Source organism: Mus caroli, unplaced genomic scaffold (assembly GCF_978045245.1).
Source record: "Mus caroli unplaced genomic scaffold, Mus_caroli_1 scaffold_20, whole genome shotgun sequence".
Lineage (NCBI taxonomy): Eukaryota > Metazoa > Chordata > Mammalia > Rodentia > Muridae > Mus > Mus caroli.
The window spans coordinates 25,335,596-25,479,774 of NW_028227275.1; the positions used below are offsets into that span (position 1 = coordinate 25,335,596).

Sequence of the window (144,179 nt, forward strand, 5' to 3'; positions counted from 1 at the left end):
CTATATGGATCAGACTGGCCTGGAACTCACAGAGATATCAATCGTATGCTTGTTTCTGCATCTCAAGGGCTGGGATTAAATATAAGTGCCACCATGCTCAGTAGACGAAAAGAATGTAAAGGTTGCAAATGAAAACTTTATTTTGTAAGGAGAATGGATCGGTTTCTCAATGGAAGGAAGCAAGCACATTCTTAATCGTTTAAGATCCAATGCAAATGAAAGTGATACGATTGCATGCACATGTCTGAACTAAAATTCTCCTGACCTCTGCGGGGATCAGACACACATGTGGTGCATGGACATACATTCAAGTAAAGCACGTATACACCTAAGAATAGAAATAAGTAAAAAATAAGATGTAATGCATTGTAAGTACTATAACAAAGATAGAGAAAAAGCTCTCGAAAACCCTAGGAAAAAAATAAAAGTAACTATGGTGACAGGGATTGTCACAGAGAAGAAGACATTCGTGTATTCCAGGCTCACTCACTTTCATCACAACGAGGCCTCAGAATGTCTCTGCTGACAGATTTTCGTTCTGTCTCTAGAACACATGTTCTGTTATCTGCTACTACAGCAGAACTCTTTAGTGGTCACAGGGTGGGATTTAAATATTTACATACAGTAATCCTGGACAGGTTTAGCATCTCTAATATGGAAACCTGAAACCCCAAATGTTCTAAAATCTGCAACTTTCTGAGTGCCCGCATGACAAAAATAATTTCCACAGCTAAAACGCAGGTGCACTAAAAAGTATTACATAGAATTATATAGTACCTTTAGGTTCTGAAGTTAATGTGAAACATGAGGGAATTCTGTGTGTAGACTTGGACCCATCCCCAAGATATCTCAGTATGCATGGAAAAAGACTCAAAATCTGGAAGAATCTGAACTATAAAGAGATACTCTGCTCCTTTAGCATTAGCACATGCCTACAAATCGGGAGCCGATATATGATTATGTAAGGATTAAAAGAATGTGTCAAGAATGGCTTCATATTATATGTACAGAAATACAAAAATCCAGAAAAATATCTGAAATGAGAAAATTTTGGGTCTTTGCCAAACAACAGATACCCAACCTATACTATAGCCACTTAGTCTTTTCTTATTTGGGCCAACGGACACCCACTTTATTAGTTCATTTGAGTTAGGTAATGAAAGGCTGAAATTTTGGAAAAGCCAAAGACTAGCCATATGCTAAAGATGTCTGCTGCCTTGGCCCTGGGACTCACTGGAACCCAAGCAGGCAGCCATTAGCATACTTGACTGAAGGGTGAGTTGTCTTTCACAGAGGAAGCTTTAGTCTTATTTTGCACCTTAAGTAAGCCTAGACTGTTAAAATGTTCTGGTTCATGGAAAAGCAGGCTGTCCTCGATTTGTGTCCTATGTACAGCCATGTGTGGGTTTGCATAGCTCTGATGAAGACTGTGCCTTTGGGCGAGTCAGGTGAGTAGCCCGAGGGAGGAAGGGCACACAGAAAAGGTAAGAATTCACATGGCGGAGGGAGCGATGGGATCTTCCCCTTCCCCTTCCCCTTCCCCTTCTTCTTCCCCTTCTTCTTCTTCTTCTTCTTCTTCTTCTTCTTCTTCTTCTTCTTCTTCTTCTTCTTCTTCTTCTTCTTCTTCTTCTTCTTCTTCTTCTTCTTCTTCTTCTTCTTCTTCTTTCTTCCTCCTCCTCCTCCTCCTCCTTCTTTTCCAATTTTTTTATTAGATATTTTCTTCATTTACATTTAAAATGCTACCCCGAAAGTCCCCTGTACCCTCCCACCCACCCTGCTCCCCTACCCACCCACTCCCACTTCTTGGCCTTGGCGTTCCCCTGTACTGGGGCATATAAAGTTTGCTCGACCAAGGGGCCTCTCTTCCCAAGGATGGCTGACTAGACCATTTTCTGCTACATATGCAGCTAGAGACACGAGCTCTGAGGGTACTGGTTAGTACATCATGTTGTTCCAACTATAGGGTTGCAGACCCCTTCAGCTCCTTGGGTACTTTCTCTAGCTCCTCCATTGGGGGCCCTGTGTTCCATCCAATGGACGACTGTGAGCATCCACTTCTGTATTTGCCAGGCACTGGCCTAGCCTCACAGGAGCCGTTCTTCTGCACTCCCCCAGTGCAGTCTTGACCGCAGGCGGCTGCCAGCAGGAAACATCAGGAATCTGTGATTTCACCTGCCCCTACTGACAATTCCATGAGAATGATTTTACAGTCAATGAGTCTGGCTGAGGATTGGTGTATTTTAAAGCTGGAGTTTCTCTTAGTGGAAGAAATAAAAGGGGAGCTGGAGAGATGACTCAGCAGTTAAGAGCACCGACTGCTGCTCTTTCAGAGGTCCTGAGTTCAAGTCCCAGTACCCACGTGGTGGCTCACAACCATCTGTGATGGGATCCAATGCCCTTTTCTAGTGTGTCTGAAGAGAGTGACAGTGTACCCATATACAGAAAATAAACAAATCTTTTAAAAAAGGAAATAAAAGGGATTAAAACTGAAGATATGATTTGATTTGTATGCCAACATTTCATTTATTATCTCCAGAGCGAGGAGGTCAGAGGAGTGGAAGGAGTGACCCTTGATCCATGTGTTTAACAGACCAGGAAGCTACAGGGATGGACAGCAAATTCAGACAGGCACCTCGGTATTTTGTAAATAGTTTATGAATCTATACCTTTAATTTTTCCCACGTAAGGAAAGCATTGGGAAACAGATGAGAGATTTTAGCATTTTTATTATGACACAATTATTTGTTCGAGAAGGCTGGAGGGAAGCCGCAAGAGCTCCAGATTGTTCTGTCAGAATTTCCAAGTAATACAATGATAGATGAAACTTAAACTTGTCGTAAACAAGGTAATGCTGCAGAAGGCAAGGTTTTCAATAACTATGCTTATGCATTGTGACAGCTTATAAATTAAAAATCTAGCAAATCTTAGAAAACAGACCCAGCCACTAGAAGTGACAATATAATAGAGGTGACTGTTCTAGAAAAAGGGGAGTTTGGGCCATGTCCTATATTGACAATGAAAAGGAAAGACACTTGGAAAATCGCTTTTCATGATTACTTGGAGTATCTCTATGTCACATAATTTAAAAGTTGTTATGGAGCAAACAGGTTTTTCCTTCTTAAACTCATATGCTGAAATCTTGCTGGCCAGTGTGGTGGCATTAGGGGGACCCTCTTGGAGGGTGGTTAGGTTGTAGAGGCAGAGCTCTGATGGAATTGGTGTCATTATATAAGAGACACCCACGGGCCCTCCCATTCTCACCACAGCAGGAAGACAGAACAAGATGGCTTCCTAGGAACCAGGGATTGCAGCCCCACCCGGACACCGAGTCTGTTGGCGTTTGTTTTGTATGTCTGGGTCTCCAGAGCTGTGAGAAATTATCCCCCACCTCTATAAAGTCAGTTAGTCTATGGTGGTTTTGTTATATCAGCTCAAATGGACTAAGACAGAGCAAAGGCAAGAACCAGAAGTGTCTATTAGATATTACTGAAATAGGCAAGTATGTAGCTGGAAAATAAAATGACTCTAAGATTTCAATATCAAAACTAGCAACTTCCAAACCGTGGTATAATTCACCATTCTGAAATATTATTTTAAAGTGCCAAGGTAGAACATATAAGCTGAATGAATGGGGAAGGAGTAAAGAAGGAAAACAACTAAGTGAGAAGTAGAAATGAGTTAAAATTCAAAACGGCAAAACTGTCTCCTGAGATGAACCACTTGGAGTGATTTTTCAGAAGCCCAAGGACAGGTCTAAACCTCAAGAGCAAGCACTGAGAGAGTTGAGTGTAGTCACACATAATCCTGAACTATTAAACTTTTCTAAGCTGTTGGGTCCTGCTCTGCATAAATGGGTGAACAGATAGTTGCAGAGCTGCCTTCCAGGTACACGTGATTTTTTGTTTGTTTGTTTGAGATCATATACAGCGCTAGGTCATGTTGAAGAAGTGCCATCTCCCCTCTCCTCTAACTTCAGATACTGCTACTTTGTGGCCTTGGCCTCGGTGATCCTCCGACCCCACCTACCACTCCCACTGCATCGCTTATTTCAGCAGGGACAGTCTTGAGTTGTACATCCTAGCAAAGATGCTGTGAGTATTGGACCGCCGTTTATGGCATGTATTTTCCTCTTTAATTTCTTTCAGTGTACAGGGGGAAGATTATAGACCTGCAAATTAGCCAAGTTTGAGTTTGAGTATATTAGGGCATGGCAGGAGTAACTCTCTCTTTATCTGCCAAAACAGAGCTATTACCTTGAGAACTGAGACTATTATTCAGCACCGCCTTCCTCCTCCTCCTCTTCCTCCTTTTCTTCCTTCTTTCTTTCACTCTCTCTCCTTCCTTCCTTCCTTCCTTCCTTCCTTCCTTCCTTCCTTCCTTCCTTCCTTCCTCTTCCTTCCTTCCTTCCTTCCTTCCTTCCTTCCTTCCTTCCTTCCTTCCTTCCTTCCTTCCTTCCTTCCTTCCTTCCTTCCTTCCTTCCTTCCTCCTCCTCCTCCTCCTCCTCCTCCTCCTCTCCCCCTCACGCCCCGGCCCCCCCCAAATCATCAGGTCTAACTAGAAAAGAAAACGCAATAGAATTTTTTTTTGGAACCTTAACTATAGAAATCACTATGGCTTCCAATAAAACTTTTAAACAAATGGAATGAAGCTAAGCTTCATGAATAATAAAATCCAGCCACCCTGACAGAGTTTGAATACCAGAGGGGGTTTTAGGCAATAGCTTTTATAGGCAGACGTCTCCAGGTCTGCAGGCCATCATAACCGGTCATTCTTTACGTGTGTATGCAAGACTTTCAGGATGTGAAGGGAAATTCAAGCCACATCTTGATATTGTATATTGGAAGCCTTTATGTAAAGGTAGCCAGGGTGCATTTTCAAGTGGGGAGGCCTGTCTCTAGCCCTCAAAAAGGTTAGGAAGGGTTGAAGCCACCCGGAAGCTGGTGCGTAGTAGTGCTATCCTAGCTGCCAGGGCCTTGGACACTCCTAGTCATCTTTTTTCTTTCTTCTTTTTCATCAGAGCACCAGAGCTCCTACGCCCACCCCATCTGGCTGCTTCCTTTTTTTCCATCTTCGATTTCACTCAGAAGTGGTCAAAATGGGAAACGGAACTATCTATGTGATGCTTGATGTAGTGCTCAAAAGGTTGTTTTTCCCTTTATTTTTTATTTATTTAGTTTTATTAAGGGCTTAAAAAATATTCTCCAACGAGGTTCTTCACCAGTTCATGCAGTGACCCTCAAGTCTTCTTGAAAAGCAAACCGCTCCCACCCCGCTTGTCATTTGCTACAGTGCTGAGGCCAGGGGGTCTGCGGCAGGGCGAGCCGGGGCTGGGCGCTCACACGGTGCGCAGCGGCGGGGCTGCCCAGCAGGGGAAGCCCGTCCCGGAGCGCGCCGGGCGCTGGCGGCTGCCGGAGGCGGCGGCTGGGACGCGGCGCGGCTGCCGCAGGGGAGCGGCGGCGGCGGGCGCGAGGGGCGGGGCGCACTCCGCAACTTCGGCCACGGCGGCCGGGCGCTCTCGGCCCCGGCGCGCGTCGCTGCGGGGCTGCGGTGCGGCCAGCCCGGCCGGGCTCGGCTCGCCACCCTGCGCCTCCCCCGTGCCCGTCGGGGACCGCTGGCGCCTCCCGCGGGGAGTCCTCGCCCACGCGTCACCCGCAGCGTCTGGGGGACCCTGGGACGTGCGGGGTCGCGAGGCCGAGCCGGGCGCCCCCCAGTGGCCAGCTCCGGACCCCATGGGTGGGCCGCGCGGAGCCGAGCGGGCAAGGTGAATCCAGCCCCGGGGCCGGCTGCCGGAGCGCTTGGCGGGGGCGCCGGCTCCATGGGCAGCGGCGCTCGGCACGATGATGGACGTTAACAGCAGCGGCCGCCCCGACCTCTACGGCCATCTCCGCTCTCTCATCCTGCCGGAGGTGGGGCGCAGGCTGCAGGACCTGAGCCCCGACGGTGGCGCCCACTCGGTGGTGAGCTCCTGGATGCCGCACCTGCTGAGTGGCTTCCCAGAGGTGACAGCTAGCCCGGCGCCCACCTGGGACGCGCCCCCGGACAATGTCTCCGGCTGCGGGGAGCAGATCAACTATGGCAGAGTCGAGAAAGTTGTGATCGGCTCCATCCTGACGCTCATCACGCTGCTGACGATCGCGGGCAACTGCCTGGTGGTGATCTCGGTGTGCTTCGTCAAGAAGCTCCGCCAGCCCTCCAACTACCTGATTGTGTCTCTGGCGCTGGCTGACCTCTCGGTGGCCGTGGCGGTCATGCCTTTCGTTAGTGTCACCGACCTCATCGGGGGCAAGTGGATCTTTGGCCACTTCTTCTGCAACGTCTTCATCGCCATGGACGTCATGTGCTGCACGGCCTCGATCATGACCCTGTGCGTGATCAGCATCGACAGGTAAGGGACAGGCCGCCCCGTCCCAGGCTCTGCTGGGGATGTGCAGGGCGCTGAGCTCGTGCCAGCCTTTTCTGAGAGAATCGATCCAGCTAGACTTCACGGAGGGAAGAAGGGCTGAGCTTAAAATACAACCCCGCACCCATCACCCCTACACCAACCAAGCAACTTTCAAGCACAGGCTGAAGACAAACAAACCTTTAAAAGAAACCTTGAAGTGTTTCTGGTTTAGTGTAGTGATGATTCTAAGTCCAGAGTTTTAAAAGTACTAGCAATTCCACCAGGGGTCCCTTTGCTTGTTTCTTTTTTGGGGGGAAGTGTGTGTGAGAAATTGGTCTGATGCTCCTAGCTTGACAAACCATTGCTGTGATCCATACGATCATTTCTCTCTTTAAGTCATCAGTTAGAAAGACACGGTGCTTCCCAGATTTTAGAAGCTACTCTGAGGATGAAGAAAGGCCCTTGAATGGCCCTAGTATTGGGCTCTTAAACGCTGCACTCTTATGAAATGCTAATTCTGAATCTTGATCTTGTGGAAGTCTGACTTCAGTGTTTGGCCATGCTGTCGGTCTCCTGCAAGCTTACTGGAGCCTTACTCCTGTCTTAAAAGGTTGGTTCTAGTCTTTCGTCATATCCCCTGGGAATCTAGGGATATAATATCGAGAACTCCCCCAGTGGAGTAATTGAAGCAGAGGTTAACCATCTGTCAGGGATTCTGGGGAAAGAGAAAAAGAAATGCCGCTTTGAGTGTCATCACAGAGTAGGAGAATTCCGGGAGTTTCTTCAGACTCTAAGAATACAGAATTTTGATGGAGCTGGTTTTTGGCCTTAAACACATGCAAATGACAACTTGAAGTATGGTTTCAATACTCTGGCTACAGAACAATTCTGTTTCCTTTGGGATTGAAATATTAAGTCTTAATATCCATACTTGGAATTCTGCTGGTGATTTCAACCCAGCACAGGACTATACCCTGTTGTGCTTAATGATAGAGAGAAATAGTGGCTGGTTTTCTTAGTGGACCCGCAGAGCCTTTAAATCTGTAGCTCTTTCAGCATGGGGAGAATAATTGATACCTCTGCATTTACGATGACAGTGCCTAAGAGGATGGATTGGCGTGTAACTGAGATTTCCTCCCACTTTTCCTCCTTGAAAACATTGCAATGTGTGGTTTGTTATGTTTAAAATGATCTTCTAGTTTGCTTTATGACCGAAGTTTATAATTACTAAATAAAGGGTACGATAGTAAAGGGAATGTTTGTCAAGGGGAAAAAAAACCACATAGTAGTTGTATTTAGGTAGTGGTTTATTATTATTATTTTTAAAAAATGATACTGCCAGTTTAGGTGTCATGACAGTGGCTTCTGACAGCAAACAAGGAATTATTTTAAGAGTGGAGCATGAACTGCCTCTGTGAGAATATTGGCACCAGGCTTGGCAGCTGAAGTTCTGAATTACTGTAGCTAAAAATGACCAAAAAAAAAAAAAACCCATATGCATTTACAGTCTGGAAATGACAACGGGAATTTGGAGAGTGCACTCAATACACATAATAAGTGTATCCATGAACGACATGCATAGACCTGGCCTGCTCAGCAACCAAAAATAGTTCTCCCATGAATGGAGTCCTTGTAAATGTACCTAAGTGTACTAAAACAGATATCAGCTTAGGCTGCAAGTGATGTCTTTATAACTCTTTCTTCATCTCATGATGGGAAAATGATAAATAGCACCTTGCACTAACTTGTCAGCTTGTACTTCTGTTGCTGAGGGCATGTCCAGGTTAGGCTGAGCCCACCCTGTGATTGGGCTAATGGCGTCCGTGTGCACATGCAATTTAGTACCAGCAGGAATGTCTTGAGTACAGAGCAACAGTTAATCCTTCTTGGCAAGATTCTCAGCTTTTTATTAATTATATCCCTGGGATTGTTACAAATTATGGCAATATAGTCATATCTTGTATATTTTGTTTCCCGCAGAATTGACCTGTTGGTGATTTTTTTCCCTAAAAAATTTTTTAGGTCTGCATATTGTTCCTTTAGATTAAATGAAAAAATTGATACAATTGACAGAAATATTGATTTTTCTCCCAAGAACCTCCAAAGCTAGAAGCTGGAAGAAGATGTATTTATAACTAAAGTGAATCATTTCAGGAAAAGGTAATTTCTTCAGCACTGCTGTAGAACTTGCCAGATGACACAAAATGTACCATCAAAACAATTTATCCTTCTTTCTTTCCCTGAGTAGCTAAAATAGGTGACATTGTGCTTTGTACTGGACAACCAAGGATGAGTAAGACTATTCTTTTCAGCTCACACTACACCATTGCATGAGTTTGGATATCTGTTGGACATTTGACCTGTCTAAATTGAACCCTGAAAACTTTCTTCACCATGTCCTACCATGTTGGGTTCTTTCCCAACTCTGTCTAATAAAAACCATATTGTTTTCTAAAGGCCTCAAAGTTCCCATCCTGTACCCCCTTTGGAGAATGACTCCTGTCCACCATTAGATTACAAAACTCTCCTTCCATCCCATCCCTCTCAAAGACTTGGATTTTTACTCATGCTTCTACTTTGGTCTGTCTTTGGCTTTTCTTCTCTATTAGGTCAACGTCAGTCTTCCATCTTTAAGAACACCTCATTTTTGGACTTATTTGTTTTTCTAGTTTTTATACCACTAAATGGTTAAGTTCAAAGAGCTGTGCCCACAACTGTAATTTCTTCTTTACCATTCACCTTATGAGTTCTATATTACCAGGGACACTGTAATATTCAAACTCATCTTTCTAGTTTCCTTTTGCCCACCCCCATTCATTTCCAATAAAGGATCTAGAATGGTTAATTATTATTATTATAATTGTTATAATAATAGTAAACATAGATTTATTAAAGAAAAGCAACACAGGAAAGATAAAGTTTTGTCGCCCCATAAAGCTCTTTTAGACCTTTCCTAGACAGTTTCCACAATGAAGTCCAATAGCCAAGGGTAGCCTCAAATGTGCTGTGTAGACCCTGAGTAGCATCGGATCCTCTTGCTTCTGTCTCCCAAGTGCTTGGGTTTTAGATGTGTGCCACCATGCCTAGCTTCAAGTTACCTAATATATAGAGTTGTAAAACATGTAAAATAAGCTTGATTTGTTGTTTTTTGAGCATATACAATATTTAGAAGTATTAAAAAATGTAGCTGGGATATAGTGGCACATGCCTTTAATTCCAGAATTCAGGGGGCAGAAGCAGGAAGATCGCTAAGAGTTTGGGGCTACTTTGGTCTACAGAGTGAGTTCGAAGACAGCCAGGGCTATACAATGAAACCCTGTCTTGGGAAAAAAAAAGATACAGAAATATAAAACAGTTCAGAGGTTGGATGGATATCCATTCAGGAGAGAGGTTTGTTTATCTTGGGTGGGTCCCATCAGGAATCAGCATTCATCAATTTTATTACGTTATTTATTTATTTAGTATTTCTGAGGTAGATGCAATCTTATTTGTACAGCTCTTCATACATTTGAAATGGATTTTAAAACGAATACATTTCAAATATAGACCATATAGACCAGCACATATCCTAAGTGCAGAGCTTGGTAACTAGCAGGGTATGCATTGTTACAGTCAACAGTATAAACAAGTACAACAGTGTCAACCTCACAGAGGTCCTTCCTCTTCCCCCTCTCTTCACAATACACATTGTAACCTCTGTTACATGCTCAGGAGAGAATGAATAAAGAGTAAATTGTCATTTTGTTTCCTAAGGAAGTCAATAACCTGACCTCTAGCTTCATAATTTTGCTCCACTAGAACTTTTTAGAAAGGTAGAACTGAAATTATAGTCTATGCTCTTTTCTCTGTGTGTGTGTGTGTGTGTGTTTGTGACAAGGTGTGATTCTGTAGCTCTGAATGGCAAAGTCCTCCCGACTCCCTCCTCCTAGTGCAGGGATGGTAGTCATGTGTCACCATGCTCAGCTCAAGCACGCACACCCTGGAATCCTTCTTAAGCTCATCATAATGCCCATAAGATTCATCTATACTACTAATAATTTATACATGGTATTATGTATAAAGCTACTCTGAAGGTTGAGTGCTCCTCAAGTCACTCTGCAAACCTTGTATTAGTTACTTTTTGGTTGCTGTGGTAAACTTCCATGCCCAAGGCAATGCATAGAAGGAAGGGTTTGTTTGGGTTAATTGTTCTGGAGGGATAAGAGTCCATCATTGTCATGACAAGGAAGCATGGAAGCAGGCAGGCATAGTGGGTAGAGCAGCAAGCTGAGGTCTCGCATCCTGAACCAGACAGGAAGCTGAGAAAGCAAACCTGGAATGATCAGGGTTTTAAATTCTCTAAGGTCACCTCCAGCGACACATTTCCTTCAACAAAGCCATACCTCTTAAATCTCCCCAAACAGTTCTGCCATCTGGAGACCAAAACTTCAACTGTCCAAGACCACAGGGAACATCTCATTCAAAGAGATGCAAAGCAGGCATATTGAGGGGTTGATTATTTTAATTCAATTAAGGAATGAGCTATGTAGTACTTTTCTTGTTACTGTGACAAAATACTTGATAAGAAGCAACTTAAAGTAGAATAGGTTTATTTTGGCGTGTACTTTAAGTGTGTGGCCCATCACTGCAGGGAGGCCTTCAGCAGGACGTAAAGTGACCGTTACCATGTTTTCACAGTAAGGAAGTAGAGAAAGATGAATAATGGTCATATTACTTTCTCTTTGTAATTCAGTCCTGGAGACTACTCATGATGTAGTCATGATATAGTGTTGCCTACATTGATGATGGGTCTTCTTTTTTTCAGTTAAACCTTTCTGAGAACATTCATACAGACACACCCAGAGGTGATGCTACATTCAATCAAGTTGACAATGGAGATAACCATCAAATACCCCTTTGTCATTCAACATCCAAATATATCACTTAAATGGTAACATTCTACTCCTGGCTCCTAAGGTGTAATTTTCATTTTAATGCAAAATAATTTAATCCATCTCTAAAAGTCCTTATAGACTTAATAGTTCCAACAATGTTTTGAGGTCCACAGGCTATTCTGAAATTCAAAGGCATGTCTTAACTAGGATTGCCTATAAACAAAAACAGTAGCCACGAATCATGTGAATGCTTTCAGTATATAAAGGCAGAGAATAAACATGTATATGCTGAAAGGGAGGAATGGGAGGATAGTAAGGACCAGAACCAGAGCAAGGATCAGCCCAAAACAAGACTAAAACTCTGTGGTTGTTTGAGGGCAAACACCACACCCATATCTGCCATTTGGGATTCAGGTGGAATCACCTGGGCGCCGCCAATGGTCTTATGTAGTTCTGCTCCTCCAGTTATGGTGTGGATAGCATGGGTAGACTCTTTCTTTAGTCTGGGGAGAGGAGGACAGTTTCACTCTGTGATTTTGGCTTTACTTGGTAGATATCCCATGTTTCTGGCATCTCTGAAATACTGGAGTCTATTTCAACTTAAGCTTCACTTTTCCAGCTTAATGAAATTGTCTCCTAGGCTTTCTTGGGGGCAGGGCAGGGGGATCCAACTTGGCTACACATTGCCTCCTGGCCTCCTTTGCTTTCTAGAACCATAGTGAAGGCCCTTGAGACCCTGTTCATTCCCTCATGTATCTTTCATGCCCGAAAAATCAATACTATGTATAAGACAGTGCCTCTTGAGGTGTAGCCTGGGTCCCTTGGACCATAACTACTGCAGCCCCTGCATACCTTTCAGGCTGACTCTGGGAAAGCACTTCCATAGGAGGCCATTTTGGGACAGAAAATCCTTTGTCCCTTCAGTCTCTGACCTTTTATATGTATCTGAATTATTACAATGCATTATTCAATGGATGGGGCTTACTCTCAGAGCACCTTTCCATTGTCCTACTTCTGAGGGAGAGTTTTCCCTTTATGGCGCTAACCACTTCAGCAATTATGATTTATTGCTCAGCAGCCCCCCTTCTCACGACTTTCACCTGCCCCCTGCTCCTTTCCTCACCAAGTTGCACACACTTTTTTTCCTATCTGTTTCATTTGCTCTCTCTCTCTCTCACTGTAGACCTGGATAAGAGCAGTAACTCATATCCATTCGCCCTCTGCTGGGTTAGCCCGTCTTGAAATTCTGTATGCCAAACAAATTAGTTGATTATTTTAAAATGTGTCCTCATTCATAGTCTCAGGGCACAGGCAGAACGCCATCGGATTCTTTGTGAGTATATAGTACGAGCGACCTTTAGCCTAGATCCTGATAGAATCCATATCATACTCTGAAACCTCGTGAACCGAGATGTTCACTGACAGCCACAGTTCTCTTGTCATTTTGGCCTTCCAGACTCTTACTGGAGTGGTTCACAGAGCTCTATTTACAGCCTGCTAGGACTTCTGTAGCTCCAAGCTCCAGACTCTTCCATTCTCTCCCTGCAGATTAGTTTCTAAAGACCTAGGAACTAGGTCAGATTTATCATGGCAACAGTTACACTGCTGCTACCAACTTCCTTTATTAAGTATGTTTCTTGTTGCTGTGGCCCAAAACCTGAAGTTAAGCAATTTAAAAGGGAATTGCTTTATTTCGAGACAAAGTCTCTCATGAAATCCAGATCCCACCAACTGGTTAGGCTGGCCAGCAAGTCCCAGGGATGCACTGGTCTCTTCTTCCTTACCACTAGGATTATAGACACCTGCCACCACACCTGGTTTTCCTGAACTAAGGTCCTTGGATTTATTTCACAAGCACTTTCCTAACTGAGCCATCTCCCTCTCTCTGAGATTCAGTTTAGTTTGAGGGGATATAATTCTCTGTAGTGTGAACCTCATGCTTGAAGTATCATGACACATCGTGATCTTATGTTCAGTCAGAGAAGAGAGATGAATGCTGGTACTCAGCTTATTTTCCTTGCTTTTTGTGTTTTTCTTTTTTTAAAAATAAACTCCAGCATATTAGCCCATGATATGATGCTGACTACATGCAGGGGATCTTTCCTTTTCAGTTAAAATTTTCTGGAAATTCCTTTTTGACACAATCAGAAAACATTTCCATGGTGATTTGAAATCCAATCAAATTGATAGTGAAGGCAAACCATCACAAGCTGTCCCTGTAAGTCGTGCTTTGCTGATGAAGTGTTGCTCCTGGCAGATGCCCCTTTTATAGGATGTAGCTTTCTTAGGAGTTCAGCTCAGAGATTTGGATGCTCTCAGTGACTTCTCCCTCTGACTTACTTATATTTTAGTCTCTAGAGAACTGTGAGCCTGTCAAAACTCCCACTGAAAACTTTTAGTATGGGAGCTCTCGGGCTTCTTAGCCTCCTGATCTTCTCAGTTCCAGAATCCAGCAAATGTCTTGAGTGGAATGCCAAATTAGTGCTTGCCTTGCCTGCTGGTCCTCCCTTCTCACTGGGATCTTGGCCTCTCAAGTCTCTAATTTTTGTCTTTCTGGTCCCAGACAATTGCCAAAAGCTCTTCTGGTGTTTTTTGACTCTTAAGAGCATCTCCACATGTAAGCTCTTCTTGGATCCTCAGCCTTTTAAGCTTGACCCAGTTTTGGCTAATGACCCAAGGGAATTTAAGCCTACCTTCCTGTCTTCTGAGTGTTTTTAGTCCTGAAGTCCTAGTGTTTGAAGAGCTCTATGATATCTACAAGAAGGTATGTGTGTGTGTTTTGTGTTGAATCAAGCCTTTTTATAGTTGCTTTAAGTGGAAACATTGGTCTGAAATATCTGAAAATCTCATTATTGCTCCAAGTGAGCGTGTGCCTGAAATAGCTTAAATATACAAATATAGAAACAACATAATGTAAATGTCTTGCTTAAAACCCATTGTTGGCTTTCATGCTGCTTGGAATGGAATTAAAACCCTTCTATCACCTGTACAAGGACTTTTTTTTTGTCCCTGTCTCACTTCTCCACATCTTGTGGACTGTCTTGCTCTCTACATTCTGGCCATATTGATCTATTCTTTGCTTGTTTGTTTGTGTTGTTTTTCCCATGATACCAAATGCTTTCCTCTATCAGCCCTACTCAAAGAAAAACCATTAAATAATATCCAGTCATATTCTGTATAACAACATTTTAAAAAAATGTTTCTTAGCCTTTTAAAATTTTACGTGAATGGGTGTCTATCTACATGTGTGTCTGTACACCATTTGTTTGTTAGAACAGGTGGGACTGGAATTATTTATAGACATTTGTGAGCTGCCATGGGGGTGCCTGGAATTGAACCCAGGTCTTTTGAAAAGCAACCAATGCCCTTGAGCCATCTCTCCAGCCTCTCATAACAACGTTTCAACCAATGATGAACTACATATACAATTTTAGTCTCATAAGGTTATATCACCTAGTGATGTTATGCTATTTTAATTTGGGCATATACTGTGTTTCCATAATGGTAAAACTGTCAATGTGCTGTTCAGACTGTATCACCAGTCTGCTACTAAGCAAAGCTTGCTTGGACTGTATCTCCAGTCTTTGCTGCTAAGCAAAGCTTGCTTGGACTGTATCTCTAGTCTCTACCACTAAGCAGTTCTTGCCTGTATTTGTGAAACCCATTTCACACTGAAGTTTCATTCCAAGCACCCTCATGGCAGCTCACAAATGTCTATAAATAGTTCCAGTCCCATGTGATCTAACAAACAAATGGTGTACAGACAGACATGTAGATAGACACCCATTCACGTAAAATTTTAAAAGTTTAAAAAACATTTTTTAAAATGTTGTTATACAGAATATGACTGGATATTATTTAATGGTTTTTCTTTGAGTAGGGCTGATAGAGGAAAGCATTTGGTATCATGGGAAAAACAACACAAACAAACAAACAAACAAACAAGCAAACAAGCAAACAATAGATCAATATGACCAGAATGTAGAGAGCAAGACAGTCCACAAGATGTGAAGAAGTGAGACAGGAACAAGGGTTCATACTCTACTTATTTGCTTTATTTTTTGTTTTTCTGTTTTTTTGTTTTTTTCGAGACAGGGTTTCTCTGTATAGCCCTGGCTGTCCTGGAACTTACTCTGTAGACCAGGCTGGCCTCGAACTCAGAAATCCACCTGCCTCTGACCTCTGAGTGCTGGGATTAAAGGCGTGGGCCACCACACCCGGCTACTTATTTGCTTTTGAGATAGGATCTTGTAACACAGTTTAGTATGCTTTTGAACTGATGATCTACATGCCTCAACCTTCCAAGCGCTGAGACTACAGGCTTATACTACCATGTTGCATAACAGTTAACTTTGACCTTAAGTTAGAAAGCTGAAAAATAAGAAATGTTCAACTCTCAAAATAATCAATAATTAAAATATCTAGAAAAAAATTACTAAATGTTGGCAGAAAGGAGGAGTAAGAGAACTTTCATCGGTTAGCAGTGTGACTGTAAAGCGATGAACCACTGAACGTGTTTCACTCTTGCCACAAGTTACTGAGGGCACACATACACTAATCTTTGTTGCTTCACTGCAAATGTATACAGGAGAGACTCTTGTCTACTAAAAGCATCTATAAAAATGCTTATAGTACTCACCAACTTAAAACTCCTGAGCTTGAGATGATTAATACACATATATGTCTATGGTAGAATGAGTAAATAAATTGTGACATACATACATACATATATATGTATATATATATATATGTATATATATGTGTGTGTGTGATATGTATATATATATATATATATGTTATATAAATTGGGGTACATATACACATATATGATGTGGTATATATGTGAATACATTGACTATAAATCAGAACTACTCAGAGAGTTTACTAAGTAATACATAGTGCTGATTAAATCAAATTTTAGATGTCATATCATTTTAACAATGAATATTGTAGGGTCACATACATAATGCTGACCAGAAGGAACAAAGTACAAAAGAATAGATATATGTGATCCCATTCACAAGGAAATAAGAACTACACAAGCTGGTGTAGAGGTGTGTATTATCAGTAACGTAAAAAGGAGGGAATGTAGCTAAGGAGAGGAGAAGAATCATTTCTAGGTGGGAAGGAGATTGTGACACAAGTGACATGCTTCTTGGGTAGTGCAACACTCGCTTTCTTGACAGGCGTTGTAATTAGAGTTTAGAATGATTGTCAAAGCATCCACATGTACTTTAGGCATTTCCTAGCACAAGCACATCATTTATTTTGTAGCAAAAGAAACAGAAGTGTTTATTGATGACAACTTGTGCATTTTTTGGCTCTCTTTCAGATATATGATTAGTTTGAGCGGGTGCAGTTATTGTTTAAGTACCGTCAGCAGTCCCTTGTGTCTAGCTCCATATTGGAGGGGCAGGGGTCATCTTTAGGTTGTTCACAGTTCCAGGAAGTCATCTGGTGCTTTCCCAAGAGCCACAGTGCTTAGGTCTGACTGGTGTCTGGCTGAAGTCCTGCCTCCTTGCCAGGTGCTATGAGTCATCGCCTTCGATGATCTGAGTTCTGCTGTTGGCATTGGTTCTGCTGTGAGCAGCAGTGCAGGGGCATCCTGGCCTCTCAGGATCGCCTTTCTCTTCGAAGGAAGTCATTCTTGCTCAGCTCCTATATTAGTTTGCAGCTTGTACAGATGTTTTAAGAATTGTTGGAATCTTCTAGCTTTGCTAAGGAAAGACAAGAGAGGAGAGACAGACAGCTGTCATTTTTTTCTCCTGTTAACCAACAGGATTGCTTTTTATTTTTCATAGGCCACTTCCACATACCAAATCTCCTCTCATCTCTCTGCCTCATTATGAGGTGATTGTTCTTCTCCCTGTGTGCTGTTAGAGGAACCAAAGGCTCTTCAGAACACAGGCGACTTGTCTAAGGATATACAGTTTATAGTGATGAAACTATGTTCAAACTAATCCAAGCAATGCATATTTACATGCTTATGTTATATATATGTTTATATATTTTTATAATATCTATATATAGCATAACATGTCATTATGTATAACATTTTATTGTGTATTGTTATATATTACATAGCACATGAATGATATATAACATGTGCTATATATGTTAAAAATGTTATATGTATGTGTGTGTGTTTTATATATAAACATATAAATATATGCTTGTGGAAGATAACAGGAAAAACATTTATGAATATAATAGAAATTGAGATATGGGTTAATGGTGGGGGTAAATCTTATTTTATGTTGCAATCAAAATGTAGAATTAGATTGGTGGTGGAAATACTAGAAAGAGTCCTAGGGAAAGCACTCATGATGGAGGCTCTAACTTAGCATATGAGTGAGCCCAGAGAGAAGAGCAAGGAGGCCTTCTAAGTGAAGGGATAGTAAGGAAGATGCCCAAGTCAGTAAGAGTTTGCCCCTTATTGCTGATTCTGCAGTTGTTTTTTCTCCAGTCTTCTTCCTCTTTAGTGACTGAAATACGCCCTTACCCAGGCTATGGCTTCGCAGAATAAAGACTACTTCTTAGCTTCTCTTGCAGCCAGGTGTGGCCATGTTACTCTATTTGGTCCAAGAGTTGCTAATAGAGCTATCAATGTTTTGGCTTTCTGATAACATCCCTCAAGACAATTAGCACAAGCTCCCCCACCTTTGTCTTCTCTCCCTTCTTGTTGCCTAGAATAGGAGCCTGGAGAGGTCTGATCATTTCGGTGAAGGGCCATCCTTTAGAAGGAAGAGGAGTATGAAGAACAGGTATCTTGGCACACAGCATAAGGAATGCTGGAGCCCTTAACTTCTTACCGTTACCACTATGCTGTCTATTATATGATTCAACTCAATCCGAACTATTCCATCTAACTACCAATTTCTTCCCCAAACTTGATTGTTCTTCCTACAAATGTTTCCACATTTCCTCAAACCTCGGTGTAGAGGTATCATTCTCCTTTGTAAATATTTCAGATATAATACACCAGTTTATAAGTGTTTCTTGTTACTGAGTTTTATAGGCACAGAAGAGTAACCAGCGATATCTCATTTGCGTCTTCTTGGCATCCTTGTAAAGTGTCTTCACTAAGTATCTGACATCGAATGTCTCTTCTGATCAAAAGTGAGCATGATATGTATGACTGCATCCAACTATTCTATAGATAAGGATGCTGAGGAAAGTCATGTACATTGCATATGGGAGAAACTGTCAGATTCCAAAGCTCATTGGTTTCTTTACATCATCGTAGCCATTGCCTACTATGTGGTTGTTAAGCATTCCTGGAGTCCCCAGACTTAAATAGCCTCAGATCACTCTGCACTTTTTCCTTCTAGCAGTTACTTCAATTTGTAATTAAAGAATTGAGAAATCGACTGTAAGAAGTCATGATTCATGGGCTCATCCGTACCGTCTACAATGGCAGGAGCTGGGCTAGTCTGGCTAGAAATTGTATTTCTAGTTCTCAACAGAATATTTGGATTATAGTAAGTGTTCAGCTATCTTTGTAGATTGACTGAGGGAAAAAGAGAAGATGGGGGGAAGGGAGGGAGGGAGGAAGGAAGGAAGGAAGGAAGGAAGGAAGGAAGGAAGGAAGGAAGGAAGGAAGGAAGGAACGATGGGTCTCTCGGGTTCCAGATACATCTGGGCCTAACTTCTTATTCTCCAACATCTACAGAACATTCCTCTTGGTGAATGTGGAGTTTACTTGGGAAGCCAAATTAGGATGAAAGAGATTGTGTTGGGGGGAACAGAAGCAAGGTGTAGGCAGCAATAACACCAGGGAACAGCCTCCCCAAGGCGCTGTAAGCTGGTGAGTCATTGATGGCTCTCTGCACCTGTGGAACAGACATTAACAAGTTGCCATTACTATCAAAGCAGCTGAAAGCCAGGGATGGCTTGCTGTAGATCAGACAAAATTAAATGGAAATTCCAAACCTTTTCCTTTCAGTGAATCAACAGATTTTTAATTAACTCATGAACCTCATAAAGAAGAGTCATAGGTATTAGGGATGAAGGCAATGCCTGAGGAGAGCATCTGAGTGTAGAAATTCCCCGAAACTTAGGATACCCAAGATATAAGATACAATTTGCTAAACACATGAAACTCAAGCAGAACAAAGACCAAAGTGTGGACACTGTGCCTCTTCTTAGAAATGGGAACAAAACACCCATGGAAGGAGTTACAGAGACAAAGTTTGGAGCTGTGACGAAAGGATGGACCATCTAGAGACTGCCATATCCGGGGATCCATCCCATAATCAGCTTCCAAACGCTGACACCATTGCATACACTAGCAAGATTTTGCTGAAAGGACCCTGATAGAGCTGTCTCTTGTGAGACTATGCTGGGGCCTAACAAACACATAAATGGATGCTCACAGTCAGCTATTGGACGGATCACAGGGCCCCCAATGGAGGAGCTAGAGAAAGTACCCAAGGAGCTAAAAGGATCTGCAATCCTAAAGGTGGAACAACAATATGAACTAACCAGTACCCCGGAGCTCTTGTCTCTAGCTGCATATGAATCAGAAAATGGCCTAGTTGGCCATCAGTGGAAAGAGAGGCCCATTGGTCGTGCAAACTTTATATGCCTCAGTACAGGGGAACGACAGGGCCAAGAAGTGGGAGTGCGTGGGTGGGGGACCGTGTGGGGGACTTTTGGGATAGCATTGGAAATGTAAATGAAATAAATACCCAATTAAAAAAATAAAAATCCAGGCTTGCCAAAAAAAAAAAAAAAAAAAAGGAAAAAAGAAATACCATTTATTGAATGTGTGCTGTATAGCAAGCCCACTAACACGAGACTTACACGGGTTCCTTTTATTTAACCCCTTTAATGATTCTGATTTTTTTTTATTCTGAACTCAAACCTCTCTAAGGTGAGGAAGAGAAGTACATTATTTAGCTTTAGAGGGTAAATGTTTTTCCCCCTAGGAATATGCGGAAAGAAAGATGCAATTGCAAGGGGTGCATGTATATGTATATGTGCTCTGACACGTGGTCTTTTGAACCTTCTGCAGATCCTTTGGTATTGGCATTGTGAACACAATCTGTTAACCCTGTCAACCACAGAGCATTTTCTCTTCCTTTACAGACAAGATGATGAAGATATTAATAACTATAATTATAGTGTTAGCATAATTCCTTAATGTTATGTCTGAAACTCTTTAGGCTGGCTGGCTGTATTTCTGAGTTCTGAAAATTTTTTGGAGTTTAGAAATGCAATTCAGTGAATGTAGATCACATAGCTGCTGGGACAATTAACTATGAATTGTCTTGATTATATTAAGTCATACTCATGTAAATGCTAAAACAATCCCCCCTTTGGGGGGGGGAGAAAAACTAAAGTCTAAAAAAAAAGTTAATAGTAATAATAAAAATTAAAAAAAATAGTAATATTAGCCCATTTCATATTTTTCTGCCACAGAGACTTACTGGAAACTCAGTAAGAAAGAAATCCCTTTTCCAAGTACATCTGTATCCAAATCACTGGAACCTGTACTCATGTGACTATGCATCATAAAAGGGTCAGGGGAGGTGAGGGAGCAGTGGAATCAAGGTTTCCAGCCAGTTGACTTGGCAGTTGGGGAATTCTGGGTTGCCTGACTGCACCCAGTACAATCATAAGGGTCTTTAAATGTGGAAGAGACTGGTGAGGGAGTTAGAGAAGGAGGTAAGGTGATGGTGTGGCTCTTGTAGTGGTTTTCCCTGGGATGATGACGCAAGATACCACTGCTGGCTTCGAAGATGGAAGGGACCACATGACAAAGGATGTGAGTAGCTTGCAGAAGTCAGAAAAGAGAAGGAGGAAATGGGTTCTTCTTGAGTCTTGAAAAGACTGCAGCCTTCTAATGCCAGCTCAGTGTTACGTAAGGAAGGTGCCCATCACACACAGGGCCCAAATAACTACTGAATAATACACTCACACTGCTGTTACATGCTAAGTTTGTGGCAATAAAGAATTGGATACTGTCAGGTTAAGAGAAAGCTCTGCATTCAGACCTTTTTGGCTGTCAGATTTATAGATGAGAGTCCTGGGGATTAAAATTAGTTTTAACCCACAGTAGGTGCTACTGCACCGACTTAATCCTCTCAGGAGCCCCATGTAAGGGGGCTTTTGTTAGTTCCTTCTCTTTTTATTCCATTAATTTATTTATTCACTTTGTATCCCAATTTTAGCCTTCCCTTCTCCCTCTGTGCCCCCCTCACACAGCTCCTCCCCCATCCCTTCTCCTCTGAGGAGGAGACCCCCCTCACCCCACCATACCAACCCATTCTGGTACATCAAGTCACTGCACATAATCTCCCACTGAGGCCTGACAAGTCAGCCTAGTTAGAGGAACAGGATCCACAGGCAGGCAACAGAGTCAGGGTAGGACCGTTGCTCTAGTTGTTGGGGGATATGCATGAAGACTGAGCAGCGCATCTGTTACATATGTGCAGGGCAAGGGCCTAGGTCCAGCCTGTGTATACTCTTTGGTTGGTGGTTCAGTCTCTGGGAGGCCTCAAGGGTCCAGGTTAGTTGACTTGGCTGGTCTTCTTGTTGAATAGCTCAGGAGGTTAGTGAACATTCCTAAGGTTTCACAACTAATGTAGGGAAACTTGGGATTTGAAGCCACTGGTGTTTTGGGTCAAGGAGTGGGTACCAATGCTCAGGACTATCTGGGCTCTTGTGTATGCTAGTCTGAACTATATATACTCCTTGGCCTTCCTGTAAGATACAAGACACTTACCTATAAAATTGATAATTAAAGCTTCATTTTTCAGGTTTTTATAAACTGGGGGCATGTGGAAAATCCTTTACCAAAGGCCTTGTTCATACTGAGTGTTGATATGTTAACCATTGCTATTGTTAGTATTATTGTGTTAAAGTATGCATTTCTATTTAACAGGGAGTCCATTGCTGGGCACCGAAGAATTGGATCTCTAAGGAAATATTGAACAGTCCTAGTAAGTCGAAACTTGTAGGATAACAATTCATAAGATAACCTGTGACTTTGTCATCAAGACTCCCTTTTCTGGTTGGCTTACACGGAGTGTTAGAAGCTCAGTATACTTGGATGCATCTCAAAGTTTCTGCATATAGTTGAACTTAACATCTGGAAACAGCAGTGAGGCTAGTTTATTCCAACAAGCTGGGAATCCTCCCTCTTGTTTATATTGGCAAGCTTTTGGGGTAGGGTTTAGATGGGATCACTGTAGGATACTAGACCCAGTCCTTTCCAGGGTCAAGGAAGAATGTCAGTGATGAACTCTAATAGGGAGTGTGTGTGTGTGTGTGTGTGTGTGTGTGTGAGTGTGTGTAAGAGAGAGAGAGAGAGAGAGAGAGAGAGAGAGAGAGAGAGAGAGACTAAGAGACAGAGAGATAGATACAGAGACAGACCCACACAAAAACAGAGACAGAGACACAGAGAGCAAGGAAAGAGAGATAGAGTTTGATCGAGTAAGCTAGAGGATTATTTAGTAAGCAAATCTCCTCTTTGCTTACTAGGCATTTAAGTATTGAAGATGCAAAGCTGAATAGGAACACAGAGCCAGTGTCCAGTGTTATCTAGCCAAGAGTATCAGGATCATTTTATTCACATATTAGAAATGTTAGAGCTTGAAAAACATTCAGTTGGAGACATTGTATTACCACTAATTTTCCTTTGCGGAATGATCTTTCCTGAAGGGGTTATGAATCATTTAGTTGCAAATATTTGAAATGTTTTTGTTCTTCTATCAGTAAGAAACAGATATTCCATGATCTGTTTTCAAACAGGCTTTCTGTGCCTAAAGAATTCTTAAGAACTGCTATAAAATGATACCCTGTAGGTCAGACATAAGACAAGAGTTAACTCTTTTGATGTGTGTTGTAGTTAAAGATGCCAGTCTTAGGATGGGAAGCTGTGGGCCTTTGGGGACATCTATAGTTCTTCTATTTGGGTGACTAATTGCCTATTTATCCATTTACACTTTAATTTTCATATGGCCTCTGTTCTGACTCAAATCCCAGAGTGTTCTGTATTGCTGAAAACTGATACTTTTTACTCTTAACAGGCAGCTGGATGGATAGCTTTCTTCCTTCTGAATGTTTCTTTCATCTGGAACATCAGGCAAAACCGTGCACTCTATCAGGACACTATCAATATTTGGGTAGAAACAGGAGTAGATTTACAGGGCATGCCTTAATCTAGCTGTGGTCAGTTTGGTTCACCTGCTTCCATACTGCAGAATTTTATTTTGAGAAATGCAAGTGTATGTTTGGATTTAAAATGCCTCTGCTATACTCTGTAAAAGCCCTGAGAATCCTTTCTTGCTCATGAATGGATTGATTATGGTTTTACCATTGATACTTTTCTAGGCACTACAGGTTTCTATGATGATACTGGCTTAGTTCTAAATTCCATTTGCAAAAGCCCTTTAAAATATCTACGAAAATATTAAGACATCCCTTCATTATTAAAGGACTTATAGGGGATTCATCTACTTACTTCTTTACCTGTATTGGTTCCCTAATCTGTATTGTTTACTCTGCTGAAACCAAAGCAAGAAAAATATACTGTACTCTGACATCTTATGTTTTAACAAAACAAAATGGGCAAGAAACTGTCTACAGACAGAGGGATGAATATGTTAGGACAAAGTGGGACACAGAAAATTAAAATAGAGAGGCATGTTGGGGTGGGTGATGGTGGAAGGTCTTTTTGAGGATGTAAACTAGAAAGGAAAGGGTGGTGAGGATGGCTCAGCTGGTAATGACTCTTTCTATCAAGTCTGATGACATGACTTCAGTCTCTTGGCCCCACATAATGAAAGGAGAAAACTGACTTCCACAAGTTGTCCTTTTACTTTCCACATGTGGCACCCTACAACACACACACACACACACACACACACACACACACACACATCAAAACAAAACCATATCTAGATGTAAAGGACAAGAAGGATCTATCCATGTGGGAAGAACATTCCAGTCAAAGAAAGCGACTGTTACGAAGACCCTGGACCAGTGTGATTAGAAAGGAGGGCCCAAAGTAACCCTGGAAGGAGATGAAAGCATCATCGTGATCATGTATTATATTAGGGAATGAGGGCAGATAAAGAGTTTGTATTTTATTTTAAAGTTATTTGAAAGGACGTCCAGGTCTGTGTTCATTCAGAGATGATGCACCTAACCCTTAAGAGACTGGAGGTCCCAGGGAGTTTAGAGGTCAGGTAGTGTGGGGGGTGGGGACATTCATGTGGAGATGCGGTAGGGTGGGGAGGAGGTGTGGGATGTGGTGCAGATGCAGGGTGGATGGGGTGGCACGGAATGGAATATGGAGTGTAAAAAATAAATTAAAAATAAAATAAAATAAAAAATATTTTAAATGTGGTAGAGCTATTGTTAGCAGCCAGATTCCTATCCTAATAGTTCATTGTGGTTCCTTTATCAGTAATGACATGGAATGAGAACTGGGAGATCTACTGGCTTTTGCAATGGTTTAGGCAAGAGACAGCTGTAGTCTGAAATGGGTTTGGGTAGTAAAAATGGAGACAAGTAGAGGTATCCTAGGTGTACTTTGAGATGCTCTGGTACATCTTGCTGACAGACTGTGCATGAGAGCTCATCACAATTGTGCTTTTGGCTTAAAGAATTCAAGAGACAGTGATGCTGATAGCTGTGATGTGAGAGTATTAGCTTCAGTGGTCAATGGAAAGAATTGTATTTTGAATGATCGATCAATTGGTTATCAAAAAACATTTAGACATATGATCCTAGAATTCCAGAAAGAAGTCAAGGCTAGAGATACAAGGCTAGATATTTGAATGTTGTGCTGGCTAGTTTGAATGATCCCATGAGATTCACCTGTGGGCAAGCCTGTGGTTTATTTTCTTGATTGATGATAGATGTGGGAAGGCTATGCTATATAAGGGCTGGATGGACTGGGTGCTATAAGAAGGTACATTGAGCAAGCCATGGGAAGCAATCCAGCAAGCAGCACCCCCTCTATGGCCTCTACACTAGTTCCTTTCTCCAGTTCCTGCCTTGAGTTCCTGTCCTGACTTCTCCGAGTGAAAGCCTACAAAATAAATGAGGAAATAAACCCTTACCTATTAGGTTGCCTTTGGAATATAAAGTGGTTTGAAGCCAAGAGAAGAGAAGGAGCCAAGTCTAAGTGGATCGAAGAATGCTACATAAAACCAGAGACACTGAAATTTATAGAGGAGAAAGTGGGGGAAAACCTCAAAGATATGGGCACAGGGGGAAAATTCCTGAATAGAACAGCAATGGCTTGTGCTGTAAGATCGAGAATCGACAAATGGGACCTCATAAAATTGCAAAGCTTCTGTAAGGCAAAAGACACTGTCAATAAGACAAAATGGCCACCAACAGATTGGGAAAGGATTTTTACCTATCCTAAGTCAGATAGGGGACTAATATCCAATATATACAAAGAGCTCAAGAAGCTGGACTCCAGAAATTCAAATAACCCCATTAAAAATGGGGTTCAGAGCTAAACAAACAATTCTCACCTGAGGAATACCGAATGGCTGAGAAGCACCTGAAAAAATGTTCAACATCCTTAATCATCAAGGAAATACAAATCAAAACAACCTTAAGATTCCATCTCACACCAATCAGAATGGCTAAGATCAAATATTCAGGTGACAGCAGAAGCTGGTGAGGATGTGGAGAAAGAGGAACACTCCTCCACTGCTGGTAGGATTGCAAGCTTGTACAACCCTCTGGAAGTCAGTCTGGCGGTTCCTCAGAAAATTGGACATAGTACTACCGGAAGATCCAGCAATACCTCTCCTAGGCATATAACCAGAAGGTGTTCTAACTGGTAATAAGGACACAAGCTCCACTATAATCATAGCAGCTTTATTTATAATAGCCAGAAGCCAGAAAGAACCCAGATGTCCCTCAAGAGAGGAATGGATACAGAAAATGTGGAACATTTACACAATGGAGTACTACTCAGCTATTTAAAACAATGAATTTATGAAATTCTTGGGCAAATGGATGCATCTGAAGGATATCATCCTTAGTGAGGTAACCCAATCACAAAAGAAGTCACTTGATATGTACTCACTGATAAGTGGATATTAGCCCGGAAACGTAGAATACCCAAGATACAATTTGCAAAACACATGAAACTCAAGAAGGAAGCTCAAGGTGTGGATACTTCATTCCTCCTTAGACTAGGGAATAAAATACCTATGGAAGGAGTTACAGAGACAAAAGTTTAGAGCTAAGACTAAAGGATGGACCATCCAGAGACCATCCAGAGATTGCCGCACCCGGGGATCCATCCCATAATCAGCCACCAAACCCAGACACTATTGCATATGCCAGCAAGATTTTGCTGAAAGGACCCTGATATAGCTGTCTCTTGTGAGGCTATGCCAGTGCCTGGTAAATACAGAAGTGGATGTTCAGAGTCATCTATTGGATGGAACACAGGGCCCCCAATAGAGGATCTAGAGGAAGTACCCAAGGAGCTGAAGGGGTCTGCAACCCTATAGGTGGAACAACAATATCAACTAACCAGTACCTCCCAGAGCTCGTGTCTCTAGCTGCATATGTAGCAGAAGATGGCCTATTCGGCCATCATTGGGAAGAGAGGCCCCTTGGTCTTGCAAACTTTATATGCCCCAGTACAGGGGATCGCCAGGGCCGTGAAGTGGGAGTGGGTGGGTAGGTGAGCAGGGTGGGGGGCACATAGGGAACTTTTGGGATAGCATTTGAAATGTAAATAAAGAAAATATCTAGTTAAAAAAAAAAGAAAGTGGAGGGTAGGTTACAGTCTCTTCTAAACTTGACTGATTCTTTAACTGTAACTACACACCATCCCTTAAGTTTTAACCTCACTTTTCATAGTTATAGATACAGAGATTATATCAACAGGGGAGTTAGCCAAGGATCTGACTCTTAAAAACCATCCACTGATGATCATCATTACACTAAGGACTCAGGTTCTCCAGTCAGTCAGGACATTGGGGATTACAGAGCTGCTGAATGGGAGGACTCAGTGATCCCTTGTTGAGTCTGCTTTTATTATAAAAGGGATATGCAAATCAGATTTATCTTTATGAAAAGTCTACAAGTGTAGTGGTTGCTGGACTGTGTTCCTCTCAAGTTCTCCTGTGGTCAGTACAGCAACGTTCATTTTCTACCATCATCAAACAAGACTGTTGCTTTAATTTTTGTGTGTCCCCACCTCTTTGTAAAGTGGTAAGACCCTTGGTGGCATATTTTTCATGTTTGTTTTCACCTAGCTTATGTTGGCATTTGAAGGTATTTGATACATATTTTCTGGATATGTGAATTATTAAATAAGTAAACTAATCAAATTTGCAGGTCATGACTATTTATTAGAATCTTGAGTATGGAACATATAGCCAGGCGTAAATGAAGAGATGTGGAAGTCACATCATCAATGGTGAACCAGTTTGGACTTGGGCCTGTTTCCTTCCCTTCACTACAGCTGTCAGCAGCATTTGTCTATGACTCTGAAAGCACAGTTACGTTTCATATGATTTATGAAGACACTGCTGATTTTATTCCCAGGATGTTCTGTCAGTAAGGTCTTCCTGTAAGGGCAGTCAGTGTAATGGGGTTTTACCTGCATAGCTCATTATAAGAACATCCCCAGAAGCCTTATTGGGTTAGCTTCTAAGCCTCAGAGACACAGCTTGACAGTGGAAATAGTATACCAGGAGCCTGTCTAGCATAGATCTTTCCAATATACCTGCACAACATGGGAAATCAACCAGTGAACTCATTTTATCTTCAGAACCTTCCCAAACACATTGCTCACTTGGCTGAACTACAGACAATTTTTCTATGTGTGCACTAGCTCCTTTTTGATTCTTCTCTCAGGGAACAGCTCTGACAACAGCTCCTACTCTGACAAATTTCTTGGAGACTGGTATATTGTCCGTAGGTGTCTCACTTGCACACAGGCTTGTAACACGCTGTGAAAATGGTCCTGAGGCCTTTCCATCCTGGTATGTACAGCTCTTTAAAAGCATGATTTTGTGCCCTTCACATGTGAGCTCTAGGCTTGGCCTTATAAACTGCTTCGGCTTATAGAACGTTGACAAACATGATCTGACTTGAAAGCAATGCCCACTTCTCCAGTTGCTGCCTTGGGAACCCTGTGATGCTAGTTACCTTGGTAAAAAGCCTGAGTGGGATAAGAGACCCATAGCTGCTTTCCTTGTCTTCCTGTTGCCCACTGCATGAATGAGGTTATCATAAATTATTCAGACTCCAGAAGATCTACCACCTGACCACAGAACCAGCAGAGGTGAGTCAGACCTGCTGGGGACGAAACAGGGAGCAGAATAAATAGCTGGTGCTGAAGCCACAAACTTTACAATGGTTAGTTACCCTGCAGGAGCTAATCAATGAATTTACTCTCCTGTCTCCGGAATTTATTTCCCCATATTGATTTGTACATATTATGGTACAATACCCATCCCACTCTCCAGATGGGTAAGTTTATGAGTCTGTCTCTCTAGGAGACCTTTCATACTCCAGTGACAGGGGCAGTGCCTTCAGGAATGAAAAACTTGCTCTATGTAAGCTCAAGTCCACTTCCAGGCACAACTACCCACTCTGAAAATGTGACTAAGTGTATGCAGATAAAAACTGGATAAATATATAGGCATCAATAATGTCTTTTAATCTCAGCTCCTTTGTCACCATTAGCACCCTATCTATGTATTTATTCCCCACTTCCCATTCAGTTACACAAAACTTAGCATTGGGTATACTATATTATCATTGGTTTGTATTTTCATATTCTTTTTTTGTAGTTATGGTGCCTTTTGTCCTTCCTTATAACTTTTTAGTGGACCCACAGATCAAAGCCAAAGTCTCTCCAAGTTTAAAAAAAAATGGGATTATATAGCCATAAAAGACATCACTGAAATAAAGCCTTTTGATAAAAGCCAAAGTTTCCCTTTTCTAACTTACATTTCTCACATGGTGTTATGGGATGATTGATGTTTTATTTAGATATTTTCTTTTCAATGCAAAAGGCTTGCACTTGCAAAATGAACAGTTTTCCCTTGGAAAGCTATTAATTCCATCTGTCTAAGGTGGTAACTCTTCAAACAAATTCATTTAATGTGTTGCTTCAGTACAAATTGCAGATAGGTTTGTGGCACTTTTGGAAGTCCCTCAAGTGAAAAAGGCTTCCAAAAGTCAGAATGAAGCAAGGCAGCTCAGGTCAAAGCCATTAACACGCTTCCAAGAATTACTTGTTAAATAAATGCCTAATGTGAGATTAATAATAAACATTAGCACTGATTAGTCAAACCCTGTGCTGCACCAGGAACATCTTATTTAATCTACAGAACAGCTCTATGTGGTAGATTCTAATGTTCCTGTTCTACAGTTGAGGAAAGGCTTAGAGAGCGTAATCAGGGTACACAGGATAGCTTGGGCCATGTAACCAAACATTATTGTGTCTTATTTTAGACCCAATTATCTTAATCTTTGGGTTTCACTGAGAAAGGGATGGGAATTATCTACTCATGATGAATCATGTACCTTTAAATCAAATCACTGATCTAACCATGGGGGTTTACCTAGGGGCATGAAGTCCTTGGTTGGCAGAAGCATCGTATTAATTTCTTTTTTTTTTTTAACTTTTCCCAATTTTTTATTAGGTATTTTCTTCATTTACATTTCAAATGATATCCTGTAAGTCCACTATATCCTCCCCCCACCTTGCTCCCCTATCCACCGACTCCCACTTCTTGACCCTGATGTTCCCTTGTACTGGGGCATATAAAGTTCGCAAGACCAAGGGGCCTCTCTTCCCAATGATGGCTGACTAGGCCATCTTCTGCTACATATGCAGCTAGAGACACGAGCTCTGGGGGTACTGGTTGGTTCGTATTGTTGTTCCACCTATAGGGTTGCAGATTAATTTCTTTCTGAATCATCTGGATGTTTAGAGTGCAGGAGCTGACCTAGGTGCATGTGTGGGTCTATGTTATTCCCAGTTGCCTTCATGTTTTGGCTTTGCATCTATTTAGGACTCATGGTCCCACAAAGTATCAAATATCAGGGAATGTAAAATGGGAAAGGGTCTACCCTAATTCATATCTTCACTTCCAGTCTCCACCTTTATCTAGGCCTTTCTCTTCTGGAAAACTGACCCATCGTTTCTGGCTGGATGCTACAGCAGAGATCTCAGGGAAGGACCTGTCAGAGGGCGAAGAGAGGGTGTGCCACTGTAGGGTCAACTTGCACTTTCTCTGCTTCTTCTTAAACATGTTTTTATTTTGTATTTCTTGTTTCCCTAACTCTTACAAGTTCTTTGAGAATGTTGAACAATTCACTTTGATCATATTCTCCGTTCCTCCATTCCTCCTTTCCACTCTCCTTACACACCCAATTTTGTATTCCCTCTCTTTTCATGTGGTTTTGTTTTTAAAACTTATTAAGTACAAATTATACTGATCGTATAGTCTTGGATGTGCAGCCTTCACTGGAGGCTAGTCTATGCACTAGGCTTTTCAGCCTTAAAGAAAACTAAATCTCCTTCCCCCAGCAGCTGTCTGTTGTCAATAGCTCCTTAGTTAGGACTTCATGCTCACATTTTGTTCTCTGTGCTGGAATTTCATTTGTCCTGAGGCTATGTGCACTTTCATAACTGCTCATATGTGCAACTGCCCTGCTGTGCCTGGAAAACACTGTTTCATTGTGGGTCTAATGTTTTACTACTTCTACCATGATTCCTGAACTGCAGGTAGAGGGGATGCAGTACAAATGGAACACTTAGGACTGAGCATTTTTTTTTTTTAGTTAGGTATTTTCTTCATTTACATTTCTAATGCTATCCCAAAAGTCCCCTCATACTCTCCCCCTCCACTCCCCCCACTACTCCCACTTGTTGGCCCTGGCATTCCCCTGAACTGAGGCATATAAAATTTGCAAGACCGATGGGCCTCTCTTTCCAATGATGGCCAACTAGGCCATCTTCTGATACATATGCAGCTAGAAACACGAGCTCTGGGGGGGGGGGGGTTACTGGTTAGTTCATATTGTTGTTCCACCTATAGGATTGCAGATCCCTTTAGCTCCTTGGGTACATTCTCTAGCTTCTCCATTGGGGGCCCTGTGATCCATCCAATAGCTGACTGTGAGCATCCACTTCTGTGTTTCCTTTCTTGCCAACAAATTCAAGATAATTCCCTACTTTTTCCTCAATTGTATCCAAAATATCAGTTCTTACACTGATATCTTTGATCTATTTTGTGCTGAGTTTTGGCAGATTGAGAAATAAGGATCTATTTTCTTTTGCCAGCATGATTTGTAGAAGGTTTACTCCCAACTGTATCACTGCCATGCTTATTGCTTGCATCTTGGTTGAAAATCAGTAAGACAAAAGAGTATGGGCTTACATGTGGGTTCTCAGTTCTATTCCACTGATAAATGTATCTGTTTTTATGCTGTTACTATGCTGTTTTTATTACTGTAGTTCTAGCATAACTTAAAATCTGGGATGGTGATCTATCTAGCCATTCTTTATTGTTCAGGGTTGTTTTTATTTAGTGTTTCCATATTAAATTTAAGAATATTTCAATTTCTCTGAAGATGTGCACTGAGATTTTCATGAGGACTGTATTGAATCTGTAAATTGCTTTTGATAGAATTGTAATTTTTACAATGTTAAACCAAGAACACAAAAGATATTCCTATCTTCTGGTATTTTTTACTGTTTCCTTTTTGGAATACAGTTTTCATTGTAAAAGTCTTTCCCTTCCATGGTTAGATTTATTGAAAGATGTTTTTGAGAATACTATGAATGGAATTGTTTTCCTGGACTCCTTCCTTCCTTCCTTCCTTCCTTCCTTCCTTCCTTCCTTCCTTCCTTCCTTCCTTCCTTCCTTCCTTCTCTCTCTCTCTCTCTCTCTCTCTCTCTCTCTCTCTCTCTCTCTCTCTCTCTCTCTCTTTTGTTTTTTGAGACAAGGTTTCTCTGTGTAGCCCTGGCTGTCCTGGAACTCACTTTGTAGACCAGGCTGGCCTAGAACTCAGAAATCTGCCTACCTCTGTCTCCCGAGTGCTGGGATTAAAGGCATGTGCCACCACACCTGGCTCCTGGTCTCTTTCTAAGTGTGCTTATCATTTGTATATAGGAAGGATACTGGTGTGTGTGTGTGTGTGTGTGTGTGTTTGTGTGTGTGTGTGTGTGTGTGAATTTTCTAACCTGTTATTTTGTTGAATGTGTTTGTCATCTTCAGGGGATTACTGATCATTAGGATCTTTTATGTATAATATCATATCTTCTGCAAATGATGACACTTTGACTTCTTTCCTTTCTATTTGTATCCTCTTTATTTCCTTCATTGGTCTTATAGTCTCAGAGATGCAGAGATAGGTCAGCTCATGTAAATCAATAAACATAATCCACCACAGAAATAGATGCAGAGAAGCCAATCACATGGTCGTCTCATTAGATTAAAAAAAAATAATATCCCTTCATGATAAAAGTCCTAGAAAAATCTAGGAATTTGGGGGTCATATTTCATCATAGTAAAGATAGGAAACCCATAGCCAACATCTTGCCCAGTAGAGAAAAAGTAAAAGTACTTCCAGTAAAATCAGGAACAAGACCAGGATGCCACTCCCCTTCCCCATCCCACTTTGTATTCAATGTAGCACTGGAAGTCTTGTTCTGTTTCTTGCATCCCCTCAAGGAGAACTTGCTAAATACCCCGCCTCCAGGCCTGATTCTTCCCCTATTCTCTGTGTGTGCCCAGGATCCTGATTGTTCTCCTGTTGCCACACTCTGCCCTGTGATTTCCCTACCCCAGTCCACACCCCTGAAATATTCTCCTGGAACTATCCTGAGTGTGCATTCTCCTTCTCACTGGAACACTGAGTGGAAAGAAAGTTTTAAAGACCATGTACTCTCCATCTCACACTCTGCAACGAAAAAGTATGAAGCACAGAGGAGCCAGCATTTTCTGTGCCAGCTATTGAGAGGTACAGCCAGATGTGGAAGGCTCACAGTCCTGCTTTTTTTTTTTTTTTGTCCAGTGATAGACTGTTTACCCCACTGAGGAAAACCAGTGAGGCTGGGCACCTTCTCCATGTCCTTGAAGGCAAGCCAACCATTTGAGACCATGGCACAATATTGCCATATACAAAGTTCATGCTTGAGAACTGTACAGCCAGTTAAAAAGGAAAGAAAGAAATCATAAACATTTTAAGTAAGTTTGTTTACAGTTTTGTTTGGGCCACATTTATAATTATCTTGGGTGTAGGTTTAACATGTCTGATAGAGTATCCTTATTGCTCCAAATTTTCCCATGATGACTTTCAAACCAGATCTCAGTTCTTCTGTACTTGAATCACATCTCTTACAGCATTTGCTTATCTTCTATATTCCATAATGAAAAATGCTACATAGGGACTTTTGTGTGTATCTGATTTAAAAGTCATGTAGGCAGATGGTTTGTGTGTATAACTAATGCCCTGCAAAGTAATCTGCTTTTTGGTCCCCAATGGAGAAGCTAGAGAAAGTACCCAAGGAGCTGAAGGGGTCTGCAACCCTATAGGTGGAACAACAATAGGAACTAACCAGTACCCTCAGAGCTTGTGTCTTTAGCTGCATATGTAGCAGAGGATGGCCTAGTCGGCCATCATTGGGAGGAGAGGTCCTTGGTCTTACAAAGATTCTATGCCCCAGTGTAGGGGAATGCCAGGGCAGGAAGTGGGAGTGGGTGGGTTGGGGAGCAGGGGGAGGGGGAGGGTATAGGGGATTTTTGAATGGGAAACTAGGAAGGGGGATAACATTTAAAATGTAAATGAAGAAAACATCTAATAATTTTTTTTAAATAGCATTATTTAATCTAAAAAAAAGAAATGTAAAATATTTATCTGTTTAATAACACCAACAAACTAAAATGCCCACAAGTCAAGCTTTCTCTGCAGGGCTTCCATCACAGCACATGCTGGGAACAGTTATTGGGTCATGTTCGAGCTTGGGTTATTGGCAGTTGGCTGTTTTTGGGGTACTAACACAAGATAAATAGCCAATAAATATTTCTCGCAAGAATGCATGTTTATGCTGTTGAGGGGCTACTGTTGCTGTAGTTGATTGATCTGTTTTAATTTCGCTGCCCAGTGTTCTGAATTCCTGAATGAAAGACACACACACACACACACACACACACACACACACACACACACACACACTTGCACATGCGTGCATACGTGTACAGCCTTCTGCTTTAATATGCCTTAATTAGCTCAATGGTTGGGTCACTCCCAAACTTCCGCATTGCTAGTGCCCCCCAATACTTCTGAAGTATTGCTTACTAAAATCTATATTCCATCTTTGCTACCCAAGACCTAATATTGGGGGGCCTGGGGCCACTCTTCCTCACTATTACATGATTGTATACTTTCTCTTCTGTAGGTCTCAAGCCTAGATCTTATTCTTTTTCTGGCATGGCGATTCTGCTTCTTCCTTGGTCCCCTTACCAATGAATTCTAAAGTCTCCCCTTTGTCTCCTTACCCAGCCATTGATCACAGCAACTTTATTTACCAATCAGAACCAGTTAGAGGCAGGGACCCTCAGCTCCTCACATGTGGGATTCTCATGTAATTTTGGGAACCCAAATAACAATGCAAATATTAAACCAAATCCAAAATATTTTCCTTTTTTTGTCCACTAAAAAGGCCTTTTCTCTCAGATATACAATGAACATAGTTGTAACAGTTAAGGTATGATATACGCTAATAATGTTCATCAATTTTGTCAATTTAGGTACATACTCTAACATCTATCCTAACTTAAAGAGTTTACAATTCTATTCCTGAATTATGTTTTGATTTTAACTTTCATTACCATCTTAAAACCATCCTTTCAAATCTACTTTATCTTCCTCAATGTCTAACAACTTAATTTTGATTATGAGACTATAATTAGTCTTCAACCCCATCAGAGATCTGAGAATGAATTAAATGTAGCCTGAAAATGTAGGAAGCACAAAAAACATAGCTTCCAAAACTTAAACAAATTACAGAGACAGCTGACTACTACCTGGAAATCCCCTATTCGTCAAAACGTTGGAGCATCTGTCTTCAGCCTTCTGGCCCAGAACCATCTGACAGACCTTAAGTGAAGCAGGAATTATGAAGGACTAGCTTACTCTGTATTGGCAGAGCTAAGCTGTTGACTATTCTGTATCATGTATCCTTTCCTGGACAGTAATTTTTGTCTGTAGATGAATTAGGGAAATTTTTACCAGTGGTGACCTTGCCCCAACAGGAACAACTCTATATGGAGGTTATGATGCTCAGTATCTTCTTTGAACAACGAATGCGGGTACTGTCAGGAGCAGAAGTGTCTCTTAATCAAACATCTATTAATAATGCAATGATTTTAAATGTCATACTCTGTGAATTTCTGATTCTTTTGAAGACTATTTGTATATAGTATATCTGAACTGTTAAACCTTGACTACTATTAGCTATTTCTAGTTGAATAATAATGAAAGCACCTTATTATAATTAGTAGCCATTAGTTTACTAATTAATTAAGTAATTAAGCAATGCCCTTAACTTGCATTTCTTAATCATCCTAAAGAGTTTGTAATAGCAGCTATTAGAAGGATTGTTCAAAACCGTGTATTCTTAAATGAGTTGTGTAGGCACCATGCCTATCTAAGAGTTACAGTACTAATTTCAAATGCTTTATCAATATACAAAGATTTAATCAATGAAAACCTTAAACCCATATCAATATACAAATTCTATATAAATATAAGTAATAACTTCAATTTTGCATCAAATATAAATATTTCTACTAATCTAAGAGTATGACTATACAATGCTTTGTTTATGAATAGTTTTAGTAATCCATCCCATATATCTAGTATCTTATAATAAATATCACTCTATTCCCCTTTTTCCCTTCCACCCCCTTCCTTTTACCTAGGAGGGAAAGGATAGAGAAGAGGAAAGAATGGACAGAAATCACCAAGTCTAAGTTCTCTATTTAATTTCCTCCCTGTTCAAAATTATAACCATTTCCAAATTATCCCTTAAAATGACAACCTATCTATAATTTATAAAATAACCACAACCAGACACCCAAACCCAAGGAATTGAGATGACGACTCTCTATAACTTCTTCCTACTGAATTGGGGCAATGAAAAAAAAAATTTTAAGGGGTGGGGAGGGGTAGGAAAATTAGAAAAAATAGTTAGACTTAAGAAAGCTAGCTTTAGTATCTGTCATCTAGTCTCTGTACTCTTAGAAGGCTCAGGGCTTGACTACAATTCTGACTAGATATGTCTGAAAGGCTGGATGAACAGAGTCCATCAAGATTCAGCAGCTATTCCTGAAGCTGTTCTGGAAGCAAGTCTCTAGAAACAGCATCAGGAGGAAGGGAAATGGAACATCAGGTCATTTCAGCATCCCCGCAGACGAATCTTGTCAGAGCTGCATATTCAGCAATATATGAATCTTACAGCCAAAATTTTAGTACTGTTAAGATGGATTATGCAAGATGCACAGAATAGTTAAGGATGAATTTTTGCCCCTTGTTTGAGCAGCTGAAAGATGATTATCCTTTTATGAGTTAATCTGATCAATGACCAATTGTAGTAGATCTTTATTCGTGCCATGTGGAGGATGTTTAGATAATGTAAGAGCATCATCAGAGACTAGCTTTCCCTGTAGCAGTTGTACCTTTCTGGTAGCCACAATGTCTGGCAGCCTCCAGACCTGGCTACCAAGCAGTATCTGTGGTCAGGATTCATATTCAGCAACTCCTTCTTTCAAACGTTTTGCTCCCACAAAATCTCTTTATGGGTTCATGCCCCTCTTCTTCCTCCCTCCCTCCTTTACTTTTCTACCTCCCTCCTTCCCTTCCAGCAATAACAATAAAATGTATAAACCAAAGAAAGATTCGTTATTCTCTCAAACTTCTAGGGAACACCTTAAAAGATCTTTATTACAGTATTTTCTTTTGTAGAATAATTTATTTCTTTTCAGCTTGGGAACTCACCCCTTGTTATCTCAGTAGACTAGAGCCTTCTACTTCAAAGCCTAGGGGCTGTGTCATCTCAAACAATGAAACGACTTTCTTTGAAGCAAATTCTACATTTTTCCAGAATAAAGAAGTACCTTTCAAATATTTCTTTCTGCTTTGAATAGCAGTTTTCTTTGTATCTGGTAAATGTCAACATAGTTATGATGAATAAAGTGCAAATTTACTGAACATTTAAGCTATCATAGTAGATCCTGTCATTCTGTACTTTTTCAATCAACTGATATTAAAGTATAATTACTATTGTATGTGGGTTTGAAAAATGTTAAAAATTTTTTCAATATTTCAAAACGAGTGGGAATTTTTTCTGAGATACTGCCTTAACTCCACCCCACCTCATGGGTGGAAACTAAATGGCATCAATTTGAACGAGGGTTTTGGCCTAGGTTATGAGCTAATATTTGGAGGGTTTTATGTTTTGAGGAGTATGGCTGAATTAAAACAAGAGGTAAGACAAAAATGAGCTAAGGAACCTAGAGATAGTAGGAGTGGTTGTGCCAGAGGAGGAAATGGGATCTTTAAGGGAGGTGATTTGGGCTTCTAAGAATCTCACAAATCAGTGGTTATTTAGGAGAAGTTAATAGAAAATGGAATCATTGTTCGAAGTGAATCTCCCAATCTTGGCAGACTCCTGTAGATGTGAGATTCAGCCCACAGTAGATAAAAGAGTCAGAGAAGGTAGAGAAGAAAGAATGGGAGTGAAAACTTGATATTTCCACCATATTTTCATCTATTTTTGTTGCTTAACCACTATGATGGTTTGTATATGCTTGGCCCAGGGAGTGGCACTTTTAGGAGTTGTAGCCTTGTTAGAGTAGGCATATCACTGTGGGCGTGGGCTTAAGACCCTCATCCTAGCTGCCTGGAAGTCAGTTTTCTATTGGCAGCCTTCAGATAAAGATGTCGAATTCTCAGCTCCTCCTGAACCATGCATGCCTTGATGCTGCCATGTTACCACCTTGATGATATTGGATTAAACCTCTTAACCTGTAAGCCAGCCCCTATTAAATGCTGTCCTTTATAAGACTTACCTTGGTCATGGTGTCTTCTTATAGCTGTAAAATCCTGACTACCACTTCAGTAAAATATAATGTATATGGCATACTTACTCACTGTAAGTACATTATAGTTTATAGACTAGAGTGTCTCAAACGAGTAAGAATGTCGTGTATCAATACAGTCTTTGATATTTTCATCATTCCCCAAAGTTCCCAGTCAATGCCTACACTGATGCTTGCTCTCTGGCCTCAACGTGCATCTGCTTTCTGTCTCTATAGATTTACCTTTTTCTGGAAATTTTATAATGGATCAATAAAACATATAATATGTATGTTTGTCTATGTTCACTTGGCATTATATTTCTTTAGGTTCATCCATATTTCAGTATGCATAAATAGCCCTGTTTCTGCGGAATAGATTCTATTGTCTTCGTATATTCTATTCGGGTTATCTATTCAATGGCTGGAAGATATTTGAAAGGCTTCTACTTTTAGCCGTAGTAAATACAAGCAGATTATAGCATTAAGTGTATGCAAATGTGTTAGATATGAAAAAAATGTAAACCCTAAGTATTCATCTGGTCCCACAGATAAGAACAACTTAGTCTATAATTCTTTCTTGAGAATTTGTATACAGATTTTTGGGTGGACCGAGGTTTTATTTCTCTTAGGTAGAGACCTGTGAATAGAATTGCTAGTATATATGTTTAGCTTTGTAAAGTATATAATATGTTTATATAACAACACTGACAACCCTTTTTCTAAGGCAATTCTGTATTTCTAACATCAGTGCCTGGAAGTTTCAGTCTTTTATGTTCACACTGTGATGGATAATGCTGATTGTCAGCTTAATAGGATCTAGAATCACCAAAGATACAAATCTCTAGGCAAGTCCATGAGAGAGTTTCTAGACTGGGTTCGTGGAGGTGGGAAGACCTAACCTAACTGTGGGTAGCATGGTCCCATGGTCTGGAGTCCATAACAAGGAGAAATGAGTGTGGAATTACTCAACTTGTAAAATCACTTGGTGCCTGAGTTCAATCCCCAGGACTATATGTGCCACTTTGTTTTTTAAAATCAACTTTACATAAGCTTGGGTCATCTTGGAAGAAGAAATGTCAGTGGAGAAAATTCCATCAGATCAGCTGTAGGCAAGCCTGTGAACATTCTCTTGATTAATGACTCATCTAGGAGGGCCCAGCCCATCGTGGCAGTGTCCTTTTTGGGCAATCGGTTCTTGGTTGTATGAGACAGGAGGAGGAGACTGAGCAAGCCAAGGGTAGTAATTTAGTAAGCAGTATTTCTCTATGGTCTGTGCTTCAGTTCCTGTCTCTGGGAGTTCCTGCTCTGCCTTCCCTTTCTGATGCTCTGTGACTGGGCCATGTCAACTGAACTAATCTCCTCTTCCTGAAGTTGCTTTTATTCATGGTGTTTATCACAACAATAGAAAAGCAAGCTAAGACACTATATGAAGGTGAAAGGAGACAATAAACTGCATCTGGCTTTCCTTTGACCCCCTTCCCTCATGAATGCTGTGGCACAGGTGCCCCCACCATGTACAAACACATATAATAATCATTTAAAACATCAAAAGGAGAGGATGCGCTGAGCCTCTGTATTCATCTTTCTGCCTTCTTACTGTGGATGCAATGAGACTAATTCAATCTCTTGCCCTGGGGCTTTTCTATGATGAAGGATTTACTTGTCAACTATGAAACAAAATATATCTTTCCTTCCTTCCTTCCTTCCTTCCTTCCTTCCTTCCTTCCTTCCTTCCTTCCTTCCTTCCTTCCTTTCTTCCTTCCTTCCATGACTTTTGCGAAGAATTCTGTCAAAATAACAAGAAACAATAATAACTAAAAAAAAGATTGGCACTAAAAGTATATCCATCTCTGTGATAAACTTAGCCACGTGGTTCTTGGGTCTTTGGAATTGTTTTGGGAAAGAGATGTGGAAGAGTTTGAAACTTGGAGCTAGAAAATCTTAGAATGTTGTGAACAGACCTAGTTAGCCTGGAGGGTACCCAGAGGTGGGTACAACTGTGATCCAAGGGGGACAGACACTATATCAAGTTATTAGAAGAACTTGGCAATGCAGTTTGTGCCATACTGGTCTTACAGGCATGATAGATGCATGACTGAGAGTAATTGAACCTTGTCCCAAGGTTCCAGAAGGCCACTGGGAGCAAGCAGTGTGTGAAAGGGTTAGATTCCCTGCAAAGAAGCTCTGAAAGTTCACTGTGTGAAGCTGTAAATGTGAAGTGTAAGTTTCCATGGAGACCCCAGGATGTTAGAAATGGCAGGACCATAGGATGTCGGCCAAAGAAAGCCTGCATGCACAGAGCAAAGGCATGCAAGGAAAGGCTGTGTGTGTTGCACTGGTGACAGGGTTCGTAGAGCTGAGTTCGGCAGTTTGGAGCTCAGATGATTCCTTTATAAGCCTCAGATGCTGGGCATGGAACTGCAGGATTTGTGTTTGTCTTACTGGGTACCAGTCTTGTTTGGTCCATCTTTACTTTCTATGCCCCAATTCCTTCCTTTGGGAATAGGAGTGTCTGCTTTGTGCTCTTTTTAGGTTGGGAGTACATAACTTTCTTTATTAAAATGTTATTAGGGCTCATAGTTAAGAGATTGCATCAGTTTCATAGAGACTGTGCATTTATACTTTTGAACCCTGTGAAGACTGAGGACTGTAGAGATTGAACACATTTTGCATCTTGAGTTTAGGGTGAGAAGAAGTAGAACGTTGTAGCTTCAATGTGATTATGTTTGAGTATGAAATTGACAAGGAGTAGACCTGGAATGGTTAACACTAATGGCCAATTTAACAGGATCTAGAATTGTAAGAGTCTGAAAATCGCTGAAGGAAGACCCCAGACTCATAGTATGCAAAAACAAAAAGCATTTATTCTGCAGAAACAATCAGCATGAGGGGGCCAAACATTCTTTAAAACGGTGACCACAGACAAAGGGATGTAGGCCTTCATATAGGGAACTGGTGGAATTCTCTAGAAGGATTAGGTAATTATTGGTGGGTGCTAGGGGCTCATAGGTGGTCAGTGACTTGCATATGTCATAAACGTTCAATCATGTGATGAAATAGGGGCTGCCTAGCACAGGTGGCTTGTTCTGCGATAAGGTATTTCCCCATTTTTGTGGTTATCCCCAGGCTGTTCTTTAGGAAGGGATTTTTATGATTTTGTTCCTAGAGCTGGTGTCTTATAACTTAGTTTCTAGGACTTATGGTCTATTCCTGAAGCTGGTGTCTTACGGCCTTTTTTGAAATCAGGCCTAGTTCTTAAGTGGAGACAAAAGGGGTTTATGTTGTCTTTTCAGAATCGTGTAGAAAAAAATCTCTGGGCAAGTCTGTAAGAGATTGGATTGAGTTAGTTGGGGTGGGAAGACCTGGCCTAACTGTGGGTGGCACCGTTTCATGGGAGTTCAGGACTGAGTGAATAATTGTAAGCAAATTGCACACAAGTCTTTCTGCCTCCTGACTGGGGGTTCTAGCTCCTACTGATCCAGCTCCTGTTAGTGGGTTTGATCTATACAGTATCAGCTTGGGTTGAAGGGGCTCCCTGAGACACTGAATCCAACTCAGACTTTTATGGGAATAATTTGGGAATCTCTCAAAATATACCTATATGTACTGAACTTGATGCCCAGGGAAATCTGCCCATAGGATATAAACTGATAATTTTCTAATAGCCTCCTGGTGATTCTTTTTTTTTTTTTTTTTTATGGGTTACTTTTTTTTAAAATTAGATATTTTCTTTATTTACATTTCAAATGCTATCCCTAAAGTTCCCTATACCCCTCCCCCCGCCCTGCTCCCTTACCCACCCACCCACTCCCACTTCTTGGCCCTGGTGTTCCCCTGTACTGGGGCATATAAAGTTTTGCAAGACCTAGGGGCCTCTCTTCCCAATGATGACCGACTAGGCCATCTTCTGCTAAGTCCACCTTTGAGAAACCCTGTGGAGAACCCTTGTATGATTGGACCTAGTCTGGGATGAGCTGCATTTAAGAATATGTTGTGTTAGCTTTTGCAAACATGGTCTCTCCTTCTTAAATAAATGGAAAAGGAAGACGGTCTCATTTTTGGAGCATTGTTTTAAACAAATGATGGTGTTTAAGGTCAATTATCCCTTTGGGTTGAGCTCATTTTTTTTTTTTTTCTTTTAACCTGTTCATTCAGGGAGGGAGGGGGAAACCAAGGCTCACTCCATCACACATAAAAAGAGGCTCTTACTCTCAGAGAATTAGTGTCTTTCTTGTGAAAGGCTGGAGAGTTTTTGTGTTGCATAGCAAACCACCCAAACCCAAACAGGAATATAGAAAGAGCCTTCGAAGTAAGCAGGGTGCTTGGCCCCAGAGAACTTTAGAATGCTTACTCCCAATTCTTTAAATAATTCCTCATTAGATTATGGTTATTTTTGGTGCGGTTCTAACAAGTTTGCTTCTCTGGCTTCCCAGTTGTCTAGCTAGAAGCCGAAAAGGGAGACAAGTGGCTCACAGCAGGCACATTAACACTTTAAAACAGCCAAGCGGGGAGCTAGAGTTGTCCTGGGTGCAGAAAGGGAAATGGCTTCCTCCATTGAAAAGTTACTGGGTTCAGCCAGTTAATCTCCAAGTCCTTTACAACTCTAAAATGCAATGTGTTTGAGATAAAAGCTATAAAAAGCTGGAGAAAAGCATTCAAGAATGGAAAACGTAGAGATCTGGGTCTGGCTTTGGGGAACCGTTCACAGCCTCGCTGCTGCTCCTAAGGGCCGGGCTGAGCCACACACAGCATGGCACCTGCCTTTTGTGCTAAGGACGCTGAGTCATTAGATGTGTTTGTTTTATAGATCCCTTCTCCCAGGGCTGGAAAGCACACAAGTTGGACAGGTTGCACTTAAAAATACTCATCAATGTTTTTGCTGCTTAAACATCCAGTGCTCAGAAAAAAAAAAAAATCCTTTGAAGGACTGTTTCCCAGATACCTTCTTTACTGTGGCTTGATTTTCTTCTCTCTCCTTGACAGTTCCAATAGTTGTGACCCATCTTGCGTCTTTGTATCGCTTTATGTTAACTCAAAGCATTTGGCACCCCAGATTGTACTTTGTACTTGGAAAAGATTTCTAGTTCTTCTTACTGTGTATCTTATTGAACTAGAACCCACCTGCTTGGTTTCAGACCCTGGGACAAGGGGCTAAACTGCACATTTTACATATGAAAGCAGACTGGCCTCCTGGTTCTCTCAGAATTCCTCAGTCTGGACTTGGCACATCCTAGCCCCAACCCTCACGTGGGCTGGGCTGCCCTTCCCCCATAGGTTCTTCCCTATATATTCTAGACATTTTGATCTCCCCACCTCTGACTTTTCCTCTTCTTTCCCCCCTCCTTTCATTCTCTCTGTGCATGAGCATTCTCTCTTTCTCTTCCACCTCCCCCTTCTCCTTCGCGGTGGAGCTTCCCTGGCCTTCCTCCTTGTGGCCAGTGAACTGGCCTGCTAGAGCAACTTCCCAATAAACCCGAGTTTATATACACATTTTAATATGATTTGAATAGATCTAAATATTATCTTATTTGATAAGATAATAGGTCTGTTAGAGTACTGGCTCCCCGAGGAAAGGACTCAGCTGCTTTTTGCTTGGTTCCCACCAAACGTCTATAAATGAGTGGGTCTTAAACAACTGAGTCAATGAATCGGTGAATGAAAGAACTGTAAAGGAAAGATGTCCTTCATCTCCTTCTAAGGCCTGTAGATTTGTCTTCCTCACTTCCCCACCCCACATCTCCTATCCTGCCTTTTACCTCCCCTGTACTCAGGTGTACTTTTCGAATATTAAACTGACTTTATCCTCCTTAGATTAGACTCTTCCATGGTCACTACTAAAGATTCTTTTTAGTTTAAAGTTCTAAGTGTGTTGTCACAGATTTTTCACATTTCAACCCCTTAGTCAACTTTCCTTGATAACACCCGAAACAATTTAACGAGAGGCCAGGTTTCTTTGGGTAATAGTTCTGGAAGTTTCCCATGACTGCTTGCTTTGGTTCCATGAATCATTGAAAGACAAGAGCAGAGGAAGCCTCACCCTGCATCTGGAAGCTAACAAGGGAGGAAGGGGCAGGGACCCACATATCCCCTTCACGGACCCACCTCCCACTCCTGATGACTTAAGACTTCTCACTAGACTACCTCTGGAAGGTTCCACCTTCCTTTAATAGTACCACATGCTGGAAACCAAGCATTCAGCACAGGGGACTTTGGTACAAAATTGCAAACCATAATGGTACCTATTATAGTTACTTTTTAAATAGCTAGGATGTAAATTCCAGGATGGAAGTGGATATAATTTTTTCCTTGTGTGTTAGCATAGTGCTTGGATCACAGTTGGCTCTTTGTGAGCGCCAGGGGAAGTGAGAGAAGATGGAATAGGTCTATACGATGGAATCAGTAAATTTCATGATTGAGCCCTACCTAGAGCGACTTTTGATTTAACATCAGGTTTATATTAATTTCATAAAATGGTTGAATAGCTTTTCATCTACTTATTTAATCTATGCATTGGAAAAACATTAATTTTTAATTGTGGTAAAAATACATAGTATAAAGTTTACTTACCATTTTGAATATTTTAAGCATATTATTTACCAGTTTTATATTTCTCCATGTTTTTTTTTCTGCAATGTTAGTTTGTTTTTTTCTTTTTCTGTTTGTTTGTTTATTTATTTATTTATTTTATGTTGCCTGTGGTACTGGGAGCAAGAGGTATCTTTTCGTGGTGAGCATATTTTCTGACTCTTACTATGCATTTAATTTGTATGTGTGTGGGTGTATTTGTGTCCATGTCCATGGATACTCATGTGCACATGAGGTAATAGACTGACAACATGAGTCTTCCTCTATCACGTTCCATTTTACTTTTTGAGTCTTGGTCGCTCCTTGAACCTGCAGTTTGATGATTGGCTAGATTGCCCCAGAGTCCTTGACACTAGGAATCTCTCTCTACCTACCAGTGTTAGAATCTCTTCCCTGCCTATCACTTTAGTAGCTGAGCCCTATCCCTGGTCACTGTGTATCTTCTTTGAAGCCATGCCAATTAGTTTTTTGCTCATATATTTTTTTCAATAAAGTTTTAAGAGTTCTTTGTATATTCTGGCTATTAGGTATTTATCAGGAATATTATGTTCAAATGTGTTTCCCTCTTTATTTCCTCAATGACCATTTCACTCCCTTGATTTCTTTATTTGAGGTATAGACTTATAAAATATTATGTTGTACCTTTCTTCGATCTCACTTCTGTTGCCTCTGCTTTTGGTATCATAAGTGAAACTGTTACCAAACCCACTGTGATGAAGCTATGTTTTTCTAAGACTTTTATATAACCTGAGGTATTGGGTTTTGAGACCATTTTGAATTGATTTTTTTGCAAATCATGTAACAAAAGGATCCATCTTTATTGTTTTGTGAGTAGATAGTCAGTTTTCTCAGTTTTGGTTGTTGATGAGACTGTCCTTCCTTGGAGTTTGTGAAAGATCATGTGACTATTTGTTTGTGTCTAAGAGCTTGACTCTAGACTCTGCATTTAATTCTTTGGGGCTGAAGGTCTGTCTTTATGCTAGTGAAAGACGGTTTTATCTATGGCAGCTCTGTTGTCAGTTTTGAAACCAGGAAGTGTGGGTTATCCTGCTTTGTCCTTTTTCAATATTAATCTGTCTATTTAATATACACATTAAGTCTTGACAAGAATGCTTTAATGCATCGTTCTGTATCTGCAAAATATATCTTTGAGATTTTGACAGACATTGCATATAATATAATTTTTTGCTTTTACAATATGAAATTTTAACAATATTAGTTTTTCAGTACCTGGGTATGGCATGGTTCTTTTTTTTTTTTTTTTTTTATTTGTGCCATCTTCAATTTTTTTTTTCCTGTAGTGTTTTGTGGTCTGAATTATACAAGTCTTTTGGCTCCTTGACTGAATTTATTTCATTAGTTTTGATTGCCTATGTAAACAGAACAAGTTTTGAAATTTACTCCCAGCTTATTCAATGGTACATAAAAATGGATCTTTTTTTTTTTAAAGATTGATTTTATATTCTGAAGCTCTTTTGAATTTATTATCTGCAACCGATTTTTTTTTTAAAGAGGAAAACTTTCAATAGTTTCCAGATACAAGACTACTTTATTTCTAAAGAGAAAGGTAGACTTTTCCAGCTTGAGTGCTATTTGTTTAGTCAAATTTCGCTGTCTAGGATAAGTGGAGCATTCTGTGCTAAGTAGAGGTGGCTAAACTAGGCGTCCTTGGCTTGTTTCTGATCACAGGGAAAATAAAAACAACTTGTAGTCTTTCAATGTTAACTGATGTTAGAATGGGCATGTGTATGTCCTTATGGGCTCATGGCCTCATGGCCTCATGTGTTGAACATGTTGGCCCTGGATGTTGGTGCCATTGAGAGGTGATTGGGTCTTGTGGGTGTTAACCTTACCAATGGGTTAATCCCTTGACAAATCATAAGAAAATGGGTCATTAGGATGTAGGATCTAGCTGGAGGAGGTCATTGAGGACTTGACCCTTCCCTTCCCGTCCCTCCCCCCTTTCCTCTCCCTCTTTCTCTTCTTCATGGCTGCCATGATGTCAGCAGCTTTGCTCTTGTATAATCTCCTTCCATTATATTTGGAAACAACATGGCTAAGAAACAACAGAGTTGCTCATGATGGACTAAAACTATGAGCCAAAATAAGTCTTATTTAATTTTACTTTCTTGGATATTTTATCACAGCAGCAGGCAACCGATTGGCAATTATGATGCTATTTGTGAGCTCTTTATAGATGACCTTCATTACGTTTTGGTGGGTTCTATCTACTTTTGAGTATGTGCTTGGTTGTATGTGTCTGATCACGAACATGTGTTGGATCTTAAAAAGCTTCTTCTTCTTCTTTTTTAATGTGCTGTGTTACAGTAACTGATTTTCATAAGTTGAACCATCTTTGCTTTCCAGAAATAAATACTACTTACTGTGTACAATTCTATTAATATGTTAACTAAATTTAGTTTGTTAGTAGCTTGTGGAGATTATCCCGTCAACATTCATGAAGGATAGATCTAGTACTTTTCTTTTAGTAGTTTTGAACTTGGTGTGCTTGGATAATATACCAAGATATATCAGTGAAACCGTTTTGTTTCAGAACTTTGAAAAATATTTTCAGTTTATTTCAGTATTATTCATGTATTTACAAGGAATACTGATCTGGGGAGATATTAAAAAAATATATATCCTATATACATTGCAATTTTGCTGAATTTTACATTCTACATTGGTGACCTGTGCCTGCTTTATTTTATTTGCCTAGTGGCTATTTCATTCTTTGACTTTTCAATGGTGTGTGTTTTACTTTTAAATACCCACAATCAACATAGACACAAAACAACTTAAATATGTCTTTTGCCTCAGAGCTTCAGAGGGTTCAGTCCATGGTGCTCTCACTGCTGGCACTTGGGGAGAACATCATGGCAATGGGAACATGGGGAGGGAGGTTCTTGATGGCGTACTGGAAACAGAGACAAGGAAAGGGGTTGACTAGGGACCAGGTGTAACCTTCAAAGGTATGTCCTAGTAACCTACTTCCTTCAACTAGCCCCCACCTACTAAAGTTTCTAGAACGTCCCATGAGCTGGAGACTAGTTGCTTAATACTTCAGACTGTGGGTGACATTTCACACTTAAACTATAGCAGGAAAGATGTGTGTGAAGCCTTGAATTCAAGGCTCTGAGCATGCCAAGCAAATACCCTCTCTTCCCTTTAATTTTATACCTTATCATAATCTTTAATTTTTTATGATTTTATATTTGTGTTTACTTCATAGGTGTTACTGAATATTTAAAGAGACACCCTGAGGGTATTTGTTGATGGTAGACTCTTATGTGACAGTGTGAATGCGCTAGGTTTGGTCTTCTCTTTTATGGAGAGCTGCTGTATGGTAGCCAGGTGCCAATTTGTGATGTTTTTCTAACTCTAAAACAACCCTTTTTGCTTTGATTGTTTTTCTTTACATTTAGTAGACCTTTTCCATCTGTCAACACTCCCACTTGGATCTTACTTTGATCATTTATTTCCCGAAGGAACATTCTTTACTATCCCCCTTTCCTTCAGAATAAACTTTGGTGGCTTTTAGAGTTTTCTGCCTCTGCATATGTCTTCCATTGCAGCTCATGAAACCCTGACATCAATTAAGTGTTCTAGTGCAGTTATTCTTCTTACATGCCTTTGCCTACCTCTAAACCTTTTTGTACTATTTGTTTATTTTGAACCAAATTTCTCATGCTTTGGTCCTGGCCTTGACCTCCTCATGGAGCCTGACTGCTATGAACTGACTGCCTCCTGATTTCTGGGATGATAATCATGTGCTACTGTATTGATAACGCAGACTCTCTGTGTTCTACTTTTGTATGTTTGAACTTTGTTTTATTTGCATACAAATATTCTTTTCTATATAACAAAATCATACCAACTATCCCTGGCTCAAACTGACCAATTTTTTTGAGTCATGCATTTGTTGTTGTTAATGGGATGGTTTTCATACTTGCATTTAAAAAAAAAGTCTATTTATTTTGATTTTTATATGTATGTTTGGGCTACATGTACATTTTTGTACTGTATACATACCTGGAGTCCAAGGGAGGCCAGAAGAGGGAGTTGATCCTCTGGAACCTGGAGTTACTGATGGCTGTGAGCTGCCACATGTGTGCCGGGAACTGAACCTGGGCCCTCTGGTATGTTCTCTTAACCAGTGAGCCGTTTTCCCAGCCCTATTCATGCTTTACAATGTCAAGAAAGTAGTTTTCCTCCCTGTGAGAGAAGAGCAGGAGGAGAGGCTAGGGTAAGAGACTCCCTAGGGTAAATGCAGGTGTATTCTTGTTTTGGAGATGGGTGGGTCATTTATGCTGTTTGTTTCATTAATTTTAAATATAGAACAGCTAAAAGTATGTAAGCAAAAGGGGCCACATGTAGACCTGTGTTGAGAGTGCTTTAAATCAAGAATTATGATTAGTCTCTTTTTGTGTCACCGCAGAAAAAATAAGCCTGCTCCCCCCAAAAGACAAAGAACAACAACAAAAAAATAAAATAAAAAACCAAAGCCCCAACTTTTACCTTTGTCTTCTCAGTCAGACACCAGTGCCTCCAGAACCAGAGGCTTGGTGTTGTCTTGTTTTAATTTTCCACCATGTCTTGTATTTTACTAGAAGCCAAGACATTCGGAATTTTGAATAATAGAGTTATGATGATGTTCCAGCCACTTTCATGAGTGAGTGGGATGAATCCACGCAAAGAGAATTTTGTTTCTCATTCGCTTTAATCTCATTCTTTCAACAGTTTCCTAATCTTTCTGGGAGACAGAGACTTCTAAAAACGAGAGATTTGAGCTGCACGACTTCTCTTTTCAAAGTTCTTTAGCGTCATGTGCCTTTTTATGTTATGCCAAAAACAGATTTGGAGATTTCCCAGGTAAGCACCGAATAGCTACAGGAAACAGCTGCGACTGAATAATTCAGACTCAAGGACTCAAAACTCCCGATAATGGAATTTAGTTCATGTTTGGGAGGTACTTCTAAGAAAGACCAGGAGATGGGCTATTATTGAACTTCTGCTTTCCAGAAATCTTGAAGAAATGAAAAAAATTAAAAGGAGCCAGCTTATTGTGATGTACACCTGTAATTCCAGCACTTGAGGGTCAGAGGCAGGCAAATCTCTGAGTTTGAGGACAGCCTGGTCTGGAGAGAGTTCCAGGACATCCAGAGCTGTGCAGAGAAACCCTGTCTCAAAACACCCTAAAAAAAGAAAAAAAGAAAAAGGAAAAAAGAAAAAATATTAACCAACCAACCAACCAACCAACCAATTAACTACCAAAACCAAAAAAGCTGAAAGGCAGAATGAAGAGTCAATTTGAAAAAAACATGGCTCCTTGGGTTCATTAGACATTGGCTGATAGGATCAAAACATAATGTGTGTTAGGATTTAGCAGCAGAGTCCCTTGGTGGATTGGAGCAGGGCAGTGGTGGCACACACCTTTAATTCCATCACTTGGGGGGCAGAGGCAGGCAGATTTTGAGTTCGAGGCCAGCCTGATTTACAGAGTGAGTTCCAGGACAGCCAGGGCTACACAGAGAAACCCTCTGTCTTAGTCAGGGTTTCTATTCCTGCACAAACATCATGACCAAGAAGCAAGTTGGGGAGGAAAGGGTTTATTCGGCTTACACTTCATGCTGCTGTTCATCACCAAAGGAAGTCAGGACTGGAACTCAAACAGGTCAGGGAGCAGGAGCTGATGCAAAGGCCATGGAGGGATGTTCTTTTACTGGCTTGCCTCCCCTGGCTTGCTCAGCCTACTCCCTTATAGAACCCAAGACTACCAGCCCAGGGATGGTCCCACCTACAAGGGGCCTTTCCCCCTTGATCACTAATTGAGAAAATGCCTTACAGTTGTATCTCATGGAGGCATTTCCTCAACTGAAGCTCCTTTCTCTGTGATAACTCCAGCTGTGTCAAGTTGACACAAAAATAGCCAGTACACCCTCTCTCACAAAACAAAAATAAAAAACCAACCAACCAACCAAATCCTTGGTGGCTTGGAGCAAAGGAATGCTGGGGCAGAAATCGCACCATACAACAGGTCTCACTGAAGAGTTTTGTTTTTTGTTTTTATTTCATTTCATTTCATTTTATTTTTACAAGGGCTGCCCCTGAGCAAGGTGGTAGGGAAAAGAGTGCAGGAAGAGAGGGTACTTGGTTTTTTTACAGAGATACAGCACATGCACATAGGGAGAGTGTGTTGTATTTTGCCTGCTGCTGCTGCTGACTTGCTGTTGTTGCTGGGTTACAGAAGGTGGGCTTACCAACAGTGTGCATCTTTGATTTAAGTAAAGACTTGAGGGCTGTTCTTTGTTCGTTTGTTAGTTTGTTTTTTGCTTTGTTTTTCTAGGCCAGCCTTAAATCTTCTTGTACTTTTGTCTTCGTTTAGGATCTTTAAGATGGGGAACACACTTGTAGTTATTAAGAGAGGCAAGATGGAAGTATTTTATTACTTGTTTATTACTTACAGGCCAATAAGAACATATGGATACCTGTAGGACACACATGGAGAGAGAGAAAAAATGGGGACCCGTGAGCCAATGCCTTTAATGGATCCAGAACACATTATCCAAACAAGTTTTTCTGCAGGAAATTTTTGTTAGTGGATAGAAAGGAAACTTCAAGAACTCCTTCTGTGATGGAAACTTGTTTCTATAGTGACTTTGTGCAGGCTGTGCAGCTTGTGGAAGTGAACAAGGTCTGTCAAGCAGGTTGTAACTGCCACACAGGGAAGTGGCTACTGAGAGGCACTTCTATGAGGCAGATAACCGGATTGACCACAACGAGGAACTAGGAATGTAGCCAAGCGTCACTGGCTTCTGTTATGAGAAAGTTCGACGTATGTTTCAAGTGGTTGATGGGGCAATATAAAATTATAAGAATTCTCCATAACAGTTCCTTTTCCTTTCAGTACACATGAACCAAAGCATTCCCACACATCGGGACCACCTATCTGTCCTCAGCACCCTCTGAATTTTCTCTGGATCTTTCTTTGGTATTTTTTTATTTCCCCTTTCCCCTGAATTCTACTCAATGTGCCCCCTAAACACTAAGCTATCCACATAACCTACCTTTAACATCCAGGTTAGAATCTGTCACCCCCAAATCTATCTCCTTTTAACTACTTTGTGCAGTGTGCCTGTGCGTGTGTGTTGTATATGTGTGTGAGTTATATGTGCGTGTTATGTTATTATATGTGTGTTACATGTACTTGTTATGTGTGTGTGTTTACATGTATTACAGGTGCTCACGAAATAGAAGGGCTTGGTATAAAACTTTCTGAGCCTCCTTCCAAGCCTGTTTCAAATGCAGTTTCAGATAAGAAAGTTTAAAATGTAAATGCATAAAATGATTAAGGGAATTATTCTGTTAGTACATATTTATTAGTTGAAATTTGTGATGTTTCATTCTTATAATAATTCAGAGAAGTAGCAAGCTGGTTTAATAAGCTTTAGAGGCAACCTGTGTGTAAGACATTTGCAGACACATTCAATTAAGTATCTAACTTGGTTTTTTCCTTCTCCTCCTCTTCCTCCTTCTCCTCTTCCTCCTCCTCCTCTTCCTCCTCCTCCTTTTTCTTCCCCACTCCTGCTTTCTTCTTCTTTGCCTGACATCAAGAAAGCCACACAGATGAAATGGCAGCTTTTTAAGGACTGCTTACTTAATTTAGCTGTTACAGTATTTTTAATAGCTTGTTCCATAACTGATACAGTAGCTTAAAGAGTAGGAAATCCTTGCTTAAAATTTAAGTCACGGCAAGTAAGAGTGCAATGTGGTTAGTGACCATTAAGTGCTCAGCTGAAGGAGTCAATTAATGGCTTCCTTGGCCAGTTTAATTTGTCACCATTTGGCAGAAAATATCATGGGAATGTATCTTGTCCCTTAGTTGAGGAGAACCACAAATGTCACAGGATTGAATTTGGTTGCACAATTTTAAGTAGACATGTGTACATGTGTAGGTCTGAGTTTTGTAAAAATGGAAAAAAAAAAGGAAGAGCTGTGGTTTTCCTATCAGTGTTAGCTTGTAAGAAGTCTAATATGTTCCTAGTGCAGCTTGATGGTCAAGGGTCACAGAGCAAAAGCACAGTAGGCACAACAGCCAGAGTCACTTGGGGCCTTGTGCCAAGAGATGAGAGTGAAGGGAAGAGAGTGTGGCTGCCTTTTAACCCACTTTAGCAAAGGAATGACACAGCTTAACAAGGAAATGGGAATCCAGTGACTGCAGAGGCCTGGCAGCAGCTTAAATACAGTCCTCTGACATGATGGAAGGCTGGTCTGGGAAAGCTCTGCCCTGCCTAAGGCTTTTCTTTTTCAAGGTGTGAACAGTGACCATATGGTGGGTAAGACTCTAGCATACGATCAAAGTGTGTGTACGAAGTCCTTAGTCTTTAAAAATCAATGGATGAGTAAGTTAGAAAAGAAGAAGAGCGATTGTAAACTCCACCAAATGAGATTTTCCTGTGTGCTGAACACAGAGGCATTCATAACAAAACCAGGATTTAAATATTGTCCTTCCTATATTATGGAAGAAAATAGAGGCATTGGGAGATTATGTTTATGTTTAGGGTTGTTCAACATATATGTTCATCAGAGCCTGGATTTGAGTATGTGTGTGTTTATGTGTGTGTATGTGTGTGTTTGTATGTATGTGTATATATGTGTGTATATGTGTATATGCATGTATGAATGTATGTATGTATGTGTATATGTGTGTGTATATGTGTATATGCGTGTATGTATGTATGTATGTATGTGCATATATGTGTGTATATGTGTATGTGTATATGCGTGTATGAATGTATGTATGTATGTGTATATGTATGTATGTATGTGTGTGTGTGTAAAGGACAGAAGACAACCTTGAATATCCTTTCTTAGGTGCCACTTACCTTACCTTTTCTATTTAAAAATTTTCAATTTAGTTTTTCCCCTTCTACCAACTCCTTCCAAATCCTATTCAACTACCTACCCATCTAACTTCATGTTTTCTCTTTCTCAAAACAGAAACAACAAAACAAACAAATGAAACAAAAGTAAAAACAAACAACCAAACAATAACACCCCTCCCAAAGCCCAAACAACAGAAAACACCCACGACACAACAAAATAAAACATGGAGTTCGTTTGCAGTGTCCAACTGCTCTTGGACATGGGGCCCACCTGGAGTATGGTCGATGTACAGTGATACTTCGTTGTTGAAAAGTGATTTTGCCCTTTGCCAGCAGGTATAAATTGCAAATAGCTTCTTGGTTATGGGTGGAACCTTGTGCACTTCCCCCTCCTTAGATTGAGTGTTGCAGAGTCTCTTGCTTTCTGCATTGTTGTCCAGTTGTGAGTCTCTGTGGGGTTTTTTTTTTTTGGTTTTTCGAGACAGGGTTTCTCTAGAAGGGGTTTCTGTGATGAGGGATGAGCAACATACTGATTTGAGGCCCAGCTTAGTGTATCACGGAAGGGAGGGGAGGGGAGGGGAGGGGAGGGGAGGAGAGGGGAGGGGAGGAGAGGGGAGGGGAGGAGAGGGAGGTTAGGTTCCTGGTAGAGAGTGATTCTCCAGGTCCGCATGAGTCACAGAAGAATGGAAATGAGCTAGAAATCAAATCTGAAACGGCAAGGGGAAGAACTCACTCTTTTCTTTTTTGAGGCAGGGATTTCCACTGCCCTGCAGTTTATCCAGTTGCTCTCCAGTAAGTCCATCTTGCCTCCACTTTCCCTGTGCTGGGATTCCCCTATGCCACCATTCCTGGCTTTCAACCTTTTTTTTTAAAATATGGTTTCTGAAGACTGAATTCTGGTTCTCATGTTTGTTAGAAAGCATTTTACTAACTGAATTAATTCTCCATTTCTGGCCTTTTAGTCTCCCAGACCCAAATTTTGAACCCCTAGACTATACCAACGAAATGCATTTTGCGCTATGGTCCTATTTGTTTTTAGTTTAGCTGTAACTGATTTTAGGCAATCATGCCAGGCTGCTCTTTCTGTTTCGATTCTCATTTCCATGGAAATGTGATGATTCTTAATCGTCTCTTAACCTTCAGCAGTACATTTGCCATCAGGAACGGAAGAAACAGGCCCTGTCTGGGCTTGGATTGATGTAGAATCTGATCTTGCCAGCCAACCTTCCCATAATCCTTTCATTGCAGATTCACCGATGGTTGCGCATGCAGCCTCCCTCCTGATGGTTTTATCTTTGGCAAAAGAGAAGAAAATAGCATTTAAACACCGAAGCCCAGGCTATTTTTCTTTCTGCTTTACATTTCAATGACTGTTGATTTTGTGGCTTGGGAAAACTAGGTTTAAAGTGGATGTAGGAGAAAAAACAAAACCAAACCGTGAAAGAGAAATGAAAGCTGAGGCCCCAGAATTGCTGGGTCTGGGTGCAGTCTTCAATGCAGAGCATAGGAGAGAAAATGGCGTTTGTCTCAGAGATGCTTATTTACAGCCAGTGGTCATTTAGCAGCCAGATGTGCTGCTGGGAAACTCACGAGAGAGGAAGGGGGACTCATGGCGCTGGCACCAAGGATACTTGGTGGTTTTGTGGAGAGCTACATACTGGGGGTGACCTGGCTGGAGGTAGGGTGCAGACTGGGAGGACTGTGCAGTGGAGGGGATACTTGACAGGGTCTAGCAAGGTTGCCTAGGGGTTTGTCAGATTATGAAGCAGGGCTGGAAGAAGAGCACGCTCTGTAACTGCTCCCCCGCCCGCTCCCATCCCCCACTCTCCCGCTCTCCCCCCTCCCCCCTCAATGATTTGTTTTATTTCTTTTTCAAGTTAAGTCCTGTTGCGTAGAACATAGCAGTCTTTCCTGTGAGAATCTCAAGTCTCACTGGTTTCCCCGCAGAGCTCCGTTAAAAATGTTCTGCTTTCCCGATGTTTTAAAACTCGTTTAACAAGTCATCTGTTTGGGGTTTGGAATTTTGTTTACACGTCAAGAAGCTAGATATTAACCTCTACCGAAAGCTTGTTAGTTAGAGCCTACTCAGGAAGGCCAGCCTTCGATTTGAGCTTGTGAGATGGCTCAGCAGGTTCAGGTACTTGCAAGGAAACTCTAGGAACCTGAGTTTGATCCCTAGGACCCGCATGAAGGTGAGAGGAGAGAAACGGCTCCTGAGGGTGCTTCTGTCACCTGGCTTCCAGATGTGTGCCTGGCATGTTTGTACCACCCCCTACTGCTGCTATATAAAAATACATATGCATGTACTTACATGTATGTTACCTATATACACTATATGCAGAATATATGTAAATATACATACATGTTATCATATATACATTGTGCAGTATATATATATGTGCATGTATGTATATACATGTTATGTATATACTATATGCACTATGCACATATATGTTATCTGTATATTCTATATGCAGTATATATATATATGTATATATATGCATGTGTGTGTGTATATATATATATTATGTATATTAAAGAATGCACCTCTGAGTAAGCCTGAAGAGGCTGTGAAAGCAACTGCCAGAGGTCTGTAGAGTGGTGGCAAAGCCCCTTAACCCAAGTTATCCTGAACTCTGTGGCCTTGACTGTACTGTCACCCCCTCCACAGGGTCTTCTTGCCTGTGTCAGGCGCTATCCACTAGATGGAGCTAATTCTTGCCATTGTTGCTCCAGGCCCAGGTAAGTGGAATTCAGTAATACACAGGGAATCAAATGTTTAGTGAACACTCACTCACCATGCCCTGTGAGGGGTGCCAGCAGTAGGTGACAAAGCTCAGCAAGGAGGGACCCTTTGGTGAGTGAGGGAGGGCAGAGGACCTCTCTGTGCATCTTGGCCAAACCTGTGAAATGTGCAAGGTTGGCCTTAGTGGGTACCCTGCCAGAAACCTTCTAGCTTACTCAGTATCCTCTAGATTTCTAAATGTCCTTGTCATTCCAAAGAGATATCTTTGCTATTAAACGATGCCATTTTCGTGGAAAGTCTTCCTGAGAAAATTCAGTAATTCAGGGGACAGTTTCTCAGTGGGTTCTGTTAGCTGGGCAGGTGCCTGCAAGGCCTTTGTGAGGATGTCTTTCCCGGCTGGCTCTTGGGTTGCTGTCTCCATCCCTCCTGGGTACCTCCCTTTGGTGCTTTTTATGTACAGCCAACAAACATCTTGACGGCAAATGTCAAGCCTGAGAATAAGAAAGGCTTAATTTGTCACATCGAGTACAGCTGTGTGTGGCACTGCAATTTGCATTTTAATGTCCCGCTTATTCCAGAAAAGTGGCGTTTTATAGATTTCCTGTATTATTCATGAATTCCAAGGCTTTGTAGTTCAAAAATAAAAGTTCAGGTAATCACCAAGCATAAGGGGAGCTAAACTCTCATACAACCTCCTGTATGGAGGTTAGCCCGTTCTTCCCCGGTCCCCTCACTTTCCCAGCTGTTGAAGCGTTTCGTAGTCCATCCCTGTGTTCTGTATTCAGACGTCAGGACACATTCACACAGAGAGGTTAATTAATGCACTACATCTGGTTTCCTATTGGCTTCAACTTTGCAAGAGAGTCTACTTGGTTAAAAAAAAAAATCACTGAGCTGCCTGGAGAGATATGGATAGATCTGTCACGACAGGCAAGTGCCTGTCAGAGAAATAGATGTAGCCTCCCAGATGGAGGCATGCCTGAGGATCTACAGTGTGGTAGAGGCTCCTGGTGGTGATTCTGATTTTTGAGGTATGCGGAGTGAGGCTGGTTTGGGTTAGAGAGAATCTCAGGCCTACGGGTTGAGGAGGTCTTCTCTGCAGAAATACCTGGAATGAGCAGTATCCAAGATGGAAGCCAATTGGTATGAAAGTACCCTGCCTAAAGGCCGCCTCTCTATGCTCACATGAATTTAGGGGAACAAACACACACCAGGGGCAGATGTGTCCTGCCCAGGCTGCTTGGCTGGCAGCAGTGTCTGTTTTCTAGTCTTTTCAGCTAGCTTTGCAGCATAGTCTGGGCTCAGTCCTTCTCATTAGATGTATGGTACAGTCTGAGGAGTAGTAAGAAATGGGAAACAAGGCAGTCTGAAGGACCGTGTAAAGGATAAAAATGAATCATGGAGATATTGAAAGTGGACCACAAACGGAGGTTGGAGGAGGCTCCTTGTGAATCTTCTGCTGTTACTTGATTGAAATGCTGTCACATGGGCCATGGTAAAAGTGTACGGCGCTATTCAGATAAGGCCTGCTTAGTGCCCGGTGCTGAGTCTTGTATGGAGGTCTTATGTGTGTGTGTTGGGTAGGGGGTAGGACTAACAGACTGACAGATGATGGGAACATAACCGAAGTTACAGCTAGGGTTTTAAAAGTCCCTAAAGGCCATTGGCTTTATGCGGAGAAGGCACTTTGAAATGCCCCTTTTTTTTTCTTTCTAAGATTAGGTTTCACTATGCATGGTGGTTTGACTTAGATAGTCCTCATAGGCTCAGATGTATGAATACTTGGTGTCCAGTTGGTGGCGCTGTTTGCATGTGTTTAGAAAGGATGACCTTGCTGAAAAAGTGTTGTGGGGGCGGGGGTTGGGGGGCAGCTTTGAGGTTTCAAAAGCTACCTATGATTTCACATTAACATGGCTTGTTTTCTGCTTGGGGTTGGAGATGTGAACACCCGCCTGCTGCTACAGTCCCCTGCCATGATGGACTCTTATCCTCTGCAAGCCCAGATAAACCTTTCCTCCCATAAGAGTGCCTTAGTCATGACGTTTTATTACTGCAACAGAAAAGTAACTGTCGCTTGGCTGGCCTGGAACTCCTTATGCAGATCAGGAAGTCCTCCAATTTGATATGATCCTCCTGCTTCTGACTCTCCAGTGCTCAGATTACAGGTAGGGGTAGGTAGACTTCTCTGTCACTATTTTGATTATGTAAATCCAGTATTTACATTTGTTGGAGGGGTCAAATAGATTTTGTTTCTGATTGTGTCTAAGTGATGTCTGTGGGACAAAGAAGTATTGGTGCAGTTCTGTGTATTTCATTAATTAGGTAAGTAGTTAATTAATACATGCAACTAGTGGTTACTGCTTGTGTCATACTATAAGAGGTAGATTTTGTGCTGAGCAAGGGGAAGCATGGTTCTCATTTTAATGCATCTTACCTCACTGCAGATCCAAATAAATAAGTAGGTACCTGTAACATGGTACACTTAATGAGAAGATGTCATTGGAACACAGAGCAGGACACTCATAGGTCTTAGTCTGAGGAACACCATGAGATGTTCCAGGCAGAGCAGCCAGCTGCCTGTGCAACGGTGGAAGCCAGAATCTCTTCCAGCATGGTTGGCCCCATGCACACAGATGGATATAGGGAGATGATATAGTGCTGGTGCTGGTGGGGCCAAGTCCTGTGTACAGGGGCTGCATAGTATTCTAGATCAAAGAAAGACTCACCAGTCTTGCCCATGACTGAGCCTCTCAGAATAAAACATGGTCAAGGGGGGCCACTCATTAGTCCTTGTTCCTCTCACATCTTGGTTTCCTGATCCTCCAGTTACTGTGACTTAGCTGTAGATTATTTACTGCATACAGGACTCCCTTTGTAGTGAGGTGTGTGTGTGTGTGTGTGTGTTTGTGTGTGTCTTTTAAATAGGTGGCAATGTAACTATTATAATTGCCATCCATTTAGTTTAAACGCTATACTGAACTCTGTACCATACATTTAGAAAACGATGTTATTTAAGTTCTAACACACTCCCATAAGGAAGGCTCTGGTATTTTGGTTGTATAGGTGAAGGGTAGAGGCTCCGAGAGATGAACTAATCTGCTTTTAGCTTTCATTAATGATAGGATTCACACCCAGCTATTTGTTCTAGAGGTGGGTCACAGACTCCAAAACATTTGAAGCTCAGAGAAAGAAAAACACATAGGTATTGATCATGCAACAAATAAATTATTAGTGGGGTATTAAGATTAATTTGTGATTAATTTTAGTATAATGAAAATATAGAGAGATAAATGTTATTATCTTTCAGGTTGGCTGGCATTATATAGCTGGATAGTGACATATATAAACGTTTTAGATTTATTTATTCTCTTATATATGAGTGTTTTGACTCATATGTGTACCATGTGACACCCATGGAGGTCAGAAAAGGTTTGAACCCCTGAAACTGGAATTAGAGATGGTTAACTGTGAGGAGCCGCCCTCACATTCACCGTTACAAGATGCCGCTGACATCCGTTGCTCATAAGTGTGCGCAGACGTCAGGGTATCTTTCCATTACCTGAGCCCTGCCTCTCTCGTTTCGTTAACTGACTGATAGTGAGCAGCCAATCCGGGTGGTGCACGTCTCCAACCATTTTTCGCAGCCTATAAAAGGGAAGGTTTTCCTGCTCTCTGGGTCTCCTCTCCTGAAGCTGATCATCTATCTCTCGAGATGTATTAAAGCCTTACTGCAGAAGGATCCGAGTGGCCTGTGTGCGTTTTCACTGGCGAGACGGTAGCGTGGGTCAGTTAACTACCATGTGGGGTCTTGGAACCTAACCTGGGTCCTCTGTAACAAGAGACAAGTGCTCTTAACTGCTGAGCCACCTCTCCAGTCCACATATGTAGTGTATAATATGATACATGTGTTTCAAAGCATCTAGTCAATATGACTTAGCAAAAGTATAATTAATAGTGATCTTTCTTTGTATTTATTTTATCGTTACATGTCAAGAATGAAATTTTTTAGAACACTTGCTTGAAGCCACAGAATAAGAATACTAATTTTATAGTAACTTTTCTCCTAGGAGCAGACCATCGAAGAACAACTATCAGTAAATAACTGGATTCAGATAGAGTAGAGAGAAGAGTCCTATGCAGGTGCATTTATTTTGAGTCAGGGCTCTGAAATATGCCAGGAACAGCACAGTAACTGAAGCAGGCAACAAGGGGAGGCAACAGGACACCATTCTAGTAATCAAATAAGTGAAATACAGGGTGCATTTTCCCGTGCAGCTAAGATCTAATGACTGGGAAGTGAAAGGGAAAGAGGAAGAGATCACAGTTCCACATCTGCTTTGAGGGCATGCTCTCAGTGACTGAGGGCTTCTCAGTAGTTCCCACCTCTTACCATCACCTTCCAATACCACAAAGCGCTGAGGACCAGACCTTTGACACATGGGTCTTTGGGCCACAGCTCTAAATCAAAACTATAGCAGCAATTATCCCACCTTTTTATAACTTTATTATAACTGTGTTATATAAGTACCATTATTAACCCTATGTTAAAATGGAGCAATGAAGCCTTGGAGAAAGCAAATGACCCCCAATAGCTTAGGAATTAACAGTCAGGTGTGAATCAAGTCTGCCTGACTTCCAAGCTCACATTCCTGTCCTTTATTGCTTCTGGGAGCTTCTTGATGCCTTTTCTGAGAAGCAGAGCCGACAGGGTAGTATCCAGAGGATGGCTGGCAAACCAGAGATACTTGCCTGTCAATGAGTATTGGGCTGTTATTCGCAATAGCTAAGAGAGAGAATCAACATAGATGCTTAACCAGTGGATGAAAGCATAAATAAAATACATTGTTTATATTCACAGGGAATATGTTTCAACCCTAATGAATAACTAAATCATCCAGGCATTGCTTTTAAGTGTGAGAACCCAAATGCAGAAGATAAGTGATGTATGTTTTCTTTGTGGATGTTTAAAACAATGGAAGTTGACTTTAAAGTAGAATAAAGATTGCTAAAGGTTTGGAAGGGCAAGTTGACTTGATTGGAGCATGCTACAATATCACACAGAAGCCACTAGTATGTATAATGATAATCTAAATAAATCTTATACATGATAATCTAATTTGAGAGCATGATATAAATTACCTTTTAATTTTCAAAACAGGCCCATTAATTATATGCATTTTCCTACCTGCTTTGGTCCATCAAGGCTGTAGCAGATGGTTTTTCCAACAGCATGTGAGGAGAAGTGGCAGGCCAGCTTTCTGGGACGATCCTTCTCTGTGGGTGTGGAGTATCTGAAGCACTCTTTTCTTCATATGGAGATGCATGACAGAACCCTCTCACAGAGGAGGACTGTCTGAGACCCCTCTGCTCAGAAGGGAGGTCACATGTGTTAAAACAATGCTGTGATTTGGAAGTTGTCTGTGACCAGCACAGAATGTATCTTTGAACTGATAGAGTATCTGGAAAATAAAATGCAGATAGAGGCAAGGATTGCCATGCTGTGAGGTTAGGGCAAATGCAGGGGCCTGATCAGGGCAGGCCTCGTCTGTCTTGCTGTTTCTTCTATAAGACGAGGCACGGAGTCTTCCTCACTCCAGGCGTTACTTCTGAGCTGATTTTGAAGTGTACAGAGTTTCATTCTGGCACTCCTGATGTTAGTGACATCTTCTGTTTGTCACAGTCCCAATCTTTAGAGGAAGTTTTCTCCAGAGGAAGAAAAACTTGAAAATTCTTTTTAAAGGTCAGGGAGTGATTCCTGTTTTTGCAGGAAGTGCTCCTAGGATTGCATAGGAAAACAACCGTGGAGTGGCAGTCTCACATCCTGGGTACCATCTCTCTCTCTCTGGGTACCTCACCAGTGTTCTTGGCTAGAATCTGGGGCAGCAGTTCCCCCTCCTCAGTGTGGTTGACTCCCCTAGTCTAGTAAACAGTGCAGACACTGGGGGTGCCTGATCTTCCCTGCTGATAGCTGAGATTAAACACAAACTCAGAGATCACACAGAATAAGGCAAAGTCAGGGGTGCTTGTGATACTTTTTTTTTTTTTTTTTTTCTGAGACAGGGTTTCTCTGTGTAGCCCTGGCTGTCCTAGAACTCACTCTGTAGACCAGGCTGGCCTCGAACGCAGAAATCTGGCTGCCTCTGCCTACCGAGTGCTGGGATTAAAGGCGTGCTCCACCACAGCCCGGCTTGCTTGTGATACTTTAGATGATAAATGTCCCCCATGGTCTCAGACATTTGAGTATCTGGCCCCCAGTTGGTGTCACTTTGGGAGGTTTCAGAGGTGTTGCCTTGTTGGTGAGCTCTGTGAGTCTGAAGAACCGAACCATTGCCAGTTCAGTCTCTCTGATGTTCACGATGTGAGCTCTTAGCTTGCTGTTTCAGCTGCCGTGCCTGCCTGCCTCCATGCTTGCCCTCGATGACATACAATTTATCCCTCCGGAACTGTAACCTAAACAACCCCTTCATTCTATGCTTTGGTCATGCTGCTCTAAACAGCAAAAGAAAAATAACTCACACAGTGCTCAAGGCTTCATGGAGAATGTCTTGAACTCGTGTCTGGAGGGGTATAGCATCAAGGCTGAAAAATGAATTTGTGACTAAGTTGGGAGGAGGAGGTAGAAGAGAGCCACATGAGAAAAGGTATCTGGCTACAGAGCTTTGTTTAGATGGTAAGAGATAGGAAAGCCCAATGTAAGGCACAGTAAGTGTTAGTGAGAAGAAGGTTGGATTCACTGCAGAGGCACAGGGTGAGTGCTCACTGTATTTCTGGGCAAATCCTAGTTTATTAAAGGAGCTCTGTTTGAACAATCAAGGCAAAGGGAGTTTCCCTTCAGTCCATTATAGAGTCCATGTTATAAGGTAGTCAAGAGTCTATGTGTAGGGGTCTATTCTGCTAAGCTGAAATGTCCAAGATGAAGAGACTCATGTTATTCCCCTCTCTCCTTGGGAGTGATGGATCAGCCTATAGAAACCAACTTTATGGGGAATGGAAAAGGAAAGAACTATCGGAAATTTACCTTCATAAACATACACAGAGGAATTTCCAATACTGGCCGAGGAGGAAGAAATAGAATGAAGAACTGGGTGATTCGGATGCTGTGTGTGTGTGTGTGTGTGTGAGACACTGCAATTAATTGCTTGATACTATGTGTGCTCTCTTACTGCGTTTGTATATTTCTCTCTTCCCATCTTCTTCTACAAGACACAGAAACTTTTGTTTCCTTCAGTTGAGTTGTAGCTGTCTTGATACTCAACTCCTGGGTGCCTTTTTCAAATCCACTTTTTTTTTTTTTTTTTTTTTTTTTTTTAGCAGAATTCTGGTTTTGCCCAGAATGGGAATGGTTTCCAGTCTAAATACTTTCCAGTTCTGACCAATAGGATAAAAACAGTTCTTGGGACTAGCAATCAGAAAACTCCTTCAAGGTAGACCTGGTTGCCTTATTTCTTGCCTTGGCCTGACTTTCTGCCTGGAACATGGCTGCGGGCACTGTTTTGTAGAATCTGTGTTAAAGCCACAGGTATGTCTGTTTGAGATGTCTGTTTGGAACTTTTTAAGACATAGTAAGGTCTTGGGTCCCCAATGACCTTGTGGATTCACCTGACCCTGCCAATTGCCCCTGACACTAGGTTCGACTGTTCTCAGCTCAAAGCTTCCCACACTACCGTGCCCTCAAGAACTCTGCAAAAGCCTTGCTTTGATTTACCATGTCATCACAAATCCTTGTCTTACTTCAGCTAGGCAAGACTCTTAACTAATTGGATTTTTTTTTTCCTTTCTGCCTCTGTGCATGGATGGTTATTAGAGACCAGCATTGCTGAGATGGCACAACTCCTGGAATCATCAAAGGAATTCTATCATAGTCGGGAGAGCATATTATTTAGGTGGAAACATGCCTAATATAGCTTAGAAAGATTTTTACAGTATGAGAAAAAAAAATCCTAATCTTGAAATTCAGTTAGTAAGATTTATTCCATAAGAAGTCTGGTTAGTCAATATTTTCACATCTGTCACTATGATTAAATATTTATTTTGTAAGATAAGTCTTTATTATATAGTTTAGGCCAACCTCAAGTTCTTTATTTAGCTTTGGATAGTCCTGAACTCTGTATCATCCTGCTGTTTCAGCTTCTAGACGTCTATACCATCACCCTTGGCATGTGTGTGCGTGCGCGCGCGCGCGCGCGCGCGTGTGTGTGTGTGTGTGTGTGTCCATGTGTGTACTGGGAAAGGGTCTCTGTTTATAGTCTTGTAGCCCTTTGGAACTCTTTGTAGATCAGGCTGAGCTCTTGAGTGCTTGGATTAAAGTTATGTACCTCCATACTTGGCTTCACAATGGGTTTTTATAAGTAAAAATAAAACTCATGAGTTTTCAGTCTCACACATACTGTGATGTTTGATGATGTTTGGGAAATCAGCTGTATGAATAAATTAAATTTGTTATACAGAGGAAACATTTAATCTTCTGTGATATATTCCTAGTAGAAGTTATCTGCTTGTTAAAGGACATGAAGACTACCTAGATTCTGGTTTCTTCAAATAAATATACCTGAACTAGAGTTGGCTAATATATAGGGATATTGCTTAGGGACAGTGTGCTTTCCTAACATACTCAGGGGCATGGGTTCAGTTCCCATAACACAAGGAAGGAAAGAGAAAGATCAACCAAATCATGGAGATGGTCAGTAGATGTACAAAAATATGTTTGGGTTCAAGCATTTCGAAGTGACAAGTTAGAGGCAGCAATGGAGTGATAGAGGCAGTCTCCACCTAAGAGAGCTGGGTGCTGCTGCATATTCAAGCTAGTCATTCTTTTAACAATGAAAATAGTTAAGGAAATGAAGCAGCAAGTACCATGGACATAAAGTAGCATGAAGAATATAATAGAAAGGACTAGAAGCCACTCGAAACTGTCCTCTCAAAAAGCCATGTCCAACATAGTAGTAGCCAAGAGGTGCACGTGGAGTACTAGAAATGAAGTTTGTGAGAATTATGGGAAGCTGTCAAAATGCAAACTACATTTGAAAGACTTCATGCAAAGAACCTAGTAAAATTCCCTACTCATTTTCTTTCTTTCTTTCTTTTTTTTTAGAAATAAATAAACTAATATTTTATTTTAAACCTACTCATTTTCATAATGATTATATGTGCAAGTTATATTTAGGTTATATTGAGCTGAATAAAATATCAAAATGAACACACATGTGTGTTTATATGTGTGTGTGTGTGTATGTGTACATTTGTGAGCACCCATGTAGAAGTGTAAGGACAACCTTGGGTGTACCTTGGGTTTTGAGATAGAGTCCCTCCCCAGCCTGCAGCTCACCAGGTAACCTAGGCTGGCTACTCAATGAGCCCAGGCATCTGCTTGTTTCTACTTTGTCAGCACATTTGTTACAAGTGCAGGCTACCACACCTGATCTATTTTAAATTATTTATTTTTATATGGATTCTGGGGACCAAACTCAGGTGCTTATGTTTGCCAGGCAAGCATTTTCTTAATGTCTGAGATACCTGCCCAGACCTCACCTGTTTGTCATTTGACTTCGTTTGTTTTTGTTTTGTTTTGTTTTTTAAACTAGAAACTAAAATGCATACATGGTTCACATTTGTGACTTGCATTATATTTCTCTTGAACAATCCTGGTCTAAATCCCATTTTTGGAACAGATTGTCAGAGTTCCTGTTTAAAAGTTAATGAAGAGAGTTTTACTCTTTCATATTAAAAAGAGAGAAAGAAAGAAAGGAAAGAAGAAAAGGAAGAGGGAAGAAGGAAGAAGAGAAGGAGGAGGAGGAAAAGGAAGAGAAGGAGGAGGAGGAAGAGAAGGAGGAGGAGGGAGAGGAAGAAGAGGAGGGAGAGGAGGAGGAGGAGAGAGAGGAGGAGGAGGAGGGAGGAGGAGGAATGCCTTTGAGAGATTATTGGAAGCTTGCTTCCTAGGGTTTTTCTCTACAGAGCAACCTGAGTGAGCTCCACTGAGGTAAGCAGGCAGTTGACAGTCACTGTTGCTCAGCCTTTCTAGAGCTGCTCATCACACCGGCCCAGGACTGAAGGCCTCCTGATGCCGCCTGTAAGAGCTGTGCCATTGCCGACTTGCCTTTCTCCTTCACGCCTACCTATACTAGCCACCTCCGAGATCTTTAAAAAGGTCGAGTTCACTGCTGTGTTTTGTTCTTGGGATAGGCCTCTGAGCCTATCCTATCCTGCATGGCCACAGGGCTGCTGCTCATTTTAGGATTTACTCAGATGTCTCCGTCAGCTAGCTTGCCACGTCCTTCACACTCTGAAAGACCCAAGGGTGATGATCTGCCTTCTTGCTTTTGTTACTATTCTGTCTTCATTGCCTAGATCAGAAGTACATGGTAGACTCTTAACATACGTGAAGAAACACAACAATCTAATATGATGCAACTGGGAAAGAGGACACAAACACACACACACACACACACACACACACAAAATCTATTTATGAAGTATAAATTCTTTATACCACAGACTGTACGTTTTTTCTTCTTATTTAAAAATGGTATTTGGTTCAGGTGTTGCTCTCCTACATGGCTCAATCAATCACTGGGAATTGTCCCAAGCTCCTGCCTGCCAATGGTTCAAGAAGATACAGGAAGTATATTGTGCCCTTAAACTGTGAGTCACAAGATGGCTTACAGACAGCAGTGTATTGTTAAATTTGCTCAAAGAAGAGGTTAGATGTTCTAGTCTCTCTCTTACACACACAGACGATACATACATACACATGCTCACATGCTTTGTCAGTGGGTGTAATGGGACCAGCTACTTTAAGTCCTGCTGCCCTGAAATGATGCAGTGCACACTGGTACTGTGAGCCAAATAGACACCTTCTAATGCTGTGTTTTGCCAATGTATTTTATCACAATAGGATGTGAAGCTAAGGAAGTGGGTAACAGAGCCTGCCACAGAAGCCTGATGACCTGAGTATGACCTCTGAACTCACAATGGAGGGAGACAACCAACTCTGGAAAGTTGTCATTTTGAAATGGGATGGGATGAATTTGCCACAGACACATAGCCGTTACACATACATAAAATAAAATAAAAAACTAGTTTTGCAGTAGTTGAGTGATGACTTAACGGTTTGGTTATACATATTCATTATAAAAGTCAAGCATTTATAGAAAGTGCAAGAAAGGAAGTAAAAAAAAGCTATCTAAAGTCTTTTTATGCAGGTAGCATAAAAATTTATGAGTGCTAACATTTGGTGCAGAGTATTTTAGGTGTTTCTTTATGCCTATGTCTAGTAGAAGGTGGGCTTGCTGGCTAGTTGGTTGGTTTAGGTAGGCAGAAAGTCCACAGTTTAAAAATTATAAGAATAAAATCATACTCTATAGTCACAAAATGTTAAAACTAGTTTAGCTTACTTTATTTAAAATTTTATTATTTATTACTATTATTTGTGTATGTGTATGCATGTGCTTGTTAGTGAGCACACATGCACCATTGTGTATATCTGGAGGTCAGAGGACAATTTGTAATAGTTCTCTCCTTCCACCCTTTTGGTCCTGGGGATCAAACTCAGGTCATCATCCTGGGTGGTGAGCTCACTGACTGGCTGAGCCATCTCATTGGCTCTTGCTTCACTTAAAAAAAAAACCAAAAAACCAAAAACAAGATTATATGCCCCAGTACAGGGGAATGCCAGGGCCAGGAAGCAGGAGTGGGTGAGTTGGGGAGCAGGGCGGGGGAGAGGGTATAGGGGACTTTCGGGATAGCATTTGAAATGTAAATGAAGAAAATATCTAATAAGAAACAAACAAACAAACAAAAAAAAAACAAAGTAAGAACTTTAAATAAATAGTATTAATTTAAAAATATTTGCTTGTGAAAGTTTACATGAAAATTAAGGGGCAAATGGGAAAGATAGCAAGAGTTTATACTTTGAAATTTAGCATAATGAATCTGTGTATGAAAGTTGAAGAGATAGATGTGTGCTCTCAAGACTACATTACCTCTCCAGCTCCTGGCTTCCAGTGTTTTTATTTTGTAAAAGTTACATTCCCTTTGTTGTTGTTGTTATTGCTAATGCAATTTCTGTGCATTAGTTTGATAACTAAGTAGGTTCTGTGGTTTCTATGGTATCTCTGGTTTTAAATTCTTCATTTTGAGTCATCATTTTATAGATGAATGTTATTCCTCTACTCCAGAGAGCCTATGGGTATCATATTCCTTGATGTCTTTTATGTTTGAGGATGTCTACTTGTGAACTTTGTAGTCTTGGCTAACAGGCCCAATATTATTCATGTTTTTAATACCTTAGGTCTTTAAAAATAGCTTTCTGGTATTTTCTAGTACAACATGGTGCTGTTGAGAACTAGCCTGATATTTTTCTGCCTTACACTTTTCTTGTTATTTGTTTTCCATACCAAAATATCACTAGAGGTCTTTTTCATTTCTTAAAGCTCAGTAATGTTGCCAGGATAGAGATCATAGATAATTATTTTGAATAAGGTTTTTCCAATTGTGTTGCATGTCTCTTTCATTTTAAGATTCAGCTCTTACATAGGAAAATACATGTCTGCTTCTGTTTACCTACATACTTTTGGTTGCATTTTCTCAAGTTCATTCTTTTGTCAGACACAGGAGTCACCCTTCTGATCTTTGTGCTCTCTCCTTACCTATCATCTTCCCTCAGACTGCTTGAATACATTTTTCTGTACATGCTGTTCGTGATTGCCTCAAGCCTTTACTTCACACAAAGGGTTTGCTTTTTAGCTCTGTCTGTTCTATCCAGGCTGCTTCTAACTCATCATTAGACCTGCCCTGATGATGTTTTGGCCTCAATTTATTTCCCAAACTCAACAATTTCTTTTTCCATCTCATTCTGCTCTGTTAAAACCTTTGAGCCTCTGCTTCAGTGATTATTGGTACTTGCAATATGGTTCTTTACAGTGAAGCACTTGTAAGAAAACGACTTCTGTTCCAATGTGTGTTTTCTTTTTGAGATGATTCTTTTGAAGTCTTACACATACTTCTTTCTGGTTCCCTCTATTATTGTATTTATTGACCAGATTGTCTTGTAATATGTTCAGAACTCTTTGTTGTCAGAATTCTTTTGGATAGTTTGATCATTCTTTGTGCAGTTATTATTTTTACTTAGTGTTTGTCTTCGTGCAGTCTGGTTGGGTGCCTCTTAGTACTGCTCCTTCTTTAACATCATTTATTTCTGTCCATTGCAGCCAGTATTTATCATAGGTACTTTGTGAAGCCTGAATAAGGTTGAGAGAAAGGACAAGAGTGGAATTCACTGTAACTGAAGTCCTTATTATGGACTTTCATTAAATGTCCTGGCCCAGCACATATTCTGCTAGGCAGAAGATGTGTCTGTTTTTGGAACTTGGCATCTCTCTCTCTGCAGTCCTGTGAGATGGCAAGTGTTGGTGATGGACTCTGCTGAACTATCTCAGGATTTCTGTTCTTCATTGGTTGTCACTTCTCTGATTGCTGACTTCTTGTGCCTCCATTTGATTCTCTATAGTTACTCTTTCAACACTTAAATACATTTTAGTTTTCAGGCACATCCAACATACAGGGAGAGGAAGGGAGGTAGGACGAGAAGGAAGGACGAGAAGGAGGGGGAGGGGGAGGGGGAGGGGGAGGGGAGGGGGAGGGGGAGAGGGAATATGAGATGATTACAGTGTGAGTGGAGGTCAGGGGATAACTTGCAGATTGAGTCGCTTCTTTCTGTTTTCATGAGCGTTCTGAGGATTGGATGATTCGGGTCACCAGGCTGGTGTATCAGTTGCCTTTATCCCCTGAACCCCCTTTCCCTCTTGCTGGCCCTGTTTTTTCCTTTTTATTTTTCTTTTTTGTTTGTTTGGTTTTGTTTTTCAAGACAAAGCTTGTTTATATACCTTAGCTGTCCTGGAATTAGCTCCATAGACCAGGCTGGCCTCCAATTCACAGAGATCTGCCTGCCTTGGTCTCCTGAATGCTGGGATTAAAGGCATATGCCACCACTGACAGGATAAAATGTAATGATTTATTTTTATTTTATGTGCATTGGTGTTTTTCCTGCAAGTATGTCTGTATAAGATGTTGGATACCCTGCAACTGGAACTACAGACAGTTGTGAAATGCCATGGCTGCTGGGAATTGAACCCAGGACCTCTGGAAGGGCAGCTGATGTTCTTAACTTCTGAACATCTCTCCAACCCGCTTGTCCTTATTAACCAAATTCTAAGGAATGTATTCACTTACATTCTTTTGTCATTACTGCTTCTGTGGGTAGGGTTGGGCTAAAAGCCGTGCGATCATAACCCAGAATTCGTTTTCTTTTCTAAAACCTTGTGGATTCTAAGCAAAGCTCTTTCATTTGTCTGTTTTGTTATTTGTTGTAAGTATTTTGACTTTCCAATTTTGTTTTTTTTGTTTTTTCTTTCTTTCTGAGGAATCAAAAGGCCAAATCTTTGAGGTGGGAAAATTCAATTTATTGTAAGTGATGATACAGTTGAAATGATTAGCATAATTCAGTGTCACCATTAATCTTTGACACTACTATTCATTCTCATGATTTTCTTCAGTGACCTAAAAATCTTTTGGTAGCTTTCATATACATAAAGAAAGAGAAATATAGAACTGACTAAAAATACAGCAATCTCCCCTTAAAAAAAAAAAACAAACCAACCGAACCAACCAACCAAACATCTAAGCAACCACCACCACCACCACCACCACCACCAACACAATCCACCAACTTCCTCAGGTAAAGTGCAGTTGGAAATCTTGTGTCTTATTGAGTAGGTAGTGAGTAGGTTATGGTTTAAGTCTATCAATAGAAAACTGTATCCCTAGTTTCTGTTATCATATGGGGTAGAAATTCAAGGTGGCTTTCAATCTTCTTCCACAGCCCGCATGCTTGGTATAATTCCTTCCCCTCGAATGTTAGTAGACATGATCTAACAAGATGAGCCCCTTTTCAAGGAAGATCTAAAGGCCAGGAAGATTCAGAGTTCTCAAGTGACCTCGGAGAGGTGTTTTTCATGAGTTCTACAACCTCAAGGAGGTAAATTGTTTTCAACTATGTGTACTTGGCAGAGGACACTGAACCTTGTCTTGGACAACATGATTGAACCTGGTAACACCACGGGGTAGAGAACTCAGTTGACCTGTGGCCAGAGCCTTTCAGAACTGAGCCACACTGACAGATTTTAAGACACTAAGTCATGGTAATGTAGCAACAGTAAGCTAATAATCTATAAATCTTAAAAGTGTTTGTAGACTTAACTGATTTGCTTTAATTTAGTCTGAGTATCTCTGAAAAGAAAAGCTCTAATTTCTTGTTCTATAATAATTTATTTTTCTCAGACAGGAGGACTTTGCTATCCTATTTCCATACTTGGTTGGATTTTGTCACAGTTTTTTTCTTCTTCTTCTTCTCTCTCTCTCTCTCTCTTTTTTTAACCTGCTTCGATTCCTCTGTATTAGTACTTGAGGAAGAAATCTAGAGTGTTTGCTATTCTAAATCATAGTTGCAACTTGGAAACATGGGTGAAATGGATTAAAGGAATAGCAGAATATCATTCTGAAATGGTTTATAGAACAGATCAACATGAAAATTATTGTCAAATGGTAGGCTTAGTGTGTTTTTAGATTAATTTTAAAAAAGTAATTAAATTTTAATTAAAAATAAGATTACTTACATGCATTGAGAACATTGCACAAATTATAGCTGAACAGCTTGTTTATTTTTTAGAAAGTGCATAAATATATGTATTATTTCTAGATAAAGAGATAGGACTTTATAGAACTCCCATTTTTAAATCTCTTACCCACTCATAAACCCCCTTCCTTCACTTAATCACTATTCTGTTTATGTCATCTTAAACTAGTTTTGCCTACTTTTAAAATATGTGCTTTCTTTTGTTTTGGGATGATTTAGCTCAGCGGTGTTTGTGGGAAGCAAATGCTAATGGCTAAGCTGTAGACTGTTCCTTCACATTGTTTCATAGACTCCCATCCTGTCAACATGCTATAATCTAGAGCTCCATTGTACTTGGAGCCCTGTGCTCACTTCTATCACGTAGTATAAGATAGCTTCATTTGGGATGGTGGCAGATGCTTCTATGAAGATTCTTTACATACATGTGGCACTTTGGATGAGCATCATTCCCTATCCAGAAGAATTACTGGATCAGAGAATTATATTATTAAGTTTTATAGGTAGTATAATCAGATCAGACCCAGCAACAGTTTCTCAAAGTTTCTGGGCCAAGTGACTTTCCTACCAGTGGTGTATAAGAACTGAAGTTGCTTCATAACAGAACTTATCATCATCATCATTGTCGTCTTTAATTCCTCTAAATGGCAAGGCATCTTATTGTTCTTTTATGTGTATTTCTTTCTTGGTATGTGGTGACTATCTTTCCATATATTTATTGAACACTATTACTTCTCCAACTTTATGTCATAAGCCATTATTAGGTTATGTGATCAATTTTTATACATTATGATCAGGCATTTAAAGACTAAGGATGTTGCTCAGTAGTGGAATACTTGCTCTCATGCAGAGGACTCTCAGTTTGATCCCCAGCACTGCTAATAGAAAAAAAAAAACTCAACATTTAGAAGTTATGAAATACGGGTTGGGAGATGCCTCAGTTACTAAAGAAGCTATTGTGTAGAAACAAGGACCAGATTTCCAGCACCTGAGTAACAAAGACTGGCATGGTCTCTATAACCCTAGGGATGATGAGAATGAGGCAGATCCCTGGGGTTTGGTAGCCAGCAGTCTAGCCATTTGGCAAATGCTGGGTTCAATGAGAGGACCTGTCTCAAAAGATAGGGTGAAGTATAAGACCAGAGACACTGAAATTAATAGAGGAGAAAGTAGGGAAAAGCCTCGAAGATATGGGCACAGGGGAAAAATTCCTAAACAGAACAGCAATGGTTTGTGCTGTAAGATCAAGAATTGAAAAATGGGACCTCATAAAATTGCAAAGCTTCTGTAAGGCAAAAGACACTGTCAATAAGACAAAAAGGCCACCAACAGATTGGGAAAGGATCTTTACCAATCCTAAATCTGATAGGGGACTAATATCCAATATATACAAAGAGCTCAAGAAGCTGGACTCCAGAAATTCAAATAACCCCATTAAAATGGGGTTCAGAGCTAAACAAAGAATTCTCAACTGAGGAATACTGAATGGCTGAGAAGCACCTGAAAAAATGTTCAACATCCTTAATCATCAGGGAAATGCAAATCAAAGCAACCCTGAGATTCCACCTCACACCAGTCAGAATGGCTAAGATCAAAAATTCAGGTGACAGCAGATTCTGGCGAGGATGTGGAGAAAGAGGAACACTCCTCCACTGCTGGTGGGACTGCAAGCTTGTATAACCACTCTGGAAGTCAGTCTGGATATTCCTCAGAAAATTGGACATAATACTACCAGAAGATCCAGCAATACCTCTCCTGGGCATATAACCAGAAGGTGTTCCAACTGATAATAAGAACATATGCTCCACTATGTTCATAGCAGCCTTATTTATAATAGCCAGAAGCTGGAAAAAACCCAATGTCCCTCAACAGAAAAATGGATACAGAAAATGTGGAACATTTACAAAATAGAGTACTACTCAGCTATTAAAAACAATGGATTTATGAAATTCTTGGACAAATGGATGTATCTGGAGGATATCATCCTTAGTGAGGTAACCCAATCACAAAAGAAGTCATTTGATATGCACTCACTGATAAGTGGATATTAGCTCAGAAACATAGAACATCCAAGATACAATTTGCAAAATACAAGAAAATCAAGAAGAGGGAAGACCAATTGGTGGATACTTCATTCCTCCTTAGAATAGGGAACAAAATACCCATGAAAGGAGTTACAGAGACAAAGTTTGGAGTTAAGATGAAAGGATGGTTTATCCAGAGACTACCCCACCCAGGGATCCATCCCATAATCAGCCACCAAACCCAGACACTATTGCATATGCCAGAAAGATTTTGCTGAAGGGACCCTGTTATAGCTGTCTCATATGAGGCTATACCAGTGCCTGGCAAATACAGAAGTGGATGCTCACAGTCATCTATTGGATGAACACAGGGCTTCCAATGGAGAATGTAGAGAAAGCACCCAAGGAGCTGAAGGGGTCTGCAATCCTATAGGTGGAACAACAATATGAACTAACCAGTAACCCCAGAGCTCATATCTCTAGCTGCATATGTAGCAGAAGATGGCCTAGTCGGCCATCACTGGGAAGAGAGACCCCTTGGTCTTGCAAACTTTATATGCCCCAGTACAGGGGAATGCCAGGGCCAAGAAGCAGGAGTGCGCGTGTAGGGGAGCAGGGCGGAGGAGGGTATAGGGAACTTTCGGGATAGCATTTGAAATGTAAATAAAGAAAATATCTAAAAAAAAAAAAAAAAAGATAGGGTCGAGGATCATCAAAGAGACACCTGAAGTCAACCTATGGCATCCATATATACATGCACACACATGCAGGCGCGCACACACACACACACACACACACACACACACACACACACACACACAAAAGTCTTAAATAGTATGGCATGCAATAGAATTGAGATAGTAGTTATAATGTTAGGTATTTTTTGGAGAACTTTATTTCAGTTTTATATGTATATAGACATACCAATTTTAATCAATTATGTAAATGTGCTTGTTACATCTCTTAATATGAACAGTGGCAGAAAGGTTTACAAAATCCTGTTGTGTATTACATACCCAGAGCCCCTCTAACTTGAGTAAGACATAAACGCTAAGACTGTCTCATTTAGTGCAGTCCTTGGACAGAAGCAGCTGAGACTACAAACATGATCAGTCATCAGCACTGGAAACTGAGATAGGACATAGGAAGAGAGGCACAGAGCCTGTGAACCCACAGAGGGAGACACCCTGCCAGTCTCTGCAGTGAAGACCCCATGTAGACAACCCCAAGGACACAGTCATTCCTGGGTCTTCCAACTTTCTGGAAAGAGAAAGGTGGCCTTAGAACCTCATGTGTCAGAAGCTGTCCATGGTGTTGACCTGTTTGGGGAACCTCTCCTGTGGCTGGCATTTTCTTCCCCAAAGGGAGGAAGTCTGTGAAAGAGGCTTTCTGAGTGTGTGGATCTATTTTAGAACAATTCCACCCATTTCTTATACTTCTTACTATCCCGCAGCAGTGAAGTGCAGGAGAAGCTGCTTAATTAAGGGCCATTATCTACATTTCTATACAGCTAGAACAGGAGGCAAGCATGGGAGTAAGCTTGTTTCCAATCCCTCTCTGTGCGGATTATAGCTCCTTAATCCTCTTTCTTTCAATCTCCTACTTCAGTTGAACTCCTGATGTGAGTTGCTTGCATTTCTCAATTATATATTACTTTGGCATCTTTGTCTCAGAGACCAACTGTATTTTACCATTTGCATGTACTTTAAGGTTCATTTTTGAAGGCTTCATAAATACATAGCCTTCTAATTAAATGCTAGTGTTATAAATATTAACTGTGTACAATTAAGGAATATTCAGAATCAATCTATGATTTTTCCCTTTTTTTAAATTCTCCATGTTGAAGGTAAAATTTATCCTATACAAGCTTTAGGGAGAATAAATGTATAATTTGAATAAGTACTTCCCTGTATAGCAGTATTGCTTAATATAGTTAATTATAGGAATTCAAATACTCATGAGTTCCACTGTGCAAATCTGTGAATGTAATAAAACACTTTTGACATGCTAATCAAATAAAACAATATAAGATTTAATTATCCACTTTCAAAGGGTTTTATGTACTAGATTGTCTCTGTTGTTAGACGCCTTTAGGTAATTTAGGAAAGTTAGAATCATCTTAAATATTTTATTTTGTTCTTAAAGTGAAAAATAACATTTTTATAGACTCACTGTCTCCCACCTGCTCAGAGAAGAAGCAGGGGAATGGGTAAAGAATTGTGGGAGGGGGTTACCTGGAGGGGGGAGTGAGTGGGATATAAAGTGAGTAAGTAAAGCAGACAAGCAAGCAAGCAAACAAACAAACAAAACCTTTCAGGACAAACACTGTAAAAAGAAATTTAAATCATCAAAACCTGTACAACTCAGATAAAATGTCTATTGACATTTTGCTGTGCATTTGTGTGAATGTACCATTATATATCCACAGAAACAAGCATATACCTAGTTGCACATGAACAGCCAGACAGTGTGTGATGTAATAATCTGTTAGTTATCCCTGAGGGCCAGATGTTGTTTTCTATCCCCTCTCTTTTTCTTTCTTTCTTTTTTTTTTTTTTTTTTGGTTTCCATGTCTTTAAATAAATACGTGCACAATGCCTTTGGATTGCTGATGACATCACATTCTGGTGTGTGAGACGAACTCATTTATTTAATCTCTTGTCAAAGTGTCAAACGGCACCTTTCCCCCCTTCTGTCTTTTGTTAACACCGTTATAAATTAGCCATTTGCCTTTGCACAACTGTCTCAAGACAAATTATTCAAAGTCTGGTTTCTGAGCCAAAGGGTAAATAATGGTGGATGTCAATTGACAAGTTGCTCTCAGACCTCTCTTGTAGCAGAGCAATGGAGTTCCAGCTACCCCAGTTCTCTAGTATAGATTTTGTCTTTCTTACACCGTGGGAAAGGATCAGAGTATATGCCACATCTCAAAATTGCTTCTCTTTGATTATAAATAAAGGTTTTCATATTTGTAAGTGTTTATCGTCTGTTAGTATTTTCATCTTTGGTCATTGTCTTAGGGTTTCATTGCTACAAAGCGACACTATGACCAAGGCAACTTTTGTAAAGGACAACATTTAAATAGGGCTGGCTTACTGTTTCAGAGGTTCAGTCCACTATCATCATGGCAGGAAGTATGGATGCATGAAAGTAGACATGTTGCTGGAGAAGGAGCTGAATTCTATGTCTTGATCCAAGGCAGCCAGTGGGAAGATATCTTCCACACTAGGAGGACCTTGAGTACAGGACCTCAAAGTTTACCCCCACAGAGACACATTTCTTCCAACAAGGCTACACCTATTCCAACGAGAACACACCTCCTAAAAGTGTCACTCCCTGTGGGCCAAGCAGTCAAACACATGCCTAGGGGGAGCCAAACCTATTCAAACCGCCACAGTCAGTTACTTCAAAAATTTCACTGGAATTTTTGTTGTTCATCAGAGTTCTATGAATAATGAGATACTGTCATTTGAATCCCATTTTTTTGTTTGACTATTACTTATTTTTAAAACTATTTTTACTCCTGTGAAAATTTCACAACCATGTGTTTTGATTTTGTTCACCCTCCCTCAACTATTTCCCTTAACTCCTTACATCTTGATCCCCATCTGCTTATCCTTAAACTTCCTGTCTACTTGAAAATACATACTAACCCATCAACTCCAATCTGTGCTGACCACATCTTTCTGAGTGTAGAGCCATCAACTGGCACATGGCCAACATACTAGGAACTATATCCTTAAAGAAGACTAGCTTTCCCTCCCCTAGAATTGCCAGTAGCTCTTTAGTTAGGGGTGGGGACTCATGAGCCTCTTCCCCCTCCATGCTTGCATGTTGATTGGCTTAATCTTGTTCAGATCTTGTGTAGGCAACAAGAGCTGCCATGACCTCACCGGTAGTGGTCCTGACATGTTCAGAATATGCTGATTTGTTCCTGTTCTGCCTGGCTTCTAGCTCTTACAACCTATTCACCCCTTCTTCCATATTGTTTCCTTGGCTTTTGTGAGAGGTATGTTATGGATGTCCCATTTGTGGCTGAGCACTCTGTAGTCATTTGCAACTGCACCTTGACAAGTTCTGTGTTAACTGCTGTCTATTGCACAAAAGCCAAAACCAAAAATAACAACAAGAACAACAACAAAAACAACATCAACAACAAAGAAACCTGCTCTAACTAGGGCCTAAAAATGCACCATTCCTGGGTCAGAACTGGTCTGTCCCCTGGGTCTCCAGCAAGTGCTGGAGCTGCTAGGAGATGTTTGTTGTTTGACTTTTAGTTGTTCCTGTAGTGCTTTTAAAATTTAAATAAATGCCACTTGCTAATTTTTCCAGAGGGAAAAAATTTATTTGTTTATACTTGTGTGATATGTCTCTGCATGCGTGTATTGCACATGTTTATGCATGTACCCATTGAGGCCAGAGAAGGGTATGATGTCTTCTGGAGTTGGGTTATAGGTCATTGCAAGCCACCTGATATGAGTGCTAAGTACCAAATTTGGACCCTCTGTAGGATCAGCAAGTGCTCTAAGTTGCCAAGTCTTTTCTCCAGACCCCACCACCACCACTACCACCACCACCATTATTGTTTTCTATTTGAAATAAAAAGTAAAAAGATTCTTGACTTCTGTAGATTGTATCCTGGGTATTCTGTATTTTTTGGCTAACATCTGCTTCTTAGCGAGTACATACCATTGCAAATCCTTTTGGGTCTGAGTTACCTCACTCAGGATGGTATTTTCTAGTTCCATCCATTTGCCTGCAAAACTCCTGACATCCTCATTCTTAATAGCTGAGTAGTATTGCATTGTGTTAACGAGCCACATTTTCTGTATCCATTTTTCTGTTGTGGGTCATCTGGGTTTCCAATTTCTGGCTATCACAGATAAACCTGCTATGAACATAGTAGAGCCCATGCCCCTGTGGCATGGTGGGGCATCTTTTGGGTAATGCACAAGAGTGGCATAGATGAGTCTTCAGGTAGATCTATTTCCAAATTTCTGAGGAACCTCTAGATTGATTTCCAAAGTGGTTGTACTAGTTTGCAATCCCACCAGCAATGAAGTAGTGTTCTTCTTTCTCCACGTACATGTGCTGTCTCCTGAATTTTCCATCTTAGCCATTCTGATTGGTATAAGGGGAATCTCAGGGTCATTTTTATTTGCATTTCCTTGATTGCTAAGGACTTTGAACATTTCTTTAAGTGTTTCTCGACCATTCGAGATTCCTCTGTTGTGAATTCTCTGTTTAGCTCTATACCTCATTTTTTGATTGGGTTGTTTGGTTTTTTGGAGGTTAGTTTCTTGGGTTCTTTATATATTTTGGATATTAGCCCTCTATCATATGTGGGAGTAAAGTTTTTTTCCCAATCTGTAGGTTGCTGATTTAGCTGAAGGGTAAGTAAGGATACTTCAATTCCATTTGGAAGGGAGAAGAAAGCAATCATGGGGGAGCAGAGGGAAGGAGGAACCTTAGTGGGAGAGGAGAGGAGAAGGGGAAAGGGAAAACATGATCAGGTATTGGGGGGGGAGGGGGACAGGAATGAAGGCCAAGGGCCAGCAGAATGAATGGAAATATGCAACCTTGGGAGGTGGGAGGTGAGAGGTGAGAAGTGAGAGGTGGGAGGTGGGGGGACCCTCTAGAATGTACTAGAGATCTGTAAAGTGAGAGGCTCTCAGGACTCAAAGGGAGGGACCTTAGATGATATGAAATGCACACAGTAGGGAAGGGGAACTTGTAGAATCCATCTCCAGTAGAAAGACAGGACATCAAGTAAAGGGATGGAGTTGCCATCCTATAGTCAAAAACTCTGATCCAGAATTGTTCCTGTTTAAAAGGACTTCAGGGACAAAAATGGAGAAGAGACTGAGGGAAAGGAGGTCCAGTGAATGGCCCAACTTGGGATCCAGCTCACGGGAAGGCTCTGAGGCCTGACACTATTACTGATGGTATGGTGTGCTTACAAACAGGAGTCCAGCATGGCTGCCTTCTGAAAGGCTCAACAAGCAGCTGAAAGAGCTAGATACAGATACTTACATCCAGCCAATGGACAGAAGCCAGAAACCCCAGTGGTTGAATTAGGGAAAGGCTGGAAAAAGCTGAGGAGGAGGGCAGCCCCATAGGAAGACCAGCAGTCTCAACTAACCTGGACAACCTGAGATCTCTCAGACACTGAGCTACCAACTAGGCAACATACACTAGCTAATATGGGGCCCCGGACACATTTACAGCAGATGGCTGCCTGTTCTGGCCTCAGTAAGAGAAGATGTGTTTAACCCTTGAGAGACTTGAGGCCCCCGAGAGTAGGGAGGCTTGGCAGGGTGGTGGTTTGGAGGTTGGTTGGGGTGAAGGTGGTAGGGGTTGTGGGGACATTCTCTTGGAGACAGGGGGGAGGAGGAATGGGATTAGGAACTGTTAGAGGGCAGACCAGGAGGGGGATAATGACTGGACTGTAAAAAAATTATAGATATTTTTTTAAAAGATATAAAGGCAGAGAAATAAGTATTTGAATAACCCAAGGGTAAACTTACATAGTGTACAAAAATCATTGTGCCTACATGGCCCCCTTTTTTCTAATAATGTACTCTTTTTAAATAATAACAATCTACATACAGTAGAAATACTTTTGAAACAATTGTGAAAACTGTTAAGAGTTACATTCATAATGTCCAGTACATTTATATTTGACAACTTAAAGAAAGTATCCTATCATCTAAAAAAAGGTAAGAAGACTATAAATGTATTATTTGTAGTTCAATATTTTGTGTTGTATGTGAGCTAACGCCATCAGGCTATGTTGGAGGAATCTGTATATTTTCTTATTGTAGTCTTCAGTTTAATTTTTGGCATAATAATGTTTAGCCTACTTGGGATTTTATTTAATAAGGTGAAAGAGAAAATGCAAGTGTTGCCTTTACCCTGCTTGCTAGTAAGTTATCATAATGCATGGATATTTAACCTCCTATTACTGATTTTAAAATGTCTCAATTTATACTATTCCCCCAATATTTGAACTAGTTTATGAGACATATCACACCTGCTGTTAACCAAAAACTCCAGGACGCAGTGACTCATGAGGTTAATGTGTTGTCGTTTTTAGTTTTGGCGGTGTTTAAAATTGAATTCAGGGTCTTGTTTGTGCTAAGTAAGAACTCCACCGTTGAGACACAGCCCTATACCTTCCTGCTTTTATGTAAAAACAATTTATTTCTGTAGCTTTTATACTATCTTCAGTGAGATAGCTATCACTTTGGTGTTCCTTTCCAAGTTACATGTCCATTTTTACACACTGACCCAAACTGTGAAGTCATTTGGTCAAGTTAACACAAGTCCTGGACTGTTATTCAACTGGGGCTGTCTGAGATTTATGTCTGTTAATGGAAAATTGGCACGTTCTTAGTACTAGATAAGCTTATTAAAGAACAGAAGTATTTTCTTCATGGATTCTAGTGTTCTTTTATGGGTTTTAATAACTTTATATGCTCTTCATGTAGTCCTGAATATTCTTAAAGCCTTTTACTAATATTTAAATATTAATTTTACTAATATCTGGTTCTTAAATAATGTAATCTTCTTTATAGTATTTAAATTTTAATCCTCTGCACATAAGGTATTGATTTTGTTTATTTCTTTTATATTCCAGAAGCTTTAGGGAACACACGAGGAGTGTGTATCTTATCTTTCAGTTGATTTTAACTTTTCTAAAGTTTCGCCAAATGAAGTCCAGGACAGGAGGAACAACCTTTTTATTGTAGACTTTGATATAAGAACTTAAGAGTATGTAGCCACAGTGTGACAGTGTTTATGGATCATGATTTGTGCACTGAGGGCAGACTATGATCTGGCTTCTACCCCTGAAATATGTTAAGTGTGCTAACATGTAGGCATGCTTGTCTAGGGTTCTGAGTTATCATTTAGCACTCCATTGGTTAATTTCTAATCACAAATATTTGTGAACTCTTTGTACTACATAGACAGGAGAAAGGCTGTATTTTCAGTTGAGCTTGATGTATAGTTACTTCATCTGGCCACGGGTGTGTGAAGAAAACACAGGTACACTTGAACTGTATTTAATAAATGGTTAAGAATTTGTGAATTCAGGGAGTGCTAACTTTTTTTGTTTTGCAGTCACCCAAGTAAAATTTGTTCTGAGCAATTCTATTGCCTCCCTGGAGGTTTTACTAAGTCAAACCCTTCACCCCATGAGTAGGTGTTGGGTGATCTGTCCATGCCACCCCGGGATCACCTGGGAAACTGTGTGAACCAACCTCAGTTGGGGAACCTTACATTGGTTGGTTAAGTTAAAGCAGATCCTGATGTACGTTTAGTGGAACAACTGCATTCAGTCTTTGGCTAGATCAGCCTAACCTTGAGACTCCTTTCAGTGCCAAGGTACTTTTTCAGGGTCATTTTTCTTTTTAATTTAAAAGATCTTCTGGATATTTTTACTATAGCTTGCAACTAGGATAATTCCACATAAAACAAATCCCATTTCACATTTCCTTTCCCTTTATATTTTCCTTTTCCCCTTCTTCTCTGTATATATTCCTTTTGCAGTGAAACATTTTATTACAGCTGTTTATTTTCCTCTACAACCATTGTGTAGTTTTTGTAATCAAAATGCAAAAAACAAACTAGAACCAGAAGAATTCTCTACAGAGACTATCTACTAGGTAAGTACACATGTATATAACTACCCAGAAAAAACATTAGGAATACATGACATAGATTTTTGAAAAATACCCCTTTCTCACAAAACTGCCTGGGAACTGCTTGGTAATTATAGTCTTAAAATGTTACATTAGACAAGCTATGCCTGCAAGGATAAACCATGCAATCAGTTATCACACAGTGCGTCTGTTGTTCTTGGTTGACCATCAGCAAAGAGCAAAGAATACATAGGAGGCTCACTTAAAGTTGAATTTCAGATAAAGCATTGCCTTCTGTGTTGTGTGCTTATTCCCCAGAGGGTGGCGCTATCTCAAGAAGTTCTTGACATTTCAGGAGCTGGGAGTAGGTGAAGGAACTGGGTCATGCTTTTGAAGGCTGTACCTAGTCCCCTGTCACCTCCCTTTCTTTTCTCATGAAGGGAATAGCTCCCTGTAATCCTTTGGGTTTTTCTGTGTCTTCCCAGTTCTCAAATAACTACACAGAAACTATATTTATTTATAAATGCCATTGGCCTTATAGGAGGCATTGTTCCCCACTAGCTCATAACTCAGTTATCCTGCTAATACTCATCTAAGTCTGCCCTGTGGCTTGTTACCTCTCCTCAGTATCACATGTCCAACCTCCTCTGAGTCTGAGTGGCAAATCCTCCTGCACATCATTCTTTCCCAGAGTTCCTATCTCCTTGCTCCAAATCCTGCCTATTCTCTCCTGCTTTGCTATTGGCCATTCAACTCTTTATTGACAGGTGAGGCTTTTACATACTGGACAAGAGATTATTTCTACATTTCCCCCTCTTAGTCCAATAAATGGCTTTTTCTTTAACATTAATTAACTGTACATAATATGAATAATTATGAAAACTATCAGGTAAGAATTCTATGCACAAAGTCTGGTGTGTTTGGGTTTGGCAACTTTGGAGGAGTTATTCTATTCTCAACCATGGAGAGTTCAAAGTTCTGTACATAATTTACTTTGTATCATAACTTGTATTTACCTACCTAAAAATGTCTTCTTAGATCTTAAATTATTATTTTAAATACAAAACAACTTAAGCTTAATTGTGAGACTATAACTATCTAGTTTTCAACCCACAAGAGACCTGAGAAGTATAAATATTATTTGAGTAAACTGGGAGTACAGAGCAAACAGCTTCCAAAATTATAGAAATGGCAGAAGTTTCTGGCTACTTGAATTGTCACCCAAGGTTCTTCTGTGTCATTGGAGCATCACCTTTGGCCTTCTGGCCCAGTATATCCAACAGACTATTCTGTGATGCAGGAATTATGAATTACTTGCCCATCTTGTCCTTAAAAAGCTTGGCAGTTGACTTACTCCATGTCCTGCTTGTTCACAGCTTAGAAAGCATGATGTCTGTACTTGAGGTAAGGGCATGATCTTCCCCAGTGACTAGCTTGCCACATTTGTAGCACTCCATAAGGATGTTTTTCAATTCTCATTAACGTGGAATGGGGGTGTGTAGATTTAGATTTTTCAAAATCTACTTTAATAAGGGTTCTTAAACACTTCAACCTCCCTTCTAACCTACTGACCAGAGGTAGGAGAGAAAGATGGTTAATAGGACCAGGGTGATATTGAACCTCTTCAGAAGTAGTTCTTTGAGGGCAATTCCAATCTTCATTGTCAGGATAGCAATAGTCAAAAACATTAAATGGGAATCAGTAGCAGCAATCCAGTCCAATTGTCAAACACTGAATATGGATCAGTAGCAGAGGCTTGATCCAGCAGTAGCAGAGGCTTGATCCAGAAGAAACCATGAGGTTCTACGGAACTGACATGAGTCCTTGGAAGTAACAAGAAGCAGCAGGAATACCATGAGAAGTTCTTTTATGAGTTTCTCTCTATGAAGTTGTGATAAACAAAGATCAGTAAAGACCAGCAAAATGCTGCAAGGTATACCAGTGCAAGAGCATCGTCAGCAAAGACCAGTGAAACATCGCAAGGTGAACCAATGTAAAGCATCGTTCACTGTCTATTGGATTCTTGTGCTTATACTCTTTCCACACATCACTTGTCCTCTCATGTGTCTACCTCAGGAAAACATTGTCTCATGTGTCAACTTCAGCAAAACATCCTCTCACATGTCTGCTTCAGCAAAACATCCTCTCATAAGACAGCTTACCGAGAAATATCACAGGACATAACTGAGTCTCCAAAGAAACCCGAAATTTCCACTTCAGGGGTGGTGCCAGCTGCTGATATGTCTCACTGTCAAGAAATGACTTTATTAATAAAAGATTTTCAAATGCCATATTCTGTAGATCTCTGAGGTTTTTGGAGACCATCTCTCTATCTATAGTATGTCTGATTAGGCAAACATTACTTGTTTACTATCTGTTTAACTTAGAAAGCATGGTTTTATAATTACGTAGACTATTATCTAACATGACCAATTTAGTCATTGATTGACTACATACTAACTTGGATTTCTTAATTATCCTAAATAGTTTGTAACAGTAGCTTTCAAGGACTAGAACTTTAATTGTATTTTTAAATGAGTTGCATAGGTCAAATACCTTAAACAAGAGTTGAAACATACAGTATGTTGTAGTAAAAATCTTAATTTTGTATCAATATAGAGAATCTTTACAAGTGTGAATTATTTGGCTTGTTAATGATTTTTAGTCTAAAAGTAGATTCGATAATCTACCCTTTTATCCTACCATTCTATAACTCTCCTTTTCTTTTCATCCCTTCTCAACCCTTCTCCCAACATTAGATAGGAGAGAAAGAAGGGAAGAGAGAAAAAAAAAAAGAAATAGAGACCTTCCTGAATCTAACATCCTCTACTTTAGGATCAAGACCATTAAGGACTTGCATCCAACCCCTATAAAATGATGACAAACATCTATCGCCCACTGAACTACTGAAAACTACCCACTCCCTCTCAGGTTATAGCTCAGGCCACTGAGATCACATGCATTCCTCCCCCAACCCCTGTAACATGGCACACATCCAGACGTTTCCAGTGACAGTTAAGTGACGGACTTCCACTTGACCTTTGGTGATCACTTGGGCCACAGGTATTGGCACAGACTTCAGCTGCAGAGGGACCAGGGACCCAGCCATGGCCCTTGGCAGCAGCCTGGGCCAGGACCTCAGTATGGCCTCAGGTGGTTACACAGCCTCCTCATACCTGTTGCTCATCACAGTTGAGTCTCTGGTTCTACTTTCTGCACATTGTACAACCCCCTAGGCTTTACTTTCTTTCCTATGTCTTCACTGCAACCCCATCTTTCCCATCTCTCCATCACAATTTGTCCACCATAAAGGTGACTGCGGCAGACGCTTGAATGTCTTTCTTGGAGTCTTCTGGCCTTCAGGGTGGGGTTGGGTGCTTCTCATTTGTCTTTTTTTTTATCCTTTGGGGAGCCAAAACATGGTCCTAACTTCAGCTGATAAGCCCATAGTTATGGGTAAGTCTTACTATGAGTGGAGGCAGCAAAGCTTGTGAAATGAGGACACTATGAGATGAATGCCTAAGTCCCTGGAAGGCACAGACAATCCCTTTCCACTTACTGTGGTTGCAGCCCTTCCCTCTGTTCCTCAGGATTGCACTTTGTCTTTCAAAGAGTTTTGTCATTGTAATTTACTGCTGTATACTCCACATTTATGAAGTACCTGATATGTAAATAGCTCTATTACTATGGTCAACACAAAATGACAATGGATTGTGATTTCTCCATTGGTAGACCCAGTCCACCACATGCTTGTATCTGTCCTGGACGTGTTCAGACTTGTCCTCTTGCCAGGACTACCAATAAACTATGGCAATACACTCTCTACATAATGCTTATATCTTTATAGTCATCTAGACATGATTTATGTCAACAGCTCTGTGTGTGTGTGTGTGTATGTGTGTGTGTGTGTGTGTATGAGTGTGTGTGTGTGGGGGGGTTATGTAGTATCCACTTAAAGGATTTGGACAACTTTGGTGTCTGAGGATCTTAGAGCCAATTCCAGAAGTGGAGTATCTGTTGAAGGATGAAGAGATAGACACTCATGGCGAATAAACAAATCTGACTTGTATTTTTACTACATCTCTGTTTTGTAATGATGAACCAATGCAATAATGCTCACCCCCTTTTCCCCCCAAAAAGAGCATGATATTTGAACTTCTGTGGAATAATTTAAGCATCAAGAACATTATCAGATATTTTTTTTTATTTTAAAATAGTTTTTCACTACTGTCTTAGTCAGGGTTTCTATTCCTGCACAAGCATCATGACCAAGAAGTAAGTTGGGGAGGAAAGGGTTTATTCGGCTTACACTTCCATACTGTTGTTCATCACCAAAGGAAGTCAGGACTGGAACTCAGGCAGGTCAGGAAGCAGGAGTTGATGCAGAAGCCATGGAGGGATGTTACTTACTGGCTTGCTTCCCCTGGCTTGCTCAGCCTGCTCTTTTATAGAACCAAGATTACCAGCCCAGAGATGGTCCCACCCACAAGGGGCCTTTCCCCCTTGATCACTAATTGAGAAAATGCCTTACAGTTGGATCTCATGGAGGCATTTCTTCAACTGAAGCTCCTTTCTCTGTGATAACTCCAGCTGTGTCTAGTTGACACAAAACCAGCCAGTACAACTACTAATTGAAAACTTTCAGGAAAAGAGCTGTTGGTTAGCAAGCTGGAAACTTGCTGCCACCCGTGCTTCTCTGGTATAGCTTCTATATGCATAATGGAAGCAAACACATAAACAAAACAAAACAAAACAAAACAAAACCAAAAAACCCCACCAGAATGACAAGCTCTTCTAAAGACTATTAAATATAAAGAGAAAAATTCCAAATATTTACAAATATCAAGTCTTGAGCCAAACAGCTCACTGTGTTTGTTTTTCTCTATCTGACAGCTTTGTCCCCTTGGCATTGCTAATCCCTGATTAAAAAAAAATACCTCTAGAAGCATACACGGGGAAGACATTGGGTTTGCCTACCGTTTATGAGAACTGTCCCTTTCTTGGTGATCCATCTCAAACATGCACAAGGCAAGCTGCTTTTAATTTCAAAGAATGATCCTCTGATGCTGCTGTTTTGTGGGAATTTTATGGCTGTAAAAATAAACACTTCCTACTTCTGTTTGCAAGTTTTAAGCGTTCTCAGATTGCTCACAAGCCTGGGATCCTATTGGGTATGTCTCCTTTCCGATGCAAAGGGGACATTGGAAGGCATTAAAAGCTGGCCGGAATCAAGACTGTGAAGATGTGGGCATGTAATGTCAGTGTGACAGACCCCTTACTAAGCTTTGAAGATTTGCCACAACTTTGCACTTGAGGAGTGATGTCTTAGGCCCGCCTGGCTTTAAGAGGGCAGGCAATCCATTTTTACCTCCTTGGCTGCTTAGGTTATCAGAATCTACAAAGTGTAAGTAAAACACGGGCAAGCTTTACCAAAAGGGTACTTAAAACTTGGCAGTGCTTCAGTCCAACGGAATGACATGGAATAAGGCAGGTAGGTAAGGTACCAGTGCCTCAATTTACCTTTCTGCAAAATGGAAGTAACAGTTCCACAGGGCTGTTGTGAGGCTCGTTACTAGGGCCTGGCTGGTAGCACTCCAGGGGTGACCAGTGATGACTGTATTCAGTTCTTATCTTTCCATCTCTCTGCTAGGTACCTTGGGATCACCAGGCCCCTCACGTACCCCGTGAGGCAGAATGGGAAATGTATGGCCAAAATGATTCTGTCGGTCTGGCTTCTCTCTGCCTCCATCACCTTACCTCCTCTCTTCGGATGGGCTCAGAATGTGAACGATGACAAAGTGTGCTTGATCAGCCAGGATTTTGGCTACACGATCTACTCCACCGCAGTGGCGTTTTATATCCCCATGTCGGTCATGCTGTTCATGTACTATCAGATTTACAAGGCCGCCAGGAAGAGCGCAGCCAAACACAAGTTCCCAGGCTTCCCACGCGTGCAGCCGGAGAGCGTCATCTCCCTGAATGGCGTGGTGAAACTCCAGAAGGAGGTGGAAGAGTGTGCGAACCTTTCGAGACTGCTCAAACACGAAAGGAAAAACATCTCCATCTTCAAGAGGGAACAGAAAGCAGCCACTACCTTGGGGATCATCGTGGGAGCCTTCACGGTGTGCTGGCTGCCGTTTTTCCTCTTGTCCACAGCAAGGCCCTTTATCTGTGGCACCTCCTGTAGCTGCATTCCGCTGTGGGTGGAGAGGACATGTCTGTGGCTGGGCTATGCAAACTCTCTCATTAACCCTTTTATATATGCCTTCTTCAACCGGGACCTGAGGACCACCTATCGTAGCCTACTCCAGTGCCAGTACCGGAATATCAACCGGAAGCTCTCTGCTGCAGGAATGCATGAAGCTCTGAAACTTGCTGAGAGGCCTGAGAGAAGCGAGTTTGTGCTGTAAGGTCATTTATCGCTACCATCCTTTTATTCCCCCTCCCTCTTTCATGACGCTTCTTGAATGTTGGAGAAAGCCTCCTGCATCAGTGGCTAGCTTATTATTATTATTATTATCATCATCATCAACCAGACATCAGGTGTAAATTCAGAATACTTTCTTTCATTCAAGATAAGGTTTAAAGAACCCACAAGACAGGTTGGTATTTGAATGGGAAGAGAAGACTGGTCTGCTGATAAATTTATTTCATATGCCCGGTGACATGAGAGGTGAAGTTCTCCATTTTCTTTCATTTTAAATAACATCTCGATATGTCCATCTGTGAAGCTGAGTTCATATGACATCACCATTTTAATTGCTTTTGTACCTCCGTTTTCATGAAACATACTTGGTGACCTCATAGTTCCTAGAGAAATGACTCTTTAGGGGGAAGGAAGCAGATGTGATTTTGTTTTTTCTGGCATGGAATCTCCGTGTATACAGGAGATGACAAGCAGGGACAAGGCTCTGACAGCTATTGAACTGTCAAGAAGTGCTTCCTGTCATGGTAGCCACGAACTGATGGCTACTGGAGTTGTTTAGTTTTTGATGTTGCCTGGGACAGGCTCCCAATACTCCAGGGGGCAATGGGAATTGAGGTCTGAAAATGTACTACAAATGGCCAATGGTGATGTGGACATGAGAGCCTCTCAAGTAACTCATATATTACTAAATTTGGTATCACAGAGGAGGGAGGCAAGATGGTCGGGTGGCAAGCAGGTAAAATGAAGTCATTTTTAAAGAAAAAAAATGATGTAGAGGAGATTTGACAGTTGGAAGGAGAGAGAGTTAGGATGAAATCCTAGAAGACCCTGGTGGAGGAGATGTTCCTGGGCACCGATGAGGGGGCAGAGAGATGAACTGAGAGAGGGGTGAGGGCTCTGTCTCCAAGGGACCTTCCCTGCCAGAGTGACATTGCCCTACACTTATGTCACAACTAAGTCTAGATACCTCATAACCTCAATCCTAGGACCACATGTCTTCCAAATGCTGGAGTATGCTTTTCTTAGCACGGGAAGTTGTTAGAGCATAGCCACTCTGGTTCTTGAGCTGGGTGTAACTTCTGTTGTGTGTACTCATTGCACACATGCAATCATTCACAATACAAAAGGCAGCGTTTAGAAAGAAGCATGTAACATCTGGTTCTGGAATACTCATTACCAGCAATCCCCAGAGCCTTTCAAAATGTACAGGATCCCACTTAATGAATATTTGCTCACTCCTCACCCCTCGACTTTGAAATTTTTAGGGAAGGAGTTATAACTTAAATTTCTATCTCCATAATCTACTCCTGTCCCTGGCATTCATAGAATATTAATGGTCATGGCCGTAGCTACCAGGCTACCCAGTTCTCAGGGAATTAACTTGTGACTCAGGGTAATTGACACAAGATAATTGACTTATGATCACATAGTCACAGAATGGATCATCCAGTAGATGTATCCATGTACCCATAATCATCACAGAAGTCTACTTGTTGGTTGAGTTTTGTCTGAGATAGTGAAGAGAAGAGCTACCACATGGATGACCTAGGAATTGTGGACACCAGCTTGCTAGCAAGACATCTAGGATGTCTTCTTTACTCGAAGTGAACTGAGATTGCTAGATATGCTGTACAATAGGAGAGCCCCATCCAATCAGAATCCCAGGAAATTCTCAGATACAGGAAATAAAGCTGGATCAGTGATAAGAGTTATAGGACTGGTCTGGGTGGTGTTGAGGCATAAGACAGTTATACTGATGACAGCTGCAGATTTTAGATAAAATAGCTTTGCATCAGTAAGTAGGAGAAAGCAAGGTATTTTATAGATAACCTATTTTAGTCTACATACTGTTGTATCCCCTGGAAACAGCTATTTCTTAAGACAAATAGCTAGGTTATTCTGACTGGCATCAGGATTGTTTAGCCAGAGAGGAAAGTGTGTTGATTTTATTTCTTAGGAGTAACACAGTGCAGAAAGTGTTTGAGCAAAGTATTTGGAAATGGTGTGAAGGGCAGAGAAGAGTTCGAGGCAAGTGGTAAGAGGTCCCATTTGGCAGCCAGTGTGCAAATTAGGTGAGTCAAGATGATGCCCTGGTCATCTCTCTATGTACAGGCCTCATTGGTTCACCTTCAGGATAATTTCACTGATTAGGTATTAAATTCACAGATAATTAAGGTATAAGAATAGTATTTTTTTTTTTTTTTTTTTTTTTAGAAAGTAACATGAGCAGGTTTTCCTGTTTGAAATAATAGCCCACATTAATGGAGGATTCATTCTCAGACACTCCACTGAGAACCACTGAACCTTCAAAACCGTGTGATGGGGTAGCTTTTTCCATTCTATTTTGAAGATGATAAAACAAGAACTTGGCGAGATCAAGTCATTTCCCCACGGTCCTTCAGATGAGATTGATAGAGTTGGATTTCAGCCCAGGATTTCAGCCTGTGTTCAGAAGTGCTTTTAGCTTCATGCTACCATGCCCTTCACAAAAATCAAATCAGCTCAAATAAAGCACAAGGATTCTTGCCTGTCTATCCTCAGCTAACGCTGAGGCTTGGGTGCTGTTTCCTGTTAGTTCTAGGCAGGGTCAGCTGACTTACGTGGCAAGGGACCAAACAGCAGTATTTTGAGCTTTTGGAAACCATATGGCTCTCTTGAAACTGTTCATCTCCGCCATTGTCATCCACTTAAGCAAGCAAGAGGACATGGGTATGTACCAACAAAACTAATTTACAGAAGAGATGGCCAGCCGGATTAGGCCCCCAGGTGATAGTCTGCTGTCCCTTGATTTAAGAGAGAATTATGGTGTCTAATTACATATCTCTCAGTTTGAAATTATAACCATGCAGGATAAGCAATTCAGTTAAGATTGTTGGCTTTAAAATACCCAACAACTTTAGGAAGTATTTACTGTCAGGACTATTGTATAGAGTTTACTTGGAGGCCATTTTAGAACCCTATACCAGGCAGTTTTGTTATCAGTCCCAATGTTAGAGGATTCATATTTGGTTTATTTGTATGACTGTCATACATTATGCTGGATTCATAAACTACAACATCATTCTTGCTGTTGTTCATGTATTTCTGCACAAAAAGTATATGTGCATACTTTTGTGATCTGAACATTTGTTATTTTCCCCCAAATTTGTTTGTTGAAATATAGACTCTAATGCAGCAGTATGAAAATGTGGGGCTCTATGGGGTGACTAGGTCACGAGGGCAGAGCTCTCATGGATGGGATGGGAGCCCTTATAAATGGAGCAGAGGAACTGGTTTATGAAAGAGCCAGAGCACCTCACCAGATACCAAGTTAAACCAATTATGGACTTTCTAGTCTCTCAACATAAAGAACATGCCCATAAATGTTCATAAATGTTTCATTATATCAGCCTGAATCTGCCCCAGCACGTGGTTACTCAGCCTTTTTATGTAAGGATGAAAATCCCAGGTAGGAAGCCATGTCCATCAAAGGAGAAGGAAGTGTATCTAGTGCTTATACTAATCAGAGACGACTTCTCGGAAGGAGCATCCTTGGAGCTCGTCAATGCAGTTATAACTAACAGTAAACAGAGGAGACGTTTATGTAGAGCCATCAGCTTAGGAGCTTACGCAAAGGGTAGACTAAGATCTAGACTCTCGAGGGAGAAAACAGTTGGAGATCAGAGTAGATATGACATAGACAGTGTTACTAATGATTTATGCCAGCCTCCAAGAATTTGGACTTTAAGTATAGGCAACAGGTTCTGAATTGAGAGGAATTTTTTGCTTCTTCTCGTAAAGATGGTTGACAATGTCTGGAGATAACTTTTTGTTGTCATAGCTGGAGTGTGTCTGAATGTTAACTGCCACCTACATCTGGCATAGGTCAGGGAAGCTGTCAGCTACCCTACAATGCACACAACAGCATCCCACAGAAAAGACTTACCTACCTAACCCGTAAGGTGAGAGGTTTGGAAACTGCTGTGGACGGGAAGGAGTCATCTATATCTTCTGTATCTAGTGGATACAGAGTACATCTGAATAGCAGACACTGATTCAGAGGCACTGTGTATGAAGAATCAGAAGGCTGGAGAGTTTCTTCATTGGTATTTCTAGAAATACTGGAAGGCTTTTTGTGTACGAGATATAGCACCAGGCATGGCAGGGATGGAAAGAGGATAGTGTAACAGTCTTTATTTCCGGAAGCTCACACTCTTGTGGGTTTAGGTCTTGTTGAGGTTAGTGGTACTTTCTCATTCAACCGGAGTAAGAACTTACATGGTCTATAGGGCACAGTTACATTCAAGCAAACACTAGTTGGAAAGCTGCTAATTGGCTTGACTTGACATATGTTGCTTTTTGAAGCCTCATACTTTGCTCACTTGTTCTTTGATATGATTAGGTTGGGTGGCATTTAGGGTTATACTCACCCTGTCTGAGTGATAGCGTAATCAGTCACTGGTCATTAGTGACAAAGACATCCAATTCACAGCTCAGAGTAAAGGAGAAAACCTTAGACTCCTCCTACTTTCCCACACTCCCTACTTTCCCACATTCCCTCACACATCTGGTGGCCACTCTATGGACTTCTTCAGCCTGTTTCTTCACATCCAGCTGTTTGGGTGAGAGAGAGAGAGAGAGAGAGAGAGAGAGAGAGAGAGAGAGAGAGAGAGAGAGAGAGAGAGAGAGAGAGAGAGAGAGAGAGTGTTTGCTTCTTGCTCAGTTTTCTTGGCTCCCTTATTTTTCGTCTACACCTCAATTTCCTTTTTTTTTCCTGTGTGAACAATCTAGACTGTATGTTGTTAGTTTCAAATATTTACCCATTCCTTCCCATTTTCTTAATCAGCATGACTGGAGCCTCAGGAGTCCAGAAGGCACTGGAGAATTTACCTTGGGGTAACGGAGTGAATACAGGGATAAAAGCTGTGAATTCTGTTGCACTGGTAATTTTAATTCACTACTATCCATTTTAAGCCTTTCACTATTTCCCAAGTGTTTCAATAAAGGAAGTAACAAAATGTAACCATGTGACACAGTCAAGGGTTCTTTCTTTCTCTTTAATTGAATGATTTTACTCATAGACTTGAACTGCCACAAATAGTTTCTAACTATCATGCCATGAGAACTTGTTCTTTGACATCACTTATGAATAGCACTAAAAAGCAGTTTCTAAAATACTTTGCTATAAAAGAATATCATGGGATTGTTTTGAAGCAGCTCTTCCTTTCTGTCTCCCTACCTCTCCTTGGTGGCTGTATTGTCTCTCTCTTTAAAGAACCTCTTATAATCCTTGTCAATTGCAGGGACTCCTAGCACTGACTCCTAGCAGAATAACCTTGGGTTTCTGCCATGAATTCTGTCAATTTGCTGCTCTGGGCTTTAGGCTGCAGCTTTGGAACTCAACCTGATTGCCTGCTTCCTTTGTGGAAAGGGGTAATTTAAAAGAAATGAAGTGAGGTACATCCCAGGGGAAACTGGGAAGGAACATCAAGCCCCCTGCAATCCTAGGCATCTGTGATGGGTCTCTGCCTTAATGGCAGAAGCAAACAAAGAGCTTGCTAGTCCCTGGGCATTTTAAAGTCTCTCACAGGGATTTTTTTTCTTCATCATTAATTGCCTGAAGTTCAAGTTCAGTGCTTCTCCTTTATTACATCATCAACTAGTAATGACAATAACTTCTTTGCTTCATGCCTTACAGTTGCCTAGAGTTTAGCCTTGAGGTATCTCAAAGTAGGAAGGACATTGTTCTATGCAGTATTTTATACAATGCTGAAGATCAAAGCCAGGGCCCTCAGAAATGCTACAAACTTTCCCAGTGAGCCCCAGCCCTTGCTCTTCTCCCCCTTTCTTCGTTTTTTTTTTTTTTTTCATTTTTCCCTTAGTTGGTAATAAATACAGGTAGCACAATGTAAAGTTAAATAGTACAGAAATGTACACAATAAAAAAATAAGGCTTAGAGGCATTCTTTGAAAGATAATTTACATGGTAAATCATGAAAGAAGTGCTTTTATAAGAGATGTGGAAGACATAGAATATGGGTTGCTCAGTGCTGAAGGATAGTATAGTCTGGTAACAGTTGCGCCATCTATGGATGGTGGTGGGCAAGGGATCTGGAACATGTCTTCAATAATATCAGGATGTTGGGTAGGTTGAGGTTAGCTCAGGGATCTAGGTGTGTTTTTGACAAGAGTGATACTAGATTGTACTGGCCACAATGGATGGAGAATGTACTAACAGCAGAAAGGATTTGTGTGATGAGACTAATGTTAGAGGTGAGGTCTGTGACTTGGGAGTTGAGGGGGAGAAGCTGTACTAGGAAGGTGTCAATGACACTAGGAGAGAGGCTAAAGATGTCTGAGCACCCTGGAACCTGGAATCATCACTGTGGCTAGCAGGTGGGTGATAAGGAAAGATGGGCTCTGGAGGTGATGTTGGAGTGGATCCAGGAGGAACTCAGTAGAGTTTAGGAACCAGTGGGAGCAAAACTGACTTAAAGGATGCTAGGTGTGGTCCTTTCACTGGGGTAGAAGAACCAAAGGTCCCAGGCTAGAAATATCTCTGGAGCATCATTTGTTGAGGACATATCTTATTTCCAGTCTCCATTCCAACAAGACTGTGGGACTAGGACTTGAAATAAAGCAACTGTTCTCATGAACTATTGTGTGAGGTTGAGAGTCAAAGCTGGAGATTTTGTCTCATGAAGATATAGAGTCTATCAGCAGGAAAATTCAGTCACTGCCTCACCCTATATGAAGTACGTGGCCGAGAGGAGAGCTTCAGATAAAGGGATTTGGATATAGGGACACCTTACGTGGGACAGGGAGGCTAAGCTGGAAACATAGTCCTGGGCCAGTGACTGCCTATCCCAGCTCCTAAACATAGCACTCCTGTGGCAAGTCAGGGTCTGTGAGACCTGAATTGTGGGAGTGTTGTCTGTGTTAGGAGAACGGATACTGCCTCAGCTGTTGCTTAAACTTCTCTATGACCCAGAGCACTTCTGTGAGTCTAGAAGACAGGCCTTGAGGGAAGCAGGATTCTGGCTTCTGTGTAGGTCAATCACTAGACCATATCTTTCTAAGTTTGAAATGGTGGTGATTCTCAGTGGAAGTAATACAATTTTGTGTGTGTGTGTGTGTGTGTGTGTGAAAGAGAGAGAGAGAGAGAGAGAGAGAGAGAGAGAGAGAGAGAGAGAGAGAGAGAGAGAAGAAAAAGAAAGAGGAGGAGGAGGAGGAGAGAACTCTGAAGTTTGATTATATCCCCTTTATTCTTTCTTAAACCCTTCTGCCATATGCATTCTTCTTTTCAAGGTCCCCAACAATCCTCTCTCTCTCTCTCTCTCTCTCTCTCTCTCTCTCTCTCTCTCTCTCTCTCTTTTGTGTGTGTGGTGTGATCCACTGCATTTAGTGTTGCTTTCTTGAGCATGGGTAAGGGTTTGTTTACCTGAGAAAGCTATACAACTGAGGAATATGACTTCCCTCTCCCCAGTAGCCACTTAACCTCACAAGCCCCTCCTCGGCCCTTGATGACCACTTCTACAAGTTCATGAATGTAATATCCATGTGATGTCCAGAGGACAGTGTTTTGTAGCCCATTTCCCCATCTTCCTGCTGTTATACCCCATCTCTTCTCTCTTCCTCAGTGCTCTCTGGGCTTGGCAAGAGTGATGTAGGTTTGTTACTGAAGGTTGAGAATTCAGTGATCAGTTATTCCCAGTACTTTGACTGATCGTGATTGCTTCATCATTTTCTATCAAAACCAAAAAACATCTCTGACCCTGGATGACAGTAGCACTCATCTATAGGTGTAAACATGAATATTTAAAAGGCAGTTTTAAACCATGTCCATTTAGCAAAGTAATAATAGTGGCTAGATCTATGACTGACCAAGCCATCCATCTTTGAACATTTTAGAGTATGTGACATTAATTCCCTCCTAAAGAGCAAATCCAACCAGAAGGCTGGTTATCCCCAGAACCATCATGGGCACATTGGTAGGCAGTCACTGCAGAGTGAAGGATTCATAACTAGATACGACTATTGATTTTTCTTTACCAGCAGACTGTGCAGTATCTTCTGGCAGTATGAAAGCTAGCCATCAGGGAAGAAGTTTTCAGGTTAGTTCCTGTTTTATGTCATACAAAGTATGATGTCTTTAGTGCAGTCTTATTATCTAATGTTGGGAAGCAACCTCAGAAATAACAATAGTCTGTATTGTTTTGGTGCCTCTTAAGTTCCCTGGTCAAAAATTCACAGGGATGTATCCTATGCCTCGCACTAGGTTGACTTTTCATTTAACAACTTGCATCTTCTTAGAACAGTTATTTCCATCCATGCAGGTACCTTTCTTCAAATCTTTTTTAAAATTGTATTTTAATTAGTCTACAAAATAGGTTTTCTGTTTGTCTTTTTAAAAATACATCTTTATATTGGGCTTAGTCTCCTTTCCTCCCTTCCTCCCCACCCTTGCTTAAATCTTTCCAATTCCAACATTGCCCCATCTGTCCTCATACTGGCATTATTCTTTTAACAGTCATTATTTTCAAGTAGAAAAAAAGTTATCCTATTTTGTAAAGATTATAAGATTTTTTTGAAAGCAAAGTCATTTTTTGGGTACATCTATATTAGAAAAGATTTCTAAATGGGTTTTCTGGGGCTCATTCTCAAATATATTGTAGGCTTGTAAGTTACAAAGCTTTTGACATTTATAAAAAGAGGCACATTACATTTTCTTCCCCATTAAAGATGCTCGTGCAACCTTGTAAGTCACCAGTGATTGAAATCCCCGACTACCATAAAAAAGAAAAATCCTCGCCAACTACAAAATGAAAACCCATGCTTATGGTCTGGCTAATTTTCTTGTCTTTCTCTCTTTTGTAGACAAAACTCTGACCACTGTGGGAAAAAAGGTCATGATACATGATCCAGAGTGGAACCCTGGAGAAGAAATAATGCAGAACAGGGGGAAACAACAAAACCGTTGGCTGAGACTGCACAACAGAACTTGGCTTCTGTCTTCTTGGCATGGCTGAAATGTGACAAGGGGTGATCTGTTGTACAAAGTGTATCTTGAGGGAGATGTCAACCTCTCTCTTTTTTTTCTGTGGATCAGTGATATTGTGTTTAAATGAAAAAAAAATGCTCAGTGTCAGACAGCCAGTCATCTCTGCGGTAAGCACACTACAGCGCTGGGTTCTGGGAGGGGAGGGAAGCAGTTTCTGGTGCTTTCCACAAATCCACATCCATGAGAGTGGGGGGAAATCCTAACGCACAATTCCCATGCTTCCCGTCTAGGCTTTGTGGTAACTCTTCAGGAACCATTCATGAGAGAGAGTTCATTTTGTGGTCTATCAGAAGGGTGTCTTTCCAAGCAAATGGCAGTAAGCATCGTGTTGAATGTGTTGCATGTCCATGTTAGAAAACAGAAACCAGTCATCAGCTAATACAAGCGATTCCCCGGAGCAGTGTTCATTCAAAGCTTCTGTTAAATACTGTGGCTTTTCTGCAGGGTCCTTGTGACTTTCCACCAGTGTACGTCCACCGTTAAATCCTTTATCATTACGGTGTAACTCAGGAACAGATCTTAGGATGGAGAGAGGCAGAAAACCCGAATAAAGCTTTTTCTTGCACTCACACTCCTTGAAGGCTCCTGAGAAAGAATGGTAACTGGAGAAGAGTGAGTGCCGTCTCACCGCATTGTATATTAACATGATTCTTGGCATGTTGTTTACTCTCATCTTCTACAAGGGTGCAAGGAGCCCACAGGGCTGGTCCATAATGGTGTGTTATGAGCAGGGAGTGTGGGAATAGCATATCCGTGAATGGTTGCAGTTGTTTCTGGAGACAGTGTAAGCATGGTCATCCAACTGGACTGTTTGAATTGTGTGAATTAGCGCTCACTTGAACCCCCATTGTTAATACTCTAGAACACCATTCTGTTTCATGTGGAGAATTTGTCTCTGTGTTCTCTGTATCTTAAATCAAATGTGTGCCTGATGAATTCTGTCCTCTAACCCCCTCCCACCAATAAAAATGGTCAATGTTAAGGACAGATAAGGAAACAGAAAGGGTTCCTTTGTGTATAGTATCATTTAAATGTTACTATGTAGTAGTCTGGGTGAAGGAGAGGGAAAGGCACAGATCCGAAGAGTACCCATGCCTACAGGGGACATGAATGAACACCTTTATTTGATAAAAAGAGAACTGAAAGAGAATATTATTTTCCTACAGTTAAGGAGGCTGTCCTCTCACAGGATAAAATAGAGTTACAAAGTGGATTATGGACTTCTTCCAGATGTCACCGATGTTTATTATGAGAGCAGGGAAGGACCCCTTTCCTGTGGAAGGGAGGTAGGCACTGTCCCTTCAGACAACGTGTGTACAAATTCTTGAGCTGCAGATTCGCTAGAGTGAACGTCTATACTTATATTCATAATTTAAATAACAATTATGTCAGATACATGTTGTTAAATTTGAAAAAAATGTTTTATTACATCACATCAAATAAAGTTTATTTGTAGCTGTAATAAAGTAACTTAAGTAATTGTTTTTAATAAAAGGTCTGATGTCATACATGTTATTCTACAAAGGATGGTGGGGGTGGGGTGCATACTCTGAGCTTGCGCTTGCTTGCTAAAACTCTAACAGGTACCTGGGGATGATGGTGCACACCTATAATCCTAACACACAGGAAGCAGAGGCAGGAGGATCTCAAGTTTGAAGACAGTCTGAGTTTACATCTAGAGGCATTTTCAAAAAAATTCCTAGAAAATAATTGACAGGTTTATCCTAAATTACATTTCAATGTAGAAACTTATCTATTTAGTAATTTAAAAAAATTGAATAAAAAAAGTGTTTGTTGATTTGATAAACACCTGTCTCTTGGTCCTGTTGGGATTGGCACTTCTGGGAGGGCAAAGATATGACATAGATCTTAGTTTAAGGGATTTGCTATCAAGATGCCAGCAGCCATATGTCAGACCATCAATGCAGAACGAAGTGCCATAGCAGGTTGCCTAGAGTGATGGTTTTCTTTATCCCAGAGTAAGGCAGGACCTTATGGCTAGATAGTTGGATTAATTTAGACAAGGTATTTGTTTACTTTTTAAAATTAAGATGGCCACTGTCCAAACCAACTTCATACCCTGCCTGATTGTAATGCTCGCATGTCACGTTCTGCCCCATGGTAGCTGCAGGATCTAGATCCCACATGTGCACTTCACCTTAGATCCAAGGCAGGCAAGTGGAAGGAAAAGGTTGCAACTGAAAGGGAGAAGATGTCCAATAATTAGCCTTTCCCATATGATATAACCTGTCTCTGCCAAAGGCACAGTGTTGGCTTTAACTAAGAACTGAGAGAAATGACTGAGGTAAACATTTTCTCTATAGTGTATGATGGCTCGAGAAAGAAATGAGCATGGTGACTAATCTTTTCTCTCACTTCAGGGGATCAGCTGTCGTTGTCTGGCAAGGCTGAGCATTGGGAAACCATGCCTGGGAAGGGAAGCACTTGTAAGAGACACTGAGGCTCTGTTGTCTCTGTGTTTAGCTTTATTCAGTAAATATGAAATCTGTGATACTCAGAACTTTCTTGGGCGTATTGGAAGCTGGATCATACAGAACTCATCCATAGCTCTCTATGCACTTCCACGGTGTCTTGTACATGAGGCACCTGTGTGTGTATTGTATTTTTATATAGTTTTATTAGACTGATTGTGGGCATGGACTCACCAGTCTGAGTTAAAAGTTTGGGTCATTTTCTCAAATAGTTTGTGCAACTACAATAATTGACTGAATTCCCACCTAGATAGAATTTTTTCTCTCTCAGCATTTATTTATCATCCAAGTTCTCAATCAAAGGACTATAAATATTTACAAGTCTTGAATCATCTTCAACAGTTGATGGCTTTTCCATCTTGGGACCTTTACACATGCCCCACCACCACCCTAATCCCTGCCCTGCCCAGGATATTTTCTATTTTCCCTACTTTCCATTATTCATCCAACGTGTGTTCCCATCATTATTTTCATTCCCAATGTGATGGTCTGAATGAAAGTGGCTCCCATAAGCTTATAGGGAGGGGTGCTATTAGGACTTATGGCCTTGTTAGAGGAAGTGTGTTCCTGGGGGTGGGTCTTGAAGTTTCAAGTGCTCAAGACAGGCCCAGGGTCTCTTTCTATTCCTGTTGCCTTTTGGCTCAGATGAAGAACTCTCAGCTACGTCTCCAGCACCACATCTGCTTGTCTGCTGCCATACTTCCTGCCATGGTGATAATGGATTAAACCTCTGGACTGTGAGCCAGCTGCAGTTACATGCTTTTCTGTATGAGGGTTGGCATGGTCATGGTGTCTTTCCACAGCAATAGAACACCGACTAAGACAACCAATATTCCATTTCTATTGAGCAACATGCTGGGAACAGATCTATGGTTGGTGTGTCCCATGTGTTTCTGAATGGGAAGAGAGAAGGAAGGAGGGGAGGAGGAAAGAGAAAGGAAGGAGAGGAGAACCAGAGTCAATTTGGCACTTTAAAATATTTTTGCAAGAAGTGAGGAGACCTTTGATGTTGTGACTTGTCCAGTGAGAAGCAGGGAAGGGACTGTGGTTAATGCATCTCTGTTCCTCTCAGGGCAGGGCCTCCAATGCCGGGGGCCACTTGTTTGGCGTGACATACTCGTATCAAGAGAGCGACCTTTTCTCAATTTTCTGCACTGGTGGAGCAGAGCTGTGCATGCGCTATAGCCCATATGTTGAGACTTGTTTATCTATAGCTAGCCAGATGGTCGTTAACAGTACACCAAGAAGCCATTTGGGAACTTCCAGTGGGTCAGCACATTTTGGAAACACCCCAGTAACGCAGATTGCGATGTCATTTCTTACTCTAAGCTTAAAGTGAGAAACAACTTGTTCAATATTATGTGCAAACATTTAGCCTTTGAGAACCAACTCAGCTCCCATAGCCTGGAATTTATTTGAATGGGTGGCTCTTTAAACTGGCATTGTCTACACCTTAAAAAGAACAAAAAGTTTGTTACTGTGATGGTTTGTATATTCTTGGGCCAGGGAGTGGCACCATTTGGAGGTGTGGCCTTGTTGGAATAGGTGTGACCTGGTTGGGGTAGGTGTGTCACTGTGGGTGAGGGCTTAAGATCCTCACCCTAGTTGCCTGGAAGTCAGTCTTCCACTAGCAGCCTTTGGATGAAGATGTAGAACTCTCATCTCTGACTGTACCATGCCTGCCTAGATGCTGCCATGCTCCCACCTTGATGATAATGGACTGAACCTCTGAACCTGTAAGCCAGCCCCAATTAAATGTTGATTCTTGTAAGACTTGCCTTGGTCATGGTGTCTCTTCACAGCAGTAAAACCCTAACTAAGACAGTTACTTTGTTTGTTTGTTTCTTTCTTTTTTTCTTTTTTTTTTTTCATTCATTCTTTCTTTTAGCCCTGGGAATTGAACTCAGCACTTTTTACATACTAGAAACACATGATACTGTACCTAAACTATAATCCCTTAGAACAATTTCTAAAGCTAGAGAGCTAGCTCAGTGTCCAAGAGAGCTTACTGCCCTTGGAGAGGACCCAAGTTCTATTCTCAGCACTGCCATGACAGCCTACAACATTTTTTTTTAAACTACAGTTCTAAGGGATCTGATGCCCTCTCTGACCTCCGAGGGCACTACATGAATGTGGTGCACATACATATACATATGTATAGATATACATGCATAAGTACATACAAAACTTCACATATACACATAATAAAAATAAAGAAATCATTAAAAAGAATCAATATTTTAGCACAATTAACATAGAAAAACTTGGCTAAACTTGCAGTTTGGTTACAATTTGGAAAATATGCATTCGCTAACAGATGTGACATGGCCATCTATAAGAACATAATGGAAACCCAGTATGTCTAGAGAGAACTGGAAGGAGCGAGAGGTTGGCAGTTGTCAGAAGTTAGGTTTGGAGATCAGTTATTCCAAAAAGGAATCACACCTGTGCTTTGGAGGAGAACAGCAGGTGGTAAGAAAATATCTGTAGTTTATCTTTGATGTGTATTGTGGAATACTTTTGCTACCCAATTACCCTTCTTAATTATATCTTGATTAGGCTATTATTAAAATGCTCTTTATTCTATGAGCTCACACCATTTCACAGTAAGAGAGGAAGCCAGCTGTAGATCTAAGTGTTTTGGATTAATCACCAAAGTGAATGATACACCTGTAGAAAACCTAGATATTACTAGAACTGTAGAGAGTGGCAGAGCCAAAGACTCTTCTGGGCGGCCCGATTCCATCTGCATTCTGCAGCAGGTGAGAAGTTGCTCTTCAGGAACTGCTTTGTCTGCATTTGTTTAAAGGAGAATGGCATATCCCAGCACTTTGCCAACTGTCTTTGATGAAGTAAATGCTCTATAACTTTGTGGTTGAAGAAGAAAACTGAAGTATAAGAAAACTGGAGTTAAGAAAGCACACAATATAAAGATAAGATTTTAAAAATTGGTTTGACAGGAAGAAAAACCCCACATTTCAGCAAATTTGATCAGAAAAAATTATATATATATACACACACACACATACATATGAATCATAAATTGACAATTGTAGGCATAGTGTTATTTATGCTGTGTAAAGTTTATCCTTGGGTTATTCAAATGCTGTTTTCTTGGTTCTTTTATCTTGTTTCAATTTGGACATGGCATTGTAATGTTTATATCAAAAATCTCCTATTTCAAGTTTGTGTAAATAGTTCTTACCATTTATTCTCTGCCTTGTCAGTAAATGCCTATTATCCGATGGCTGGGCAGAATCAAGAGAATAGGGTGGGATGTCTGCTAGTGAGAGGAAGTACTGAAGTCAGATCCACAGGGAGGACGAAGAAGGGGTCCTAAGAATCAGATTAATAGTAACATGCAAGTATCATGAGATGGGGTTGAGAGGTAGCCAGATTAGCATAGTAGTTTCAGACACATTATTTAACTGCTCAGCTATTAAAGTGCAGTCTTACATAAATGTTGGTTTATTTGTGAAGTTATTGGGGAATAGCATAAGGTAAATCAATACAGCCACCAGACTAATTTACTGCTTACATTTGTATGAAGAATAATTCATCTTCAGACCATTGTTTTCACTGAATGTGAGCAGTGACTAAATTGGAATAACCTAGCAGATTATTACTATAGTGAAGATTACTATAGTGTAGTCATACCTTGTACAGAACACTAAGCTTGCAAAGCATTCTGGGATGAGGCTATTCTAATAAAGTTTCCTAACAGGAAACTCATCTCAGCAGTATGGACCTACTCCAATCATGTTGGAAGCATTCACGAGCTCTCCATGGAGTATATTGTAGACTTCCTCCAGAGGGTTGCAGATTCACTGCTTTAAAGAAATCCTGTGAAGTGAGGTCTTATTGGAAAGACTGCATTGTGGACTGTTACATCTTATGTGGCCAGTGCATGTGAGATGTGCTGTATTTCCAGTCAGAGAGAGGAGGAACAAGCAGTTTGACATTAGGGAAGGGAGCCATATGAGGAAGGAAAGTGTTAAAGTGAATGTCAGGGCAACAACCTTCTTAAAAAAATTCGCAACAGAAATCTGGCAACTTCACACAGCATTGAGAGATTATTTGCATTAAATAGTTTATATTGTCACTGGTTATGGAGTCAGGTAAAAGATCAATGCATTACATTTCCATTTTCATAGCAAAGCAACCGATCAATGTGTCATTGAAACAATCAGTTCCTTGTGACAAAGGCACTGGATATTAGCCATGGAGTATGGAATGACTACAAGGCATATACTTCCAGTTTTACGGGTATTTATTGTATATTTTATGACTGTGATTAATGACACTGGGTTAAGTGTGTATTACTCATCAGTTATTCTAATAATCCTCAGAAGTGTTCTAAGAGGTTATTGCCTGTGTACTAGGGATGAGGGGACTGAATCTAAGGGACACCAGGACATTAGCTTATATTTAGAAATGCTGATCTCTCAGCTGATGGATACTTTTCTTTTTTTTTTTTGATTTTTAATATTTTTATTACATATTTTCCTCAATTACATTTCCAATGCTATCCCAAAAGTCCCCCATAGCGCCCCCCACTTCCCTACCCACCCATTCCCATTCTTTTGGCCCTGGCATTCCCCTATATTGGGGCATATAAAGTTTGCAAGTCCAATGGGCCTCTCTTTCCATTGATGGCCGACTAGGCCATCTTTCGATACATATGCAGCTAGAGACAAGAGCTCCGGGGTACTGGTTAGTACATCATGTTGTTCCAAGAATAGGGTTGCAGATCCCTTTAGCTCCTTGGGTACTTTCTCTAGCTTCTCCATTGGGAGCCCTGTGATCCATCCAATAGCTGACTGTGAGCATCCACTCCTGTGTTTGCTAGGCCCCTGCATAGTCTCACAAGAGACAGCTATCTTTGGGTCCTTTCAGCAAAATCTTGCTAGTGTATGCAATGGTGTCCGCGTTTAGAAGCTGATTATGGGATGGATCCCTGGATACAGCAGTCTCTAGATGGTCCATCCTTTCATCACAGCTCCAAACTTTGTCTCTGTAACTCCTTCCATGGGTGTTTTGTTCCCAATTCTAAGAAGGGGCACAGTGTCCACATTTTGGTCTTCATTCTTCTTGAGTTTCATGCATTTAGCAAATTGTATCTTATATCTTGGGTATCCTAAGTTTTGGGCTAATATCCACTTATCAGTGAATACATATTGTGTGAGTTCCTTTGTGATTGTGTTACCTCACTCAAGATGATGCCCTCCAGGTCCATCCATTTGGCTAGGAATTTCATAAATTCATTCTTTTTAATAGCTGAGTAGTACTCCATTGTGTAAATGTACCATAATTTCTGTATCCATTCCTCTGTTGAGGGACATCTGGGTTCTTTCCAGCTTCTGGCTATTATAAATAGGGCTGCTATGAACATAGTGGAGCATGTGTCCTTCTTACCGGTTGGGACATCTTCTGGATATATGCCCAGGAGAGGTATTGCTGGATCCTCCGGTAGTACTATGTCCAATTTTCTGAGGAACCGCCAGACTGATTTCCAGAGTGGTTGTACAAGCTTGCAATCCCACCAACAATGGAGGAGTGTTCCTCTTTCTCCACATCCTCGCCAGCATCTGCTGTCACCTGAATTTTTGAAATTAGCCATTCTGACTGGTGTGAGGTGGAATCTCAGGGTTGTTTTGATTTGCATTTCCCTGATGATTAAGGATGTTGAACATTTTTTCAGGTGCTTCTCTGCCATTTGGTATTCTTCAGGTGAGAATTCTTTGTTCAGTTCTGAGCCCCATTTTTAATGGGGTTATTTGACTTTCTGGAGTCCACCTTCTTGAGTTCCTTATATATATTGGATATTAGACCCTTATCTGATTTAGGATAGGTAAAGATCCTTTCCCAATCTGTTGGTGGTTTTTTTGTCTTATTGATGGTGTCTTTTGCCTTGCAGAAGCTTTGCAGTTTCATGAGGTCCCACTTGTCAATTCTCGATCTTACAGCACAAGCCATTGCTGTTCTATTCAAGAATTTTTCCCCTGTGCCCATATCTTCAAGGCTTTTCCCCACTTTCTCCTCTATAAGTTTCAGTGTCTCTGGTTTTATGTGAAGTTCCTTGATCCACTTAGTCTTGACCTTAGTACAAGGAGATAGGAATGGATCGATTCGCATTCTTCTACATGATAACAACCAGTTGTGCCAGCACCATTTGTTGAAAATGCTGTCTTCCACTGGATGGTTTTAGCTCCCTTGTCGAAGATCAAGTGACCGTAGGTGTGTGGGTTCATTTCTGGGTCTTCAATTCTATTCCATTGGTCTATTTGTCTGTCAGAATACCAGTACCACGCAGTTTTTATCACAATTGCTCTGTAGTAAAGCTTTAGGTCTGGCATGGTGATTCCAGCAGAGGTTCTTTTATCCTTGAGAAGAGTTTTTGCTATCCTAGGTTTTTAGTTATTCCAGATGAATTTGCAGATTGCACTTTCTAATTCGTTGAAGAATTGAGTTGGAATTTTGATGGGGATTGCATTGAATCTGTAGATTGCTTTTGGCAAGATAGCCATTTTTACAATGTTGATCCTGCCAATCCATGAGCATGGGAGATCTTTCCATCTTCTGAGATCTTCTAGAATTTCTTTCTTCAGAGACTTGAAGTTTTTATTATACAGATCTTTCACTTCCTTAGTTAGAGTCACGCCAAGATATTTTATATTATTTGTGACTATTGAGAAGGGTGTTGTTTCCCTAATTTCTTTCTCAGCCTATTTATTCTTTGTGTAGAGAAAGGCCATTGATTTGTTTGAGTTAATTTTATATCCAGCTACTTCACCGAAGCTGTTTATCAGGTTTAGGAGTTCTCTGGTGGAATTTTTAGGGTCACTTATATATACTATCATATCATCTGCAAAAAGTGATATTTTGACTTCGTCTTTTCCAATTTGTATCCCTTTGATCTCCTTTTGTTGTCGAATTGCTCTGGCTAGGACTTCAAGTACTATGTTGAATAGGTATGGAGAAAGTGGACAGCCTTGTCTAGTCCCTGATTTTAGAGGGATTGCTTCAAGCTTCTCACCATTTACTTTGATGTTGGCTACTGGTTTGCTGTAAATTGCTTTTATCATGTTTAGGTATGGGCCTTGAATTCCTGATCTTTCCAAGACTTTTATCATGAATGGGTGTTGGATCTTGTCAAATGCTTTTTCCGCATCTAAGGAGATGACCATGTGGTTTTTGTCTTTGAGTTTGTTTATATACTGGATTACGTTGATGGATTTCCGTATATTGAACCATCCCTGCATCCCTGGGATGAAACCTACTTGGTCAGGATGGATGATTGTTTTGATGTGTTCTTGGATTCGGTTAGCAAGAACTTTATTGAGGATTTTTGCATCAATATTCATAAGGGATATTGGTCTGAAGTTTTCTATCTTTGTTGGGTCTTTTTGTGGTTTAGGTATCAGAGTAATTGTGGCTTCATAGAATGAGTTGGGTAGAGTACCTTCTGTTTCTATTTTGTGGAATAGTTTGTGAAGAACTGGGATTAGATCTTCTTTGAAGGTCTGATAGAACTCTGCACTAAACCCATCTGGTCCTGGGCTTTTTTTGGTTGGGAGACTATTAATGACTGCTTCTATTTCTTTGGGGGATATAGGGCTGTTTAGATCATTAACCTGATCTTGGTTCAACTTTGGTACCTGGTATCTGTCTAGGAACTTCTCCATTTCATCCAGGTTCTCCAGTTTTGTTGAGTATAGCCTTTGGTAGAAGGATCTGATGGTGTTTTGGATGTCTTCAGGATCTGTTGTTATGTCTCCTTTTTCATTTCTGATTTTGTTAATTAGGATGCTTTCCCTGTGCCCTCTAGTGAGTCTGGCTAAGGGTTTATCTATCTTGTTGATTTTCTCAAAGAACCAGCTCCTTGATTGGTTGATTCTTTGAATAGTTTTTCTTGTTTCCACTTGGTTGATTTCACCCCTGAGTTTGATTATTTCCTGCCGTCTACTCCTCTTGGGTGAATTTGCTTCCTTTTGTTCTAGTGCTTTTAGGTGTGTTGTCAAGCTGCTAATGTGTGCTCTCTCTAGTTTCCTTTTGGAGGCACTCAGAGCTATGAGTTTTCCTCTTAGAAATGCTTTCATTGTGTCCCATAAGTTTGGGTATGTTGTGGCTTCATTTTCATTGAACTCTAAAAAGTCCTTAATTTCTTTCTTTATTCCTTCCTTGACCAAGGTATCATTGAGAAGAGTGTTGTTCAGTTTCCACGTGAAGGTTGGCTTTCTATTATTTATTTTGTTATTGAAGATCAGCCTCAGTCCATGATGATCTGATAGGATGCATGGGACAATTTCAATATTTTTGTAAAAGTTGAGGCCTGTTTTGTGACCAATTATGTGGTCAATTTTCAAGAAGGTACCATGAGGTTCTAAGAAGAAGGTATATCCTTTTGTTTTAGGATAGAATGTTCTGTAGATATCTGCCAGATCCATTTGATCCATAACTTCTGTTAGTTTCACTGTGTCCCTGTTTAGTTTCTGTTTCCATGATCTGTCCATTGGTGAAAGTGTTGTGTTGAAGTCTCCCACTATTATTGTATGAGGTGCAATGTGTGCTTTGAGATTTACTAAAGTTTCTTTAATGAATGAGGCTGCCTTTGTATTTGGAGCATAGATATTCAGGATTGATAGTTCCTCTTGGAGGATTTTACCTTTGATGAGTATGAAGTACCCCTCCCTGTCTTTTTTGATGACTTTGGGTTGGAAGTCAATCTTATCAGATATTAGAATGGCTACTCCAGCTTGTTTCTTCCTACCATTTGCTTGGAAAATTGTTTTCCAGCCTTTCATTCTGAGGTAGTGTCTATCTTTTTCTCTGAGGTGAGTTTCCTGTAAGCAGCAAAATGTTGGGTCTTGTTTGTGTAGCCAGTTTGTTAGTCTATGTCTTTTTATCGGGGAGTTGAGTCCATTGATATTAAGAGATATTAAGGAAAAGTAATTGTTGTTTCCTGTTATTTTTGTTGTCAAAGTTGGCATTCTGTTCTTGTGGCTGTCTTCTTTTAGGTTTGTTGAGGGATTACCTTCTTGTTGTTTCTAGGGCGTGGTTCCAGTCCTTGTATTGGTTTTTTTCTGTTATTATCCTTTGAAGGGCTGGATTCCTGGAGAGATAATGTGTGAATTTGGTTTTGTCGTGGAATACTTGGTTTCTCCATCTATGTTAATTGAGAGTTTGTCTGGGTATAGTAGCCTGGGCTGGAATTTGTGTTCTTTTAGTGTCTGTATAACATCTGTCCAGGATCTTCTGGCTTTCATCGTCTCTGGTGAAAAATCTGGTGTAATTCTGATAGGCTTGCCTTTATATGTTACTTGGCCTTTTTCTCTTACTGCTTTTAGTATTCTATCTTTATTTAGTGCATTTGTTGTTCTGATTATTATGTGTCGGGAGGTATTTCTTTTCTGGTCCAGCCTATTTGGAGTTCTGTAGGCTTCTTGTATGTTCATGGGCATCTCTTTCTTTAGATTTGGGAAGTTTTCTTCTATAATTTTGTTGAAGATGTTTGCTGGTCCTTTGAGTTGAAAATCTTCATTCTCATCCACTCCTATTATCCGTAGGTTTGGTCTTCTCATTGTGTCCTGTATTTCTTGGATGTTTTGAGTTAGGATCTTTTTGCATTTTCCATTTTTTTTGATTGTTGTGCCGATGTTCTCTATGGAATCTTCTGCACCTGAGATTCTCTCTTCCATCTCTTGTATTCTGTTGCTGATGCTTGCATCTATGGTTCCAGATTTCTTTCCTAGGGTTTCTATCTCCAGTGTTGCCTCATTTTGGGTTTTCTTTATTGTGTCTACTTCCCTTTTTAGGTCTAGTATGGTTTTGTTCATTTCCATCATCTGATTGGATGTGTTTTCCTGTTTCTCTTTAAGGACTTCTACCAGTTTGGTTGTGTTTTCCTGTTTTTCTTTAAGGACTTGTAACTCTTTAGCCATGTTCTCCTGTAGTTCTTTAAAGTCCTTCTTGATGTCCTCTGCCATCATCATGAGATATGCTTTTAAATCCAGGTCTAGCTTTTCAGGTGTGTTGGGGTGCCCTGGACTGGGCGAAGTGGGAGTGCTGGGTCCTGATGTTGGTGAGTGGTCTTGATTTCTGTTAGTAAGATTCTTACGTTTACCTCTCGCCATCTGGTAATCTCTGGAGTTGTTATTGTTGTCTCTTTTCAGAGGTTGTTCTTCTGGTGATTCTGAGTATCGTCTGTCAGCAGACCTGGGAGACAGGCTCTCTCCTCTGAGTTTCAGTGGTTAGAGCACTCCCTGCTGACAAGCTTTCCTCTTAAAGGGAAGGTATACAGATATCTGGCGTTTGGACCTCCTCCTGGCCGAAGAAGAAGGCCGAAAACAGGACCTTTCCCAGATGCTGTGTTGCTTTGGCAGGTCACAGAAGCTGTCAGCTTCTGTGGTGCACACTCTCAGCTGTGCAGACTAAGTTCCTAAGTTCAGTGGAGTCCTGGATCCAAGATGTGCTCCCTGCTCCTGAGGCAGAGGGCTCCTGTGCAGAGTAGACCACTGTCTTCCAGCTGGGAGGGTGCCGGATGTCTGCGGCCCCAAAAGGGTGCTGCCTCAGCGGCTCTGTGGCTCCCGCCTGTCCCAGAAGCTGTCTTCCTCTGTGGTCCTCACTCTCACCTGTGCAGACTAAGTTCAGTGGAGTCCCGGAGCCAAGATGGCCGATACTTTTCATTATATCTTTTCCTCTATGTCACAAAATGCATTTTGGTTACTACTTGCTAGACTTCCGTTGCTGAGAGAAACAGGAGGAAAGATGCGCTTGCCTTATAGGCATAGGACTTAAGTCTGTGGTCTATTTGTCTCACTATTTTAAGCACAAGGTGAGGCTGAAGTCATGGTAAAGAGGGCATACTTTTTGTATGGCTATAAGGAGAATAAGAATATTTGAGTGAGTGAGAGCAAGAGTGAGAGTGAGAGTGAGAGGGAGGGAGACAGAGACAGAGACACACATCGAGACACACACACAGACAGAGACAAAGAGACAGACATAGAAAGAGACAGACACACACACAGAGACAGAGTCAGAGACAGAGTGAGACTGAAAGACCCACAGCATGAGGACTCCCCCATGTTCCGACTCAGAAGAGGCGGCACCCCAAATCACTCACGAGAAATGGTCTTGATGCAAACTGCAAGAGGTTTATTCAGAAAAGACCAGTGCAATGGGGACGGCATGTATCCCACGCAGGGGTAGGGGAGTTGACCACGAGCTCAAGGCATAAGGGGTTTATAAAGGCAAAAACCACAAACACCTGGTATCCTGGAACAATGGGGCAAATTGTACTCCCTGCTGTTAGTGAGGTCTATTTTGGACACAGGTCTAGGGGCTTAAATAATCTTTCACTCTCCCTCAGGATCTTTCAAGACAGGGATAGAGAGAGACACACAGAGAGACAGAGATGCAGAAATAAATAGAAACAGAGGGTCTCTGTGTGTGTCTCTCTCTATCCCTGTCTTGAAAGATCCTGAGAGAGAGTGAAAAATTATTACTATTCCTTCTGGGTCTGCAGCCTATTGGATGGTAAAATCTACACTCACAGCAGCTATTCCTGAAAAAACACCTTTGCTTTTCTGATCTATGTTTCTTTTAATCCGAACAGAGAAACAGTTACACAGATTTGGTAAACCTGAAAATTTGCAGGTAGACTCTGGTGGAACCACTTTTGGGTCTCCAAATACCTGTCCCCATGTGAAGTGTCAAATTCTCTAGTTCAGGTTTATATCACTGCTCACTTTAAAGGAGTGAAGATTATGACTTCTTCATCTCAGGCTTCAATGTCTCTGTTTCCAGGCACCTGATGTCTCAGTGGTTTCTCTTGGTTAAGTTTCTATTGCAGCTTCTTGTGATGGTTAATTTTATGAGTCAGTCTGGATAATCTGGACACAGAGTGCCCAAATGTTTGGTTAAACATTGTTTGGGACTGTGTTTCTGAGGATTTTTCCAAGGCTAGCATCTTAATGATACACTACATATGAGTGGGCTTCAGCCAAGTCTCTGAAGAACTAACTAACCAAAGAAGAAAGGAAAAAGAGTTTGCTGTTTTCTAAGTCAGGGTTTCTACTCCTGTGCAGATGTCATGACCAAGAAGCAAGTTGGGGAGTGTCTTAGTTAGGATTTTACTGCTGTGAACAGATACCATGACCAAGGCAAGTCTTATAAAAAACAATATTTAATTGGGGCTAGCTTACAGGTTCAGAGGTTCAGTCCATTATCATCAAGGTGGGAGCATGGCAGCATCCAGGCTGTCATGGTGCAGGCAGAGATGAGAGTTCTACATCTTCATCCAAAGGCTGCTAGTGGAAGACTGACTTCCAGGCAACTAGGGTGAGGATCTTATGCCCACACCCACAGTGACACACCCATTCCAACCAGGTCACACCTATTCCAACAAGGCCACACCTCCAGATGGTGCCACTCCTTGGTTCAAGGATATACAAACTATCATAGGGAGGAAAGGGTTTATTCAACTTACATTTCCACATTGCTGTCCATCACCAAAAGAAGTCAGGACTGGGACTCAAGCAGGCCAGGAAGCAGGAGCTGATACAGAGGACATGGAGGGATATTACTCGGTGGCATGCTTCCCCTGCCTTGCTCAGCTTGCTTTCTTATAGAACCCAAGACTTCCAGCCCAGGGATGGCACCATCCACAATGGGCAGGGCCCTCCTCTCTTGATCATTAATTAAGAAAATGCCTTACAGCTGGATCTCATGGAGGCATTTCCTCAACTGAAGCTCCTTTCTCTGTGATAACTCCAGCCTGTGTCAAGTTGACACAAAACCAGCTAGTACAGCTGTCTTCTTGACTTTGTAACTAGGATATTCTTTACCTCTATTGAACTATGCCACCAACTCTCTCTCTCTCTCTCTCTCTCTCTCTCTCTCTCTCTCTCTCTCTCTCTCTCTCTCTCTCTGTCTGTCTCTGTGCTAGACAGTTTGTAGGATTTCCCAGTCTCTACATCACATGGGTAAATTCCTCACAGTGAATTTCTTAACTTACTCACCCCCACCCCAGCTCTTTCCCATCCTTCTCCATAGATTGGTTTCCCTGTTGGCTCTGTTCTCTTGAAGAACCTCCTATACTGTATAACTTCTGGTATTTTTCCTTATCCAAACTGACCTGTCCTATGCTGCTTCTCTCATCCCCAGGGAATCCCCCTCTTCTTACAAGGCACATAGTTATAATACACTAAGCCATTTTCCAAATCAATATTGGAACCTGAAGACCTATGATAGAAACTTCAGATAGTGTGACAGGAGTCTATTGAATACAGGGTTCTGTAAACCTTACAGTTGCTCACCCATAGATTCTACCAGGGATCCCTAAAGTGTATTCTTTCCCAAATCATCTGTGTGACTTAAGCCAGGTCTCTTTTCTGATATCATTAGTGCACAGAACTGAGGGAATTCCCTAGCTTTTTAGAATGATAATGAATGAGGGTAATTAGGTAATAGCTGAGACTTGTCAGGGTAATTTGGCCAGCTTCCCACAGCTCCTGGTCTTTGCAGAGTTCAGTGAGTCTGTGAGGCAGCTTGGGCTGTGATCCTGGCCCGAGACAGCAGTTCTAGTTAAGAAAACTCAACACCATCTCATATATTCCATCAGCTTCCTCATGAATGGATTTGTTTGAAATGCTTGACTCTATTTTAGAATTGGAGACAAAATTAACACTATTTCTAGGTGAGACTATTTCTAGGTGTGTGAATCAGAGATTACTCTTCTTGCTGCTTGATCTCTTGGCTTCTAAAAATTGAATTGCAGCAAACTTAAAAATATTGGCAAAAAGAATAGGTTTACTCAATTGAATAAGTTTAAGTGAAATTTGGCCTAATGCCCATTCATCCATTTGGATCATTTAAAGCAGAGATTTTTGGATGAAACCAATTTATTTTTTTAAATTATGATGTGGATTCTATTGGGGCCTTGGGTTTTAAGAGAAATTACCTATTAGAAATAGAGATATGCCTTTATTTCCATTTCACCACAGAAAATGTGTGTGTGTGTGTATGTTATTTATTGTTGACAAGACAATTGGGGAAAACCATATTTTCTTTAAAGGAGATAATAACTTGAATTCCAGAATCATCATTGCTATGAGACAAATTCGAACTTTTGAAAAAAGTGAAACAGAACTTTTAAATGTGACATTTTGAACAAAAGGAAGAGGATACACCATAATAAAACCCACTCATTTATTGTGACATCATTGTGTGTCATTAACTCCTTAAGAGAGAAGGCTAGCCGGCTGTGGTGGCGCACGCCTTTAATCCCAGCACTCGGGAGGCAGAGACAGGCGGATTTCTGAGCTGGAGGCCAGCCTGGCCTACAAAGTGAGTTCCAGGACAGCCAGGGCTACACAGAGAAACCCTGTCTCCAAAAACCAAGAGAGAGAGAGAGAGAGAGAGAGAGAGAGAGAGAGAGCTAGAAGTTAGGAACCTTTTCCGAAGTTTTTGTTAATGATGGGTGGCTTAGGAAAGCTGCCTCTTCCCTTTGAGCTTCAGTTGCTTCATCTGAAAAGAGGAGATAGTGCTCACCCAGCGTCTGTTACCTTCGTACTTCCTCTCCTCTTCAATATCATCCCCCTCTTCCTTCCCTTGGAGGCAATCATCTTAATTTTTGTAATTGGCACTTAAAAGTTTTTACCATAAAATATTTGTCCACTAAAATGTGCCTACTTGAGGGTGCTGGGAACTGAATTCAGGTTCTCTGAATGAGGACCCAATCCTCTTTAACTACTGAATCATCTCACCAACTCAAAAGTGCGTTTATTTTTTTATTGCTAGTTTCCTGAGAACTCTTTATATTGGGAGACATAGATTGAGTTCATGCATTTTAATTCTGCTATAATATTTACTTAATTGAATACATTGCCATTTTGTCTTTGCTCTCATGGATATTTCATCTACTGCCAGTTTCTTGTAATATAAAGAGTACTGCTGTAAGCATTTATGGATGTGCCACTCTGTATATATTAATATAAGTGAAAGATGCTTCCATATAGGCCTTACCAATGATTTTCATCTGACTTACAAGTCTTTCCCATATTGCCTCATTCCAAAATACGCTGCCTTAAAGGCTGAAGAAAGCAATATCCTTACCCATTTTATGCAGTCCTTCTGGAAAGCTTTGCTTCAAGGCACTGGTCTTCAAATTAGAGTGTATGCACGTAGCCTTCCCTGACTATTTACATGCACATGCATGCATGAACAGATACTTACCTATGACACATGTGCACATGCACACCCAAACAGGAAGAGTTCCAAAATGGATGATTTAAAGTAGCCAGTTTCCAATTTCTGTGACGGATGTGCCCAAGTATCACATGTACCTTTTAAGTGGAATACGGTAGAAAAGACCAATTATTAGACATCGATTTATTGGTTTATTTAACGATGTGCTTAAAGCACTCTCCGTGCTGCTAATTGCCAAGCAGGGATTCATCTTGCTACCTGGAACAGAATGACCTAGAGAAACTGTTAAAACAATAGGTTGTTGCCCTTAGCAACCTGATCACAAAAGCCTACACGATATGCTGTCACATCATATGCCTTTGAAAAGCAAAAAGCTAACTGCCACTTATGCTTCTAGGAAGTTCCACTTGTTTGTCTGCTCACCCCACCTTGTGGTTTTAGAGTATAAAATGAGGATACAAGGTAGACTTGAGACCAAAGCCTTTCAATAGCTCTCTGGGCTTCAGTCCACTGGTGACATCTTCCAGTCTCATCAATGTTGGAATATTTATTCCAGAGAGCTTTCCACAATACCTCCTCCCCATTTCACCATCTTTTATACTGATAATGAGAAAGTATTTGTTACTCAGCAATGTAGTTCACTATTGCAATTCTAGCACTTGAATGGATGAAGCAGGAGGATTGCAAATTTGAAGCTAGCTGGGCTACATAGCAAGACCTCATTTTAACAACAGAACACAATTACATTCGCTTTTTGGTGAAAATTGAATTTAGCTTTCACTTCCCACCCCAGTATTGTGTATATGTGCACATTTTTATATATGTATAGGTGTGTGTATGTGTGTTCATATACATGTAATACTTATTTGTAATCTGATGGAATTAGAAGTGGCACATTGATCTATGAATGCTTTAAATTCAAATATTTTGTAGACTGGAACATCAGGACTTTTTTTTGTTAAATGTGTGATTTCATCTATTTTGTCTCCCATTTGCCAAAGAACACAACCCACTTGAATCCTGTGAGATAAAAACACATAAAAAAGTATGGAGGAGCTTTGAAGTGCATTGGTATCATACCTCACCTAAGCAAAGGGCTCCTGAGGATGCCTTGGTCTTTGATCTCCTAAGAAGGCATGCTGGGAAACTGCAGCTTTGAGGACCAATACCTTACACTGAAAAATAAGAGCCTACTCTCATTCACTAGGTCCTTGTCTTGATCCACCTGCATTATTTCAGGTTTAAAAAGTTAACATATGGAGATAGCCATGTTTACTTCCTACAGATTAACATCACACTTTGAATAAAAGAAATATATTGGAAATGAGCTTATGTTTTATATTTTTTGAGTGTTTATTCAGGTTTGTTGAAGAAACGTTTCTTTCACATTGAGAAAAGATTATTGGATATTATAAATTCACACACATTTTGTGTTTGGACTCAGGTTTCTGGTTCCTGGCTACTCACCAGCCCCTTTCATTTGTTCATGGTTACCATGCACTTATTTGATTTATGTAAACAAGTGTCTATAGCAGATTTTGCTGCTTAAAAATCCCATTAATACACTGTATCAGCTGTGCATACCAGCCACCAGTCCTTTATCTGCTGTTAATTTGCAGTAAACTCTGCTTCATTTTAGAAATAATAATTATTACTGAGTCTAGAAACTGAATACAAAACATCAGCTGTTATTTCTACTCAAATATTAATTTATGATAAAACCATATATTTACTAATTACTTATTACCATTTGTAATTCATTTTCTTCTAATAAACAATAATTTAGTAGTAATTAATATAACAGGATCAGTGACGTTTTATTTGCTACTTAAAAATTAATGATAATTTTTAAATACAGAAAATTAATCCTAACTATTTTAATTACAAGAAAACAAAATTTTATACATTTCATTACATGAAGATTTTTATAATAGAGATATAATAGAGTAATAAATAAAAGACATTCAAACATAAAGATATTAAGATAAACCAGTGGGAAAGTGGAACATTGAAGAGATGCTTGAGGGTTTTAAAAATAAATTGTGAATCGTTGGCCCTGAAAACATATAAAAGTAATCCTATACAGACTCAGTAGGTACTATTTAGAAATGCGCCTGTGCATGCTCACCCCCCCACCCCCCCACACTATTACTGATGCTATGCTGTACTAAAAGACAGGAGTCTAGCATGGCTGCCCTCTGAGAGGTCCAACAAGCAGTTGGCTGGGACAGATATAGGTACTCACACCCAACCATTGGACTGAAGTTGGGGACCTCTGTGGTTGAATTAGGGAAAGGCTGGAAGAAGTTGAGGAGGGTAACTCTGTAGGAAGACCAGCAGTCTTAACTAACCTGAACCCCCAGAGATTTCTCAGATACTGAACCACAACCAGGCAGCATACACAAGCTGGTCTGAGACTCCCAACATATATACAGCAGAGGACTGCCTGGCCTTGAGAGACTTGAGGCCCCAGGAAATGGGGAGGCCTAGTGAGGTGTGTGTGAGGGCGTGGGGGTGTGGGGACATCCTCTTGGAGATGGGAAATTTACTTTATTAATGAAATAAAATAAATAGTGAATGCTTGGCCCTGAAAACATATAAAAGTAATCTTATACAGACTGCATAGGTACCATTTAGAAATGTGTGCATGTGCACATGTGTTCACACATGCACACACACATATACACACACATACACAAATACATACACAGACACACAGCACACACATGCAGACACACAAAGACACATTTACATACACATAAACACATATACACACAGACACATATACACAACCCCCCCAACACAGACACACACACATGCACACACACAGACACATATAGACACACACACACAGATATACATACAGACACAGACACACAGACACACACACACACAAACACACATAACGGTGAAAGAAGAGGCCATGAGTTTCAAAGAGATCAAGTATGGGTATGTAGGAGGACATGAAGGGAGGAAAGGAAAGGCAGAAATGATGTAAGTTTGTAAACATCTCTGAACTAAAAATTTTTAAAAAGAGACAGTTGATTTTTTGAAGGAGAAACAGATGTCAATAGGTCTCCAATACATTTAGCTGGACTGTCAGTCTTCTGTATCTGTGGGTTCTCTGTGCAATCAAACAACTTGAGGTTGAAAGTATTTGAGAGCAAGTTGGGTCGGTAGTGAACACGCTCAGGTCCCTTCCACTCATTCTTGTCTCCTGAACACGGTAGTGAAGTGCGGAAGCACATGGCACTTGCACTGCTCCGGGTTGTAAAGTGCTCTAGATTACTTAGAGTGCCTGAGAAGATGTATACAGGCCACTGGAAAACACTAGACCATTCAGACAGAGAACTTGAATATTTCCCAATTTTGATGATCCCAGGCATTCCCGGAAGCACTCCTGGAAGAATGCCGAGACATAGTCATTCTTGCAATCACTCAAAATTACATGTTTTCAAATATTTCCATTTATAACTTGTTAAAAATATGTAAGTAGCTACATAGTTTCTACCATGTGCAAGAAAGCTTAGATGCATAACAGTTTCCTAGCATGTCACAGTAGACTTGCTGGGTGGGGGAATGGGTGTCCTTAGGTAGATGATGCATGAGGGATTCTCCCGTTTCCCATACTCACAGCCCTGTGTGAGGGAGTCCTCTCATCTCCTCACATAGTTTCTAGTGTCAGCTTTTATGATTTCTCTTCTGAAGAGCCTACGATGAAGCTACCACATGGGCTTATGTTTGTTTCCCTGGTGGAGGTTGAATGCTTGTCTCTTTGTCATCCATCTTTATTTTCTTTTCAGAAAATCGTCTGGTCACCACTCTGTTCATGTTTCTGTTGATTAATATTGATATATGTTTGTAGTGTAGGGCCCTAATTCTTAGAGCATGTTGACATTTGTGGCTTCCTTGGGGGCTATTTTTCTTTTGCTATTTCTTCTAATTCTCAATCTAGTTCTCAGCTGAACTTATTTTCTTTGACCAAGTTGTTCCCACATGGGGTCCCTGCTGCCAGGGTCTTACCTACAGAAGTTAACTGCAGACCTTTGTTTCTCTGTGAGGCGTGGAACTATTCATAGGATTCCAACTATAGCATGGCAAGATACAAGCAAGTCAATACCAGTGAATAAAAGCATAAAATAAAAGCAGCTTGCTACCTTCTAAAAACCTGGCATCATATTGATTATTCAACTAAATTTGCTTCTTTCAAATTTGAACTAATTTAGAGAGAGGTCCTCTTGAGGTATCCCTCAAGATTAATTGAAATGCATGTAACCCTGGACCAGGTCTTAAGTTGAACCATTGAAATAGGACTGGCTTACAGAATGCACTGAAAGGTCCCAATTTTCCTCCTGTCATTCTTTCCAGCCTAATCATTAGATCTCTCTTCCTGGTCCCTGGATATACAACGAGGTACAAAATTTCCAGTTGCTTTCAGAGATAAAAGGATTTCTGTTCAGTGATGCTTTGTTTAAAGCATGGAAATGTTAAAGGCCGTTGTATGGTTCACTCTTCTTGCTGCTATAAAATTATATTTGACAAGAAGCAATTTGAGAAGGGGAAGATTCATTTTGTCTGACAGGCTGAGAAGACTTAGTCCTTCCTGGCCAAGAAGGTGTGGACATAGGAGCACAAGATACTCTGCCTGTTTCTTCCTTCTTACTGAGTCCAACACTACAGCCCATGAGACGGTGCCACCACATTCAGAGGGAGATTTTCATTTTCATTGAAGCCTTTCTGGAAACTCTCATAGACATACCTAGAGGCGAGTTTCTATGTGAGTCTAACTGCAACCAAATTGATGATGGAGCTCAGCCACCACAGTCTTCCAGGGAAAACTTCCAGTCCCAGAAGTTTCCCTCTCCCATCTCAGCCCAAACAGAAGGTTGTAATTCAGAGATCTGCAGAAAGAAAGAGGTAGGTCACTTGCTTCATACATCCCACCCCAGTTATTTTTCTGATTGGAAAAGAGTGGGGAAGAGAATTAGAGCAACAGGAGAAAGACAAGGAGAAAAGGGACAAGGGTGTTGTTACTTAGCTAGTATTGTTTAAGTTTCTCATTTGTAGTCGCATGCTAACACCTCCAGCTTCAATTTACATTTCAAATGCTATCCTGAAATTCCCCTATATAATCCCCCCGCCTTGCTCCCCAACCCACCCACTCCTGCTTCCTGACCCTGACATTCCTCTGTACTGGGGCATATAAAGTTTGCAAGACCAAGGGCCTCTCTTCCCAGTGATGGCCAACTTGGCCATCTTCTGCTACATATGCAGCTAGAGACATGAGCTCTGGAGATACTGGTTAGTTCATGTTGTTGTTCCACCTGTAGGGTTGCAGACCCCTTCAGCTTCAAATCTCAACAGTGCCAGTGGAGCTTGCAAGTGTTGTTCCCTGGTGGGACCGCAACTGCCATGCATTCTGTTACTGTTGTCAGAGTTTTTCACTTTGCTTATATTGGGGTTCGTCAGCCTAAGTGAAGACAACTCACCTTGAAGACGTGCATAAAATAAACCACCAAGAAAACACAATACAAAGGAAAATTAGAAAGCAGGTGAGAACAAAGCTTGATAAATCAAGCCGCCACGATTCCTCCAAAAGTTTACAACACCCGAATGACTGAAAATGTCGATGATTGAGAGGCTAGGAAAAGGTTTCAGAGGGCTGGAGAGATGGCTGAGAGGTTAAGAGGCCAAGCTGCTCTTCCTGAGGACCTGAGTTTGACTCCCAGACCCATTTCAGGCAGCTTAAAACTCCTGTAGCACCTTGGACTTCTGTGGACACTTGCATTCCTGTGCACATACCCTCCCATACACATAATTAATAATAAAAATAAATATTTAAAAATATTTCAGACTCTTTTAAAAATTTTTAAATTTTTTATTGGTTATTTTATTTATTTTATATATTTACATTTTAAAAGTTATCCCCCTTTCCAGTTTCCCCTTTGAAAACCCCCTAATTATATGAGGGTACTACTCTACCTACCCACTCACTCCTGCCTCACTGCCCTAGCAATCCCCTAAACTGAGGCATCAAGCTTTCACAGAATCTAGGGCCTCCCTTCCCATTGATGCCAGATAAGGCCATCCTGTGCAACATATGCAGCTGGAGACATGTGTATACTCTTTGGTTGGTGGTTTAGTCACTGGGATCTCTGGGGAGCAGAGGGGGGTCTAGCGGGTTGATATTGTTGTTCTTCCTATGGGGTTGCAAACCCCTTCAACTCCTTCAGTCCTTTCTCTAACTCCTCCATTGGGGACCCCATGCTCAGTCCAAAGGTTGGCTGCGAGCATCCACCTCTGTACTTGTCAGGCTCTAGCAGAGCCTCTCAGGAGACAGCTATATCAGGCTCCTGTCAACATGCACTTCTTCTTCTTCTTCTTTTTTTTTTTTTTTTTTTAATTAGGTATTTTCATTTACATTTCCAATGCTATCCCAAAAGTCCCCCCTCCCCTCCCCTCCCCTACTCCCCTACCCACCCACTCCTACTTCTTGGCCCTGGCTTTCCCCTGTACTGGGACATATAAAGTTTGCAAGACCAATGGGCCTCTCTTCCACTGATGGTCGACTAGGCCATCTTCTGATACATATGCAGCTAGAGACATGAGCTGGGGGGGTGGGGGTACTGGTTAGTTCATATTGTTGTTCCACCTATAGGATTGCAGATCCCTTTAGCTCTTGGGTACTTTCTCTAGCTCCTCCATTGGGGGCCCTGTGATCTATCCAATAGCTGACTGTGAGCATCCACTTCTGTGTTTGCTAGGCACTGGCATAGCCTCACAAGAGACAGCTATATCAGGGTCCTTTCAGCAAAATCTTGCTAGTATATGCAATGATGTCAGCGTTTGGAGGCTGATTATGGGATGGATTCCTGGGTATGGCATTCTCTAGATGGTCCATCCTTTCATCTCAGTTCCAAACTTTGTCTCTGTAACTCCTTCCACGGGTGTTTTGTTCCCAATTCTAAGAAGGGGCAAAGTGTCCACACTTTGGTCTTTGTTCTTGAGTTTCATGCGTTTAGCAAATTATATCTTATATCTTGGGTATTCTAAGTTTCTGGGCTAATATCCACTTATTAGTGAGTACATTCCATGTGAATTCTTTTGTGTCTGTGTTACCTCACTCAGGATGATATTTTCTAGTTCCATCCATTTGTCTGTGAACTTCATGAAGCCATTGTTTTTCATGGTTGAGTAGTACTCCATTGTGTAAATATATCACATTTTCTGTATCCATTCCTCTGTTGACAGACATCTGGGTTCTTTCCAGCTTCTGGCTATTATGAATAAGGCTGCTATGAACATAGTAGAGGATGTGTCCTTGTTATATGTTGGAGCATCTTGAGGGTATATGCCCAGGAGTGGTATAGCTGGGTCCTCAGGTAGTACTATGTCTAATCTGCTGAGGACCCGCCAGACTGATTTCCAGATTGGTCGTTCCAGGTTGCAATCCCACCAGCAATGGAGGAGTGTTCCTTTTTCTTCACATCCTTGCCAGCATTTGTCGTCACCTGAGGTTTTGATCTTTGCCATTATAACTGGTGTAAGGTGGAATCTCAGGGTTGTTTTTGATTTAAGTAAAAAAATCTGTATAGCACCTGGATAAAATGTTAGCAAAACAGATGAAAGAGTTAGTGACATGGAAGAGAATGTGAAAACCATGGAGGAAAATTCAGCAAAGAAGTAGAGATCATGTACAAGGACCAAACAGAAATGCTGAAGTGAATGAATTTACAAAACCACCTTGCAGTGCACCACTAACAGCTAAGAGGAAGTAGGAGGCAAAAGTTGTTAGTGATGGAACATGAGGCAGAAGCTATATCATATTTTTATATCAATAAAAGAAAAGAATAAATAATTCCTAACTATCCAGAGAATAAATAAAAATACTAAAATTGCAGAAATGAATGACTTCTCCAGATAATAATCTTAAGTGGTGTATAGCCTCATTCACCACTAAAATGATGCAGAATAGCTGACCGAATTAAAAAACTAGGTCAGCTGTTTGTTGTCTCCACAATACCAACAGAAGGAGAGGAAAAGGATGGAAGATAGTTTATCAAGCAAATTGTAGCTGAAACAAGCTGGCATATTTGTTCTGATACTTGATAAATTACCTGTCAAACCAAAATTAGTCAGAGGTGATAAAGAAGGCCATTGCATAAAGAGACCAATGGTTTCACACATGCTCCTGAGTTAACATTCCCCAAATCTATTTTTTTTATCTCTGGTTCCCCAAATCCAAGTGGGGAAATGACCCCTGAGGCCTCTTCCCCGGATTCTTACCTGTAGGTGGGCCTTTAATTTTGACCTCTCTGCTCCCCTGTTGTGGCAATTCTGTCTGTTCTTCCTCACTGGTCCCTTGCCCACACAATCTAAAAGTCTCTAGTCCATCTCCTCCTTCTCCTCCTCTTCCTCCTCTTCCTCCTCCTCCTCCTTCCCCCACAATCTCTACCTCTCTGAGATGCTCTCTTAAGTTGCCTCTTTCCTGTCTCTTCTCATGAGAGTTGGGAGAATCCTATCTCCTATTTATTTTGTCCAATCTTTCTTTGATTCCTCATTTTGTCTGCCCCTAAATTAGACATCACTTTCAAGGATGGGAGATTTTTTTCCATCTTTTGATATCTTCAACGTTTTTCTTCCATGTTTTGGAGATTTTATCACACAAGTTTTTCATTTGTTTGGTTAGACTTAGCCCAAAATATTGTATATTATTTGAACTTACTGTGAAAGGTGTGACTTTCCTGATTTTTCCCTCAGTCTGTTTGTCATCTGTATATAGGCGAGCTACTGCTTTTGTGGGTTAATTTTCTTTTATTTTGTATTTTTTAAATTAGGTATTCATTTCATTTACATTTCCAATGCTATCCCAAAAGTACCCCACACCCTTCCCCACCCACTCCCCCACCCATCCACTCCCACTTCTTGGCCCTGGCGTTCCCCTGTACTGAGGCATATAAAGTTTGCATGACCAATGGGCCTCTCTTTCCACTGATGGCAGACTAGGCCATCTTCTGATTCATATGCAGCTAGAGACACGAGCTCCGGGGGGTATGGGTTATTTCATATTGTTGTTCCACCTATAGGGTTGCAGATCCCTTTAGCTCCTTGGGTACTTTCTCTAGCTCCTCCATTGGGGGCCCTGTGATCCAGCCAATAGCTGACTGTGAGCATCCACTTCTGTATTTGCAGGCCCCGGCATAGCCTCACAAGAGACAGCTATATCAGTGTCCTTTCAGCAAAATCTTGCTAGTGTAATCAATGGTGTCATCGTTTGGAGGCTGATTATGGGATGGATCCCTGGGTATGGCAGTCTCTAGATGGTCCATCCTTTCGTCTCAGCTCCAAACTTTGTCTCTGTAACTCCTTCCACGGGTGTTTTGTTCCCAATTCTAAGAAGGGGCAAAGTATCCACACTTTGGTCTTTGTTCTTCTTGAGTTTCATGTGTTTCACAAATTATATCTTATATCTTGGGTATTCTAAGTTTCTGGGCTAATATCTACTTATTAGTGAGTACATACCATGTGAGTTCTTTTGTGATTGGGTTACCTCACTCAGGATGATGCCCTCCAGGTCCATCCATTTGGCTAGGAATTTCATAAATTCATTGTTTTTAATAGCTGAGTAGTACTCCATTGTGTAAATGTACCACATTTTCTGTATCCATTCGTCTGTTAAGGGGCATCTGGGTTCTTTCCAGCTTCTGGCTATTATAAATAAGGCTGCTATGAACATAGTGGAGCATGTGTCCTTCTTACCGGTTGGCACATCTTCTGAATATATGCCCAGGAGAGGTATTGCGGGATCCTCCTGTAGTACTATGTCCAATTTTCTGAGGAACTGCCAGACTGATTTCCAGAGTGGTTGTACAAGCTTGCAATCCCACCAACAATGGAGGAGTGTTCCTCTTTCTCCACATCCTCGCCAGCATCTGCTGTCATCTGAATTTTTTATCTTAGCCATTCTGACTGGTGTGAGGTGGAATCTCAGGGTTGTTTTGATTTGCATTTCCCTGATGATTTAGGATGCTGAACATTTTTTCAGGTGCTTCTCAGCCATTTGGTATTCCTCAGGTGAGAGTTCTTTTTTTTTTTTTTTATCTCTGAGCCCCATTTTTTATGGGTCTATTTGATTTTCTGGAGTACACCTTCTTGAGTTCTTTATATATATTGGATATTAGTCCCCTATCTGATTTAGGATAGGTAAAGATCCTTTCCCAATCTGTTGGTGGCCTTTTTGTCTTATTGACGGTGTCTTTGCCTTAGAGAAACTTTGCAATTTTATGAGGTCCCATTTGTCGATTCTCGATCTTACAGCACAAACCATTGCTGTTCTATTCAGGAATTTCCCCCCTGTGACCATATCTTCGAGGCTTTTCCCCACTTTCTCCTCTATAAGTTTCAGTGTCTCTGGTTTTGTGTGGAGTTCCTTAATCCTTTTAGATTTGACCTTAGTACAAGGAGATAGGAATGGATCAATTCACATTCTTCTACATGATAACCACCAGTTGTGTCAGCACCATTTGTTGAAAATGCTGTCTTTTCCCCACTGGATGCTTTTAGCTCCCTTGTCAAAGTGACCATAGGTGTGTGGATTCATTTCTAGGTCTTCATCCATTGATCTACCTGTCTGTCGCTGGAGCAGTACCATGCAGTTTTTCTCACAATTGTTCTGTAGTACAGCTTAATTTCAGGCATGGTGATTTCATCAGAGGTTCTTTTATTGTTGAGAACAGTTTTTTCTATCCTAGGTATTTTATTATTTCAGATGAATTTGCAATTGCCCTTTCTAACTCAGTGAAGAATTGAGTTGGAATTTTGATGGGGATTGCATTGAATCTGTAGATTGCTTTCAGCAGGATAGGTATTTTGATTATATTAATCCTGCCAATCCAAGAGCATGGGAGATTTTCCCATCTTCTGAGATCTTCTCCAATTTCTTTCTTCTGAGACCTGACGTTCTTATCATACAGATCTTTCACTTCCTTAGTTAGAGTCACTCGGAGGTATTTTATATTATTTGTGACTATTGTGAAGGGTGTTGATTCTCTAATTTCTTTCTCAGCCCGTTTATCCTTTGTGTAGAGAAAGGCCATTGGTTTGTTTGAGTTAATTTTATATCCAGCTAGTGCACTGAAGCTGTTTATCAGGTTTAGGAGTTCTCTGGTGGAATTTTTAGGGTCACTAATATATACTATCATATCATATGCAAATAGTTATATTTTGACTTCTTCCTTTCCAATTTGTTTTCCTTTGATCTCCTTTTGTTGTCTAATTGCTCTGGCTAGGACTTTAAGTACTATATTGAATAGATAGGGAGAAAGTCGGCAGCCTTGCCTAGTCCCTGATTTTAGTGGGATTGCTTTGAGTTTCTCCCCATTTAGTTTCATTTTGGCTACTGGATTGCTCTTTATTGCTTTTATTCTGTTTAGGTATGGGCCTTGAATTCCTGTTCTTTCCAAAACTTTTATCACAAAGGGGTGTTGGATTTTGTCAAATGCTTTCTCTGCATCTAATGAGATGATCATGTGGTTTTTGTCTTTGAGTTTGTTTATATAGTGGATTACGTTGATGGATTTCCATATATTAAACCATTCCTGCATCCCTAAGATGAAGCCTACCTGATCATGATGGATGATCGTTTTGATGTATTCTTGGATTCGGTTTGTAAGGATTTTATTGAGTATTTTTGCATTGATATTCACAAGGGAAATTGGTCTGAAGTTTTCTTTCTTTGTTGGATTTTTGTGTGGTTTAGGTATTAGAGTAATTGTGGCTTCATAGAATGAATTGGGTAGAGTACCTTCTGTTTCTATTTTGTGGAACAGTTTGAGTAGAGTTGGAATTAGGTCTTCTTTTTTTTTTTTGTTTTTTCGAGACAGGGTTTCTCTGTATAGCCCTGGCTGTCCTGGAACTCACTTTGTAGACCAGGCTGGCCTCGAACTCAGAAATCTGCCTGCCTCTGCCTCCCGAGTGCTGGGATTAAAGGCGTGCGCCACCACGCCCGGCACTAGGTCTTCTTTGAAGGTCTGATAAAACTCTGCACTAAACCTATCTGATCCTGAGCTTTTTTTTTTTTTTTTTTTTGGTTGGGAGACTATTGATGGCTGTTTCTATTTCTTTAGGGGAAATGGGACTGTTTAGATCATTAATCTGATCCTGATTTAACTTTGGTACCTGGTATCTGTCTAGGAAGTTGCCCATTTCATCCAGGTTTTCTAGTTTTGTTGAGTATTGCCTTTTGTAGTAGGATCTGATGATGCTTTGGATTTCCTCAGGTTCTGTTGTTATGTCTCCTTTTTCATTTCTGATTTTGTTAATTAGGTTACTGTCCCTGTGCCCTCTAATTAGTCTGGCTAAGGGTTTATCTATCTTGTTGATTTTCTCAAAGAACAAGCTCCTGGTTTGGTTGATTCTTTGAATATTTCTTTTTGTTTCCACTTGGTTGATTTCAACCCTGAGTTTGATTATTTCCTGTTGTCTTCTCCTCTTGGGTGAATTTACTTCCTTTCGTTCTAGAGCTTCTAGGTGTGTTGCCAGGCTGCTAGTGTATGCTCTCTCTAGTTTCTTTTTGGAGGCACTCAGGGCTATGAGTTTTCCTCTTAGGACTGCCTTTATTGTGTCCCATAAGTTTGGGTATGTTGTGGCTTCATTTTCATTGAACTCTAAAAAGTCTTTAATTTCTTTCTTTATTTCATCCTTGACCAAGGAATCATTGAGTAGAGAGTCGTTCAGTTTCCACGTGAATGCTGGCTTTCTATTATTTGTGTTGTTATCGAAGATCAGCTTTAGTCTGTGGTGATCAGATTGGATGCATGGGACAATTTCAATATTTTTGTATCTGTTGAGGCCTGTTTTGTGACCAATTATATGGTCAATTTTGGAGGAGGTACCATGTGGTGCTGAGAAGAAGGTATATCCTTTTGTTTTAGGATAAAATGTTCTGTAGATATCTATCAAATCCATTTGTTTCATAACTTCTGTTAGTGTCCGTGTGTCTCTGTTTAGTTTTTGTTTCTACGATCTGTCCATTGGTGAGAGTGGGGTGTTAAAGTCTCCCACTATTATTGTGAAGTACAATGTGTGCTTTTAGCTTTACTAAAATTTCTTTAATGAATACGGATGCCCTTGTATTTGGAGCATAGATATTCAGAATTGAGAGCTCTTCTTGATAGATTTTACCTTTGATGACTATGTAGTGCCCCTTCTTGCCTTTTTTGATAACTTTGGGTTGGAAGTCAATCTTATTTGATATTAGAATGGTTACTCCAGCTTGTTTCTTCGGACCATTTGTTTGGAACATTGTTTTCCAGCCTTTCACTCTGAGGCAGTTTCTGTCTTTTTCCCTGAGGTGTGTTTCCTGTAAGCAGCAAAATGTTGCGTCCTGTTTGTGTAGCCAGTCTATTAGTCTATGTCTTTTTATTGGGGAATTGAGTCCATTGGTGTTAAGAGAAATTAAAGAAAAGTAATTGTTGCTTCCTGTTATTTTTGCTGTTAAAGTTGAGATTCTGTACTTGCGGCTGTCTTCTTTTAGGTTTGTTGAAGGATTACTTTCTTGCTTTCTCTAGGTTGTAGTTTCTGCCCTTGTGTTGGTGTTTTCCCTTTATTATCCTTTGAAGGGCTGGATTCATGGAAAGATATTGTGTGAATTTCGTTTTATCATGGAATACTTTGGTTTCTCCATCCATGGTAATTGAGAGTTTCGCTGAGTATAGTAACCTGGACCGGCATTTTTGTTTTCTTAGGGTCTGCATAACATCTGTCTTTATCTTCTGTCTTTCATAGTCTCTGGTGAGAAGTCTGGTGTAATTCTAATAGCCCTTTTATAAGTTACTTGACCTTTTTCCCCTACTGCTTTTAATATTCTGTCTTTATTTTGGGCATTTGTTGTTCTGATTATTATGTGTCAGGAGGAATTTATTTTCTAGTCCATTCTATTTTGATTTCTGTAGGCTTCTTGTATGTTCATGGGCATCTCTTTCTTTAGGTTTGGGAAGTTTTCTTTTATAATTTTGTTGAAGATATTTGTTGGCCCTTTAAGTTGAAAATCTTCATCCTCATCTACTCCTATTATCTGTAGGTTTGCTCTTCTCATTGCATCCTAGATTTCCTGGATGTTTTGAGTTAGGATCTTTTGAGTTAGGATCTTTTTGCATTTTGCATTTTTTTTGATTGTTGTGCCGATGTTCTCTATGGAATCTTCTGCACCTGAGATTCTCTCTTCAATCTCTTGTATTCTGTTGCTGATGCTCACATCTATGGTTCCAGATTTCTTTCCTAGGGTTTATATCTCCAGAGTTGTCTCACTTTGGGTTTTATTTATTGTTTCTAGTTCCTGTTTTAGGTCTTGGATGGTTTTATTCAATTCCATCACCTGTTTGGTTGTGTTTTCCTGTAATTCTTTAAGGACTTCTACCTCTTTAGCAGTGTTCTCCTGTATTTCTTTAAGTGAGTTATTAATGCCCTTCTTAATGTCCTCTACCAGAATCATGAGATATGATTTTAAATCTGAGACTTGCTTTTTGGGTGTGTTGGGGTATCCAGGACTGGCTGAGGTGGGAGAGCTGGGTTCTGATGATGATGAATGGTCTTGGTTTCTGTTAGTAAGATTCTTACATTTGCCTTTTGCCATCCGGTAATCTCTGGCCTTAGTTGTTATAGTTGTCTGTGGTTGGAGCTTGTTTCTCCTGTGATTCTGTTAGCCTCTCTCAGCAGTCCTGGGAGTCCAGCTCTCTCCTGCGTCTCAGTGGTCAGAGTATTCTCTGCAGGCAAGCTCTCCTCTTGCAGGGAAGGTGCACAGAGGTCTGGCGTTCAGACCTGCCTCCTGGCTGAAGATCAAGGCCAGAAACAGGGCCTGTCCCAGAAGATGTGTTGCCTCTGCAGTCTGCATGCTCACCTGCACAGACTGGTCTCTGAGGTACTGGGACACAAGATGGCTCTCTCACCTGCTCTTGTGGTCAGAGCTCTCCCAGGCAACCACCTCTCCTCTGGAGGGGAATGGTGCCCGGATGTCTGGAGCCTGAAAAGGGTTCTGCCCCAGAAACTGTGTATCTTTTGCAGTCTGCACTCTCACTTGCGCAGACTGGTCTCTCTTCTGTTTCTTTTTATTTTATATTATTTTATTTTATTATTATTCCTTAGAAATCCGTTTATTTTCTAATAAGAGACTGAAATGAGGTGGATCCAGATGACAAGTATAGAGGGAAGGGAAATTATAATCAGGACAAAATATATGAGAAAAAATCTATTTTCAATAAAGGGAAACAAAATGAAACACAAAATTCACCTCCAAACAAAACAAGAGCAACAACAACAACAACAACAACAACAACAAAACACCATAAGTTAAAGAAATACTTTAGGAGACATCTTGCACCATGTGTATAATGACTATTCCAGAAGCTAAAAGTTACCTTTTATTTTCATTTTTAATACTTATTTTTTACCTTTTTAGTCATTAAAATTAAATAGAATTTTGACTTATGTATTTTTTGACATTTACCAGTAACGTGATAAGATATATGAATTTTAGCAGTTATTGTTGTGATTACTTATTTACTAACCATCATATGTGTGGATTCATATACCATCCAATGCAATCATGACTCTATAGCCATAACAAGAGAGTCAAAATTCAGTCAAGTCATTGTTCCATAGTTTAGGAAAAGGTCATTTATCTCTAATTCTTTAGTTAACTCATGGTATAAAATAGTCCTTGAATGTCATTTGTAATTGTCCTATTAAGATATTCTTTCGAAATAAAAGTTTACGAAGCATAAAAATAAAATAAAATAAAATATGTAAGGTTTCACATATATCTTGCACACAGAGCAACATATTTTAAGTTACAAGATGCATCAAATGTTGCTTTTTTGGGGGGAATTTTCTTCCCTCCTGCTTGAACAGATACTCTTCTGAGTGCCATATGTTTGTTCAGAAGACAATCTTATAAGGTGATATTTAAATATTAATTGCTTCAGGTATCTTTCATTTTGATTTTTTAAAAACTGGGGTATATTTCATATTTGGTAAAGTACATGTATCTATGGACAGCTTGAAGTCTTACAAGTGATCATGCCCATAAGACAGTCCTTCTGATACTGGTCACTTCCAGCACCCCAACTCTTATTTCTCTCCCTCTCGATAATCCCCAAATGTTACCACCATTCATATCCACATTTAAATAGAGTAGATTTGCCTGTTTTAGAACTCCACATAAATGGAATCACATAATGTGCTTTTTATAAACATCTGGGATTCTTTCACTTAGCATCTGTGTGAGATTCATTCACACTGTGGGATCTACCACGCTAGAGGAATTTCCCTGAATTATCTGATTGGCTAATAAAGATGACAAATAGCCAATCACTGGGTGAAAATGAGGAGGCGGGTTTTCTGGCAAGACAGAAAGAGAAGGGGAGGAGTTGGGTTGGAGAATATGGTGGATAGAGGTGGACAGAGGGAGAGAAGTTGCAGGGAAGAATGGGCAGAAGTACATGGCCTGGAGAAAAATGCAAGTAGCAGGGATTTCATAGCTGAGTTGTATAGAGGCATATCTGCCCAATATAAGTGTGTAGTTTATAAGTACACAACTGAGTTGCCTGTTTCTTGCATGGGCTTATTAGGGTTGGGAATTCACTGCAACATATCACTAGGCCCACTTTGTCAAAATTGTATGTATTCCAATGAACAGATACACCATAGTCCCTCCAATAAGTCATTTCTATTTGAAAACCATGACTCCCCTATACCTTGTGGGGCAAGGGCTACACACAGACAGCCTGGTTTCCAATCGAGCTTAGGTCTTGAACCCTGGTGGGACCGGGTGAATGGTAGTTTCCACCTACATGGGATGGAAGGGGTTTGATCATGTCTTCTGGACCCCTGGCTCCTGTCGAAGTTACCGCCCCCACAGCCCCCCACAGGAGAAGCATGCGTAGGAGCAGCTCCAAGTCTTCCCACATGCAAATAAGGTTTCCCCCAAACTCCCAGTCTAAGCCTGCTTTCGAACTCTGAATCACCCCCAAAACTGTATATAAACCGGTTTCATCCAGGGAATTAAAGGTGCGGGAGAACTACTCCTTCATCTGGGTCTTCTGTTCCAAGAGCTGTAACACTTGGGAAGAGATCTTATCTCCTGAAGAGCCACCTGAAGTCCCACTGCACTCCTCACTGGGTAGTTGGCTTCTTGTAGGCCCAGCCTAACCTAAGTTCAGAGTGGCTCGGAGTTACCTAGCGACCTGGAAAGGCATAGCAGAGACTTTGTCTCCCTGCCTGCACTCGCTTCTCTTCGCTGAAACCCTCGCGCCAGGCCTGGACAGAGATCTCCGTGGAAAACCTGTGATACCCGGGCCCACAATACTTGTTTGTGAATATAAGCAGTTATTTCTTGTGGGAGTGTACCTAGGAGCAGTATTGCTGGAGCATAAACTAACATGCATATTTAGCTTCAGGAAATCTCACCTAATAGATAAAGTAGATTTCCATGAACGATGCATTGGTGTCTTCCTTAAATCTTTTTTTACTTGTCTTCAAAATGAGGACATCTGTACTACCATTTTGATGTTAACGATGCCAGATTTTCTCTTAAAAACCTCTGAATAGATGGTCCACCACCCATGTCAAAAATATTAATCCAGAGTGTTCTTGTCAAAAGGAAATGCAGGGACAAAGAGTAGAGCAAAGAATGAAGGAAAGGACATCCAGAGACTGCCTCACCTAGGGACCCATCCCATCTACAGACACCAAACCCAGACACTATTGCTGATGCCAAGAAGCGTTTGCTGAAAGGAGCCTGTTATAGCTGTTCCCTGGGAGGCTCTGCTGGAGTCTGACCAATACAGATGTGGATGCATGTAGTCAACCATTGGCCTGAGCCTGGGGACCCCAATGGAGTAGTTAGGGGAAGGACTGAAGGAGCTGAAGGGTTTGGCAACCCCATAGAAAGAACAATATCAACCAACCAGACCACCCCCAAAGCTCCCAGGGACTAAATCACCAACCAAAGAGTACACATGGCAGAACCCATGGCTCTAGCTGTATATGTAGCGGAGGATGGCCTTATTTGGCATCAGTGAGAGGGGAGTCTCTTAGTCCTGTGGAGGTTTGATGTCAAGCATAGGGGAATGCTAGGGACCTGAGGCAGGAGTATGTGTGTGGGTGGGTGGGTGAGCATCCCCATAGAGGCAGGGGGAGGGGAAGAGGGTAGGGGTTTGAGGAGGGGGAACTGGGAAAGGGGATAACATTTGAAATGTAAATAAATAAAATAACCAATTAAAAAAAACAGGTAAAAAAACCAACAAAACCCTCTGTGGAACGGGAAGCTTTCCTCGTGATTTCTTCAGAAGCTGAAGTGGTTGGCTGCCTGTGGAGAGCAGGATTCAGTAGAAAGAACTCTAACATCCAGGATGACTGTGGACTTCACAGGTTTCTTCCTTCAGACATCTTCCAGTAAATTTCACATCTGTTCATGTTAGCTCAAGATCGGTTTCTGAGAGTAGCCGCTAAGAAAATTTGGCCTTAAAGAGACTTTGTGCTGGGAAGACTATTTGAAAGGCTCTCCCAGGCCTTCTAATATATCAATGTTCATAATTATGAGTGAACATTTTACTTCATCAGCCACGTAGTATAACACTTCCCTCTTCTCTCCCTTCTAATTATGACATGGAGTGTGGTGTGTGCCTCACACATCGCACAGGTTGCCCAAGGTGTTGCTGAAGCAGGGTTTTCTTTTCTTTTTTTTTTTTTGATTAAAATTTTTATTCATTATTATTATAAACAGTGTATATATGTGTGTGTATGTGTGGACACGTATGTAAGATATGGGTGCATATATATATATATATATATATATATATATATATATATGTCTTGGAACAACTTGAAAGGGGTTGGTTCTGTTTTCCAAGGGATCCAATTTGAGACTGTTAGGCTTGGACAGGAGGCATCTTTACCCACTAAGCCATCTCTTTGGCCCATGACAGGGTTTTATAGACCTGCCTAGAATCCTATGTCTGAAATCCTTGTGAGTCACCATACCAGAGAAGTTCATATTAAAGGGAAGTGAATATTTTTGGAAGAACACAGCATCATATCTTGTCTCTTGGAGGAAGGGGGGATATTTGTGTGCAACAGGGTAACAGTTACTATAAATGTAGAGTCACAGAATCTACATAGAACAGCAGTTCTCAACCTGTGGGTCATGAGCCTTTGGGCATCAAATGACTCTTTTGCAGGGGTTACCTGTGAAATATCAGATATCATGCATATCAGATATTTACAACATGATTCTTAACAGTAGCCGCATTACAGTTATGAAGTAGCAATGAACGGATTTTATGGTTGGGCATCACCACAACACGAGGAACTGTATTAAAGGGTCACAGCATTAGGAAGATTGGAATTCGCTCACCTAGAACGTCTTATGATTTGTGGCTGAAGAGGGAGAGAATCCAGGTGAGGGCTGCGTAAACTCCCCCAGTGTGAGGGCTACATGTTGCCAGGATCATTTTCGATCTATGTTTCTCCTGCTCGTATCTCAATAACTGGGATCACTGGAACAAAAAATTAACTTGGCAATCATCCCTCAAGTCATGCTTTGATTTTAAATGATAACTGAATTTCTGTCAAGCTGTTTCCCACAACCAGTCATATTCTGTGTGTTCTTTTCCAGCTACTACTGGCAAAACAAAACAAAAAAATCAGTTATTTGTTAGGAAAAAAAAAAAAACAAGAAAAATTTCTCTTCATTCGTTGCTTCTTGAACAGGCTACGTTTGGTTTTCAATTCCATAAATGTCTGACCTCATGGGCTGAATTGCAATTGCTTTCACTGTTAAGACTGCAGATGATTGGGACCGTCTGGTGTTCTCCTAGCACGACAATGTACAATGTGGCTAAGGCTGGACTCACCTGAGAGATATTAAGTAAATAAATTCACCTATGTAAGTTTATATCTGCATGAAACCCAGATCTCTCAGTGTTCAAGGGTCCTCTTTAATTTTTGACACTGAACCATGCAAAGTAGAGAGTCCTGGGTATTATTATTCTATCCTCCCCAGGTTTCTTAGGTAGCACAGTAAAATCACTCCTGTTTCTATTCCACCCAGCTATTGCCACCTCATCCCACTCTGCATGTATCTGTATCCTCTCCCTTTGTAGGTCCTCACTGATGGATGCTAACTGGTTTCCCCGTCTGGGTGCTCCTCTAGTTTTGCTTCGTAACAAGGCTAGATCTGGGCCAAACAACTTCAAACCATGTGCGATGCTGAGCTGACATCACTGAAGTTGTGTTTATGGCACAGTGAATTATAAATAGACAATATTACAGTGGCTCTCTGTTCCCCAGAGTTAAGTGCCCTCTCATTAGTCACTTTGTTTATAAATACAGAACAGACCCGTCAAGGGACATGCAGGGACCTGGTAATGGGCATCTGAGCAGCTGTCATCCCTTGACCTCAGAAGAACTCAGGGAGGGATGTGTTTTAGACACTTGGGAGAGAGTGGTGGAGCTGTCAGGCAGGCTCACACAGGGGAAGGAGGGGTGCTAGTGTTGGGGATTCCTCTTCTTCTTCCTGTGTCTCCTCTGTCGCCAGGTCTGCTCACCAGTCCAACTCATTCTGAAACCAGAGGACATGGGGGGAGGGGTGTTGTGGGTCAGCCTCTCAAGGAGAGGTGAGCATGGAATGACAAGTGAAGGCATCTCTCGTGTAGTTACTAAGAAGGAAAAAAAAATGTGCCGATAAATCTGGAAGCAATGTTCTTTTATCATTTAGGATTTTTATTTTAAATGTATTGAAAGAACATTGTTAAACAGATAAGAATTCAATTATTTTTTTCTTATCAGACAGTACCTTCCTGGATTAAAAATGACCTTACATTTCAGTGCTAAACAATGGTATGATCTTTTGTAAAACTGCAGCAGATTCCCCTGAACCCCTGCTAGCAAAAAAAAAATGACAGTAATGCAATTTCTAGAACCTTACTCATTCCACATTAAGAGGGGAAGCCTGATTTCTTCCCTCCTGGATATTATGGTATTTTGGGTTTGCCTGTAAGCAAAAGAAGGCAGCAGGAGGGTGCAGCACAGCTTCTGAAGACAGATCAGAGGTGAGGATGCAGCTGGCAGCTGGTTTGCTGGAAAGTGTGTCAGAGATTGGAGCCTCCATGGCAACATTCTCAAGCCCCGTGACCACCAGGCTGGCTGGATTCCCAGAGAGTCACATGGAAAAGCCCTGAGACCGCATGGAAGAGCATACTGTTTTCCTGCCTCTCCTATTTCCTCCAACTTCCTGTTTGTCCGTTGTCAGCCACTGTGGGACAAGGGAATGGGATCTTAAGGGACTTCCTTATTGGAACCTCATCATGGCTCCCAGAAACAGAGGAGAAATGGTCTCTGTCATTTTACACCATGGAGGTTTGAGGTGACTCATTACACAAAAGTAACCAAAGCTATTTTAAATGCCAGTTACATTCCACAAGTGTCCCCCAAACACATGACACAGCAAGGACAACCACGAACACATCTGCAAGTGGCCAGTGGCCTCCTGTGCAGCATCCATGGGAGGTACTGCCAATTTTAAGATCTGCGCTAATGAAAGATATGAAGGAAAACAAGCTGTAGCCCTTAGGATTGATGGGATGTGGCAGCACGTGCGCAGTAGGAGAAACAAAGACAGTGAGAGAGTTTGAGAACTTGCTGCTGAGACTTTTTGTTTTGAAAAACCTAAGGAGTTTGTAGTTAAAATGACAGGAGTTTCAAAATACCAACAACAACACAAAAACAAAGCAAAACCGAATGACATAACTAAAAGGACAGTAAAATCACTGAGATTCACCAGCAAGAAATAAACACGTAGATATTTTAGTGCATATGGATGCACAACAAATATAGCATACATAATGATTCAGCTGGGAGTATCCTACACTGGATTAGTGTTTATACAGCTATATAGATATTCTAAATATGATATGTGTCACACCATATCACATTATTTATCTAACTAATCATTTAGTGATGGACATTTTATTTTCTCTTTACAATTTTATGTGCAAAGCAGTGGGTTATGTTTGCACATATTTCTTCTCCAATGTGTGTGTGTGTGTGTGTGTGTGTGTGTGTGTGTAGAATTTCTATGTATATGAGACTGTTGGATTGAATGAGGTTTATTTATAACTGATTCTAAAAAATCTCATTTATGATTGTGACATGGATTGACAAAACCATCTCCCTGAAAAGCCTGTCTTCTCTTATCCTCTTCAGCAGCTCTTGGCAAGGACAATTCTTCCCTCTTTGGCCATTTATGTGGTGAGTTTTGTGGTTTTAAAAGATTTCTTTTCATTGTGTTTGCGTCTCAGCAAGGGATGAAACTGAAGCTCTTTGTACTTTTGTCAATTTGAACTTCTGTGAATCGACTCTTCATTGTCTTTTGGCCATCATTCTTTTCGTAAGTAGTTTGTGGGAATGCTTTGTGTAATGGTAGTAATTCTTTATGCATTGTTTGTCTTGCTATTTTTTTCCTGTCTTTCAAACATTATCATTGTGGCGTTTTGATTTTGTTGCCCAGAAATTCTATGTGAATTGATTTCACTCTAAGGCTTCTGGCTTCAGTGACAAAATTCTTGTTACAATTTGTTGGGTTAAAAGCATTCACCTATATTCATGTTTTTGCATTTATTATGAATTTTATTATACTTATAATTTATGAAATTTAACTTCTGTAATAAAGCCAGTTGTCCAATATCATTTGATGAATAATCACTCTCCAGTTACTGGAAATGATACATTTATCATGTACTAAGTTCTCCTTATATTTTCAAATGTGCTTAGATTCTTTGAAATTGTTCTCTTTTTTCCCTCCATGCTAACACACTTCATGCTAGTGTTTCTGTCACTGTGAAACACTGGGAGTTACTCTCTAAAGGTGAAAGTTCACGCTCCTCTTCCTGCTCTTTGAATGGCTTCCGTTATGTTCTTTACGGATAAATGTTAAAATAATTGACAATCTGAAAAGGAGGAGATGGCATAGCTGGTAAAAGATCTTCCCGTGGAAGCAGGAGTGCCTGTATTTGGATCTCCAGAACTCAAGTAAAAAGTCAAGAGCAGTCTCCCTGGTGTCCGTAATGCCAGTGCTGGAGTGGCTGAGGCAGGAACATTGCTGGGACTCCTGACAGCCTAGCCCTGGGGCTGGGAGAGACACTGCCTCATAGGAGCAGGGCATAGGGTGTTCTCTTTTGGGCAAGTGCATCCATGTACACATGTATGCATATAACATACACATCAGACATGTACACACACACACACACAATTTATGTAAATTAAAAATATTAAAATAATCCCATGGTGATTTTATTTGGGATTTATTGTCTATGTTCCAGAGAGCTGACTCCTTTACAGTACTACATCTTGCTGACCAGAATCAAGCACCATCGTTTCATTTAGTCAATTAAGTTTCATTTCTCTGTATGCTTTTTACAATTTCTAGTGGTAAAAAATTTCCTTTTGGTTTTTCTGTCATTTAAAAAAATTATCCATTGCTATTGCAAATACTGTAGTTCTGTATCTGGTTATACTGACATGGAAAGACAGTAATTGTGTTTTTGTGCATCTTGAAGCTGATTACCTTAATGATTTTCTTAATAGTCCCCAAACTTTTCTATTTTGCCCCTGGGGTTTTCAGGAAATTATAAATTGGAAAAGGTTATATATTTTAAAACCTTTTATTGACTGGAAAAAATGATATTTTTACAGTCACACACAAATATGTGTAGCTCATTTAACTTAATTGATTGCATTGGCTTGAATCCTCAGAATAATGTTTGGTGATTGCAATTGTCCTTTCTTTGGACTTTAATAGAAATATTTTCATTATTTATCCACTAAGTGTCATGCTGGATTCAGATTTGCAAAGAATTTTTCAATAATATGCCATCATTGCTCATCCAAGTTTATTTTACAGTTTGGTTTTGAAATGCATAACAGATTTAGAATGAAATAAATGGACAACTAAGGAATATATTATATTAATTTACTTACTAATAAGGAAGTATTCCTAAGGCTTAAAATGACATTTACTCACAATCTAATATCCTTTGGGAGTATTTAATCAAAATCCTTTCTCAAAATCTCTGAGTTTTTTTTAATTTATTTTTTTATTAGGTATTTTCCTCGTTTACATTTTCAATGCTATCCCAAAAGTCCCCCATACCCACCCCCCCAACCCCCTACCCACCCACTCCCCCTTTTTGGCCCTGGGGTTCCCCTGTACTGGGGCATATAAAGTTTGCAAGTCCAATGGTCCTCTCTTTGCAGTGATGGCCGACTAGGCCATCTTTTGATACATATGCAGCTAGAGACAAGAGCTCCGGGGTACTGGTTAGTTCATCATGTTGTTCCACCTATAGGGTTGCAGTTCCCTTTAGCTCCTTGGGTACTTTCTCTAGTTCCTCCATTGGGGGCTGTGTGGTCCATCCAATAGCTGACTGTGATCATCCACTTCTGTGTTTGCTAGGCCCTGGCATAGTCTCACAAGAGACAGCTATATCTAGGTCCTTTCAGCAAAATCTTGCTAGTGTATGCAATGGTGTCAGCGTTTGGAAGCTGATTATGGGATGGATTCCTGCATATGGCAATCACTAGATGGTCCATCCTTTCGTCACAGCTCCAAATTTTGTCTCTGTAACTCCTTCCATGGGTGTTTTGTTCCCAATTCTAAGAAGGGGCAAAGTGTCCACACTTTGGTCTTCGTTCTTCTTGAGTTTCATGCGTTTAGCAAATTGTATCTTATATCTTGGGTATCCTAAGTTTCTGGGCTAATATCCACTTATCAGTGAGTACATATTGTGCGAGTTCCTTTGTGATTGTGTTACCTCACTCAGGATGATGCCCTCCAGGTCCATCCATTTGGCTAGGAATTTCATAAATTCATTGTTTTTAATAGCTGAATAGTACTCCATTGTGTAAATGTACCACATTTTCTGTATCCATTCCTCTGTTGAGGGGCATCTGGGTTCTTTCCAGCTTCTGGCTATTATAAATAAGGCTGCTATGAACATAGTGGAGCATTTGTCCTTCTTACCGGTTGGGACATCTTCTGGATATATGCCCAGGAGAGGATTGCGGGATCCTTTGGTAGTACTATGTCCAGTTTTCTGAGGAACTGCCAGACTGATTTCCAGAGTGGTTGTACCAGCTTGCAATCCCACCAACAAAATCTCTGAGATTTTGGGGGTGAGGTTGATCAACTACTTTTTAAAATGTATTTATTTATTTATTTATTTATTCACTTTACAACCCAATATAAGCCCCTTCTCTCCTTCCAGTATCTGTTCACATAGGTCCTCCCCCTGACCATGATCAACTATTTTTTGTTTGATATGATTTATATAATGTTATGTTTATAACATGCATTTGTGATATTTCCTCTTTCTTTAAAAACTGTTCAAGGTGTTAGTCAAGAACCTTATTCAGGTAAATGAATCATATTTACTTATAAATAAAATTGTTCTGCCTTTTTTTTTTGACAAGTGGCTTTTTAAAAGCCCAATCTTTTACTTATGGTTTTGGTGTCACAACAAAAGGCTGTCCACACCATATTTTAATTAAAGTTTGTAGTTCATGTCTGCAATACCAGCATTTGGGAAGCTGTGGCGTTAGGTATTGTTATAATTTTTAATTCAACCTGGGCTACATAGTAAGAACCTGTCCTCAAAACAACAAAATTTCCAAGAGAGTCAGAAGTGGAATCTTATGGTTTCTTTGGAAAGCCAGTTAGGTGGGATGGTGTTTTTCTGGGGCAAACATGTGAAGGCATGTCCTCCTGAAGCAAACACAGGTGAAAGAATTTTTTTACTAAAGCTAACCGTGAAAGGGGGTGTGATGAAGGATCCCTTATTAGCAACGTGCATGTATTGGTTCACCTTACATTGCATAGCTGAGCTCCATTTGTCATGATTCCATAAAGAGAAACACACCAAAAAAATTTCTGTTGGTGTTCTGGTGGCTTCTTGCCTCTTCTGTGAACTTGGGCTGATTCACAGTGATGTCTGCTGATATGGACTCACGTGGGGTTTTGCTAAGACTGAGGCAAGATACATGGTGAGGAAAGACCCGTGGAGGACATGTGATGTTTGGAGGGAGTATAAATAAGACTCAAAGGACAGTGATGGAGACTTGAATAGTTAGCTTTGTAACACATCTTTGGTCTTGTATCTTAGTCTTTGCTGATCTATACTTCATTGAGAGAGGCATGGCAGAGAGAGACAGGTGTCCTTCTCCCTGGTGGTCCTAATTGTTCCTGCTGACTTATGCAGATTTGGCTGAGGCCTGGCTGTTTCTGCTAGGTCATGCCACCACTGCGGATTGGTATTTTGCTATCCTGACACTACTGAACTGGACTGCTGGATAATTTGTGAAGTGTTTGCAAGTGGATTGAGCTGCCACTGCTGATTTCTGTGAACTGAATTGCTGATTTCCTAACAATGCAGACTGGATTTGCTCCAAAGAACAATTTCTAAACAGGTCTACTTCCCTTGTATCCTAATAATCTTTCTTTTCCACTACCTCTGGTGGGTGGTGGGCTAGAAGGGAGGCTAAAGTGTTTAAAAGCTCATGTTAAAAATAGGGTTTAATTTAAGAAGAAGGAAGACCAAGGGTTTAACTCAAGAAGAAGGAAGACCAAGTGTTTAACTCAAGAAGAAGGAAGACCAAAGAGTGGATACTTTGTTCTTAGAATAGGGAACAAAATACCCATGGAAGGAGTTACAGAGACAAAGTTCAGAGCTGAGAGGGAAAGAAGGACCATCCAGAGACTGCCCCACCTGGGGATCCATCCCATAAACAACCACCAAACCCAGACACTATTGCATATGCTAACGAGATTTTGCTGACATGACCCTGATATAGCTGTCTCTTGTGAGGCTATGCCAGTGCCTGGCAAATACAGAAGTGGATGCTCATAGTCATCTATAAGATGGAACACAGGGCCCCCAATGGAGGATCCAGAGAAAGTACCCAAGGAGCTAAAGTGGTAGGGAAACACTATAGGAGGAACAACAACATGAACCAACCAGTACCCCCAGAGCTCATGTCTCTAGCTGCATATGTAGCAGAGGATGGACTAGCAGGTCATCAATGGGAGGAGAGGAACTTGGTCTTGTGAAGATTATATGCCCCAGTATAGCAGAATGCCAGGGCCAGGAAGCAGAAGTGGGTGGGCTGGGGAGCAGGGTGGGGAGAGTATAGGGGCCTTTTGGAGAGGAAACTGGGAAAGAAAATTTGAATGTAAATGAAGAAAATATCTAATAAAAAAAAGAAAAAAATAGGGTTTAAAAATTTAAGTTTACAAGGCCTACTCATTTTTCATTAAGGTTTTCCATCCTTAAATAACATCGTGCACATGTTCTTTTTATTTTATGATTATCACTCAGTTCTCACAAGGAATTGGTTGTACCAAATGCAGGTGCTTGAGTCCCCTCAGTATTGTGACACAGTTTTTGTATTTAGTCTGCACACATCTTCCTATGTATTTTAGATAATTCCTGGATTACCTACAATATCCAATACAATGTAAATGCCATGTGTATTGCTTTGTTGTTTGAGATATAATAACACAGGAAAGCAAAAGTCAATGCATGTTCAGTACTGGTACAATATAATTTCTGGAATATTTGCATCTTGAAATGTGGAACTTGCAGATGTGGAGAGATGACTGGATATTCTCTTTTTGTTTTAAGAATTAATTGTCATGGTAAATTTCTTTTTCAAGGAAGAGTTTCTCTCAAACAGTAACATGAATCAAACATCAGCAACAAAACACTGGGTGGTGTTGGCTGCCTTTGGTGAAGTATAGAAGAAGGCACTGGCTACAGTTGTGTAGTTGAAGATACTACTGTGTGAGAATTGCCAGAGGCATGCAGGCTCATGAGGACTGCCAATATGCTTTGTGATCTCAATATCCTATATATTTTTTCTCTTCCTTAACCACAAAGTTGAAAAGGACAGAGTTATCTCTGAACGTGTGTCAGCCTGAGACACCAACCCATAGGCAACGTCATAAGTTCTGACCGACTAATAATGAATGCTCTGGTGATTT

At 40.8% G+C, this 144,179-nt stretch overlaps 1 protein-coding gene across 3 annotated transcripts; it reads left to right on the forward strand.

Moving 5' to 3' along the window:
• Positions 1-5,558: 5,558 nt before the first annotated feature.
• Positions 5,559-99,788, forward strand: Htr7 (5-hydroxytryptamine receptor 7). 3 transcript variants are annotated; one of them, XM_021152079.3, is made up of 4 exons: positions 5,559-6,385; positions 88,575-89,330; positions 94,177-94,273; positions 98,207-99,788. In XM_021152079.3, exons 1-4 carry the CDS (start codon positions 5,838-5,840, stop codon positions 98,216-98,218), a joined length of 1,413 nt encoding a protein of 470 aa, XP_021007738.1. In that variant the 5' UTR covers positions 5,559-5,837; the 3' UTR covers positions 98,219-99,788. The 3 variants fall into 3 exon arrangements, with proteins under 3 accessions (XP_021007738.1, XP_021007740.1, XP_021007739.1); XM_021152081.3 differs by lacking the exon at positions 94,177-94,273 and having other exon boundaries at positions 88,575-89,335; XM_021152080.3 differs by lacking the exon at positions 94,177-94,273.
• The last annotated feature ends 44,391 nt before the right edge of the window (positions 99,789-144,179 follow it).

Bases quoted from the DNA above. Each gene is read 5' to 3' on its own strand.
- Htr7 (XM_021152079.3), top strand. From the start codon at position 5,838: ATGATGGACGTTAACAGCAGCGGCCGCCCCGACCTCTACGGCCATCTC. The intron at 6,386-88,574 runs GTAAGGGACAGG...TCTCTCTGCTAG, and splicing joins TGCGTGATCAGCATCGACAG to GTACCTTGGGATCACCAGGC. The intron at 89,331-94,176 runs GTAAGGTCATTT...TTTCTTAATCAG, and splicing joins GAGAGAAGCGAGTTTGTGCT to CATGACTGGAGCCTCAGGAG.